Source organism: Pipra filicauda, unplaced genomic scaffold, assembly GCF_003945595.2.
Source record: "Pipra filicauda isolate LSUMZ 115617 unplaced genomic scaffold, ASM394559v2 scaffold220_size1292976_pilon, whole genome shotgun sequence".
In the NCBI taxonomy this organism is placed as follows: Eukaryota; Metazoa; Chordata; class Aves; order Passeriformes; family Pipridae; genus Pipra; species Pipra filicauda.
Window position 1 is genome coordinate 1,034,496 of NW_024104333.1, and position 143,917 is coordinate 1,178,412.

Consider the following 143,917-nt stretch of genomic DNA (forward strand, 5'->3'; position numbering starts at 1 on the left):
CATCCCTACAAAGTAAAGAATTATTTAAAGAACATTTATATTTAAGCTCAAAAAGGAGTTTGAATTTAACTCCCTAGTGGCTGAGATGTGACTGGTTGTTGAATATAACTTGGCTTCATTACATGAAGATGTTTTATGGCTTCAGTACCAGCTGGCCTGCAAACCAGTGTTCCATACACTGGGGTGCTACTGTGGGTGAATACCCTTGCTGCAAGTTAACTTAACACTGCCTTCATTCATTTCCCCTAAATCAAACTATGCTGCTCTCAGCCCCAAATGCACAAGTCAGGCTTTGCCCCAACTTAACTCAATCAGTTTAACAGCTCCATTTCATTGTGTGCCACTCTCAGGTGGAGACAAGGTAACAGAGGTTTCTTTTTACTTCTCTAAGTCACACCACAATTTCATTTTGTCCCTGATCTTATTGCTGACAAAGACTGGGGAAGGAAATGCAGGAGTGGAGCCATTCCCAATGGAATAGCATTGGCTTCAATAGTATTGACAGTAGCAAGTGTTAAAGGTAATCTGTTAGTGGGAAAAGGAATACCCTTCCTGCTTATTAAGTACAGCTTAGCAGCAGAAATACCACCATAAGTTTTAAAGGAATAATGAAAAGGACATGAAACAAATTAATACATTGGGAAGAATCATAGTGACCATGTTCTAAACAACTTAGCAACTATTCTCTCACACTACTACCTTGTGCAGCAGTTGCATTTGTGCTTTCCTCTAACAAACAATGGATTTGCTCTGAGTAACACAAGTCTAATGCTGAGATTTCCGTTTATGAGAATTGAAATACGATGCAAAGGTGCATGGCCATTACATGTACAAGACAGACAGTCACTGATAACTTCCAAAATCCTTTGGAAAAGAAAAGAAAACATAAATCTACAGTCCAAGAATCCTTTGTGGCCAACAAAAGTAATTTAAAACTCGCAGAGACTGATTTGATCAATTTTAATGCAGACCTGAAACTCCCTGCTCAGAAATATGACACAGCCATCAGGCACTGCAGCTCCTTTCCAGCCAGAGGACAAGGAACTTCATGTCACTTGAAAGAAAGGTTAGACATACTGTGTATCTGGTGTGTGCTGGGGAGAGATGGAGCCACAAAATTTATATCAAAACTCAGCTGAAAGGCTACCAGAAAAGCCCCATGGGCTGTATGTTCTTGATTTGACTGACAAGAATAGAAATGAGGGCATGACATGGAAATCCTGATTATGAGTTGCAATTCAAAAGTAAACAGTATTTGTTGAGTAGCTGAACTTTGAACTGTGATTTGGACCATTTCATACACCATCTTTAGTAAATAAAAATCTGGAACCAAGCTCTGATTTGTGATATCCCAGGAGTCCACTTCCTGGGCCTGGAGACGGTTCTTTGAAAAGTGAAAAGCTTTGGAATCTTAGTCACATCCAAAATCTATTAGGGTCATGTTTCCTATTTCCCATCAACATGTAGCTGAAAAGAAAATCAAACTTGGGAGGTTTGCATTTAATCACCTTGCTTTTTGAACCAAAGCTTTGCCAGACTTACATGAACAAGTACTTTGCTCTCATATCTGCCCCCAAATTCTGCATGACCTTGATGTTGCAACTAATCTGGGCCCATTAATGAGCGTGGACATGGTTGCTGGTTTCACAAGGTCAGTGCAGCCTTGAATCCTCAGAGCTGGCTAGCAGGCACATAGTTAGTTTGCAGTGGCTCTTCCACTGGGTGCTCTTCTAAGCTATGAAACGCTGCCTTGACGTGGAGGAGCTAGAAAACTCAGCCAGGCAGCTCCTGTCAGCCTCACAGGGCAGTAGAACAAATTTAAGCCAGTTGTGAGCCCATAAGAAGTCAGTTGAACTGATGGATACAGTTAAATAAGGAGGCAGCAGCTCTTTACACAATTTTTGTCCTATCTTTTCCCCAGCATTGCCCATGTCCCAGCCCATTCCCCATTCCCCCTGCCTTTGAACCACAGACCATCACAACAAGAGGAGGAACAGGGAAGCTAAAGGCAAGCTGTGGTTAAAACCATTTGCTTCTGGGACACAGACAAAGCACTCAAGCCTCTTCACCACGCCGTAGCAGATACAACAGTACTGAGGGCAGATCCTAAGTAACAATCATAGGAGATAAAAAGGAAGAGGTGTTTATACTCAAGAGGCAGAGAACTTTGTTCTTGCAGGACCACAAGGGAAAAAAAACAACCTACGAGCTAGTAAGGAGGTGCAGCCTGGTGCAGACTAACTGAACAAGTGAACGGGAGTCGATGTAGTTCTTCATCCCTCCAGAGGATGTCATCATAGAGCCACCAAAAAGGGCGATCTTTGTGACCCAAATCTGGCAGGAGAGTGAGTTAAATGACTAATGTGCAGCCGCTCTTCGAACAATAGCCCCAAACCTCTCTGCTTACTTTCCCAGAAGTAACCAATTTTCTCTAGCCAGTGTGGAACTGGTGGAAGGATAGAGGAGCGGCGAAACCTACCGTAATTTGGGAGATATGCAACAGGCTAGCCTGGAAAACAAATGGAATGTGTGCTCTATGTGACTTCACTGAGCAAAGGCATGGGGCTTTCACGTGATTTACAATCCTGCTTTCAACCTGTTTCAGTGTCCCTGAGCATGGATGGGCATATCGAGCATGCATTCACACACAGAGAAGGTGAGGAAACAAAACTATGGACATGGAGATTATCTTTACAGATAGCAGGAACAGACTGCATTCTGCAGCCTTGAGCAAGGGCACCCAGGAAAGCACTGGTGGGAGATCTACGTGTTTCATCGTCCTATTCACCCATTCCTGTTGTTTGTGTCGCAAAAAGGTAGTCTTTGATTTTGTACATATTTTTCCCTACAGCAAACCACAGCCAAAAGAAAGAAGGACTGATGACATTCATGGCACATTTCTGTAATAGTTTCTATCCCTAATGAGACATCTTAACTTTGAGAGTCTAAACTCACACTGGTTTTTCTGCTAATTCTACCCACTGCTGCTTTTGGTCCTTCATGTGGGTCACAGGGGCATACATGCCTTTGCCACAAGGCTCAGTCCAAGAAGAGAGGAGAGAATCCCAAATGGAAAGGCTGCACCAGTGATGCTGAGCACTAAAGAAGAGTCTCTAGGCTTCCATACAACCTTAGAAACTGCCACAACTTAAAGAAACTGCTGCTGCAACCCAAATCACACACCTTTTCCCCATCTCAGGTGTCCACACGGACAACAACCTGGTGATTGCTTGCCAAAGGATCTTGAAATGTTTCAAGAAAAATAGCTACTTGAGAGAAACTCTGCAGATAGATATTGGTAGTATCCAGGAAGACAGACTGTGCAGATCAGCCCTTGTACCAAACACACTAGGTTTAGATACAAGCAAGGTAAACTACAGAGCCTCTGGGCTTTACTGTATTAGGCCAATGTTTCTCTTTGTGCATGCACCACATCAGTTTTCCCATTAAAGTGTATCAATTAAGTCATCATTAAGTGCATCATTACAATGAAGTGTATCACTAAAGTCATCATCCCTTCCTAAGTATGATTTAATAAGGCCAAATCCAGGACCTGACCCAGACTGCATCCGGTCCTAAAGAATCACTTGCCAGCCAGTCATGCAAGCTGCATCTTAATCTCTCTTCTTTGCTGCTATTTCTTTCGAGGGGGTGGGTTTTTTTTTTTTTTTTGCTTGTTTTTTACATGGATAGATTAAATTTCCTGCCAACCGACTTTCTCATTCAAACATGTTACAGAGGAAGTGGGAGGAAGGAGGAAATCCAGAACAAACAACAAGCAGAAAATGGTATTAGAAGGCTTAGTGAAGAGTCTTAGCCATGCACACGACCCCATTCCTGCACATCAGCAATGCTCTCTACCACAGGGAAAGGAAAAGTGCTTTTTTATCTGTCCTTGTCTATGGAAACACATCAAAGAAAATATGCCAGAGCCCCAGAGTCGGGAAGTCCCAAGGCTACCAAGTTTCTCCTCCTAAAAAAACTGCATTCACCAATCTATGCCTGAAGCTCTTGCCATGTATTATCTCCCACTCCCCTCCATGGCTGCATAGGTGATCTAAGGAAACCTTTCTCTGCACTGCCCACCAGCTGACAAGAGCTCTGAGCTAGTACTAAACCTCAGGAAACGCCTTGCATGTGCACTCCCTTGCTTAGGAGCTCATAGACCTGGTGATTCTCAGTAACTCCCTGCAGGCACTTGCATTGCACAGAGGCAGACATGGAAGAATGCAGTGTGGAAAAAAAGAGCCACAGCCTTTCACTTTCCTTGCTTTCGAGGCTTGCTTTGTCCCTGATGTTCACCTGTTCACCAGCCAAGGAGAGACAGCTCAGTGAGTTCAATGACATCAATTCCCGATCCTCTTCAGCCCATCTTGCCTTTCTTGTGGCAAGAGCAGAACTGTAAAAAGGACACAGTGAGGGAACCCCAGCTTTGCTGGCATCAGGAGAACAAGCTGCAGGCAGCATGGCCAGCAGCACTTGGAAAAAGCACAGGGAGAAGATCAAGACAGCTGACAACAGCTCTGCTCCAGGCCTCCCTTTAACAGAGGCCATATATTAGTTATGAGTTAATGTGAGGGCCTGCTGGGTTTGCTCAGAAGTGAACTTGTGAAAGGCATGTGCTTCCTCAGTTTTTCCTGTCATGGAAATGTTCAAGACCCTCATAAGAAAATCTGCTAAACCGTTTTGGGTTCACTTGGTGTTGGCAGACACACACACAGGCTCATCCACACAGGCTCATCCACTTGCTCACAAAGCAGTGGTACCATGGCTGGGAAGATCCTGGTTGGACTGAAGACACAGAAAGGCACTTGCATGCCTTAAGTAGATGAGACTGGGATGCAAAATGTTGCTTCTAAGGAAAATCCAGTAACCTGCAAAAACTTACCAATGTACTTGACGAAACTCTGATTATCCTGAACATTCCTCCAGTATAAAAAACATTTATTTGACTTCCTCTGCCCAGTTCCAAATTGATCACTCAGTTACCTTGGACCTCGGTGTCGTCTGAGGTACCCTGATTTGAGGTACTCTTCATGAGTGCCTAAACCACAATGTGAGGAGGATTGATCTCCTGAGCATTCCCTGTCCTCATGGGGAAACCAGGCAGTCTTGGACAGGACACCATCTGTTAGACTGGCTTCTGCTGGAAACTCATCTGTGTTCCAGCAAGACTGTGTTGAAGTGCATGCATCTGACTAATTTTATTTTTTTTTTTTAGTTCAGATGAATCAGCAGATACAAGTCCAAAAGCTGTGTAAGTTTAAAAAAACTTCTAGCAGTTTACAGACTACATTTCCCAAATATTTTAAATTGATCTCTCCTCTACAACAACCTCTAAAAAGATGTCCACTTCTAAAGTGTGAAGCATCCTCTCATAGTTATTTCTGTCTCAGCACTCAAATGTACAGTTAACCCTTGTGTTAAAACAAGTTCCCCTCTCATATTCTTTGGTAGAAATTGGTATAACTGACAGGTACCAACATTTAAAGTAACATCCATGGCACCCACTGATGTGGACAATTTCTACTACACAGATGGGGTTGAAGTCTGTCAACAAGCTCAAGCATTTCAGTAGTGACTTCCATTTACAGCTGTAATAGCTTGAACCTTTGTTTGATTTTTAATGATAAATTAAAACTCTGGAGCAATACTAAGTTATCTAACTGGTATTATTTTTTTGCTAGATATTTGTATTGCAGCAATGCCTCACTAGGTACAATTTCAGATTAAAACTCCAGCATATCAGGTGCTGCACAAACCTAGTAAACTATCCTGCATCTTAGGAAATTCTGCTATAGATCAACAGAGACGTGCAGAAGAATGATGTAAAGGGCAAACCAGTGGCAAGGAGTGGATGGTATAGCAGAATACTGACAGTGCTATCATGGGAATAAAATATAAAGATGCTATTAATGTCATATCAAGATTGCACAATCAAAAGATGAACAATGGTAACACCAAGATTCCTATGACAACTTTCTGAAAATGGCAATGCAGTCTTCTTATTTACAGTAAGGTCCATAGCTGAAAACACATTTACAAGAGTATTTTAAAGTAGATGTTGAAAAATGAGAACATGATGCATGTGCAGCAGGGCTGAATTACCATTGCTGTTGGATCTGTAAGTTTCTTGTTTTAATAATCGCTCTCTGATTACCTGGGGGATTTTAGAGAAGAAGTAGGGAAAATGAGAAGAAAGAAAATGCTAAATATTTGGCAAAACATCAGGTTGCCCTAACTAATAATAACCTTCTGGTAGCAGCTGTTGATACAGACTAAGAAGCGTGTGCTTCCCAGTCCCCTTATGCCCTGAAAGTGTGAATGCCCAGACACTGAAATCTCCTGTGCTCTGTCTATGGGGATCAGCACTTCTGTTAAATTCCTGACGGTTCCCCCCATCAAACTTATCCAAAAGCCCAAGAAAGTCAGTAATTGCCTTAGATTTTGAATCTAGTATGGACATGCCATTTTTTAGATTGGAAAATCAATATATGAGCAAAAGTTAGCCATTTAAAAAAAAAATTTCTGACATCACTCAAATCAGCAAAGGGTCTCCTCCGTCAAATGACAGAAAATAAAACCTACCTTTGTCTAGAGAAGTAGAAATCTTCCATGCCTGGGAAATTGTACCTTCAAGGGCAATGTGTCAGACTATTATGAATGAGTAAAACAAGTCTGTAGAACCTGGGCTCACTACCAAACTGGCTGGCCCAATAGCATGTAGCTCTTAGTTGCATGGTCACTGCTTACTGCCAGTCAAATCAAGGATGAGTATTAATAGCCAAATTCGTTGTAGTTACAGAATTAGATAGGGGGAGGAAAAAAGCAGCAGTAGGCAGTCAGAAGTCCTTTTTTTATATGAATAAAGTTTTATTGAATTTTATACAATTAGAAAGAACAAAGAAAGAGGAGCAAACAGTCTTATGGAGGGTAGGAACCAAAAGAGCTTTCCCAGTAGAGGAGGGCGCCTGCTGAGGGCAGTGTTCCTGTAAATGTCACACAGGGGTTGTTACAAAAGCAGAGAGAATGTGTCTGAGCTTTTCTTTGTTGTTTTTTCTCCCCTCCCACATTAGGGTTTCTAAAGCCACTCTTCTTCCCCCATCAATCTTACCACCCAGCAGCAAAGTGAGCAGATAGGCAGGAAAGAGGACTGCTCCAGTGAAATGTGTGTGCACACACAGAGCAACTAATGCCAGCCTGCACCACTGCAGGGGTTTGCACCCATTCCACCCATTCTGGATGGAGTTGTGTAGAGGGGGAAGGAAAGGAAGTTGGATTTCTCCCTCTCTCACTCTCTCTCTTTTTTTTTTTTTTTTTTTTTTTTTTTTTTTTTAAGCAAAGAAGGCACAAAATCTCAGCCAAGTTTCAAACCTAGTGCTGCTTGGGAGCTCCCAGCCTCCCAAAAAGCCAGTGTGTCCATATGGGAACCCAGCCCTCACCTCTTCCTCCTCTTCCTCAGAGTCTGTGCTTTCATTTGAAAGGTACTGCTCAGGTAGAAGGCCCTGCCCAAGGTTTGTGCACTGCTAGGGAAAGTAAAGCCGTGCCAGGACAAGGAAAGTGGGGATGAGGAAGAATCTGTTGGCTTAAACAGACCCTTTTTCCAATGTGAGAACTATTGAAAGTCACCTGTGATTCCCCACATTGCTTTTCCAAGAGCAGACCTGTGAGGGCTCTGGTGCTTTTGGAGGTGATCATTGCTTTTTCCTGTGCAAAGGTTGGTGTTACGTGGGAGGGCCAAGACATCCATACAGACATGGCCTCTTTGAGCCAGTGCTCTCTAGGAGGCAAAATCCCAGCCCTGAGTCCAGCCCTCCAAATGGCATCAGATTCCTTCAGAGGTTTCAACTCTTGGCTTTGATTAAGGCTATTTAGTTGCAATAGAAAAAAGTAGAGATGCCAGCTACAACCACCTGCCTGACTGCAAGGAGATGGCAGAGCCACTGGCAGATGCCACCAGTATCAAGTCCCGGGACATTGAGGGAAGGAGAGACAGAGATATAGCATGTGGGCCTCCATTACGCCTCCGCTTTCTAAAGAAAGGTATTTGCATACAAATCCTGCCAGCCTGTCTGTGCACATGGGAGAGCAGAAATGAAATCTCTGATGCCTCTGAAGGCCCCAAGACTGCCATGTGCCCTCCATGCTGGCCAGCCCTGGATATCCTGATGAGCAAAACCCACCAGGCAAACATCAAAGCTGGGGTTTGAAGTCACTTGTCCTAAACCAGAGCAGCCCAGGGGAGTGGATGCCTCATGAACCTGCTTGGTGCTTACCACACCACCCGGCTCCTCTCTGCCTTCTGAATAACCCCAGCAACACCCCAAGAAAAGAAAAAAAAAAAGAGATGCAAGCCCTATAGCAGCAGCAGCAGTGACACATGGAGTGTCTCAAGGAAAGATACTCACATGGCTTCATCCTCCACAGCTATACATAGGGCTCTGGTGGCATCCCAACCTAATGCAGGAAAAACACCCAGCCTGAGAAGGACCTGCATGTATCTGTGTGTGTGTGTGTGTTTGTCTGCGTGTATCTTGAGGTGGGAGAAGAACTGCAAAAAGTAAAGACAAATTTTCCCCAGTCCACACCCTCACCCAGCCATCCCCTTGGCCAGGCTGGTGGCTGTGCCTTCATCTCGCTCCTCCAGCCTGTCTCCCATGCCCCCTCAAATCGGGCCCCAGTGCACTATTCTCCCTAATCTGACAGGCAGAGCCAGGGACATGGAGTGGGAGCTGGGGCTGCTCAGCCTTCCCTGCCCAAACGCAGGCTGTCGTCCTCTTGGAAAAAAAAATAGCAATAACAACAGAAAAAAATTAATATATATATATCTCCCCGAACCTCCCTGAAAGACCCAAATGGATGGAATCAGTCCCCAACAAAACCAACAGGAAATAAAAGCAAAAGTTCCCTCCAAGGTCAGGTCCAGGTACATATCCCAGCTGGGGCCCAGCAGCTGGGGAACAGGTCCCGACCTCTCTGCTCCTCTGGCCTTGGCACATCTGTGGTGTCCATCAGCAGGAGGAGCTCCAACAGCTGTGGGGAAAGCGGCTTGGACAGGGCTGTCCCACCAGCTGGCAGTGGCCTCAAGCAGGGAGGACAGGGTGGAGAGGTTAAGTGTGTGCCCCCCTTCTGCCTCACTGCCTTTCAGGAAGGAGTAGGGTCTCTTCGCCCCACCAGGTATGAGAGGCTCCTTGCTCAGCTCTCAGCAGCTGACACGGTCCTACACAAGGGAGCCAGCCCGGCTCTGGGCGGGCACCATGACGGGAACAGCCCCGATCCGCTCCAGCGTGGCCTGACTGACTGCATAGGAACGGGTGTGTGGCAGCCGTGGCTTCCTGCTGACTGAACCATTGCTCCGGATCACCTCCTGAGGGGACGGCGCCGTGCTGGCCGTCACCACCAGTGTCTTAGGAGGAGCCGGGGATGGGTGGCCGCCGTTGGCATAGACAGGGCGGGCACTCGTGCTCCCTGAGCGCGAGAAGGGGGGCTGGTGAGCATTGTTGCTGTTGCTGAAGCGGGTGAAGGAGTCTGTGGCGTGGTTGGCTTTGGGGTCATTCCAGTAGCGGCTGTTGTAGGTGTTGGAGGAGGTGAGGGTGTCGTTCTCTGATGAGGACGCGTCGGCATGGAACGTCTTTGCGGCAGAGGAGCATTTGGGTGGCAGGTCATCCTCCCTGGGAAGGAGAAGGTGTGAGAACACATAGAGGATGCTGCCTCACTTGCCCAACACCGCCCCCACCACCACAATGCTGGGGTGAAGGAAAGCACCAATGTGAATCAGTGTTGCTCCTTGACCTGTTTGCTCCCCCCTCTGTGCAGGACCCACCTCTGTGCACATTAATTGCTCCATGTGACTATCACTGAGGGAAATGACCCACGGTCACGTGGTTGTCACAGCCACTGATACTTCGCAGGCAGTCAGTATGACTGTACAATCAATGAAGCTGATCCTCAAGGGAGCTGCAGGATGCTACCAGAGGGAAACCCTGTGATTGTAACATGAGAGAATATCACAGCTGTATCTCCAGAGCTTTTCCGCTATCACTGTCTGGTGTTGTGGGTGAGGATTCCAACCATGCCACTCTCCTACGGAGCTAACAACATCAAGTCCTCTCCCTGTTGCTGGCAGAGGGGTTGAATTAGATGATTTTTAAGGTTCCTTCCAACCCATGTGATTCTATGAAGCCAAAGCTCTCATTAAAGGCAATACTGAAAAAAAGATGTGTTGTTACATTCTTCATTTTCTCTCTCCACTTTCTGGACATATATGGACATCTTTCCCTGACCCAGGGGAACATGTCCAGGATTAGCAAGAATGAGATTTCCAATTCCCTTCCTGCCAGCAACAGCTTTTGCTGCGTGATCAGAGGTCCCCTGCCATCAGCTTTCCCTCACCCTTACCTTATCTCATTTGGAATTTCCTCCTCTTCTTCTTCTTTGTGTTTATTTTTCCAGTAGAACAGTGCCACGGCCACCAACACGATGCAAACAACGAGCACAACGGTGCCCGTGGCCACCGCTCCTGCAATCAGGCCAATACTCCGTGGGTGGGCTGTGGAAATGATTGAACAGAGCATAGAGGAGAAATCAGGGATTGGCTGTGGCCATCCATGAGTATTTGAAGCTACTGTGGCTTGAGAGGGGGGAAAGGCAATGTTCCCATTCCAGGGCAAAATTATCTTCTGACAGAGAGGCACATGGTGGCTCACAGCAAACATGGTTACACACTTTACTGTCACAGGACAGAAGCTGGTGGCCAAGCCTCCCCTGGCAAAATACTTACGTGCAATGACTTGCAGGTCCAGAAGGCAAGTGCTGGTTCCAATGGCATTTGAAGCCACACATTGGTAAAGACCTGAGGACACAGTGCTGATATTTCGGAGAGTGACAGTGCCCTGGACTTGGTCTAGTCAGAGAGAAAAGAAGGATTTAAATCCCTCCCCCCCTTAAGGAAAACCGTGAAAAGGCAAAGCCAGCAAATAGAGAATTTTGGTGTGAGACTCTTAAGAGAGAAATAAATTAGGAAATAACTTTGAGATGGAAGCATTGTGCGTGCACAGATACACACAGAGACAAGATTAGGTCTTAAGGAGCTTACACTAGATGTTTCTTTTTCTTCTGATAGATGAATTTCTGCAAATGAAAGCTTGGCATTCTCAGTATTGTGTGATAACAGGGAAGAAAGAGATGTGAAAAAAAATATATACATATATATATATATGCATATATCCATATCTACTTGCTAAATTCAATCTTGCTCTGCAGAACCCCTGCTCTCCCATCCCTGGTCTCCCCACCCCCTGCTCTGCTAATTTTCCTCATTCCTGAATTACGTAAAACTGAAAGCTTGCATATTCTTAAAATACAGCAAGATAAAGGGCAAAAGCACAGCTATCACTTGATCAGGACACCTAGGCAGAAATTTTATGGGTGGGACTTGAGGCTGGGAAATACCAGTTTGATCAGAGCCTTGCTTTTACACACATCTGAAAAGCAGCTCTGGCAGTAATTTATTGGAGAATGGTGGCCTCAGTGTAAGAAGCTGTCACTATTTTCCTGGGATGATTCTGCCTCTCTTCTTCCACTTTCCATTCTATGAGCCTTTCATTTGGTTTAAAATGCAGGTGAGTTGGTAGCTGAGATTTCCAGCCACGTGCCATCATCTAGCAACCACTTTCTCTCTCTCCCATCCAACTCAATCCTTGTTTTTCAGTGGGAACATGTTTCTGTACAGAAAAACACCGTGATCATTTAAGTGACCTCTGGAGGGTACCTAGTCCACCATGGGCTTTAGGAATCTTCGTTCCAATAAAATGACCATGCAAATGATGGCAGACACTCAATGAGCCACGCCACCTCTGGCAGCAAAGACAAAGGAAAACCCAGGCTGTCACCTGGGAAATAAGAGGATAATCAACAGAATGAGCACCTTGTGTGGCAGTTGGGGGCAACTTGGGAACATTGTCCAGTTTCTCCCAGAGGTATGTTGGTCGGGGAATGCCTTCTTCTGAGCTGCAGGTCAGTGTGATATCGCTGCCCACGTCCAGGGACCCCTGGATTCTGCAAAGCGGGGCAGAAGGAGGAACTACGAGAGAAGAGGGGAAGGTGATAGCATATCAGGACATACAACCAAACAGCGGAGTGCAGGCTCACTCTGGACATGTGCTGCTGGGGAAAGCAAGGACACCGGCACAAGCTGACAAGGGGACAAGACTGAGGCAGCAAACAAGAACCCATTAAGGTTTGGGGGGTGACAATTCACACAAAGATTCCTGACCCACCAGCCCATCAAGGTTACAGACTTTCACAGGACCCAGCTCCCTTAGATCTTTCCCTTGAGAAAAAGGTGAACATTTCTGTCTTTGAGATAACAAGGATGGTGAGAGCTAACAGAGCTGCAGACAAAATTTACTTTGAGTGGGTTTTGCATTCATATCCCTAAAATGGCACTCACTCTAGAGTATTTAAAATCAAAGGGAGCATCCAGAACCAACTGCTTTCGTGAAAAGGAAGAAAAGATCTAAAGTAATCATCTTTTCTTGTTGCTATGCACAAAACTCCTACAGTTCCTTCAGCTGTCCAGGGTGCCCTTGTACTTTTTTCATGCTTCTTTGCAACTCCGTATCACAATCCCACCACAAAAACTCTCTCCATCTTATTTTAAACTTCATTATATGCTACCTGCATATGGAGTCTATCTGCCCTACAAACTCACACAGTAGCCACAAGGCAGCCTATCCCTCACCACAGGGTGTGGGCTCCAATGCATACACTACCATATTGCTCTGTTATGATGCACTGCCATGCACAGAGGATCCCCTTGTCCCTGTTCCTCCCCTCTCCCCCATAATACCAATAAACACACCCAAGACAGTAAGTCCAATGACTCCAATATTCCTGACGCCTCGGTCGGGAAGATTGTTGACCAAACACTGGTATGTGCCAGTATCCGATAGCTGAGTGTTGTTGATGAAGATGGAGGCACTGGTGGTTGGCATTGTCACAGCAAACCCCACTCTCCCATAGAACTGAGGTGCACCACCAAAGATCTGACCCCCTTGGTAGAGAATAACCTAGAAAAGAAAGGAAGGCTCAAACAACACTCTGCGGGAGCTGAGCAAGAAGGAAGCACAGCAAGCAAAACATGGGCTTCCAAAGCCAAAAGGACAAGTTACTAAAGGATCTCTGAATAAACAGACCTAAATATATATCCTAGCAGAGGTGTTTTCTCCAAAAGAGGAACAGACTCTGTAGCACATTTTATGTCAATAAAAATGTTCACAAAGGTAACAGACAAGAAAGATACCCAAATCTTCTGACATAGCTGGATAGGTAATACCAGCCTACTTCATATAATAGTCACTACCCATCTGGTCAGGATTGATGTACAGAAACAGAGACTCTCTCCAAGTCAGTGAGTACTTTGCTGAAAAGTATCTGCGCAGTGGACATTATCATTTTGAGTCTCAGCCAGTAAGATCCTGCCATGATTTGACATTGCTCACTGAAGATCTTTGGGATGAACTGAATGACAGGCATTGCAACCTTTGAACCTGCACAGTCTCTACCAGTCAGACTGTACTCAGACCAAATCCCTGAGGAGCAAGTACTCTCCAGTGTGGGTTCTCACACTGAATACAAAATGCGATGAGGGCAGTGTGAGCCAAGTCAGATGTATTTCAGAGAAATGGCATTCTTCTGTTGTCAGAGTATGTGGGCAAAAAACAGGCCAGCAGATCTCAGGTTATGATTCTTGTGCCCACCATGACACACTCTCATTTGTTAATGTTCATAAGAATGGACTTGCATAAGCAACAGACAGTGAGAAAATAAGAAGGGAAGTTAAAGGGGTGATAAGTCTATGAGAGGTTATGTGTTACAGGACATTTTACACAGATTTCACAGGTTTAAGGCTGCAGCTACTCCCAGGCCCTCCAGAAACCTGGATTACATCCCCTGTGCTCTTTTGAACACACAAACCACTAGAGGTCCAGGGCAGCAATACAGTATCACATACACCTGCCCCAGTTGCACATCCAGCCAAGGCAGCCAAGAACACAATGTGCATCTGCTAACTGAGCATTGAAGAAATCAGATTAATGTAAGATCCAGAGGGCATGTTCAGCAATGAAGGGATAGTGAAATTCTGGGACAACCAGAGACTCAGCATTGTAAAGGGTATACATCCCAAAAAAGGTGGGGAACGGGAAAGCCTCAAAGAAACACACACTCCAGTAAGAAAGGACCTACCTGTTGAGGTTGGTTGGCGTTAGAAAGAGGAATGACCATCCAGATGACATTAAGGTTAGTGAGAGCAGCGTTAGTGGTGAAGGTGCAGGGCAATACTGCTGTCTGGCCTCGGGCAACCTGGATACTTCCTGAACTGACAGAAACCTCCAGAGGACACACCAGACCTGGAAAGAGAAGGACACACAGTTCAAAGCACTGCAGGTGGCCCCAAACACTTACAGGTCATGACATCAGCATCCTATTCTTACACAGCTGTACTTTACCAGCTACTTAGGGCTAAAAATAATTATACTCCTTCCTCACAGATCAGACTGCTCTCATGCAGATCATTTTCACAGACAAATGCAGATAGGTGGTCCTTTAAAGTGAGAGCACTCTGGTTTTAGAGGCTATGAAAACAACTGGGTTGGCTTTGGTGGCAGGGAAAGAAGTAGAAGAGCAACCAAGCTGTGTCTGAGAGATAATGAAATATGTTTTCAAACCCATCAATACCCAACATCAGTGAAACAGAAAAGGAAACTGCAGTCTTCACCAAGGGGTAAGAAGAGAGAAACACCGTTCTCCCCTGACTTCTAGGCCTCATAGAGTCCAGCATGACCAGAAGTATTTTAGTGATATTTTTAATTTAAAGGGTTAAAAGCCAAAATATTTTCCAGTCCAGGCATTTCTATTTAGCTGGTGAAAAATGACTACTGATAATGGAGGATCTCATAAAGTCTCACTAATTTTCCAGCATTTCCACCATTCACTTCTTTGCTTTCCACACAATCTAGATAGAGCTCAAAGCCTGATAGCCCCAGCTACCCAGTGCAGCAGCTCAAGGCTGCAGTTTTAAGATTGCAAGTCACACAGGGAAATCTCTCTGTTCTTAACACCAAAATCTTATCAAATGAACCAAGGAGTTTCCACCACTATTTTGAGTAGCACTAAAATTTTTTAAAACATCTTTCCTCACAAAATCAAAATAGTGACTACAAAAACTATGTCTCTATATGATAGCTCACCATCTTCTTGTTCAAACCATGTGAGAGGCTACTGGAGGAGAAGGCAAGGAGTTTTCAAGCTCCAAGATAATATCAGAATACTGTTAACACTCAGGTGCAGTCTGTGGGCCACCCTATTCTCTTGCTGACTCAAGGAAGGGCTGCCAGCAAAGTTTCTATTTTCTGCCAAGACACACTGTTTTGCTGAAGGTGCAATGTTTCATGAGAATAGTTTTCTATCTGAACTACAAAGAAATTGAACAGGCTAATGTCTGAGAAAAAGCTGAGTGGTCTCCCACATACTTGTCTGCTGCGATCCTTCCCACACTACCTTAAAGAGATGGTGTGCTCAGAGGCTGGAAGTGCTGACCTTCAGATGCTACAAATACAAATTTTCTAGCACTTGAACAGCCTATGATGTGTTCCAGGGTTTGCACTGACTGTTCTGGAGCTGCAATACCCCAGGACATTGTGAATACTCAAGCACCTCCTCTGAACTTCTATTCCTTCCTCCATATCTCCCATCTCCAAAGCCCCAGGTAGTTCAGGGAGGCTCAAAAATGGTTCAGAATAGAGGTAGACAAAATTCCACTTCAATCTCTCCAAGTGAAATTCAAGGGAAAGTTTCTTACTTTGGGGAAAAACAAAAACAAAAAACCAAAAAAAACCACCACAAACAAACAAACAAAAAAAAACACACACCCCCCCCAAAAAAAAGTCCAAATTTCTTCACAGTTTTGGGACATATTTAAAAGTATGGAAAATTTTGGAAATTCATAGGGAAACATTTTATCACCACTGGTAACATCGCAGAGAATTAGGTGGCTGGATGAGGAACAGCTGGTGAAACCTTAATCCACCAATCTCCTATGCAAGGCTCTCAGCAACAAGCAGAAGTAAATAACTTGAAGAACCAGCAATAGCAATCACCCTTATTACAAGGCACCTGCCTTCCAGTTGTGTCTGTGGGCAACATTCTGGGAATGGATTTGGACTCCTCACTTTCTTATGGCTGGCCAGGCAGTGGCAGTAGCCCAAAGCCCAGAATTGATCCATGTCAACTTTGGAGATGCCTCCTACTGAATATGACCCTGACAAGGAATTGTTTTCTGCAGGCCTAAATTTGAAGGAGGTATTGCCATGACTACTCATCCAGCCTGGCATCACCCATGTGCTAAACAGTGTGCAGGGATTCACAATGTTTTGAACGTTTATTGGATTAACCTCTCTCATCAACATGGTGCAGAAAGCTCTTCTACCATGTTTGGCATAGATATAATGAGAAGCTCTCCACGAGAGGAAAACAAATTTCTCATCTAATTTGGAACAGCAATATGTGTTCTTCAGTCCCATCCCTTATCCCTTCCTTTTTTACCCTCTAAGAAAACCCCACACATTCAAATTATTGTCATTCAGAGAAAGTAATACTTAAATGTGAGTATTCACTAGGAATAAATTTACTGGAAAAGTTACACTTCATAGTTGCCTTTGCAGGGTTAGTTACATCAATCACTCAATCATCAAGACGATGAGATCTTCATGCCTAATCATCCTCTTGCTACTCCTAATATTTATTATTAGTTGATTGTAAACATCCCGCAGAATAACGAAAACACTAAAATAGAACATACATAATTTAATCACTGTAAAAATAATTGTCAATACATTTGAGGATTTCCCAATCTACTTATGAACAATTTAAAAAAAAAAAAAAGGAAAGAAGACACATATTCCTTTTGCTCCCAGTACCCCACTCATCATCCTGCAACACCTCATAATTTCCTCCCCCTTTTAAGGCGCCACAGCATCCCTTTTAATTTTAATGGCATGGAGCAAGGGAGCACTAAGGAAGAGCTGAGGTCTCCATCAATTTCTTTTGCCAAGGGGAGCTGCTTCGAACCTGGCTTGCAAGATGGACACCCCCACACACACCATACTGTCCTGTCTCTGTCTTGTTAAAGCACCAGGCAAGCCAGCTCCTCAGACTTACCTTTGCCTCATACATCCCAGAGTTGCTCTTTGGCCTGGGATGTATACAAGGCAGGCAGCGCTCAAAGACAAGAACTCTTTTTGTTAAGCTAAATGGCGTCTGCAGGGCTACGGCTGGGGAAAACACACACAACCGCTTCTGACAAGTAAGCTTAGACAAGGCGACAGGAGAGTCAGGAGACCAAATGTAGGCAAAGTCCTCTTCCACCAGCATAAACAGGAAGGTGGCTGGTGTGTTAACACAGCTCGGGGGGGGACAGTACTGCAACACAACTCCTCTCCCAGGGAGACAGCTGAAAAAGCAAAGATCAAATCCTCTTTGAAAGCTACAGCATCTCAAGACTACTAGGAAATGTAACACATTTACACGCGCACTTGTCCATCTATGCAAGTATCTGTGTGATTGCATCCTTCTACACCAATACTCATGGCCCAAAACACAGATGGATGCACACGAAGTCACATACACTTATATACCTGTATACCTGGGGAGATACATAGTAGAAAAATTCAGCCAAATTATACACGTTTAAACATTTCAAAATTAGGAGTTGCAAAAATGTGGCTTTGCATTAATGCAAGAGGAGAGAGGCAGGGGAGAGAGGGAGGAAGATATTTCAAATTTAGCATATCTATTGGGATAAGGATTTTTCAATTCAGCCTAAGGAATGAGAAGTTGAATTCCCCTGAGTAGATATAAATGCAAATATAGATATATGCACACAGATACAGCCCAGTCTACTGAGTCAAATTACACATAAGAGGTCAGAAAAATCAAGCAAAGGATGTTGTAAAGGCTCTCCTTTTGCATAGTTACACAATCCAGATATTTTCTAAGCATTCAGAAGTTTAATGACTTTTGAGAGACAAGGAATCGATCACCACCAAACCGTCTCTCAGAATTGGATTACAATGGCCATTACACTCTCTCGTATATGCAGTCTCTTTCTTACTTTGTAATTAAGCATCCCTGTAAGTAGCATGCCTGGAGGAAGAGCAGGGTACACCACTGTCAGCAGAAAGAGGAATGGGCCCTTCCTGTACGTAGGACACTTTGATCTTAGCTTGATTCAGCAAACGATGTTCTCCTTTGATCCCGAGGCAGCAAGCTCCCATCACTAATTACAACAGATGCTCCATTTTTCTGTCACCTCTCAGGGAACCAGTCAGCAGAACAATGTTTTGGCTACAGAGGCACTTTCAGAATTTCTTCATATTTCCAAGATCAAGTATTATTCTGGCAACAGATCGCTGTGATTTCATTTTTGATGGCTCACTTCCGTTTTTTCAAGTGGCACACTCAGCTCCCTCCCCTGCATTCATGAAGGAGTCCATGTAGATACTTCATACAACATGACACAAGCATGTAGGACACAGTCCCACAATGACCATTTGCCTCCCTGCTGTGTATAAGGAGTCAGATGCTGCTACATGTTTGCTAGCTGCCTTACAAGGGTTGCAAGCCTCAGAAACCTAAGAATATACCAGATACAGTGAAGCTGAAAGACATGGGCATATCTTAGCACTTGACTCCTTCTAGTTTGGCTGAAAATGTTCCCAGATCTCACTCACTGCCACATCTCTCTGCCAGAGATCACCAGCAAGACCAGCAGATTACCTTGGCTGACAGCCCTATGAGTGAAATAAGGACTTCCACCGTGATCACATCACTAGGCCAGGTTGTAACTTGAACAGCCAGCGCACAATCACCAGTCCATATCACCATGACGGCAGATGCTCAGAGACCACAAGGCCCACAAGGCTGAGACTGTGCCTTCAGGAATCACTGTAGCTATTTCACTCTGTTGAAGCTGTGCTAAGGGCAAGTCCTCCTCTGTTGGATCACACCCAGCACCCGGTTTTCAGAGGCAAACATGCTCACCACTGGCTGGGTTGCAGTATAGCGCAATAGAGAGGGTCTTCCCCCACTATATTTGTCTTCAGAGTGTTCATCTCCCAGGACCTCAGAAAAATAGAAGGTTTTTTGGAAGATCATTCATATCATGAAAGTCAAGTTCCTGCCTTGCCTCACCTTCTGACGGACACTCTCTACTTTGCAAGTACCCCCTAGAATTGTTGGTAAGTCAACAGCTTTTGGCACCTGATAGCAGCAAACTCCTGATACTCAAAGGCAGAGGCAGGGGTACAGGTTCACTCTGCGGTGCTGGCAAGCCAGGGAAGCAAATGAGCAAGGGAGGAAGGAGGGAAGAAGATGTGAAAGGCATGGAAAAAGCTTCAGCTGTCTACATTCTGCATCTCCAGACCTCAAGGGAAAACATGCAGAAATGTGTGTGGCTGGGGGGAAAATGAGAATAAAACTTCAAGCTGTATCAGTTTGCATCTGAAACCCAGGGAATGGCTGAAATGGCTCCCCACCCCCCCCATCCCAGAGCAATTAGCAATCCTGTTGCCACATACTGGGGAAGATACCTTTGGCAGTATGACATTTTAGGTCCCTCATTAGAGAGGCAAAGATGAGGTCACACAAAAGTTCCAAGAAAAGGGTAGAAACACAATGTTCCATCTGGCAACTGCAGGCTATGGAGGGAGAAACTGCAGAGCAGTCTCATTCCTGAGATGAAAAGAAAACAAGGAGCTGTGCCTTTGGCCTGCCTCACAACTTTGAGTCTGGGAGCAAAGATACCTCCTGTGCCAAAGAAGAGGAATATCTCCCACTCTAAATGAGCTGAGGTACATTGCAGACTCAACACACTGAGCAGCAGCAAAATCTACAGTCCAGAAAGGAGAGACTCACAGCTGGAGAAGACAGTGACAGATGCCAGCAATACTTCTGTCACAGGACCTGCTTGTACAGCAACCGGAAGGAGCCTGGCTTGCAGTTGCAAGCACGGATGACACTAAAGTTATCCAGACTGATATGACAGCATTCAAACTGGCTGCTCATCAAGCTGCTTGAGTACTGGTCTTGCCCATTCGCACCGGGGAATGAGCATCCTACTTCATTCCAGATGTGCTATAGTTGCTAGTTCAGAATCTATCTAACCAAATGCAGTGTTTATCCGGTCTAGTATCTGGAGGCAGCTTGCAGCAGACTCCATCCTGCTTGTAGAACCGGCATCACCAAACACTCCAATGGAGCACAGATCTTGAACTTGAGCCCTGCAGTGTTTCTTGCCAAGAACTAGACTGAGTGATCAGGGATGCTGGCTACCCATAAAACTGGTAACACTGACCCTTCTTCCTTGGCATTTATAACCTCATCTGAAATACACAGAAAACTAGCAGGGAAACATCCTGTTGACCACCCCACTGTGACCTCAGCTGTTGACCTGGTGAGCAGCGGTCACTACCACCCCTGCCATCTTCCCTTTTAGAAATAGGTCTTTCTCTGCAGGCCGGTTGGGAGGATGATTTCAAACAACTGGCTGATTGAGGTGACATAAAGCATATCTCCCTGTGCTGACCTCCCCAACCTGCAGCCATAGGCAGAATGAAAATTGGACTTTCAGACCAAAAAAAGGCAGGAAAGCTTTTAGCTGTACATACTTCAGGAATGGTGTCAGTTCTCTTCCATGTCCTTGTCAGAGGAGCTGGACTAGCTCTTGCAGAGGTAGAAAAGGGGCTCTCATGACACACTGAGGAATTTGATTCCTTTCCTATTTCTGGGACAGACTCCCTGGGTCCTGCTGACCAAGCCAGTCAGCCTCAGGTATTCTCAGCGGGTCCCCATTAGTGTGAGATCCTCGTGTGCTCAGGTTTAGACCTCAAGAGTTTGATTTGCTGAATTGCTGAGCCCTCAAATCTGCTAGGGGAATCAAGAGGGGCTGTGCTCTCCAGGTAGCAGAGATCACATGATGTTAAGCTCTCTGAGCATCTGAACAGTGCTTTTCCAACAGATCTTAATGCTTTTGTTTAATTAGTCACAGTCTTGAACTGCAAAAGAGTTTTCTGAAGTGTGAGAACATAATGTTTGAGCAGCTTGCTAATATGTGCTGAGTGGGAACAAGAACCCAAATCTGGTTTACAGATGCAGTGTCAGGGGGCCAATGACCCAAATGGTCCTTTCCAATTCTAGGCTCCTGCTGTGCTCCCAGTACAGGCTTCTCTTATGTGTTTCTATCAAGCCTTGCTGAAGCTGCCAGGGGAGCTGCCTTCCTCACAGCTCCTGCTAGCTGGGATGGATGCCTTGCATCTTTGCTGCCCTGAATGCAGTATGCATGCAAGTTAGAGGTAGAAAAACAACTGCATTGTATTATAGCAAGATTATAAAAATACAAAGGGACAATGATAGAAACAAAAATAGCATCTACAATGACATTAGCTAGGATAAAACTAATCAATCGCTGTGCTCTGGGCATGCATTAATCCCCTTTCCATGGTTTAGTGTTGCACAATTAAGTACATTATGGAAAGTTTAACACTTCCTTCCGATGCATGCAGCACTGGCTGGAAACAGAAACTGCTGCGATCTGAGCTGGCAGTCCTTGAATTTACAGCATTCACAGAGGACTCAAGGAGCAGCTGCACTACTGAGGTCGGGGAATTTTTTGCTTTAGTAGATGAGTAAGGCCAGAGAGGACCCAAGGGGGAACAGAAACTCAAGTGCTTGCTCATAGTTTCCCTGAATTGAGAGTGGAGGGGTATGTAAATCTGATTCAGCCCATTCTGTGGGACCATTTGGTGTTGATTTTGTCCATTCCTGACTGTGCCCAGAATTGGAGTCATCAGTGACTCACACCTCCAGGACTAAGGTGGGTAAATCAGGAGCATGCAATCTGTCTACAGAAGGTGGCTTAAGGCCACAAAGAGACAGTATACACAAGGTACTAACAGAGTGGTGTGTCCTTGCAACAGGGTGCCTGTCATTTCCTTCCCTGCTCAGGTCCTCCAGAGATGCCTGAAGCATCATTTTCCAAATTGCAGGCACAGACAAGGGGGAAAGCAAAAGGTTAGCTGGGCACAGAAAGGTATCTTCCTATTCTTTGTCTTCTACAAAGTTGAGACTGGCAAACACAGTTCTTTCTCCTTCACTCCTAGTTCTGTCACAGATCAGCTCTAAGGAATCCTTTTGCAGGAACTTAAGATGTTGTCATCCTCTGCTATTTGCCTTGTTGCCCAGCACAAGATTATTTTGGCCCAAAGCCAGCAAAGGCAGAAAGGAAGCTGTGCCTCCCTCTCACAGCCAGGCATGAAGCAGCATAACCTGCTGAGGAAGGTGTGGGGAGAGGTTAACTTGCTTTGCTGTGAGAGGGGAAAGCTGCATTGCAGACACATTGTCCTGTTCTGCTCACTGCTGTAGTAGAGGCATTATCCAACAGTAATGACTGTCAAGGGATGGAAGCATTTTGAAGGACCACAGCCAGTTACTTTAGCTGAAGTGACTTGGAGATGAAAGCTTATCAAATGTTCATATAAGCACATTTAAGGTGAGAAGCTCAGCTTGAGTTTGCAAAAAGCCTGCAGCAACAGCTCAGAGCTGCAGACTTTCCCATTCATCTAGCTCAAATGCCAACTTAAACCTCCCACATCCCTCCTCTTAATTATCTTACTGCTTGTCACAGCACACCAGAAAGGAAAATGCACCTTTTACACAAAGATTTTTACCTACATCTCCTAAAAGAGGAAAAAAGCACAGAATAGACTGAGAGCAGCAAAGGCATACATTGGCTTCATTTTCCTGAAGCAGGTTGCAAAACCTCACAAGAGCCAGCTCTTAACATTTGGAAAGCATCACCATGGCCAGTCATTGTCCCTGAAAGCATCCTCAAGCATCCCCATGGGTATCTGTAACCACACCTGAGGCCAGATGAGCCCAAACATGAAAAGTACAGGATGAGGATGCATGGGATAAATTGAGAGCTGCATCTAATTTGCTTACCCCAGAGCGTGAGTCTAATTAGAGCTCTTCCCAGGATCTAAAAGCAAAAATAGGCTCAAGTTCCCCCCTCCCTGATCCCATTTCTTTGCTAGCATTCTCCCAGCACAGCCCAGTCAGCAGAGATGTGTCACGCTGCGGATCAGTGCCAAGTGCTGGCAACAACACGTGACATTGCTGACACAGCAAAGTTGTCTCCTTCAGGAGAAGGTATCCACTGGTGCCTCTGCAAGAGAAATGTATCTGCTCCCAAGACTGGGGAACAGAGAGTCAGGGTTAGGAAGCTGAAATTAAAACAGGTCGGCAAAGCTCTACTAAGACACTCACTTCTATTTTCTATTTGCCGAGACATAAAAAATACATTAACAGCCCAGCAGCTTTGTAAATGATTTATGGTCAAAAGAATAAATTTCTTCCTTCTCTGCTGGCTAAAAAAAAAGAAAAAGGTTGCAACAGTGATAAACTGCTTAATAAGGGAAAACAACTCAAGGTTTAAATATGTTCAATGGTATATTGAATGGGAAGGACAGAGCCCATAAGGAATGAGATTAAAGTCCAATAAGGGGAGCTGGCACAGGGGAAGGCAGGATGAATGGGTGCGCAGGCTGGAATATACAACTTTTGTGTGGTGGGGAAAAGCAGGAGCATGGGGTGCAGCTGCCTGAGACAACCATTGTTAGGTCAAATTCCAGTGCAAATAGTCTCAACCCATGTTTCAACCAACTACGTTTACCCAAAGCACCAAGAGCTATGTTCATCCTCCTCCAAAAGGAGGAAGAGCAGAGGGTGATTGACAAAAAAGAGACAGAGCTTTCCCTATTAGGCACAGGCTGGGTTAAGATCCAGGGACATGCTGTGTTGTGTTTCCCTCTCTGACGGCACCACTGACATCATCTGGGAGTCCTTCAGGAACCTTAGGTGGCCACATGAAACCCAGGGTTTACTGGTGCTGCTGCATCTTCCAGAAATAGTAAAGGCAGCAAGACAGTGGAAAGACAATTCATCCACCCACCCAGATGTTGATGGGCTCCACAACAAACAGGAGTGCACCCACACACGCAGAGGTGCTGTATGACACAAAGCCACTGAGACCACAGCAGGGCTTGGATGAGGACTCCAAGAAGGTGGGGCTTCCTTTGTAGGCAAGCTGCCCTGCAAGGGGGAGAGTGAAGGCTGGGCCAAACCTAGATCGAGTTGGAGAGGAGCTGGGGGCACCTCCTGGAAGGAAGGGCTCAGGGTGAGGGCTGTGAAGCTGCAGTAGCAGTATGGGAGCTGGGATTGTGGTTAAGGAAGTTTAGGGGACCATGGACAGTGGGGTTTGGGAATATGGAATAATTCCCAAGAAATGGCCTCACTTCTCCAAGACAAATGCAGGGGAGCTCCTCCAAATAATTCCTGTGGTACCCACCTTACCTGTCTTGCCCTGTTACCAGGATATTCCAGAATCATCATCACCCCATGATTGCTTATGATGATGGCCTAAGGGGTGTTATGATGGGCTGGATCCTTAACAAAGGACTGCCTAAGACACAACAAAATAAAATTAAATAACTGAAAATGAAAACAATCCCCAAGGAGACAGAAAGCAGCCCTTTCTGAGAAGAAAAGTGTTCATTTATAGACTGATGCTATTCTCCTTGAAGTCAGGAAGGACTGTCACCAGAACGAGTGTCAGATTCTTAAAGGATCTGGTCGAGCAATCCCCAAGTTTTGGTTGAGGCAATGCCAACATGTTGGCTATCTGTTTTGTGTCTTGTGCATGAAATGCTCTCATCCTATGCAGTTCACAAGCTTTGTAAGTGCAAAGATACTTGGCCAGTGGTCTTTGTTTTTCTCCATGCCTTTGAGCTCCCTAAAAATTTTCCTGCTCTGTGAGTTGACTGTGTGTCCTGCTTCACCAAGGCTGCCACCTGCACGGCCAGCAGACTGCCCGCATGGAGCTGGGGCTGCTCGACCAGACACTAATGCCCAAGAGGATTTGATATGTCCTAGAAATTCCACTAAAGGCAGTTAAGTTAGTGGAAATATATTTAATGTTTAAAAACTAAGCACATGTGTAAGTATCTTGCCAAATTGAGGCTTAAAGGTCTAATCACATTTGCATCCATTTTAATAAAAAAATTCCTGCGGCCCGCTGGTAGGAGAGAGAGCCTTTAAGTGACAGTGTGCAAAATCACAGTGGAACTTCCCTGTCTTACATGTGATGCTCCAAACAAGACTGACAAAAGCAGTCGAAGTGTCCAAAAGCAGTCAGATTGAAACTAGTTTTCATGTGCATATTCAAAGACTTTAGACTTCCATATCTTAAACTCTATTAATCCCAAACTACTTTGAATTTAAAACTATTAAAATTATTAAAAACAAGCAAACAGAAAGGAAAAAAAAGGCAGGCTCTTTTTCATTTAAATTGGAAAGAAACGAAAACCCAAATTTGTCTTTTGCTCTGGCAAATGTCAGGTCAGTAATTGAATGTTTCAGATTATGAGTTGAGCTGTCTGAAAGAGGTTGTAAAAGGACAATTTTCCACTGGGAAAAGAAGAGTTTTCATTAAAATCAAAATAGGTTGTAAGAATATCAACTTTGATGACATTTTCAGTGAGTGAAGACAAAATGAATTACTTTGACTTCCCCATTTAATTATGGTAATATTGGCACACTTGAGTTCAATAAGGTAAAAACACTTTATTTCAGTCCATTTAAACTTTTGCCATATATTTAGATACTACATAAATTCTGACTTTGCATAATTTTATGCAGTAACAGTACAGTGTATACAAACGTGCATACTTAATATGCTAGGGCCTTTCAACATTATATGAATTGTATCTTTTCCCAGTGGAAATCTCCCTTGATTTTTGGTCCTTCTATTAAAAAATCTGGACTCTCACTGTGATGGGAAATGAAACAGAGAGGGTACATTAGGAGTTGCCTGCAATAGACATCCAGTTTGTTACCAGCTTTAGGTACAAACAACTCCCTCACAATCTTCTCACAGAAATACGCAGAGTTCTGGAGATATAGATGTTTCCATGTGAAGTTTGGTCGTCATGTTGCTCAAATGGCCAGTGTCAAGCACAGAGACTTCCACACATAAGCCACAGGAACACATCTATTTAAGCACTTTGCAGTCCTTTCTCAGAATGAGTCAGTCCATGCTCCCTGTCCCCTGAAAGCACCATCTTCCCCATCTCCCTACACCAAAACCCAAAGCTTTGGTACAAGTGCTGCTGACTGTCCAGCCACTTGGGCTATTCATTCTCACATTGTATGGTGGAAGCAGGACAAATAGATGAAATGTACACAGTCAGATTAATACAAATCTGCTGTCCATCTGCAGTGTGTCCTTTTGGCATGTGGGTAAGTACCAGCACAGGGCGCAAAGGGAAAGAAGTCCCAAAGCTGGGAGGCCCTCCCTGCTCATGGGGTACACAGGCTTGAAGCATCTGCAGCTCTAAGCATCCAAGCTAAGATCACTGAGCCTGACTGTTCACAAATGCTGTGTGTTTTCACCTCCAGCCAGTGCCAGACCTCAGGCACTCTAGTTGGGTACCCAGCACAGTGCTGAAAAAACTCAAGTGCAGAAAGTTGCACTGGTAGCTCTAAAACATGACAGGAGGTAAGGCTCCTGGGCAATGCAGTCTCCATTTTGCAGTGAGGAAAACCAAGATGGAGAGAGGGTATAACTCACCTAAACACCAAGCAGCAGGTCAATGGCGAGACAGGAACAGGACTTCAGCACCTGATTCATGGCCCATGCTCTGCCTATTAATCACTCTCTCCACCACTGTACCAAGTATTAGTATTGATTTCAAATTAACACACACAAATCTTATCGAGGAGAAAAAAAATAACCAAGAAGTTTCACTATGTTCAGCTCTATTGGAGGCCAACATGATTCCAAGAGCAAACATTTTCTGCTAGCGGCCCTGCCCCAGAGCTCTCCAGGCTGGGAGGCACAAAGCAGGTTCCCTCAAGGACATGTCAAATGCTCCAAACCTCTTAAGTAGCTGTTCAAATAACATAGAGTACCATCATAACCTGCTTGAGATGCAGAAAAGAGACTTTGCAAATGCAGCTACTGCTGTTGCTGTACATGACGACGTGCCTCTCTCCTTAGCACCTTATTTTCTCATGCCAAGATCTGAGAGTTAACGACAGGTGACCAAGCCTCAGTGCTGTCTGATTTTATGCTTGCCCTCTCTTCTTCCCCTCCCATGATGTCCTAAATTCCCTTTTCCAACAGCTGCTAACTTTTGCATACATAAAACTCCTACAAGCTTCCCTTGTCTTTTAGAGTTAAAGTCTCAGGAAAACACTTTGCAAATTTTCACTCTGTAACAGATGCAAGAAGTTGCTTATGCCCAAGTAGCAAAGTACACAACTGCTCTGAACTAACTTTTTTTTTTACACAGCTGGCTCAGTTTTTCACACAGATGTTGTTTCTCCTGCCAAGTCTAAGAGCACACAGAGCAGCATTAATATGAAAGAGCCCACTTGGACACTGGTTTAACAACAAGTGAAAATTCCCCAAGCACAGCCTGTATGCTGAGTTTTCCCTTTACATTGTTTGGTTTTCTTGGGGGGTGTTTGTATGGGTTTTTGTTGTTGTTGTTTCGTTTGTTTGCTTTATGCACCCAGGGGGAGATTAAGAGAAAAAAAAAAGAAAATGTAAAATAGAACAAAACGTAAGAAGCTACTGAAGGAAGTTTTAACCTTTCGGGGGTAAATTCCCTTTCTGAAATTTGAAACACACATGTTAATCTTTAATGTTAAACCATGGATTAAAAATTAATTTGAAAATCTCACAGTTTGGAACAGTTACAAGTCCACTGCATTATTAAAAGCTCAGATCAGTGCTACTCTGCATAAAGAAGTCTCCCCAAACTCTTTCTTTTCTCTTGAAGCCAAGAGCAGGGGCTCGCTGCTCTCCCCATGTATTCTTAAAGCTCAGAGAAACCTTGTTGTGGTTCCCAACAGCTGGGAAAGGCTCATGATGAGAGTCTCTGGGTCCCATTTCAGAGTACTGCCACTCTCTCTGCCCTGGGAAGCAAACCCAGAGCAAGAGGGAACAAGTGGAAGACTTGCGAACAGCACTTCCCCGTTTAGCAGGGCTTAGCTAGTGAGGCAAGGTCACAGCTTGGCTCAATTTGCCCAGTTGTACCTTTCTGAAACCAAATCTTATTCACAGGCATCAAAAATATCACTGGCTTCAACCTTCATCCAAGTGCCTTGGAAATGCTGGCAGGGACTCTCACCAAATCTGCAGGTGAGCCCCAGTGTCGAGCTTGTTTGTGCCTGCAAACGCCCCCAGTTTTAACAGTGATGTGGGAGGCACAGCCCTGAGGAAAGTACAGTCTGTGCCTGACAAGGTCTGGGCTGCCACAACTCACTGTGGCAGAGCAACTGTTCCAGAGGATTCACCAAAACATTTTGCATCATGGAAGGAAGAACTGTTCCCAAACTGCCCTGTGCCACCCTGATACAAAGGTTCTCATTTCGGAACACAGAGCACGAGGCTGAGCCCTCAATTTTACTTAGTTTTCAGTGCTCCCTTTTTGTTTGCCTGGAGGGGGAACCAAGGGACCAGGCAGCATATGCAGAGGTGTTTTTACAAGTATTTTTGGAGCCATTTGCTCTCTTACCAGCTGCTGTCTTACAGCTCTGCTGTAGGGTGAGCAGGAGGTTTCCATCTCTGGAGTGGTGGTACCACGTTGTTTACCGTAAGGGTTAAAACCTTCTTTTTGAGCATCATTGTTTTTAACAGCTGCCTCAGCACAGTTATGCTAGCAGTTACTATCACGAAGCAGCCTTTCTCCTACCCTCTTTTTTGCACTCTCAGGCTCATTTCCTTCCAAATTCTCCACCTGAGACCATCCTCAGGAGGTTGCCTTCACCTGCAGCCAGCTGGGTCCATGCCAGATGAACCACCGTGCCAGCCGAGGTGAGCACTGCTCACGTACCTACTGGGTGAGGAAGATGCTTGGGCAGCCAGTACAGCTCTTGGAGGGGGGTGTCCCCCTCAGGGAAGTGCTGATGCCTCTCTGACCCTCTAGATGCCGTCAGAGGAGAGGACATCTCATCTGCAGTCGAGACTGTTACCTGCTGTGTGGTAGGTGCTGTGTGGTAGGTACTGTGTGAGAATGAATATGCTGTGTTGCCTCACACAGTGGGCAACCCTGGTATCACCAGGCTCTGGGTGAAAAAAGAAGCAATCTGTCCCTAGTTTTAAATCAGTACTTGTATACAGAAAGAAAAAGAAATAAAAGGAAAAAAATGCACAGAAGAGTTTAAACACATACAAATCACACTTATCTTTCCCTTGTTTATCATAACTTTTCCTGCCATATCTGCAAATGAAAATAATAATAGTCATTGTAGTAGAATCGCACTTTGACTTCTTTCCCAGATTCTCTTCTTGTTCACCAGGCAGTGAAGTCATTGTATCATCAAAACTTCACAGAGACCTGGTTTTGCAGGAGAAGCACCACCAAGAAAGGTTTTAACAGCTTCCCATGGAAGCTGGGAAAACAGAAGAGGAATGGAGGAGAGGCCTCCACTTGCGGAAGGGGAGGGACAGGCAGAAGGATAAAAAGGTGGCAAATGTCCACTATATTTTCAAGAATGGAAAGCAGAGAAAACAATTATGAATGAACACGGAATTCAGCACACAAAGAGTCCTGCTCAGGAGGCAGATGTGTTCTGCCAGCAGGATCTGAGCACCCCTGGAATCCAGGGGAGGTAAGGAGCAATAAACCCTAGTGACTTGCCGATGCTTGTGCAGAGCCAGACATGAACCCAGAGCCGAGCTTGATAGTTCATCTCCCAAATCATCTCTCCTTCCATAAATTTAGTCTTCTACTTTTAAACTCATGTGCCCATCAAGTCAGATTACAATTAAGACTCTGCAAGTATGGCAAAATATATTCATGAACATCTGTTTGAATAATAAGCCTGAATTTGCTTTAACAGTATTCATCCGACCTGGTTTCCTTGCCTTCTGCAAGTGCTCACACCAGCTCTCCCCAGTTCAAAAATGACAACATGAGGGAGAAGCTGCTGCACACGCTCAGATAAACATGAAGGTAATTTTACCTGGTGGAGGAGGGGTTTCCAGCCCTTGGTGCAATCTTTCAAGGGTTGCAAGCTGCTTTTTGGATTCCATAAAAACCAGCTAACATAAACCAACCTAAAGTCAGAAAGCTAAAACTTACTTCATCAAAGTCTGGCCTACCACCAAAAAATCTGTATGTGGCTTTGAATCTTGGGCTCTGCAGTTTGGATCTGCTGGGAGAAAAGGGGTAGTAGCTTGTGCTGAGGTCATACATGCTTCTGCATCTGGCTACTCCCAAGGTAAGGGTGAGCATCCCTCCCACTCCTCATACCACTGTATCCCCCTCAGACCTGCCAACATAACTGCTAGTGTAATAGCTCTCCCACACAGCTTTGGCAAAAAGATCCTCATTAGTGGGTAAGAGCGAATTTTTTTCTACCGTAGGTCACACTGAGAGAATCAGGCTCAAGAGCAAGAAGGCAGGCAGCCGTGCTGACGATGTGAACTGATGGTAACCTCTGGCAGGGAAAGGGGAGCAGGGACAACCTCTGACCTCTCCATCCATCTCAGCAGCAGTCCAGGCAGTACATCTGACTGCCACCTCGCTCCCTGCCTCCATTTGCCTGGCTGGGAACTGGGGCAGTGTCCCCTCACCCCACAAGTTCTTTGTGCTGCTTGGGCATGTGGTATCAAAGGAAAGTAGATGAACAAGCAGAGAGATCAATGGAAGGAATAGAAACCATACCCTGAGGCCTAGATACTGTTTGAAAGCAATAAATACTCAAAGCAATAGATCGCAAACTAGAATATGACCCCGGGGGAAAACATTTCTTGAAAAGAGAGAGTAATAAATGCAACAGTGTACACTTGATGGCTACTCAGAGAGAGATTGTGGAGTTAAATCAGCATGGCTTAAAACACATACCCCACAGAGATAGGTGGAAAGGCTGCCCACTGGATGCCTCTGCAAGAGCCCCATATCTCCACAGCTAATTTGGTTATCTCTAAACGAGATGTGGAATGGCTAAAGAACAATACAGCAGGACAAGAGTAGTCTGTGAGCAGGAGGAACGAAGAGTTGGAGAAAGACTAGCACTACACTGGGTAATTCCTAGAACCACAGAAGCTCAGGAGTTGTCTTTTAATGCTGCCGCAGGGATGCTAGGTATGCTCACAGTAAACACAGTCCATAGGGAAGGAATTCAGCTCAAATGACAAGGTGGTATTGTGGGAGGCTGTGCTGTACTGAGACTGGCACAAGGCTGCTGCCCATCCAGGGATGACTTTCCTCAAAGGAACAGCTTTTTAGAATGGCTTGCTGAGCTTTCATTATAGTAGGAGCTACAGATATGTATTTCTGTGCTCATGTCACAAAATGTTAAAGTCTTTTCCAGGCTCTAGGAAGCAATACAACAATGGACTAAAGCACTTCTGCTAGGTTGAAAGACAGCATTGCTTCAGATAGCACATGCAGCAAGAATACACAACCATAGAGGACAGATGAAGAAAACACATCTACCTTCAGGAAGTAGAAATTTATCAGATGAAACCAAGCTTGTGTTAGTCTTTTGGCAAGAACATCCCTGGCTCTACATAATTAAATGGGTTTGGTTCATACTTTTTCTTTTAATTAATCAAGAGGAATGGTGGTGCTCTTTCCACATCCCCACTACATCTAAAATTAGACACCAAACATGGAGGTGTGGGATGACAGGTGGCAGCATGCAAGCTCCCGGCCATGAGAGTACCTTCCTACCCAGTGCAATGGAGTCAGGGTGCTCGCTGGAGCTGACAAGGCCATGCAGCAAAAATTTTGGTGGTTTGCATCCTCTGAGAAGTGAAAAACAGGAGGTGACAGAGTGGTTTTTCACCTGCTTTCTGGATCCTTGGGTTTCTGACAGATTTCTCCGCGAAGGGCTACCCAAAAGCTCCACGGAGCTGGAGTGTCAAACGTGAACACTCAGCACTTAATTTGTGGTGCAAATCCTGTCAAACCCGATTGCATCTCTTTGCCCCTCTAAGGCATCTCAGGCTCTCTCCAGTTCTGCAGGGGGATGAGGCTTTAAGGAATGACCAACTGCTAAAGCGAGCCTGCAAACCGGCAGGATGCACAGCGTATGCTCCAGAGCCAGGCATGCCCTCTCCTCCCCTCTGCCAGCTCCACATACGTACACATAGTGGGCAGCGGGGAATACACCCCAGGAGGCCTAATTAATGAACATATTTGAAAGCTCCAGGCATCACCATGCTAGAAGAAATGAGTGATAACTCATGAGCATCTGAGCACAACCTTTTTGGGTTAAGAGAGGAAGGAGATGGGGCCGCAGGCGCTGCCTGGGAGGCATCTCGAAAGCACAAGACCCTCTGCAGGGTTCTGACATACTCATCTGTACCACATGCAAAAGTAGCAGAGGGAAAGGAACCTTCTAACGTGGGAGATCAGGCAGGATTAAGTAGGAACCCAGAAAGCACAGCAGAGCTTCTTTCTGCTCCCTGTGAAAGGAGAAAGCGATCATCGTGGAAGAAGGGATGCAGTAAATGAGATAGAGATAGGGAGATACATCAAAGGGACAGAAAAGAAACAGAAGAAAAATAGATAGAAAAAAGCTAAAAGATAAATGTAGTATACTTTTAATTTGCATGAGAAAAATAGTTCTCTTTTCCCCACCAATCATCTTTATTAGCAACAAAATTTGCAGCGAGGTCTCAGACTAGCTATCTAGCTGTGACAACAGCAAAGCTCTGAAACAAACTGCTCCATGGAGACTGTGAAAACTCCACCTCAAGCAGCTTTTAAATGCAGGGCATAGAGTTGACTGAGGCTTAACCAGATACTTACCAGGTACCTGAGACTTAACTCAGGTACTCTGCTTGAGCAGCACACGGACCAGATTGGCAGTGCCTTAACTTTTTGACCCACAATCTACTTTGATTTTTGGAGAGTAGCTGCATGAAATCACTGAATTTCTCAAAGTTCTTATTTAATAATACAGTTTGCTTACATAGTGCTCACCTCAGTCTCCCAGTGACAGTCCACACGTCACTGGCCTAAAAGACGTCCCAAGATCTTAAGCTTCTGCAGCAATACATGCTTCAGCTGTGGGGACAGACTCCAGGAGATGTGAAGGAGGTCACAGAAATAAAAAAGATGTGTAGGAAGCCCATTTGCCCATAGGGACCTATAGCTTGCTCAGCTTTAGTGCATGTGTTGTATGTAGCCACACTGGAATGGACAATCTCCCCAGTGTTTCCAAACTCCCTTCTCAGTCCACCAACAAACTGTCCACCATCCACACCAACATGCAACATTGAGCCTGAGGGGGAGCACATCAGGCTGTGAACTGATGTTGTTTCAGGTCTTGGCTATGAGCAAGGAAGCCAATGGCAACACCCTGGGCAGGGGAAGAGGCTGATAGGGAGCAACTCTTCTTTCATACCTCCTTCATGACATTCCAGGGATAAAGTATATAGGAAAAGATGCCTCCTTGAAGGTCTTCTGTATCTGAATACCTGCTGCAATCCAGATTCCAACCACTAGCCCAGTTATGGGGCCTGAGGCAAGACCCAGCAAAGCCACTGCTATTAAGAGGATGGAAAAAACAGTGGCTGATCTCAGACAGAGGAAAATCATGGCTAATAAAGCACCTGCCAAGTAAAAACACAGACCAACTCCACACAACATTTTGGAGATACAGGCTAGCTCCAAACCCACAAGTCTCTGTCCTCAGCAAAATCCAGACACAGCATGTGTATATACTAGGTTTAATCCAGCCAGCAGGGTAAAAACAGCAGTAATGCCATGCTGGAAAGAACATTGTATACTTTCCTGATAGCAGGTCACAGCAAGACCTGTGCTACTACATCGTACCTCTGACTCTTACGCTGAACAGAATGGATCCAGTAATTCTATCACACCCTCCTTTGCTCAGACAGACAAAATCCCTAAATGCACTGATTCAGTGCCATAATCTCATCCAGCAGGTATCAAAGCCTCAGCTCCCAACCAGGAGCAATAGAGCAGTTCATGTGTATGGGGCTGCTGTCAAAGACGTCTCTGAGAGGTTTATTGGCTCCCTATCTCCCACTTGCTGGGAGAAAGCCAAGACACGGGAATTTGTGAGTGTGCTAACTCAGCATTTCTGCCTTACTGGCACAAGGTCTGGACACAACCTTCAGGAAAGTCTTATGACCACTTGTTGGTTGTAAGTCCTACACTCAAACCCACATCTTTTGAAGCTGTTGCTCCAGAGGATAAATGGTTTGTTCACACTATAGTACCGATCATGAGATCAACACTACAAATAATTCCTTAGGAAAAAGAGGCCTGTGAAGCACCCACAGGGCACAGCCAGTAGACACCACCACTCACCCTGACAGCCACACTTAGCAGGCATCTGGGTCACAGTGCACCTCAGTGGTTGGGGGAATACAGGAGGCAGGCCAAGAAGAGATGGGGTGCACCAACTTTAAGGAGGTCCACATGTCCTCAGATAGCTGCGTGCACCTGCTCATATGTATGCGCAGGGGAATGGCACTGTTTCCTCTGGGTCTTCCTCTAAAGCAGATTGAGGAGAACCAGAGGTTCTCCTTTCTTTTCAGTGCAGTGTTCTAGCATGAGGGAACCTGGCACAAGCAGGGAAACTGGCACAAGGACCCGTCTTCCCATAGAAGGGATGATGGACAAAGCACTCTGCTGTTCCCTTTTTGGTAAAGTACTGCTGTCCCCTCAGGCAGCAGCCTTGTGTTCTCCTCATGCCTCCTGCTCTCTCAAAAAACCCCTAATTCTCCTGTAAAAACATTTACCACCTCAATTTCCTTCTTAGACAGCCCGTACTTCACTCATGAAAGCACAAAAAGCTGAGCTCTGATATACCACTGCATCCTTCCCTTTATTCTCATCCTTTCCCTCAGCACAATTTGAAGAGCAATGACCTGAACCAACCCCAGCTTAAGACAATAGGTGTCTGTGTACTGACTTCAATGGAATTTGGATTAACATGAGATTGCAAAATCTCCAAAATTAATGCAACTGTAATGCTGTTAAAACAATGGCTCAAAGGCCAGGAGATCCCTGAAATTAGGTAAGCCGCACCACACATCCTGCATTGCCTATGATTATACCTTCCAACAGAGAATGAAACAGAGTGCTCCACATCTGAGAACAAAACCCAGGAATATGAAAGACCGTGTGTGCAAAGCAAATATTAAGAGTAGATAGCAGTAGATATCTACGTCTTTCTTTATCCCCCAGTTGGTACTGATAGCTTGTTCATTGCAATGCTTTTCGTTCCTGTGCTTTTCTTGAAAAATTCATAAAACAAAAATGTTAGAAGACAGTGCATGTAGAACAAAAGCTCCTCTGACAGCAGTTATTCTACAACAACACAGCTCAGAGAGAAGCAAACTCAGACTAGAGAAGCAAACTCAAACTCAACCTTGGCTCCACGTAGCCACGGGATACCACCTTTGAGCCTCCTTTCCAACTCACTAGAGGCCAGGCAGGAAAGCAACAAGATGTTGATGAATGTGCCATTAACAGTGACACCTTCTTTCAGAGCTTCTCTCCCCACACAGGTAATATCCTTGTGTGTGTTATTATCCCAACTGCCCAAAAGAGAAACTGAATTGCCTGGCTCCATTTCTAATCACAGCACCCACTAAATTGTGACTGCTGACAATGATGGATGCCCATCCTTAGACAAGAGATGACAGCCAGAAGCTGAGTACCTGCTGTTCCTGCTGAAGGCAATGAGGGTTGGCAGTTTGAAGTAGTCCTTTCTCCAGTCACTGTCATAATGCCATGATAATGTCATGTCTCAGTGTGGCCCCACAGCTTCTCCTGCAGGCTCCAGTGGAAGTGGGGGTAGATGGATGGAGTCAGAGGGGAAAGCAGACAGACACTATTTCCACTAGTTGCTCATCTTTTGGGACCTGACTATTCTCCCCAGAACTTTCCAGGGAAATCCTGGCTACATTTATTTTGGCTGGGCTACAAGGCTATTTTTAGAGAAACAAATAAACAGATGAAGATCCATTTTTAATTTTCATTTAGATCTAGGATTTATATTTTATTTGTTAATTTTGTTTTAATCTCCTTGTCCTTCATTACTCCCTGGCTTTCACAGCAGGGGAGAGAAGACACAGTGGGAGGAGGGTGCGGAGTAGTGGGAGCAGTGATGAGGAAGGTACTAAAAGGGGGAAGAGAGTGAGGGGAAAGAGTATTGTTGACAGCATCTGATCCTCCGATTAATGTATTTCTAAGCAGATTAACCAAATCCCAACTGCTCTGTGCCAGGTTTCTTCTCTAAGCTTCTCTCTCCCCCGTGTAAACAAAAAGACATTTCCTCTGAACAAACAACCAACATAGTGACCAGAACCCCAGAAGACTCCCTGCCCTCGTTTAGCCCAACACTATGGGGCACAGACAAAGGGAGAAAGTATAGGTCTATGAAGGTAATCTCTACTTTTAAGCCTATGTTGTGCATTTTTTTTCACCTCCTGAGGACTCTGCTTGACTCCCGACTTGTCCATCTTCAGGAAGTGCGTGAAAGATGCCTAGAGTGATATGGGAAGATGAAGGGACAATGGCTTCTGGTCCCAGAGTCACATGAGAACTCATGATCTCATTACGTTTTGCTTATCCATAGCTGCGCTCCCTGGCACCCACATAGGGAAGAAGGGAGGGAGAAAGGTGAGTAAGAGCACCTCCAAAAGAGGTGGCGAGAACCACTAAATATAACCTACTTCTTCCTGCCCCACCCCACCAAAACCTTCACTCTGACTCTCTACAAGAAAGAAACATTTACATTTAACTCAGTTTCTTGGAGCATTTCACAGTCAGGAGTGGGCCAAACCCCCGCAACCCTGTGTCACTGTCCCTGTTTTATAGATGGGGATACTGAGCACAGGAGAGGCTTCTCCAAGGTTAGAAGGCAAGTCAGTGGCACAGTCCCATTCACATGAGCTGAGTCACAGGCATTTTTCCAGGCCACATGATCAGCCTTGGCTGAATGGGTTTTCTCCAATGAGTCTCTAAATTTAGCCTCCAGATTTATTTTTTTTTCCAGACCTTGTGAAGCAACTCCTCCACCAGACATTCGCCAGTCTTGCTCCCCAAGAACGGGATTACCATCTCTAGTAGCAACAGCCACAGTGGTCATGGGACATTTCTCCCTGCCTAACATGCTGATGGAGCTCAGAGACCATGCCTGCCTTAAAGCATGGCACTGTTGCCAACCTGTGTTAAAGCAGAGCTTGGAAGGATGGAAAGACCTCCTGCCTCTTCTTCCCTTTTACAGTCACTCAGTGTTTCAGTCTAGGTTTCCTCTTGGCTGTCTGCCTTCTCCTGAGCAACAAGGGGCTGAAACACTCACAGATCCCCACCGCCCCGGTTGGGTTAGAAAAACTCCCCTTAAAAAGGGAGCTTTTTTTATATCTCCTACTAGGAAAGGAGAGCAGCCCTTAAATGAAGTCAACACAGCACAGTGGATGAAACCATTCAAAAAGCAAAGGAATTCCCATTTCCTTAGCTGCCTGTCTTGCCCTGCTCAAGCCATGGTGAGAGCTTTAAAGAATTAAGCAAAAGATATTCTAAAACTAAACCACTGGTTTTACCATGCAGTGACTGCTCCTAACATAAACCGACTATGAGAAAGCTCCACAACACACAATTTTTAAATGAAACGTTTCAGTTTATAGTATAGTGTGTAGTAATGTACAGCATGGTGTTTTCCTACTGATGCCTCTTCATTAAGAAAATCCACAAGAAAAGTCCTATGCTGCAAACGAAAGTAGAGATTGTGACTAAACAAGAGTATAGAGTCAGTTAAGGATGTAGGGAAAAAATAAGGGCAAGGGAAAAAAAGCAAATGAATTTATGTTGCCTAAGGCACTGAAGAGAATAAGAAGGGATTTACAAATTCATCAGGGGGAGAAGCAGCACCAGAAAGAAGGTGGGTTCATTAATAAATGAGGATGAGGATGAAATTAATAGTTCAGAAATGGCTGAGCAGCTTTTTTAAATCTGTCTCTAGCCAGAAGAATAACGAGAGGAAGTTTGGACTAGAAAGGATGGGAAAAAAAGCAAGTTTAAAAAAAGGAAAAGCAAAAAGAACTTGAAGAATTATATGTCCACAAATGAAATAAAGCAAGCAGCATCCTACAAGTTAATCCAGAAAAGACAGAGACATTTTTTAAAAGTATTTTTCACTTCAACAGAACTAATACAGGACTGAATGTTAAGCAATCTATACATATAAGCACCTGCATAAATGTATGCAGGATCAGGAGCCTAATTTGTTACGGCGAGGCATTGACAAACGTGTTATCCCAGTGACAAATAATCTGACAATTTACATTGAGCTAGGGAGGCTCCACACAAGCAACTAAAAAGCAAACATAATAAAGATTTTCAATAAGGAATAGAGCTGGCAATATTTAATTCTAAGTCGATATCTATGCCTAGTGAAATAATGAAACAAATATGAAGGGTCACTAAGAATCTAAAGAATAAAATCACATGAAATACACAAGTGAAAGTCTTTTGCTTTTTAATACATGTGCACTATTAACACACAGAGGAAAGGTAGTAAAGAGAATTTGGAGCTTTAGGAATTGAAGGATTTGACACTGCCCCACTGCATCAGTTTCACTACAACCGACAGCCCGTGGATCAAAAACTGTCCAGAGGTACCAAAAGAAAATATGCTTTGCTGGACTGGGAAATGACAAATGACGTGCCAAAGGGTTTGCATCCATGTTGGCCTTAATGAACTGGTGTCACAGGAAAACAAACTAACTGTCCATGAAATTTGCAGCTGTCACCCTGCAGAGAAATTGCAACAATAATGGAAGACAGAGGCCCTTGACAAATACAGAGCTCCTTAAAAGTAAGCATGCGAGGCCAATGGTCTGAAAGTTAAAGCACGGAGTAGAAGGAGTGGCAGAGAGGATGATTAAATCTAGACTCATCAAAGACAAAAGCTGAACTCAACAACATGGGAAAAAAACAGGTAATGGCGCTTGAGAACAATAAGCCAAAAGATGGATACTCAGCAAGAGGGAGATAGCATGGAAACTGTTTTGTTCTTTGAGACTTGAGGTTGCAGAAAAGAAGCAAATAAAAAATCTTGATGTGCTATATTAGCAAAACAGGCTTTTGCAATTTTGGTTGGTAAACAGAGGGGCATCTCATCATGACAAAAGGAAGGAGAGAGGGAAGAGTTTCTGCGCCATTTCAATGCAATCAGTCCAATGATTCAATTTAATTAGTTCCATCAGTATTTCCTCATATGCAATAGATGAGCAGCAAACTAGAAAAAATCAGAGGTGGTTGATAAACAGACATAGAAGAATATATAAAGAAGGGTTAAATGTGTACAGTTTATTAAGGAACAAACCTAAGGAAGTAAACTGTAAAATACACTTGATGCATGTGAACACCGCAGACTGAAAGGAGGTAATAACTAGGAGTTATGAGATTAAACTAAAAGGAAAAGAAAAAAAATAGTCTTTATACCAGGAAATGAGGTAAAGTAGAGGGGAAAGTACCAATCTCTTTACCCTAGTGACTAGTGACAGAACTGGAGGAAGTGATGTGAGTTGGGGGAGGTTTAAGTTGGATATCAGGAAAAAGTTCTTCAGCCAGAGAGTGGTTGGGCACTGGAACAGGATCCTCAAGGAAATGGTCTCAGCACCAAGCCTATCTGAGTTCAAGAAGCATTCGGACAATGCTCTCAAGCACATGGTGTGACTCTTGGGGTGTCCTGTGCAGGGCCAGGAGCTGGACTCGACAATCCAGTTGAGTCCTTTCTAACTCAGCATATATGATTTTATGAAATAGGTTGGCCTGATTCTGCTTCTGCATCAGTGAAAATCAGAAGCAACTCAACAAACAGGAAAGAAGGGGCACAGAAAACAGGTACTACAAGCACATTCAAAAATTAACATTTTTATCTCTCATAGAAATTTAAGCCAGCTCAAACTGCGGGTACACCCGCAGCACACTAAATCCAGGGAAAAACAAACTTAGGTCATGCATATTTTCAAAAAGACAAATCCAACCCCCATGTCGCTAGATGTCCATGTCTGTTACTTAAGAGCCAATGAAAGTAAAAAATAGAGTAATAGTACTCAGAAGCTCCGAGGACCTTCATCTAAGCTGCTGTGAAAGCTCTGCACTACTGCAGGCACAGGGAAGGACAGAGCACACTGGAGAGAAACATTCTGCTTGGTGGTATCTTGTGACAAATTTGGCTACCCATTACACCCACTACTGCAGGATGGAGTGCTGTGATAGGGACTTTGGGAATCCGTCCACTTACTAGAATGAAAAGGCATTGCCTGCCTGAGAGCCATTTTTTGGAGGTTAATACACTCAACATCCTTATTAAATTTATTCCTCATTTTCTGATAGTTAAATCCTGGCTTGCCCTGCCTTCGTATGCTCTAGGATCAAGCAGATGAGATGCACATGTGCATTCGCCCTATGTATTTTGGGTAGGGCCAGCATAACACCAAGTGTTTCCAGATCACCCAGTGGCAACAATATTCAGTTGTATCCCATGTTCCCAGAGAAACAAACTCAGCTGTTGGGGGGCTAACACTAGAGACCTGCTTTTCTCTTAATGCCTGGCAGAAGCACTTGAACTGCAATGCTTTTATCCAGCAAGCAGAAAAACTTCAATACAGCTCACTTGCCCCACCCAGAGGCATTTTACTCAGCATCCTGCAAATACCAACGTTCTGCAGCCTCCAAGTTCCAGAGCAGAGGGGGCAGGTATCACTGAATTAAACCCAAGCAGCAGCAATGATGGTAGTGAGGGACTCCTACAGATCTTGACAATCATCAAGTTCAGGCCCTCTGGAGCCTGCCTTCAGTCTCTCAGAGTTGTGGAATTGATCTGGAAACCACTTTATTAATGTTCTTTCTTTTCCTCCCCTTCTCCCCAAGCAGCATCATCATTTATTAATTTATGATTAAATGAATTATTGATTCTCACTGCACCTGCAGTATTCGGCATTGTCCTTCTTCCCCAGAGACATCTTTGACTGATGTGAGAATGGCAAGATGTCAGAGAGACAAAAAGAAGAAGAGAAGAAACTCAGTTTGTGGGGGACCTCAGACAAGCGTGTTCCCCACTGAAGTGTCGAGCTGCAGGATGGACGCAATGCACCAGGACCCAGCGATAGTGCCACCTTCTCTGACAGGAATGAAAAAAATCCAGAAACTGCGAAGCCAAATCGCTTCTGATAAGGAGGGAATGAGTAGCAGAGCTATTCATAGGCATTCAGCATGTGGGGAGGTATTAAAAAAAAGGAAAAAAAAGGTCTGACCCAGAGCAGAAGCTTTTGTTTTTATTCAGAAAAGTCAAGCTGTAGTTCTTTGAATACATCATTGAAAAAACCTTCCAGGCTTTTGGCTTTTGCCTTGCAATTACGATCAACAGATGGTGATTATTTCACAGGCTGGGGCATCTGGTCAGCTCCCAGCCAAACATAAATAAAAGACCTTTGCATGATTGTATCGGGCATTCTAGTCCAGAAACAAAACCAAGGTTGGGAACAAAAGAAAAAAAGGTGAAAGAGAAGAGGTATTTAAAGTTACCTGATTTTGGAGATAAAAGAGAAAAGATAGTGGGGAGAGGGTGGGAGAAAAACAAATACAGATTCTTTACAGAAATGTGCCCCTTGCATAGACGATCAGAGTACATCACTTCTGAAACTGATGGAAATTTCTGAGCCAGAATCTCTCTGTCATGAATTAAACCTAAATCTTGACCATTTATCTGGGCTTTGCAGGCCAGATAAAACTTCACCCTGTTTTGTAGCATCTTTTACCCAAACATTGCAATGTGCTTCCCCCTGAAAAGCCAGGTAAGTTTTACTCCATCTGAGAACACGAAGAATGCATCAAGGTGCTGCTTCTGCTTTTCACTGGGAAAAAAGGACAACCAAGCTACCACAGGAAAACATCCTCTCCCCATGCGTCTTTCCTGGATAAAAGAGCTGCAATATTCTCCTGAACTAACCACACAGAAAACATGCCTCCCGATTTTTGTCCTTCCTGCGGTGCTCACCTCTGTGCAAATCGCTGCTGGCCCCAACACCAGGTGTTGCACGCTGGCTCTGTGCGCTTGCCCACTGCCCACCGAGGGATTGAACCCACAGCAGCAAGGGAAGACCTAGTTGCAGCAAATTACCCCCTTAGGTGCAAGGTGCAGGGCTGTGTTTTGGTGAAACAAATTCCAGGATGACAGAGGCTTTGGGCATGAATGTGTGCAAATACCCCCAGAAGAAATGCAATGACCACAACTGCTTTTCCCGCACCCCAATTTTGTTGCTCTCTGTCAGCTCATGACTTTGTTGCATCACAAGTAGACATGAAAGATTGGCAGGTTCTATCCCTGAGCAGCAGGCACTACAAACTTCAGGGAGGTAAGAGAGGGTTATTACTTATTACCTGCATCTCACCCTGCACCATGACAGATTCTCTCACTATTTTGCTGCATATGAAAGCAGCTTTTTACCACCTCCCTGCTATCCCCTTTGCTCTTGGTGGCACTGCAGGCCTGCCTTACCTGACCTGCAGAGAAACTTCAAAGCCCTCACTGCTATTTTGTACTGCAGATGATGGCTGAAAAACTGAAAGGCACACAGCCAGAGCGCAATTTTGTTAGGAAAACAAGGCAAACACTTTCTGTTCCTGCCTTACACATGCCTCTGGGTTACTCAGCCATTATCTGCTAAATTAAGGCCAGCATGGCTGGCCTTAAGAGCCTGCCCTGTACCAAAGTCACGGCCAACTGTGACTTCCTAGCCATCACTGTGGAGCGCTCGCGGCTGTCTTGAACTCTCAGGTAGCCTGTGCAGAATCCTCGCCCATCACTCGTGAACATGCAAGCCCTGCTCTCACAGGTAGTGCAAGCAAAGAGATGAGGATCTCCTCCAGGTTCCTGGCCATCACAGCTTGCATCAGGACATACCACTGAACTGTTTCTGACTCCCTCCCAGGGAGGATCCACGGAATATGGCCATTTCATTACATGCTTGGCAGGATTACAGGCAAGAGTAGAATTAGATATCTGCTCTCCAGCTGAGTAGGAATGAGAGGGACATAGTCCAACCCAATTTATACAGCAGCATTAAAAGGCAAAGGCAAAACAGGCCCAAGGTGGGGCAAGGCGCATGGATAGGTAATAGAGGAGTAAAATCTCTGCAGAGAACGTACATACATCATAGAATGAAGGCAGAAAATTACATTATAGCTTATATGTGCAGGGAACAAGCTTGGCTTCGAAAGAAAAGAGCAACATGCTACCCCACCACTTCCTATTAAATTGATGGACTACATGGCTATGCCTAGGGCTTCTCAAGATAAAAATGCTCATTTCCTGAGAGAACAAGGTTTTGATCTTCACGACCTTACTGGGCCTGTGCGCGTTTACCCATTTTAATTTCAGATTAGCATCTCTCATTTTCAGTACCTAGGGGATTACCGTTTTCGCCTGTGCAGCGACTGCAGTTCATAAAAGTATCGGTTACCCTCCCCCTTGTTCAGAAAATCAAGGCAGATCTGACCAGATGGCACATGCTCCCGCGCTCTGTGTCAGGCTGCATTAATTCAGGGGAAATGAACTCTACTCCAAAACTATATTTATTTCAGACACTACCATGCCCAGTTGCTGGGCTGTCCTCAGGAAAACCTAGAGCCAGCTATTTTCCACAAGCTTAGCAGGGGGAAAACACAGTAAAGGCCCTACTAGAAGTCTCAGATGCCAGCAAGGAGGAATACCCACAGCTTTCCAGGTAGGTGAAAGTATTTCAGCGGCCCTTCCCCAGGGCTTTGAGCCTGTAGTTGCTTCCCTAATGCTCAAAGCATCATAAAGTAGAAAGTGCTCCCACATCTCATTGGACCAGCCCAGTAACTTCTTAAGGGAGTGCTACTGGAACAGCTCAGTCTTTTTGGGAAGGTTGCATTACACTTGCTTGGATCAGGAAGGAGATTCATCCAAGCAACAAAGACAGGTGAAAGCTGTTCTGGTGGAAGGTGTGCAACTTGAGTTACTATCTAGATCCACCTCTTTGAAAGGCCCACTCCTGCAGGGTGTAAACAAGGCATTTCACCTATTTATAGCTCTGCCCATGCTGCCCGTTGATGACCCATTTCCTTCACCTTCTGCCGGAATAATTGTGCCCATTGCTGAAGATAATATAGCGGGAGTGCTGGAAAGAGAGTCTGATCGGATGAGAAACACCTTTTGGTCCTCTCTGTAAAATGCTATTTACCTTCTTATATAGCACATATAACAACACCTAAGTGCTATACTATAATTAGCAAAATCATGCAGAGAAACTGTTCATGTGGATAATGATACTTTTCGTCCTCCCATGTGGGTAGTTTCAGGTTGAATTAATTCATGTTTGCCCAGCTTAGTGAGATCTATGGAAGAAAAGCTATTGTTATGCAAATAATTATTAATAATGACTGTTCTTGTGTTGCTCCCCATTAAATGTGCTCAATTTATAAGTCAAAGGGTGTTTTTCTTCTTGGTGCAAGACTAACTGGGTTCCACAAATGGAAATACTGGTGTCAGGCTACCTGGCAATGGAGGATAACTCTGAAACGATGGTGTTTTTTGAGATTAAAGGTTAATCTTCTGGTTCCTACTTTCTACGCTACAAGTAATATATTGTGACCCTGGGAGTCACTTGGAAGAACAGTCACACCACCTACTCAAGGCCGCAAATTCAGGCACAGTTCAGAAGATCTCAAGACAGAGGCAAGCTCATGCAGAGTGAAATTCAGACAACCAAATACCATATAATTTGCCCTGAGGTGAATAATTATCTTCATTTCACAGACTGAAGCACAAACAGTTTGGACAATAAAGCAACTCTTAGGGGTGCAGTGAGTATAAATGCGCCATAGATATAATGCTCAAATACTACACTAAATAAGAACAAAGGCAATTTTTGAGAACATTAGGGTCTCAGTACAATGCAGGCATGAGGAGTTTGATATCCTAACTACAGTTGTTTGGAACAGATATGCAAAACAGTTCCACAGTAGCTGCCAAAGTCCCTAAGAGGTCTCCTACTGTGGAGATGAAGGCAGGACCACACAGAGTCAGTAGATAAGGAATTGCATATCGGACAAGGCTTCTCTGAATTTGCAGAATATCTCATGAGCCACACATGGGTCACACCAACACAGTACCCACAGGACTGCTGCATGACCAGGTGCCTCTCAAAAAATTCTTTTTTTTTTTAATCTAGATAAACTGGGAGAGCAAAAAGAGACAATTTGGCTATTACCATGGTCTTTTTAGAGCTTCATCAGCCTTGTGCAGGCACAGTCGGATGACTTACAAAAAAGAACAATATTGTCCAAAGCCCATGCAAGGCTGCTCGCAGCTAGGACACGTCAGTTTTACTGTGCTATTTCTATGTAGGAAACAGCCATCAGTGCAGCCCATCTGATACACCCCACGCCCTCATGCGCTTTTACTTTGGTGAGGGATTTCTCAAACAGAAACAAGGAGAAGCAAGAATTAAGTTACACCTTTGGCTCCCAAGGCAGTAGCTTGTGTGTACAGGGCTCCTTGGGCAGGATAGGCTCTGGCAGAGGCTAATGGGACTCCCCCAGCTGACCACACTTCACCACTGACAGACATTTTTGCAGGGTTCCCCCTGCACCAAAGTTAGCAGATGCCTTAGGCAAAATACAAGGTTTGAGATGAATGTCTTCCTGTATCTTCAGCAGCTGCAGACACTAGAGAATCAAGGAGCATTTGGGGACCACAAGAGACAAAAATGATGCCTGCTCATCTCCCTGTAATTTTGCAGATGCAGTCCAGCTAAGCATCAAGGAAAATTGATTTGTGCCACATGAATGAGCAAGTGTGAGGTGAAAGCACTCCTGGAACTGATGTGGTAGAAAGAAGGGCCTTCTCCATTTTATTTATCTGCTACCCTGCTTTCACAGTAGCTATGATAACTAGATACCAATTGTTTCCACAGATGGTCCAGGATTCAGATGTGTGCCCTTCCCTGAGGGTCCTGGAAGATTGCATGTTGTGTCGCAGTGTATGGATGCTGGTGTAGCTGTCATGAAGAAAAGTCTGTGCCCTAAGTCCCACAGAACAGTCTGTCAAGGGTCTAATGCTTCACGGATTCCCTAGTGATTTCTGCAAGCACATAAGAACAATCTAGAACTTTTTTTTTTTTTACTGTACCAAATTTAACTTAAGAAATCTCTTCCTCGCTGTCTTGTTTTCAGTTGAGGCCAAGTCAGATCTCAGGGTAAGGTTTCCAGCCACCATGAGTGACGGCTTCATGTCATGACACATGTGAATCCCTTCAATGTTGACACCACGAGCAGCCGTATGCATTCAAGAAACAGAGCAGCAGGCTCTTTCTTGGACACAGCTCTCTGATTGCTGTCTTGTAAAACTGGCCCTGGGGGACAGTTGTGACATATGACTGCAGTACAAACATTGCAGGTGTTCCCTAAGCTGGGAGTTACTCAGGATCTAGTACAACTTTCATGTTAATGGTAATACATGAGCAGCATCAGGAGAAGAAACACTGATTAGATGACTTATGATCCCTGAAAAGACCAGGAAAAAGCAAAACAAAGGAATCCTTTCCAGCCACGAAGACTAGTCACTGACAAGTGAACTGGCATCTACCTTGGCAGTTGCGTCTATCAGCTTTGCACGACACAGCTTAAGATTCACAATGAACCACTTCATGTAACAGACACTTCCAGCACACATGAAGGCCAAAAATTGCCCATTACCAAGTCTGCCAGGCCATGAGAAATGCCAACACTTTGTGCTGTAACAGAGGCACAGCCAAGAGGAGAAATCAGTTTCCAAATTTTACAGTTCAGTGATCCCTTAGACCTGCTGAGGCAGAACATTTCTGCTCTCTGCAAGTTTTGCTGGAAAAGAGGAAAGACCTAAAACATCCCCTTCTAGTCCATCTGTGGAGGAGATCCCACCACAGCCTGGTTACAGCATACATCAGAAATGCAGGGCTTAAACGTATGGCAAGATGCTTTTCCAAGGAAGGAATGTGCAGTTTAATTTATTTACAGCAATGCTCCACACACTTTTCCTACTCTCCCAGCAGCTCAAAAGATGCACAGCCAGCATGAGACAGCTGTTCTGGGATTGGCCTTTGTCACAGAAAAGATGCTGTGAATAAATCATAGTCTCATGTACATTACTCTGGCCAATAGTATACCCCAGTATAATTAACCCCCCCATTTTATAGATTGTTAAACTGAGGCACAATGTATTGGCTTGACCTGCCATGATCCCACAGGCCATGAACAACCAAAACAGGGGCAGCAGCCCTCCCTAGCCTCCCAAGAAGGCACATGGACAAGCAGGAATGAAGAAGGCACATCTGCTTTCTTACTTCTCTGCATCATCTTTTTGAAATCCCTCCTTCTGACTGCAGTCTTGCAATGCACTCTTGGCACTTGTGTCAGGCCTCCACATACAACATTGGTCATGGACCAGGCTTCACAGGATGCTTCTTGCTTGTTTGTTTGCCAATGGATATAATTTTTAAAAACTAAGATGTTGGGGGAGGAAACATGAGGGAACCCAGAGTGAAAGCTGTCGCTGTGCTCAGTCTCTATGGAAATAATCCACAATGCTAATACATCCTAAAATGGTAATAAAGCCTGTGTTCTCTTATGTAATCCCATAGTAAGAAAGAGCTCTGTCGGCTTGCCTGACAAATGATATCTCTGTAACCTTGGAGGGGATTATTACTAAAAAACACAGGATGGAAAAACAAAGCAACACACACAGGCTCACGCAAATCCATTGGATGCAGAAAAAGGACAAACAGCTCCAGCCAGGTTTCTGTGACTGGCCCTGCAATATTATTTGTCTGCCATCAAACGGGGAAAGGACCTCCTGGTAAAGAAGCAGCCCTGCCCTGGCTCCTCCTCTGCTACAGCCTCCACTCCCTCCCCAGTCACCTCAGCACCAGGAGCAGGCAGAGGGCAGGTTTTCCCTTCCTCTGTCCTCCTTCCCTCCCTCCCTCCCCCAAAATGAACATTCAAAGCCCCGGCAGCTGGCCAAATCCAGTTTGCCTGCGTCACCAATGCACGTGGATTCACATCTGTCCTGCCCAGCGGTGATGGAGCCAGGGCTACGTGCGTCCCCGAGAAGGATTCATGCCCCCAAATCCATTAAGTTCTGTGTCAGCAAGGGTGGGGACTGCACTTTTTTCTGGGCACAGCTGAATGGCACTGTAAGGCTTAGAGTTTGCTTTCGACCCATATGGAGAGGGGAGGTTTGGAGGCAGGGGTATACTCATTTTGGTGCTGTCTCTAAATTTGCCTGGTGAGCCATAAACCAAAGCCAGGAAGCTCTTTGCTCTTGTGCCTCAGGTGCAGAACAGAAATAAGGCAGTGCCAGATTAAAGCCATGCTTCACAAGGTGAACTACAGTGTACAGGTAGCTCTCTCACTGCCTCCCTCTACTCCTCTCTTCCCCTGGAAGCTGTGCCCTCCTGCTAACACACAAAGGGGTCCAACAGGCCACTCTGAAAACTATCGGAGGTGCAGGTCTAACACAGTAATTGTTTGAGCAAACATTCCAGTTCTCATGTGAACCAGCCAGCTCTGAGTTCTGTCCTCCAGGACATGGCAACCAGTCAGTCAGGAGGCTGACCCCAGAAGACAACTTACATGCAATAATATGAGCAGCAGAGCTCTTATCTCAGTGCCAGCAAAGAATGGTGACTACCCTAGTATCTCACACAGATCAAAGCATGGGAACACTTAGCGGAATGCCAGAAAACTTTCTTGGGAACAAGAGATGACATCAGGCGGGTTTCCATGACTGATTGAACATTTACCCTTTCATGATCGGTTGTGTTTAAGAGAACTTTTGTTTTCTCAGATAGCAGGAGATGCATGAATAGAGTCTCAACCCACAGAAGATTCCTGAAGGCTGGAGAAAGACAATCCTGAAGAAAAAAGCATCAGTGCTAACACTTAAAATGATGTTATTATGACATTTAAAAGACATGTTTAATGGAGCACAGCCTTTACCAGTCAGCACATGTAGAGAGCTCCAATTTGTACTAGATATATGCAATGTGACTGTCTGGAAAATAAAGGGTTACGATCATTATTCACAGCAGTCACATTTTTTTAATTAATAACCTTGTAATTGGTATTGACTTAAACCAACTGATGACAGTCTTATGATGAGCCATTTCCAGCCAAGCTTCGTACCCAATTGCCCTCAGGTCAGGAAAACAGTGAACTCCATTATTGGCAGATGCTTTCCACCCCACACCAGTCTCCTTACTGGGCCACAAAGAGGTCACCCCACGCATGAGGCGCAGCAGCCACCCACCTCTGCAGCCTTTCTCCAGCCCTTCCTTACAAGCACCATGGCTGCACTGAGCCTCTACTGTGCTGCAGCCTGGTTTCCACAGGCCAGCATCTAAAACACCAGCACTTTCTGCTGCATCGACTTCCTTATGGGGAACCGTGATTAAGAAAGGTGAACCCACTGTCAGGGCCACCAGAGCCCCTTCCCAATGGCATCCTGGCAAAGAAAGTAAAGGCTAACACACCTCCAAGCATTCACTTCCAGGAAGCAGAAGGAGCAAATCTTGCTCCTCTGTTTAAGACACCAGCTCAAGGGATGGAAACTCCCCCTACAAGATCTGCAAGATATGGTAATTTTGGACATCTCTGATATTACTGCAATGCGCAGCTTGGACATGCCTCTCCGAAGCACAGGGAAAGGAAAAAGGGCAGCGCTGACAAAGGGCAGAGTTGTCTCCGCAGCAGCTCAAGCCACAGCCTCACCTAAGACAGGTCACAGCTAAAAATAAAGCCCTGGGGCAACATTTCTGACCTGAAGCTCATTTACAGCGAATTTTTGGAGAAGTTTACTCCCAAAAAGAAAAGCCCAAGCCAAGTGAGTACAGAGGGCACCACAGCAGCTCCTCTGTAAGGCTGGAGCACCTGTAAGGCTGCAGCACCAGGCACACCAAGGGATGGAGAAGCAAAACTACGGGTCTGACATCTGTGCTGGGCTCGTGGCTTCCCCCCAAACCATGCCCTGCTTCTCACCCTCCTCAGGGGGACAGAAAAAAACCCTTTTCTCCCCTGAGCCTCGACAGGGCACCCACGGGGCTTCCTTCAGCTGGCACCCTCCGGAGGGATTCCCTCCTCCACTACCTGGGAGCAACATTAGAGGGCAGTGCGCTGCCTTGGAAGCGGGATGCTTGTGTGTCCCCCACTCCCGGGCCAGGACCACGGGCACCCCCTCGGGCAGGGTGTCTCCCCGGCTGTCCGTCAGCATCTTCGCCGAAGGAGGAGGCCACCCCTAATCCCCGGGACAGGTTCCCCCGAGCCTTGCCGGCCGCATCTCCCCCCGCAGGCGGCAAGCGGGAAATTCTGCAGTGGCTGGGTTTTAATTAGAAAATGCCTAGGTTTAATTAAATAAATGTGAAGCTGAATAATACAATCAAGAGAATTGCCTGTGCTCTTTTATTTTGCAATTCAATTTACTTTGTGCTGTCCCCACACTTTTAGTTTTCTTTTGCCAAATTCTTTTGCATTGATCACTCGGAGCTGCATTGCAGAGTTTGCCAGGGACAAAGCTGGAAGCGCTGGCTGTTGAATAAAGGGCAGTTGGAACTTTTCACAGCTGGAGATGCATTGGAGGCAGCCTGTGCCTGCAGAAGAGGAATGGATTTTTCCAGATTTTTGAACACCAAAGTTCCTACTGACCGTTAAGTGGAGTTCAACGATGCCCCCAAAAATCAGGTGCAAAAGAAGAGAACAAGCAAAAACACCGTCCCATCTATAACCAAGGAGAGCAAGCAAGTAAGCATGCACACACACAGGCGTGCAAGCAAGCATAGAAACCGACAGGGTGTCTTCATTCTGCAACCCTGCAAACACTTTGTTGATTTCCTGAGCATGCAATTGTTAACGTTAAGGTTCCAGAAAGCAAAATTACAAAATAAAACAAAAGGTTTTTTCTTTCAAAAAGCCAGTTCTGGTTGCTAAGTGACTACAGTATACTTCTCTATCACATGATTTGAAAAACCCACGCACTAAGAGCAAGAAAATTGCTAGGTTAGGACATCAGAAATGTGCCCTAGCAAGATGATGAATTTTACATGTGTATTGGTACTACAGTAGCACTTAAGGACCCCATGGAACCATTGTCTTTGGCAGCATAAAGAGTAAAATATGATTCCAAGAAGGTTTTTAGCTAAAACAGGGCTAAACAAGTTAATGTAAGACACTGGAGCACAGACCTGGAAGAAAAAGGAGGACAAGGAAGCAGCTCTATCAAGACTGAAAAGAAAACTCACTGCAAACAGAAGAAACTGTAAAGGGAGATATCTGCAGGCAGAACTGGTGCCTGAGGGTGTAATAAAATATGTTTGGATGGAGAGCTGGTGAGGTACTTGGGGGAAAGAACACAAAAATGTAAAAGCACGAATGAGGGGCTGAAGTAGGAAAGCTTTAAAACCAAGAACAGAAGTTTGAGAGAACAGAGGACAGCAGAGTAGCATACTGCAGGGGAAAAAAAAAGGGCTCACAGTGAGGGCACACGTATAAAGTTATAGGTGAAAATCTGGAGGAAATCATATGAAACTTTGATAGACTGCAGGCAAAGAAGCAGTAAGAGCTGAACCTATCAGTTGAAACAGCACAATAAGTAATAGCTGCAAGACAGCAGGCACTGGTTCTGGTTACTGTGGCAATATATACAAAAAATGCTCAGACTGAAAGAATATGATTCCTCTGTGCTTTATCAAGCATCACATAATGAAAAGTATGAAGCAACTTTACTTCCCTTCCCTTCACTAATAGCTCTGCAATTCTTAAAAAGGACTATTGATTTTATTTCCTAAATACTATTTTTCAAAATGCTTGTCCATAAAAATCATTGTTAGTGAATAAATTAATCAGCCGACTATGCCTGTGAATAGTCTTTCTGCTCACTGATTCTTAGGAATGCTGGCATCACTGTCTGATATAAAGTCTGCATGTAGTCATAACAAGCCCCGTTGTTTTGTAAATACCCTTTTATTCATGAAACAGTGCTATGCTTTCCCATAAGGGTCTACTACACCCCTCTCAAATAGGAATTTCACCTGCAGTGCCAAGCAGGGAACAACAACAAACAAGCACAGACATTTTGCCATGAGCTTTTGAGCATCCACACACAGGGTATGTGCCTGGAAAATGGGTAGGGGGCTGGCCCATTAGGACTCTAGCTGTGAAAAGATATGATGTCTGGAGTCTTCAAGCCAGAGGATCACAGCAGCACTGAGACATGGACTCTGGTCCAGGCATAACTGTCCACAGGGAAGGTCAGAAAAGGCTGAGGGAGTTTGCACAGATAATTCAGAAGGAAAAATGACAAAAATTTGATTGGTAATGAAATTAGAGATGTGGACTTGGTTTTAGGCCAAAATGATATGATTACTGTCTATATATACAACACTTATGTCACTTCTTGAGATCACACTGTGAGTTTGTGTGGGTGTACATCAGTATTTTGTCACCCACGCAGTTTTCAAACCTGCTGGTCAGAAAATTTAACAAAGCAGTAGACATCTCCAAGATATAAGTTCCTGTAAGTTTTGTGACATTGAGGAGATGGGTAAATTTGTGTTGTGACAAACTCTTGTAACAACTCAACAGACAGATGCCTGGTTTCTCCTGACAGGCAGTCAATCACCACACATAGATCACAAAGCCAAGTACTTGCCAGACCAATACCTGGTCAAGTAAATAGGAAGGACAGGAGAAAGTAAAGGATATTTACAAAGATCAAAAGAGATGTAGGAAGATGTCCAGTGTTACCGGTTTGGGCAGGGGCAGGGGGTGGTGGTGTGGAAAGCTTTGGCAGAGAATGAGGTGCCTGAAGATGTGTGGACTCTCTGCAAATGCTGTGGTGCTTGATCCTGGGGATGTCAGCAGAAGATAGCATCGCAGGAGTGTGGGGATGTAGGACGGAACCTGCAGGCAGCCAAATTTCCCAAATGAGCTTTCCTTTCTGTGTCAGCAGTTGAAAATACCATTTTCTTTAAAGGTCTATAAAACAGGGGCAAGTACCAGGTACCAGGTAGGTACAGATGCAAATCAGTGTAAGCCAGCTCCTTCTAGGCATGCCTACACACTGCACAGTGACAGTAGCTACATGTTTTTGTGCAGCACTGTCCTCATTCACCCATATGTTACCAGCGAGCACAGAGAAATCAAAGCAAGTCAGGCTGAGTACACTTACTCATCACATCCTTGCCTTGTGCCCTGCTCCTAAGGTCATGAAGTCTTTTGTCTCTATTTCCAAACTGAGCTTTTGTACCTCAGGGGCTTAAATAATAGGTAGAACAGCACTTTACATGTGAATGATGCCTGATCACTATCTGTAGATATTCAGAAAAACTGTGTATCTACAAGTAATATCTGCAATATGCATTACCATCTAGCAGATAAGCTACAGATCTACCAAGCCATCTGTGACCCAGGCTTTGGTCATCCCTGCACCACAACCTGTCTCCCACCTCATACAAGTCACTTCACCATGGCTATTCATTCAAAAACCATTCAAAAACCATTCTTCCCCACTGCCAAGGAGGCACAGTAGTGGGGAGTTCAAGAGGAGGAATAATTTAGGGTTACTAGATTAACTTCTCTATGCTCTTTCAGTGCCACTATTTCCTGGTCTCGGACGCATTTTATCTCTCTAATTATCTGGGTTAAAAAAAATTAGTCATGAAGTCTTGCAGGTCCTTGGCCATCCTCTCCTACTCCCATCTTGCAGCTACTGCCCCCCTGCCCCAGTACCACACGGCTCCTTGCTAGCAATACCCAAGTGTCTCTGGCATGCCAAGAGTTTGTAGTGGTAACCAAACACGGCTCCTCAGAATAGACACACTAACCCCATTGCTCCCACCCTCCTGCATCTTCAGTAACCCTACCCCAACAGGGCAGGGAACCAGGGGGGCCAGCAAAACAGGAGATGCTCAAGACTCCAGAGATTAAATCCATCCACCAGACACAACTGCTGCCCCAGTCCTTATCCCCACCCTATCCCCAAATCTTTGTAACAGGTGAAGAAGGAGGGGGTGGCCACCACCCTCACAAGAATCCCCAGATGGATGCCTAAGGGCTGGATATAACCAGGTACAGCCAGAGGCATCCTGGCAGAGGGACAGAGACGGCAAGCCAAATTAAGACACGGAATTCAGTACTGAAGTGGAGATAAAAATACATGGACTTCACCTCTGCTCTGAGCAGAAGAAAGGGCCAAGAAAGCTTGTTGCCAAACCCAACAGATTTCATTCTGCCCTTCCCAGAAGATTTCAAAAAACACAGCAAATACAGACTCAACTACTACATGCAAAGCAGGCCAAGCATACCAGGAGCCCTTTAACAGCATTGGCAGGCACTGCTCACATGTGTTGCCTGTTGTGTGCCCGTGGGGTGGGCAGCCTGAGTCTGCCATAGGGGCTCCAGGCCAGCAAAGTCAGCATTAATGCTGGAATACAGCTGACAAAGATTAAGACTAGTGCCACATCACAGGTAAAGTGAAACTGAGAGTACAGGCTCTGCCATGTCTGCACAGATTCAGTGGCTCGGTATGTGCATGGCACCCAAGGAGCCACTCCTGGGAGGGAAGAGCTGCTCAGAGCTCACAAAGGGTCAGGAGTTGAGGGCTGTCCAGGGCTGGCAGAAGAACATGACAAAGCCTGGGAGATAGCCAGGCTTCTTGGACAGGCATGGCTGAAAAAGTAGCCACTGTCCTCAAGCATCCTGCCCCAGACACTGGATGAAGACACATGACCAAAAGAACAGGAGGAGCACGGAGGGAAGTGGTGGGAGGATGCAGGAACAAGTGTAAGAGTCTCTGTGCACGACTTGGAGTGGGAGGAATTAGGAGGCAAGGGTGGACACAGAGAAAGAATGAGTCTCAGAGAAAACTAAAAACAAGCAACAGCCACTAGGCAGAAAACAGAGAGTCCATTTTTCTGCACCACTGGACTGAGTCACTTAGTATTTTATGAGACCAATGATGTACTAGGAGAAAAAAAAAAAAAAAAAGAAACCCTCCCTCTGCCTGAGCAGATGAGGCATTTCTAGAGCAGAGCACAAGAGAACAGGTCAGAGGTCTACCCTACCTTAGCAGCTCTTGCAGCATGGCACAGCACCATGGTGAGCAAGGCACACAGCACAGGCAGGATGGTAGAACAGTATGAAAGGCAGTGGGACTACAGAGACCTATCAGATTCAGCACCCTGGGGAGGGCTGGTGAAAGGCCCAGTTTGGTGGTCTGGAGTCCTCAGCCAAGGACCTTAGGGCATTCAGCCTCAGGTCTGGGCTTTGATGCTTCACCTTTCATGGGGAATTCTGATTATGGCATGACACTCCATCACAGTTCAGACCAGAATCCTGTATTACATCTGCTCTGCGAGAGACAGAGCTCACCTGTGATTGCAGCCATTTGGATGCAGCTGCTCTGCATTACCTTAGGACAGACCACTGATGCATAAAAACCCAATGAGACCATCAACAGGAAAAAGCAAACAAACAAAACAGCTGTAAGACTCTAAGGAGGTGACTCGAGATATAATTTGTGCGTGATGTACCAGACTCAGCAGAGAAATGGATCTGCTCCACTACCCAGTGGCTGGTGTAGGTCTAACATAACAGAATGCACTTTTACTTATATAACAGAGCAATCCAGAAATATGGGGGAGCAGGAGAAGGAGAAACCTGCCAATAACCTGGAAGAACACAATCAAGGTGTCACTTGTGCAATGCATCTCAGACACAGAAAATGAGACAGGCAACATTTGGTAGAAGGTGGTATAGACTTAGGTAGAGCTATTCAGAATTAAAACAACTAACCTTTGCTAATGTGGCAATAAGTGCAATCAATACAGATTGCTAGAGCAATCAAGTTGTCCAGCGAAACTAGACCTGCGGACATCATGATCAATAATGCAGGATTCTTTAGATACCTCAAGAACAAGAAATTTTAGTGCCTAGACTGAGCAATTTGGTTTGCTGGCACTGCCTTACTTCAGAGAAACACAATCCTTTTCATATATAGGTTTACAGGAAACAGGATTATATCTGAATTTCACCAGACACTCTACACAGGCAGCTTCCCTCCCCAGGCAGCTTCAAAGCTTCACCAGTCTCATGGCTTAGAGGTGCCAAACTGGATGGGGCAGACGCAGTGTATTCTGCAGCAACTGAGAGCCATGAGAGCATGCTGACATGGGCAGCAGCCATGCCACCTAAATGCAAGTTTTAAGCAAATAGAATGCAGTGTGAATCGCACACTCAGGGATGCGGTATCTATGTTAACTGCTTTTATATAAAATGAGCTTTACTTTGGCTCCTTCCTGTATTCCTCCCTCACACACTGTAACTATCAATGACTTTACAAGAAGTCTCTGAAGCAGAGGAGCTGTCAGGATGCTGTAGCAGCAGAGCATGAGACAAGAGGGCTCTTCACACTTCTGGAATATGTTAGAGGCTGTTAAGACTTGGGGTATTTACATATTTGCTGGATATTATTAAGGAGTGATTAAGGAGTTAACTCCACCAGCAGTTACATTTTGGGGTTTAGGTCACCCCTGTCTGGACTAACAAGTCGTCTTTCCCTTCTGGCATGGACCATTACAAACACCTTTTGCAACTCTTGCAGAAAATCTGCTGCAAACTTGGAGCCTCCCACCACATCCTCAAACATCCAGCTCTGTCTCTGAGGTGTGCTATTCCCTCCTCTGGCTATGCTGTGACATGCAGGCAAGTGAGTTGGAAGTGGGGCCTTCCTACAAAGTATGAAGCACTGGCCATTTTGCTCAAAGCAGGATGCCCAGTGCCCTCACATAAAGGAGCACAAGCCCCTGTTTCTACCTAGTTCTGACTCCGAACTCTCCCTGGACAGGAGACAATCATACCCCTTTCTTAGGAGTGAATACCGATAACCTTTGTGCAAAGCAAAGAGCCTGAGGATAAGAATCCAAGAGGCTGAAGTGTGAGAAAGAAACCCTATAAAAGGACAGCAGCACAGGGAAAAAGGCTCTTACAATCACCGACATGCAGGGCTGCATGTTGGACTGCTTCAGCTTTCTATTTCGGTGCCTCAGACTCAGTAATCCAGCTGCTTAGGAGAGACCAGAGCTCCTTCCTTCCTCCCTAGACAAGTATCTTCACTGCAAGGTGAAGCTTTTCCGTGACTGTTGCTCCAACTCACACACACACATTTTGGACCTAGTATGTGAGCCTGGTCCTTGCTGGAGGGACAGGTTAAAGCCCGCGTGCTGGTTCCACTCCTGCAGATAACCCTACATATTCAGCAGTGTGGGCAAGGGATCCTTCTGATTCTGCCCATAACTACTGACACGACAACTTCCTGCCTTACCTATACACTCCCAACATATCCATTATCCCCTACAAGTCTGCCTTCCTGCCCTTAAAGACCACATTTTGCAATGCTATTCCCCACATTAACACTTCACTTCCAGAGCAGCAGGCAAAGGAAGCTGATGGGAAATCATTCTCTTCCTCTTCCACCACCTTACCATGTGAAGGGGTCAGGGACCTGCTGGACACTCAGCCTGTGGCCTGGAGGATCTTGAATTCAGAGATTTGCACTCAGATCTGCCTCTGTATGATGGCCTTATGCAAGGTTTCCATCAGGATTCCAGGACAGGAAAAATTCAAAGCTCTCAAGCTATGTATCAAAAAGATGAAAGACCATATCCTTCAGCCTCAGCATTTACAAAAACTCATAGCACGCTCAGCAGCAACTTCCAGCTGAGAGACTGACTGACGACCAGCAATGACGACAGAGGCACCTGAGAAATCACCCAGAGCACAAGCCACAGCATGCAGCTATCTCTCAACGGCTGCTGATCCAAGAAAACCATCATTTGGGGAATGTAAGCTTTACTTAAGTAAACTTCCCTGTACTATGGGAAATCTCCACAGCAGGGGCCCAGCAGGTAGTGATTTACGCAAGTTTTCACTGACATTTTTTGCAGTGAAATCCTGGTCTGCCATTCAGATCAACTGTCTACGAGGCTCCTCAGAAGTATGTACGTTGCAGTGCGTGTACAGTGTGCGCACGGTCTGCACTATGTGTAGACAGAATCTATAAATGTAATCTCTTTTGCTGTTCATACCTCTCCCAGAACAACACACAGCTTCCTCGCTGCCCATGCTGCTGACAGACACTGGCAAAAACAGCTGGCTAGTGGTCCTCCAAGTCCCAAGTGCCTGACAGAGCTGCTCTACGCCCTGCAGCACAGAGGCAGCGTTGCTATAGGAAGTGCCACACAGAAGGACAGGTTATGAGGCCACAAAACATAGCTGGGAAAAGGCACACATCCCCTTGCAAAGAAGGGGCAGCAAGTTGCAAGGTATGTGCAGGGCAAGAATGGTGCTTCCGAGGCTTAGCCTCCACTGGAGCGCCAGTCCTCACAGCACACAGCCACTGGGTTTGAGTTGTACAGGTGTTTTCCTCTGGCGATGGCTTTGAAGACTGTCCATTCATCTGATTTGTGAGTTATGTAATCACCAGTGGAAAATAGGGTTTGTTTGTTTGCTTTTTGCTTTAATAGAAGTCATGTAATCACTTTAGGTTTAAGCTCCTGTCCAAATCGGACTATTTTTACATTTCAGGCTTGATCTCTCTGGAAAGAGGATGAGTCCTTTTGCCTGGCTTACAAAGAACGAGTTGTGATAACACAGTGGCTGCTGGAGGACTACACGGAGAGCAATGCGTCCCTTCTCATCCTGAGCCCTGGGGTGCACTCACTGCTCACCCCATAGCTCCCACATAGAGATCCCTGGGAGATGGTATTGGAACCTGAATTGCAGGACAAACTTTGAATAAATTAATAATTCTTGCTCTAACTTTCTTGCACCTATACATCCCACTGTCCCTGCTACCCAGAAGCAATTAATTCTCTACTTCATCCCAGGTTTTGAGCTCACCACATTGTTCAGCATTTCTATCTGAAATACAGCAGCCCTTGCTTTTATGATACTTCCCTTGACATTAGCTGTCACTGTGCATGCTAACTACCAACTAAACCTTGAGATGAAGTTTTAACCAAAGGAACTGACAAAAGATTTGCACACCCTAACAAATCACACCTTCCATTACACGGGAGCTACTCTCCACATAAACCAAGTCCTAATCACTTGGAATAAAGCAGAATTCCCCAGTATGCTATGCCTGTTACTCACTACCACCCCATTTCTCCCCATTTTCAGCAGACACTGCCTTCTGTTGAAGACAGTTCACACCTCAGAGGTATTTAGACCTTGGCCCAAGACATCATAGAAACAAGATCTGTGTATAGCCCTTCCTCAAACTGCAGAATGTTTACAAACTGATTTATTGCCCCGGGCCCCATCAGTAGTTGTTTTTGCTCCTTGTCAAACGATTTGGATTTCACTCAGCACTTCTTCTCAGGCGGAAACGCCCATCATGTTGGCAGCAGGATTAAAATGGCATGTGAGCCAGCCAGGGTGAAAATGTCCCCATTAATTTTTCATCTTTCCTCAGGCAACTCTGCCTATAGATCTACACAGGTATTAAGACAGCCTTGTCAACGAAAACTGTTAGCTCATCTTCATCCTGTGACCCCGGTGCACAGCCGGCAGAGCTGCTGCCATACCAGGAGAAGGTAGTGACCCTTTCGGAGTAGCTGTGTCCCTGCCATACCATGGGGGCTGGGGCACCTACTGAGGCTGAGGGCAGGTCCCCGTGGACCGAATGCATGGCTTCTATCCACCTCCATTCACAACACCCCTGGGAACAGCTGAGCCAAAGGTGGCCAGAGAACACTTTTCATAGGGAGTGTGAGGCCAGGTAGTTTGTGTTAGCTTCCACTGGGCAACCATCATTTTGAATCAAAAGTGCTTACTAGAACATCCATCCCTCCACTGCACACTCTCAGCCTTCTTCAGCAGGGTCCACAGAGGTCAGACCGTACTAGGGAATAGTTTGTCTGAATGGGCATCTCACTGAGATACACAGACATGCTGTGACTGAAACCAACCACTGCTCTGCCTCAAAGCTCTGAACAACAGCAACCAGGGTTACACCATCTTCGAGTTCACAGAGCTGCTTTGCTCCAGCCCATGCTCAATCCCCTTTTCTCTGATGTCATGTCTCCCTACAGTCCTCCACAAACAGAGATGCACTGAAAGAGATGTCCAAAACGAAACAAGAAACCCATAACCACCCTTCCTTAGTAGCCTTGACAGAACCAGGCTCCCACTGGCTCTGCTCTCATACTCATTGAGCCTGAACAGTCAAAAGCCTATAGCAAAGCAAGGACACCTTCATGGGAAAAAAAAAAAAAATGCTGCCTAAGGTGAGTTTGTCAGCAGGTTGTTCTCTGTGCCAAGCCCAGGCTGGGAGAGCAACCTCTCCTACAGAAAAGCCATGCTTCTGGAGACCTGGGCTTTCAGGCCAGGGATAAAGCTGAGGACCCGACCACTTCTAGCCATCAGAAATCTTGTGCTTCTATTTTTTAATAATATTAAAAGTGATAAGCCAGTGTCAAGGCTAAATTCTAATCTCAGGTGATTACATGCTCCCTAGTTTAATCCTCCCTTTACCCCTCCACAGGTCTGACTGGATGAAGTAATAGTAAGCCAATACCTGATCAATAACCTACATTCATTTTACAGAGGAGGCACAGTAAAAGCAGCAAGCCAGGCTCAGGGAAGACTATGCTCAGATGTACTGGAAGGCAAAGAGACTTTGCAAATGCAGATAAGCAAAAAAAGTATTTAAGCTGTCTACCAGGCCGGATGCTCTCTTAAAAAGCTGATGAGAAATTTAGAGTTCTGTGTTCATTTGATTGCATGTTTGATCATATGTCCTATTGCTATAGATCCAGCCTTAAAATATTGCTAAGGATGCAGCCTTACAATACATACTTGATGTGAGGACCATTAACAATGAGAACTACGTAAGTACTAGCCTTGACCAGATGGCAGAAAGATTTTTTTGCATTTTCTCATCGTACAGTTACCAATGGCTCTGCACCATCATCATAATAGCTTTGTCCTCCAGCTGTATAGTCATAATTGCATTTTATTTTTGTATTTCTTTGCAATTTAATGCTAAGCATAGCTCTCAAAATGGCTGCTTTTGTTCCACATAGGACTCTTCCCTCTCTCCGCTGGCTGGCTTTAACTTCTGTTGTGACAATATGTTTATCTTCTCTAATATTTGTTTACCTTCTATTATTCCATCTATTTTCTTTGGCATACATTTTTAATTAGATGCACTCTTCTGCTTTCAGTGCCTGCTAACACGTTCATTTAGAAAGCGCAGTGCTCACTACTGCTGCAAATCTCAATTGTATGCCTAAAAGGTCAAGTCTATTTCTTGCAATAACCTTTGCTTGGACAAGTTATCAGTCATACCTCACAGATTAGATGGCACCTAAGGAGACAACTTGTATTCAAAATGTATTGAAATCTTTTTCCTTTGGAAACGAGGATTTGTAAATATGAGGGGTAATTCACACCAATATAGTAATAAATGATTTTACTTTTAGAGATAAAATACCTTTCAAAAGTGATACTCTTCCTTCTAGACTCCTGAAACTTGAAATCTCTGGAGATTTTGTTCAACGTGTTGGCTATCTCACCCACTGCTGAGCCTCAGAGCCTCCAAGCCTCCTATGGGTAGCAAGTTTGCTCACCCTCCGTACATTTCACCGAAATTTCTCAGAAAACTGGGAAGCACTGGAGCCACCTCATTCAATGCTCCACCACAGACACTAACCTATTAGTTTTCCCCAAGGTGGTGCCTGGGTAGAAGGGTAGGAGAGAAAGCAGTAGTGCTGAGAGATGAGTGCTTGAGTGCTCCTCCTCTTCCTCCAGCCCTGCAAGTGGGACAGGGGACCACAGCATAGTTGGGGCACTCCAGAGACAGCTTCGGCTTTCCAAAATAAGGCAGGGACCAGATTTGTGCAGACAACTGGAAAGCATCTGGGGATACTGACTGCAGCGAGCAATACTGACCAGAACTGCAGTTTGTCCCCCCTGCCACAGCATGGAGAGGTGACCTGTCTTCACTCAGGTCAGCAGCAGAGCTAGAACCAGGATTTGAGCTGGGAACAGGAATCAAAGCAGACTGAAATCACGCTTTGCTGATGTGCCAACTTTGCCCACACCTTGCCACTGCCTTCATATCAGCCTCAGCAACTGTGCAGCTATCTGAAGAGTCAGTTCTGGGGTGCAATTTAAAGTTCCAGTCCAGAGGAGCAGGTGGGAAGTCACGGATGGGCAGGCAGAGGGTTGCAGCATGGTCTCAAAACAGCTTACACAAAACAGACCCACACCTTGTGCAGCCCTGACTCTCAGCTTCACGCATTTGTTACCTCCTCAGGTGTACAACAGTTGCACATCTATCTCAAGCCAAGTAACTGAGCCACTTCCAACATAAGCCAGGTTCTCCTCAGTACTGCTTCAGTGCTGTAATTAATTCACAAGCCTTTCCCTTTCCCCTCCCTGTGCCAGGTCAGCAAATTCACTGTTATGCCAGTTACTAAAACTGTATCTCACTCTCTCTGGCAATTTATCAGTTTTATTGGCATGAATATGTCTTCCCCAGACAGCTTACTGAAGTAAATGTATGGTAGAACAAACAACTGAAACACATGCAGGACAGACAGAGAGAAAAGCTTGCATGATACATGGGGCAGGAGGCCGGGACTGTGATAGGGAGCCTATGTGTGAGGTGGAGAAGGAAGCACACCTGAGCAGGAGAGAGAAGCCGGTCGAATCCAAAGCAGCGAAACTGCTCCTCCGGAATTAGGGGTGGGCAAGACTGATGTTGCTTGTGCTCATAGCTACTCAGTGGTGAGTCGTGCAACCCAGGGCTGGTTTCAGCTCTACAATGCTTGTCGCAGCACTTACTTTTGCAGTAAGATATTTCTGGTTTCTGGGATGCTGCAGGAAGCCTACTGCGAAACATGGTGAAATAAAATGCATCCGTGCTGCCTGTGAGATATCACATACAAGTAGCACTCGTCTGTGATGGAAAACAAGTTGCTAAAATAAAGATATCAGCTCTCCAGCTGTGTAACTAGAGGTCCTCACTGTGAAGGCACATGTGCTTCTTCTGCTTTCAAAACGCTCCTCAGATTTCATCATCATCTCAAAGCTGATTATATTTACCCTCCAGGTATTGTCTCCTTTGTATTTTAATAATCTACCCACCTGTTATTATTTTCTGTCTCAAATCTGGAGCTCTTTAACAGTGCTGTAATTTAAATCCAGCTGAAGGCTTCTTGGGTTTGGATGACAATGTTTTCTCCATTAGTATCTGCCAGACACAAAGCTGAAGCTCATCAAATGATAAATGATCATAACCACCTTCTGCTCTATGAGATTAATTTAGATCATGATGCAGAGGGAAAAAAAAGCTGTTTGGCTGTCATAGCATCACTGTGGGCAAATGTCAGTCCCCAGTCATGATATGACCCACCAGCCAGAGATAGCCACTGGCCTCAAAGGTTTCCTAATGAAAGTTGTGGCCCTATACATGTCCAGTGTGGTTTTTTTCTCCCATCTCTTCTCTTCCCTCTCAGGGGAAAGTGAAAATCAATACCAGATGCTGTTTTTCTGTCAGTATGGTAAAAAGGAAGAGAAAGATGGTCTACCACATCTCCATGGCATCCAGGCTGTATTAAAGGAGGGCAACATCCTACCTTGTTATAGGAAAGTCAGTCTTATCCTGGTGAAAGTATAACACACAAACTCCTCCAATATCAAATGTAAATTTACATGGGAGGAGAGGGTAGGGAAAACTGCTTCCCGGACTTTGTGGTTGACCAGGCAAAGCCCCAGAGTACCTGGGCCCCTTTTGCAAAATTAAGAAAACTCTAAACCAAGCTGATTCCAAAAAGTCAAGGCTCTGCTATCCTGAAAACTGACATTGAAGCTAGCACTTCTGTACAGGCCTTGTATTTTACTTGGCCAGTATCTCCTTCAACTGTGCAACATGACAGTTTACGTACTCAGCAATAGCATCTTCTCATTGAGAGAAAAGCAGAGGAAAAAAAATAATGTATCATTGCATTAAAGTAATTCTGATCTGGCCTGGGGGTATATTATGACGAGGCTTCACTCCCTGGTGTGCTTCCAGACGTTTCCATTTCCCCGCTGTCACTTCCTTTTGCATAAGTGTGCCTGCATTTTTTGCCCAGCTGTCAAGCACTCTGGAGATGTCAGGAGACTGACAGCCACGTGCACAAGTGCACTATCCTGCAATACAACTCTGCCTCCTGGCCCCACATCCCTGCCAGCACTGCCACCTCCCTCCAGCATGACACCAGCCACCAACCTGCTCCCTGAGTCTGAAGTTGCCGGCAAGAAGTCCCCAGTCAAGGAGTTGCCTCATCTCCTGGCAGCAGGTGAAAAGCAGAGTAGGACTGTCTCTGTGTACATTTCTGTTCCCTGGTGCAGAGTCAGTCCAGGGTTGCTCTCTGCTGGCACACTTGTCCTTTCCGCTGTGTTGCCACCCTGACCAGCCTCACCAAAGAAGGCAGCAAATGGCTCCTGAGCTGACAAGGGATTGGACAGAGAGGAAAGACTACTCTTGTTCTTTACCATCTGTCAGCCAACAAGCTGTTGTCTCACATTGTCCCACAAGATCTTGTGGGTTTGGGATGCCTCCAAGAAAGAGTCTTGACTTTTGCAGGGTTCCAGGATTCTTTGCTCTTTAAGCAGTCATCTGCCTTCTCTCATAAACACGGGATGACCATGACATGGTGACAAGCAAGCAGCTTTTCACTAGACCTTGTCTGACTAGGAGGGCAAGACCCAGTAACAAAACCCAGCCAAACTTTATCCAGGGTAGTTGATTGAGAGGTTCATTGAGCATTGCTGAAGCCAGGACCAGCAGCTCAATCACATGTCTTGAAGTAAGCTAAGACCAGACTGCACCAGAAGTGGGCCATAACATGGAAAGAAGGAGCCTCCCAGCCCAACAGGCTGCTGCCAGTCAACAAACATTATAGTACGTAGCCAATATGTATTGGCTATGAAATAGCTGATACAACTCTGCTTGAAAGAAAGATGCCTCTAGTTTTTCAAGACACCAAATCTCAAAATTTGGATGTCTGTGCTAACATAATCAGGGTCTGCAGACCCCAATTTCCTGCATATTGTCACAGACTGCAGCTATTCAGAATTGCCTGCCTGAAGGGAAGAGGCAATGTATCAATCCTGCAGTTGCCATCAGTTGCATTATTTGGTTTTATGGTCAGTGTCTGCCAGTGGCAGGATTTTCCTCTCTAGAAGTGTCTTGAAGTCTTCCAGGAGGAAAGCTTCTCTTAGCTGGTGCTGTCACCTCCCTGGAAAGACAAGGGTGCACCCCTTTGTTGGTGGTTTCTGAGGTGACAGCTGCTGGTAGACCCTAACAGAGAAGGTGGACTTAACAGCTGAAAGAAACTTGCTATTATTCTGTAAGGTAAAATGTCTGTGTGAATGCTGAAACAGCTTGACTGCTCTCCTATCAGTCTTGTTAGGAGCTCATTTTATTATGCTTTGTTATTGATGGGCTGAGTTCATTTTGGGGCCTCTTAATTACAATCCACTCTGCTTTGGAAATAAAACTTGCAATGGTGTCTGCAAGCATAGAGTAGAGAATTATACTCTCATAGAGTAGAGAATTATACTGAGTAAGCTAAAAAAAAATTTTAGAGGCAAACCTTCAGCTGTAAAAGTCTCTAATTTATGGCCAGGCAGGTTTCTGCAAGGGCATTCGAGCCGAGTCACTCTGTGTTAAGATGATAAAGATGGGGAACAGCCGCCCCAGGTAAGAACCGCGGCAGAGCATGGGCACTATGCCACACTGTTTGCCATGCTAGTACCTGGTGTCACAGCCCTTGGGCAGCTGGTGCGCAAAACAGAAACGCATTTAGGGGGATGTCTTGCAGGTTTGGAGAGATAGGCAGAAAGAAGCAGGAGAACAGATGAAGTACAAGGTGAAGAATTTTTACGCATTACACATAGGCCTCCATGGGCAGATGTAAAGTTTGGTAAACACATTGTTTTGGAGATTATTGAGGTGAGATGCTCGCAATTGGAACCCATTCTAAGCAGTGTTTCCTGCCAGCAAAAACTCTGCAAATTCTATGGAAAACATGCAAACAGCTGCATAGGTGGGGTGGATGTGTAAGCATATGGATCAACTATATATAGGAAGCAATCCCAGCCAGCGCACAGGTAGGTTTGATACTGAGAGGGGTGGTGGGGTATAATTAACTAATAAGAAATCTGCAGGACAGCCATCACTAGAATCACTCAAGTAGATGTTTCACCCATCTGTCACAAGAGGGAACCTGCCTTTTCTGCACGGGCACAGTCACGGGACAACAAAGGACTAATACATTAGATGATTGTCACTGTGCCTCAGTTACAGGTCCTCTGAATACCTCCAAGAGCACAGGCTGGGTATGCAAACCCCTCCTAAGGAAACTCAGATCTTTCCTGCCCAAGATAAGGGAGAACTCCCTACACTGTGACTGGGGCTCTGACACCCAAAAGGACAGGCCTGCAATTTTTAAGCCTTACAGAAAAGCAGAGTGCAAACCCAACAGCATGATGGGCACACTGATTTGGCAGTGCACACCAACACAGGCATAGTCTGAGGCTTTTCTATCTCCAAGCAACTCAGCACCATGGGGGCTCCCCCCATTTCACTGAGGACAGCTGCTCTCAGAAGAGTCTGGGGGTGTTCTGGTGCTGCTAATGACCACTAAATCCTTCCCAGACCTTATCAAAGAGACATGAGTACTGACACCCCACTACAGTTTGACAGCAGACAGATTTAACAGTGACAATGTGGGGTAAAGTGTTACTGGAAAATGTAACATTTGCAACATGTCTCCACTGAAAATCACAAGTAGTGCTAGGGCTGTTTGTTTCCTCACATATCTATATGTAAAGAAAAAAAAAAGATGCAGAAAAGAGGACAAAACATATGTTGTCTCAGGCAGTCGAGCCCCAGCTGTACATAACAATTTACTCGTATTGGGGTCTCATCCAGCATTTTTCTGTCTGTATATATGCATCCCGAAAATTATGTTCTTACCATTATCATTCATAAGCCAGAGCAAAAAATGTCTATTCAGAGTTTTCTTGATATTCTACCTACATCTCTTTCCCTGAGATATATCACATCACTCCTACTTATATACCTCCTGCTACCCTTCAGAGCAGCTTCTCCACCTCAAGTTCACACCCTTCGAATTACAGGAAGACTGTTAGGTTTCCTCTCTTAATTACCAATTACCCATGATAAACACACTTAGTTGCTTTAATCTTTCCTCATACCTCGGCTCCCCTCCAGCACCCTGATCATTGTTGTTATTCTTTGAACTCCTTCTAACTTGCCTGATCTGTGACAATGAGATGTCTGGAGCCGAGCACCGAGGTGTGGGTGGGATCTGACCAAAGCTGCATGCTAATTTCATCATTAGGAAGATTAGGTGTCTCTGGCAGGATACGGGTGTTTGTTCATCCGCACATCTCTGCTCCTGGCGCGGCTGTCCTCCAGCCGGCTGCAGTTTCCTACTCTCGTTATCATTTGTTGGTTTTATTTAACCAAGGGATTAAAAGCTTTCGGGACGGTAATTACAATGATCGTTTGAATGGCATGTCCTCTGGCACGGGAAGTGCCCGCAGGGATGGGTCAGACAGTGCTCCCACGCTCACAAACTCTGCAAGGGATGTCCGCCCACGGCAAGCTGAATACAAGTGCAAAGGCACGTGGCCTGAATGCTGTGACCACCGACAGAAGGATCTCAGGGGGGGTATGGAGGAACTTTGTGCCCTCTGAAACTTAGGGGACTGCCTTGCCATCACTGGCCCTGCCAAGGAAGACTACCTGTGCACAAGTACAATCTAAGCACTATCCACAAATCCAACCTGAATCTAGGGCAGGAAAGGCAGCTAGGGCTGCTCTGAAGCGGCAACTACAGTCTTTTACTGTGAAAGAAAAGGCAGCATAAAAGCCACCCACACGTGGCTGCAGAGCCACATTAGCTCTAGCATACTAAGTCAGAATGAAAAGAGAATCTGGTGCTACATGACCACAGTAATGAGCAATAGCCTGTCACTGAAGCACTGGTACCCAGAGCACAGGCTGGGAAATGTCTGCAGGTAGACTACCATAGTCATCTGGACAGAAACACAGGGATGTCATCTTTTCAATTTGTTGACTTTCTACATGCATTCCAGTAACAAATTTCCATAAAACAGAGCTAATGAGTCTTGCCTGGTTTGAGATGCAGACCTGAAAAGCCCTCCACATAAGGAACAAGTAGTATTAATAATATATCAGACTTCTCTGCAACACAATTCTCATAGCTGAGAATGTACGTGGCCCTGCACAAGTTTCATCATCTCTCATCTCTGTGCCTTGGGGGCTTCAAGGTAGCCTCAAACTTTGGAAGTCTTCCCCTCCACTTGCTCCAGTTTCTGTTGTTCCTCGAGAGCCGTCTGAATTTCGCGACATCACCTGAGCAGTAGATAAGTAAAAATTGCCTCAGCCGTAGAGGAGAAATCTAGGTTAATTACGTTGATAACTTAACCCCCAGGCTAATCTCTAGTCCATTAAGGTAAGCAGATGGTCAGCTCACTGCAGGGAAGAGGAAGGGAGGATGGAGTAGCATCTCTCATTCACAACATGCAGGACCAGACATGTCCCCGAGAGGACAGGCATTCCCAACCTGCTCCCTTCCCCCACAGACAAGTTTTGTTTGCATCATGGATGGCAAGGCAACACGGAAAGGGGAGCACGAAGCCACCGGGAGATAAAAAAAAGCCCACACAAGGTGAGAGTTTTTGTGATTCAAGTAAGCAACGTACTGGCATAGATTGAAAGCAAGGAAGGATAGGGAATGGCAAGCGAGTCTTGTAGGCTGGCATACCTGCAATAGGGTGGTTAAACAAGACGGCCATAAATAATACAGGTCAGACACAATGTCGTTGCATTTGCAAAATAGTCTCCTGACCAAAGCAGACGCTCCTCCCAGGAGCGCTGCTGTGTGGGCTATGTCCCTCCCAAGGTGACAGGGAGGGAGGACCTTGTGGTCAGTACTCCGAATAGGTGCCCAAATTTCTGTCCCCAACTCTTTCAGTAATTCAAGAATGGATCAAGAAGCAGCAAGGCATTTAGTCTCAGTTTCTCCATCTCTAAAGAATTCCTCCTACACCTTGCAGGGGGATTTTGTAAAGCTTAAATGCCTGTAAAATGCTTTTCATCCCTTGGATGAAAAGGGCCAGTGACACCTCAAATTTCTGTTAGCAGTCACCCCATTTCTTCACTAGAGAGACAGGGAGGCCAGTAGCTGCTCTGCCTAGAAGTTCCCTGGTTTCCATTGAAATTGCAGAAGAGTCTTTATCTGTTCTCCTCCATAGAAACAGCAAATCCCAGGAGCAGAACATATGATAGGTTTGTATGCAAACAACCACAGAAGGGACTCTCCAAACCAGCAATTTTGAGAATCATTCCTCAGGGCAAAACCACTGCATCCCAACTTAATCCTCCAACCACTGAAGCAAGTGACTTCCCAAACGCTGGCACTCTAAAGGCCATCTGCCAGGACACCAAAGGTGTCCACAGCATGGGAATATTCAACCATATAGAGAAACAGAAACTGGGAGCTTTAAACTAACTGTTATTTTTAAAGGTATAATTTAAAACTAATGGTGATGTTGCAGCGTTGCATTGTGATATTTGGAATCCTTGTGTGAACCACAACATGACTGTAGAGTTGCTGTACATTAAACAATTACATCTGAAGGAGATGGGACCAGCTGGTGCACATTAGAGCCATTTTACTTATTTAGGGGACAGACTGAGCAGCCTTCTCTTAAAACATGCAGTTGGAGGTGGGCTGCACTTTGGGAGATGCAGGGTTTATTAGAAGAAAATGGCATCTGCAAGGCCATGGGTACATTTACCTGGTGTTTTGCAGGCAGAAGCAAGCCTGGGTAAAGCTGCATAGCTGTGGTTAGTGTGCTGAGATGCAAGGTGCATTAGCTCATACCAAGTGCTGCACTGAAGCAATCTCACGGCTTTCAAACTAGCGCTGGCTTGCATCCACCAGCTCGGATAGAAGGTCAAGTGAGCTTACTTCTGACTGCAATATATCGTGTAGGCACTGCCCACATCACCCCCCTGCAAGGCTATAATCCCCTGCTCCTCATCTTTCCTTTTCTCCCTCTCTGTTCCTTTTCTGTAGTGCAGGTTCTTTTGGGAGGCAAGGACAGATGACACTGAGTGGCAACTCATCACCACTAACATGCACACACACAGAGGGCTGGTTCACAAAGGAAACTGCTGCTTCCCTGAGGGAACTGCACACAGCTTCACCTCCCAGGAGCACCCTCCAGGCAGTCATCCTTTCTCCACTGCACCTCATGGAACGGCAACAAAAGTGCAGCTTCTGTCAGAAAAATAGCTGTTACTGAAGGACCCCTTTCTCACTGCTGAGACCTGCTGCCTCTGTGTGCACCCACGCGCCCAGCTTTGCTCACCCAGATACATTTTAATGGCTCCTTATTCCTTCTGGTACTGCATAACCAACTGAGCTGTTCCTCTTCTGGTTCAAATTTCAACATTAATAAAACACGTCCTAAAACAACCTGCCTACAAACACCAGCACCAGCCAGCCCTTATACAATACTGCTGGATCATGCCCTGGCATGAAGAACCAGGCATCTCTGAAGGTTCTCCAAGCAAGATGGCTCACTGCCTCGTTCCCCGCCATCCCAGCCAGCACACTGACTGCTTCAGACTGAGGGACCCTGGGCACATACTGCGCCCCTTGGCATGGCAGCACTTCTGTGGGTAGGCAAGCGACATAACCTCAGTGTCACTGACAGATGCTTAAGCCACAGGTCCCTAAATCCTCTTCCAGATACAACTGGGAAGCATCAAGGAAAAGCTTGCAGCACTCATCCTGCTAAAACTAACATTACCAACACTGAGGCAAGAGCAGGAAAGATGCCTTCTTGTGTCTCAGAGCCCTGCCTGTGTTGGTGGCACAAAGGCACTGATTCTGCTCCAGTGGCTGGGTGACACCGGGAATGTCATGCACCAATCACTACACGCTGAGCCTTACCATCTCATTTTGTGTCCCCTGTGGAAATTATGCCATCACTGCCAGAAGAAGGGGTGAAATGTTTTAAGTAGCAAGGAAACATCTGACAACTGTAGGCATGCAACAGTGATAACATGGATGTGAGAAAGAGTGCATGGGAAGGAAGTGTTTTGTCTCCCTCCTCAAAACATTTGGTCTTGCAAAAATGCACAGGCAAGATCAACTTCTCCTTTGTCTCCAGGGAGTCAGACTGATAAAGAGCAAGTCAGGACCCAGAATTTCTCCCACATACACACTGGCACTGAACATGTTGTTTAGCGAAGACAAGACTACAGGAGAAACAAGCATTTGTGCTCCTCTCCCAACACTGGTCCTGCTAAATTGCAAGTGCCATCCCCTGTACACCTCAACATGGCATGGGAAGAAGATGAAAAGATGCAAAGCAGAAATCCAGCCACTCCAGGATGCCCCAAGCTGGGCAGGTGGCAACCCTGTAGGGTGTTGAGAAGGAGGGGAAAGACATCACCTTTCAGTGAGGATTTCCTCTCCTGAGTCACTCAAAGGAGGAAACCTGCTTCAGAATCAGCCCAGCACTGCACAGTGATAATTTCTAATCCAGCAGTTGAAGGATTACAGAAAGTTCGAGGAGACAGATGGCGTTGCAAAGACAGAGAAATCTTATTGCTTGGCTGCAGCCTGTACTTTTCAAGGTTACGTCCAGGATTTCAGAAAGCTCCACCCTCCGTGTAAGCCGCCACTTGCTCAGGGCCTGTCAGTCACACTATGCCATTGAGATGCTGGCTCAGTGTGGGAGCAGCAGAGGCTGCTGGCAGGAAGATTTGCGGATGGGCTGCAAGGAAGAGAGATCCTTCCTCTGCACAGCCTCACAGGGCTTTTGGGTTGGGACCAGACCAGGAATAAAGACATTCTACAACCCTCCAGCATTTTGCAGGGGCACGAGCACAATCCCCATTAATTTGAACACTGCCTCCCCTCACTACAAGCAACTGTATCCCTTCCCAGTTTTCCTGCTGGAAAAGGAGACACTCAAATTTTGCAGCAAGTCAGAGTCAGAACCTGGGACAAAAGTACCCCTCTTGCTCTGCCCCTGCCTGAGCCCAGCTGGGGCACAGCAGTGGCGCAGAGAAAGCTCATGTGCCAGCCAACACCAGCCTCGTTCCCAGCGAGGCTGCAAGAGAAGGCTGCCTCGGTGTTCAAATTTTTGTTTTCATGGGTTTGCAATAGACTAATACTTAGGTGAAAATTTATGTATGGATGGGTTTTTTGCATCTGCTCTTTCAGTTCTTTTTAAGACACATTAGAGATATTAGCTTCCTATTTTTTGCCAAAGGCGTCTCCAGTGAGCAAATGAAATAGTCACATCTCAAGAAACAGAACAGAAGCTTAAGCCAGGAAACTGAAAGAACTATCGAAAATTCACCCTCTGCTTTATGTTAACACTTAATTAAACCAGTTGCCTGACAAATGGTGTGAGAAAAAACTGTTTTCCTGAAAGTTAATGCAATTTTCAGAGAAGGATGAAGAAACTTCGTGATACACCTTTCCAACCCTTCATAAACCCTCCAGGAAAACCTGGGAGACAGCTTCCTGATATTTCGTATGTGAATATCAAGCTGAGGAAAAAAAACGTGCTCCAGGAGATTTCCGACACCCATGGATAATGGCACAGGCATCAGCAGCACTGCAGTAACCTCTACAAACCAGCAATGGATCAGTGAAACATGCAGAAGTCTGACAAAAGAAACTTCTCTGCTTCTAATGGCAGCATATTTTTCTTTTTATGGGACACCTTTTAAACAAGGCAAAGTGGATAAATCATAGCCATGGCACCTGGTTCTGCTCTTGGCTTTCTCCAGGCTGCACAAACCCTGATAAAACCTCTCTCTTTCCTACCGCCCAGTCTTGCCTGCTGCCAAACAAGGATCTTGGGGACATTTTTGAGGCCTAGAGATGAAAATTTATTTTGATAGGTCCAGGAGGAACAAGTAGCACCCCCTAATTTTGTACAGGACTAAAGTCCCACTTTCCTGTCCACTCCATGATGTTGCCAGTCACGTCCAGGACAAGGCTGACACAGGCTTCTTACACAGCCCCAACAGTTGCAAACTGAACATGCCTCCATGCCCTTGATTTAATAAATGAAACACTAGAAAGCCCACACAGTGCTTCCTGCCCCCCATTAAAAAAAAAAAGAAAAAAAAACAACCCAAAACTTAAAGCTCAGTGGACCAAAGTCCAAGTGGTGAATCTGAGTGTGCTCTGAGGGTAGACAGCACTTTATACCTCCGTCTTCTGCTTCAGTGGAATGTGCTGAGGGCGTTATTTACAGCAGAGCCATTGTTGCACACCAGTTACCCTTTCTTTGGGAGCTGTGGAGGCTGCAAGAATAATGAGATAATTATCCCCATTATTCCCGGCAACGGTGGGAATGAGATCGCCTTTGTCCCCTGCTCCAGACTGCACCAGCTCAGACGGTTTTGTTCCACCAGCAGAGCCACCTTTGAGGAGGCTCCCGGGATGTTTTGGCTGAGGCAGCACCCTGTTGCTCATGCGGGGGCACAGAGACCACAATAGGCCCTGGATACCCCCACACAGCAGAAATCGTCTGCCTGGGAAATTTCAGCCTACAGAGAGCCTTGCATCCTGCTCCCCTCAAAACGCACGCTGTGCCCTACTTGGGTGAGGATCGTCAAGAAATGCAGACAGCAGATGGGAGGGAATTAAATTCAGATTGAGGAGAGACTCAGGCCCCCCAGAATTGAGACTTATTCCTGGCAACACACAGCTGAAAAGCACTTAGATATCAGCAGTCCTTGTTAATTCACCAGAAGGTATTATCCAAGCTTGTTACAAGATTGATGTTCACTGCAGTACAATCATTAATAGTTACCCTCAGCACTTGGCCTGGATAGGGATGCAAAATCTAGTAGCCAGAAGTTGTTTCTCTTCCTCGCTTGATCATTTTGCTGATCCTTTGGCCTGAGCATAATGATCACGTTAGAAGGCTTTCTTTTTCTTATTTTTTTTCTTTTGGCTTCTTAGTCTTCTTAAACTAGATTTACATTCATGTGGGCCACTTGTCATCACTGCCAGGAGCATTAATCAGAGCCAATGAGAACCTGCATGACCTGCTGTGACACAAAAATGCCATCATGGAGGAGCAGCTTGAACCAGGAGCTCGATAGAACAACCATTCTCCCCTGATGGCCCAACAATACAATGGCTCCACACGTGTTGAGGCAATCTAGAGATCACTGGAAAGCAAGAGGAAGGTAGTGCAGTCACCAACCCTGACAGCAAAAATGCAGCTGAAAGTCCTTAATGTAAAGTTACATGTTGCACTGCTCTGCCTGCAGGTGGACTAGATGGGCCCTTCCACCTTAATTCTTTTCACCATCCTGAATTTCAGGGAGGACACAGGACTGCAGGCATCACGGACTGCAAAGCTACCATTGTTAGGTAACACCTTGATGCAATATTCTTTTTATTTCAGGTAGCATTGCAAGCACTATGGCTCACTGCTCTCATATGGCTGAAAAGCTCAGCAGCAGCAGAAGCTACACCTTGCACTCAGCAAACCTCTCAGCTGCTAGGTTATTTGCAAAGGGAGACAGATCACCCTTGTGGTGATTCTTTCCCACCACCACATCTCGTGGCTTTCCCCAACCCCCAGCTCCAAGGAGCCCCTGTGGGCCTGACGTCCGCCTGGGGACCAGCACAACAGTGTCAGTTATCCTGGAGCCACACACAACAGCGGCATTTACAGGGATGGTGCCCGTGACTTGTTGAAGCTATTTCAGCTGGAAAACAGAAAGCCTTTTTTTGTGTCCTCTTGTTTTTAAATGAGCACCAGGCACGCAAGAATGATGCTGCCTTTGCACACAGCTGTAGCACCCGCGCCCTGTACCACTGGCAGCAGGAAAACCACTTGCTGAGGGACCCACTGTGGCAGGCACTCAGCTACTTAGGCACATGCCCCATTTACGTGCTCAGCTGCCCAGAAAAGGGCAACTGTGCTTGAGGGCTCCTGCCTGCTCACTGGGAAAAGCTACCAGGCACACCAGGGTGCTGCACCTCCCATTTCTGGGGCAGGGAGATGAGGAGGGATTCTGCGGGGCAATGAAAGGGAAGCAGAAGCCAAGTATTTTTGGCAAATAGAGAACATGAGCAGAAAAAACTGGACAAAGCACATAGATGACTTTAAAAGAAAAGGCAGGTCTACTAGCACTGATTTATTTCCTCCAGTACACTCAGGTTTCTCTGTTCCTCTCTTCCAAAATAACTGAGGAAGAAAATAAAATCAGTTCCTTATGATATCCATGTGGTAATTAGTTCATGAAGGAAAGAGGCATAGAGGTTATGGATGCCAGGGACAAAAGAGGAGTTGAAACTCAGAGCATTGTTTCCATTTCACTATTCACACCCTCTCTGTCAGCATCCAATGCCTAGGTAAAGTAACACACCTGCTCCTTGCTGTAGAGCAACAGCCCACACATCCCTTTCTGGGCCTGTCTTTTGTCTCTTTAAAACTAGGTGAGAGTCATCAGCCTTACAGCTTGATGTTAGCAGGAAAATCCAGCCCCCGTGCCAGGAGAGGATTGGCTGGGACATCTCTTCCCCATGAAAACCTTCAGCTGCCCCAGCCCACGGCTGCGCTAGCCATGTGAAGCTGTGCTGCTGACCTTTTCCTGGCACAAGCCTCTCCATATATTTCATGAGGGGATTGCTATTTTCTTGTGGGTTACACATTTAAGACCATTATATTTGGAGCACGGATAGAAAGGATCTATTTAACCAGATCTTTTATTCCCTCTCTCACCCACACGTACACACTTGCCACTCCCCCACGGCCAGCTGTCTGTGCACACACACACCACACATGCCTTTTGGCTGCCTCCCATCACACTGGGTTTAATTAAACACCCCGGAGCCCTGTTTCTAAACGCAGATTATTGATAGATTTTTTTTTTTTTAAATACCCCGACTACTGCAATTCCGAGCTAAATGAACAACAAAATTCAAAGAGGAGAGAGGGAGAGAGGAGGAGCACAGCAGCCCTCAGATCTGAGCAACATGAGGACACAGGCTGCACTTGGATTAGGACGCAGAAAAACTTTGTGGCAGTCGCTGAGAAAGCCTGATCCCCACCACGGACTGCGAGGGTCCTGCCAATCCTTACATGAATCACACTCCAGAGAGATTCCAGAAAGGAAGGACTGGAAACATTGTGCAATTGCTGGCAGTCTGGCAATGGGCATTTTCACACGGAAAGTTCCCACAAAGAGTAACTTCACCCTCCTCCCAATGCCCTGTGCCCCTGACAGTAGGAGACTCAAAGCTGTAACGGCAGTGCCCAGGCACAGGAAGGCAGATGAAGTGCGACACTAACACCCTGCAAGGCTCTGTTGTGTGCCTTCACCATCGGGAAGAATTTATTGGGCAAAAGTGCCCACTAATTTGAAAAAGTGAAGTATGCCCCAAAGTACAGAGAAGAGGAAAAAATCCAACCAGATTACAGCAGATCTGCCATGCTGATCAGAGGGAGAAATGCCCTCCTGACCCTACAGATGACTAACAGACGGTCTGAAACATGAGATTAAAGCATGTGCAAGAAAGGCTAAGCTTATGAGTATTGTCCAGGTAAACTGAGAAAGCCTCGAAGGAAATCCCTCCAGGGATGCCAGCAGGCTGGAAAGATCCTTTCAACTCCAGTTGGTGCAGGCTTTCCTGTCCAACTGAGGATCCTGTTTCCAAGACACCTAGTGCAAATGACATAGTTAGATGAATTGGGTGTATTATTTACTCAAAAATCCTGCCCAGGTTTTATGCTGGCTGCTCATCTTCATGTTGGATCCAAATCCAATGGCCCTGCAGTTGCCAACACTGAAACAAGAAAAAGGTTTTACTTTGAGACAAGGCAGGAAAAAGAAACCACAGTAAATCACGTGCCACTGCTGAATATCTCTGGGAGAGCTCATATCATCCCTGCAAAGACAGAGGAACTAGGATATTGAGATAGGGGGGAAAGGGAGAAAAAGCAGACTAATTTTGCAGTGTTGGATGTTTGTGTAGCAGGAAAAGCACTTTACTACCATGCAGCAGCTGCTGCTGCTGCACAGACCAGAAGAGCAGGTGAGGGAGGAGCTGCAGGTTGGAATGATCAAGCCAACATGCAATGAATGCTGATAGTTAGACTGCTGCAAAGAAAGGAGGACTGCCAGGAATCTGCCCCACTCTGCTCATCCTGTGACTCCACAAGTGTGACTCCACATGTTGCCCCAGCTTGTAGCATACTAGACCCACCTCCTGTGCTTCTTACCAGGCTTAACTCAGCATCTGCAATGGTCCATGATGAAAAGCACTGTCTAAAGCAGTGCAAAGCACTGCATCATATGCTGGTTTCTAACACTTGTCAACTGTTTCACTGCATCACAGGGTAGACAAAGGCTCACCACACACAGCATCGGGAGTCAGGCTCAGCCCAGGCCAGCAGCCATGGCAACTAAAGCCCCATGCCTGAGTTGATACTGGGTTTAATGACACACCACAAACTCCAGTTTATGCTTTGGCTAGGAAAATGCACAATTCTCTCATAGCAGACTGCACCTCATCCTCAGACAGCCTGCTTATTCCTTCCACTCCTCCAGAGAACATACCTCTGCCATTCCAAGTTTCATGCCTTGAAATAAGTGGGATGGCTTCGTTGAACACAGGACACAAGCCAGAAGCAGCACTGACCCATAAGGTCCTGTGCGGGGCCAGAGGGAGCATCTCATCTTACCCCTCAAGGGAGGACAGAGGATCTCTCATTGCCATTGGGGCTGTCCAGGGGATTAGCCCACAGTTGTTCATTTTTGATGAGAGAGAAGGCAGGCATGTGAGCCAAGCTCAGCGTGCACGATACCCTCTGTCAATCAAAGCACTGAAAGTTGAAGCAATCAAGGCCAGAAAGTGCCTCAGCTGAGCTGAGCTATAACTGGTAACTACAAAACTCAGCAACATTCCTGCTCTGCAGTTTTGTACAAGCTCAGAGACATTAACTGTACACACCCACCCCCATCCCAAATAGTTAAGGAATCCCTGAGTAGCAGGACTGAAGCCTAGATTCAGTGCCCTGCTGGCTTGAGTTTTCTTATGCCTAATAATCTACCTAAATTCACACTGTAGACCTCCTTTTCCTCAGTAGGGCTTCCTTTCTTATTCTGGCTGTATGTTTTGATGACTTCTGGCAAATGCAGCATTTTGGAGATTCTTGTCAAACAGGGCTAAAAGTGGGCAACAAGGTACAAAGCTGTAAGGGTGAAGTAGACAGTACAACTTCACAATTCTTTCCTCACAGTAAAACTGAGCTAAAAAATGGATCCTGCAAGTTCAGTGTTTAGTTACTGCACCAAAAAAACCCTAGAGCCTCAAATCACATTTGGAAAGGAAAGTTTGGGCTAAACAGCCTTTTCCATTCTTGGCTTCATTTGAGCAATAGATTTTTCATGACTTTGAAATACTTTACACATTTGAAGTGAGCTGTATAAGAGAATATTGATGTTTTTTTCTTCACCTGAATTGATTTCTGAAACCTTCCTGCCCATCCCTTGATACACGTGACTGTTAGGAGGTGGGAGTGCAGGCAAGAAAGAAAGTGCTGCAGTGGCAACCCAAAGCACTACTCCCCACCAAAACCCTAGGTACAAGCCAAGGTTTAGGCTGGTGCCTGGGCTGTAATCAGAAGATCAGAGCTAGACGCATCTGTGCCTGACTCCAGAGGGGTAGAGAGCAACCTCACGTCATGTCGTGAGGACACTGCTCTATGGGGCATCAGTGGGGAGAAAGGGGCAACCTCCTGGCAGGGTGCAGGAGCTTCAGCCCAACCCCTCACACTGCCCTTCTCCCCTCTGGAGGTCAGGCATTACAGCACAGGCACCACAAACCCGTTGCTGTGTAGACACAGGAGCTGAAGGTGAAGGCAAAGAGTAGAAACTATTTCAGGTTACGCGAACCCATCTCCACCAAATAGGATTACCAGACACAATCCAATTGGCCGAGGTGGGTCACAGTGCTGAAAATAGTTTTGTACTCCTGCCCTCTTAGCTGGTAAATAGCTTTCAGCCCCTAAAAGTGCTGAGTTGTGCTATGCATTGGTGGAAACAGCTTGCACAAAAGTGAGACGGCTTGAGGACGAGGAAGGGGAAACCTGGGCACTGAGTGAAATGCTGCTGCGGCATATTCAGGTCAAAAGGACACCCTGAAAGGAGCCATGAAAACAAACAAACAAACAAACAAACAAAACCAAACAAAAACCCCCACAAACCAACAGATGAGTCTGAAGTTGCAAACCATTCTGTTTCATCAGTGATTTTTATTTAGGCAAATGTCGTGCACAAGGCCAGAATGGTTAATGTGGGACTAGAAACATAGGAAGCAGCATAGGAATAGAATCCATTGGTACACAGATCCTGGCCCTCTTAATACAATCCCCTTCACAGACAGATCGAGACTCATCTTAAAGCCTAGCTGGGAGTTTTGACCCCGTTGCTCTACTTGGAAGCTGCTTCCCAAACTCCCTTGCCTTAACAGTTTGAAAATGTGATTCCTAGGCTAGATTCCCACAACTGATTTATAGGAGCCTGTACTGATGCAAACATCTTCCCTTAGCCTCAGAAAAGTCTTCCCCCTTCACACTGTTTACCTGCTGACATATTTACAGAGCTCTCATACTCCCCCTACCATTTTCCTCAGGTTAAACCATCCAAGCTCTTCTAATCTCCCCTTGTAGGACAAGCTTTCTGTTGCCTCATCATCCTGACAGGCACTTGCTTCAGCGCAAGTGCAGCTTCTGCTTAGCAAGATGAGCTAAGAGCAACTCCCTCTGCCCAAAAGAGAAGTCAAGGTTTTTGAGAGGTTGCTTCTTTGTTGTTGTTGATTGGGGTTTTTTTGATCAGTTTGGTTGTTTTTTGTGTGTTGTAAACAAACTTTAACCCTTCATTTTGGTCACTAGATTTTTTTCATGTCAATATTTTGGCCTCCTGTGATCCCAAAGAAGTTCCTCAAGCCCTTTAAAAGCTCCCTGCACTCAGCTATTAGGACAGGTCCACGTACAGTCCAGCAGTTGACTGTCCCCACACCATGGGCAGAAGCAGGAGCTGAGGCTGGAGCAACCTAATTTCTGCTTTCTGGCATGGGCAATTCAGACAGGGATGCCACTGCTAGCTGTCAGTACAAGGCAGAAGAAAAACATGCTCACAGCAAAACTGAACAGGAGCCTCTATCCCACTAAACTCCCCAGGATGGAGAAGTGAGTGGGGCACAGCAGGTCTGTCTTCTTCCTCCTGTACCTGCTCTGCCTAGAACTTACAGGATGCTCAGACCCTCCTGCTCCATTTCCATTAGCATGGGATGATGCAACCAGACTTTTACTGCAATTTGCTGAGGAACACTGCTGTCCAAACTGATGAAACAGCAATTCAGCAGAGGACGCAGGAGGCACTTTAGAGAAGTGGCAGGGACACCAGACAGGCTTTCACCACATTCATCAAAGTGCCTGCAGTTCCATTTCAAGGCGGTAGCGACACTTATAAATAATGAGAAAAGCTACTCTGCATCTAGAGCATTTTAATAAATAAAAATGTAAAAAAGAAGCCTAAACAGCACAGTTAGTTCTGCTTCTGCAACCTTTTAGGTCTTCCAGCAATATATATCAATGATTTTCTCCTTTGCAGTCCCTGACAGCATGACCATCCCTGGGTGATGCACCTTTGAAAGACATGATCTTTCACATGCAGAGTCCATGGTACTCAACTGTTATAGACAAATGTACAGCTCTATGTTTGTGTGTGTTTGTGTGCACACACCTATATGATTTCACTCACCAGTTGCTCAGGCTTCAGGCACAGACTAAACCAGTCCAGGCCCTTTCCTGCACACTCTAAGTTTATGCATACTCCCTTCCAATCACTACTGGTTTTGAGGATGACATTTTGGGGAGGATCTATTTCCTATTTTGTCATCCAATTTCAACTCTTTGTGAAGAATGACAAAGTAAAGAGCAGGAAAAGAGACACAGCTCAGCCAATGTCCCCCTTTCCCACTCAGCCATATCCCCAGTACCCTGCTCATGAGGCAATTTAAAGGACAATATTCAGCAGTCCTCCAACACAGGCTCAGAGGGCAACGTGGAGCCCACTCACAGAATCAAAGCAACATTTCCAACACCACATTTCCTCACACACCTTTAAAACACATCTTGGCCACAACACGAGTACACATAGCAACACAGGCACAGGCACACTGCCCAAACCCCCTCCCACTCTGCAAGGATTCTCTGCCAGAGCACTCATGTCTCTGGAGGTCCTGCACAGTTCTGGTAGTGCTTCCTGCAACCAGGCTCAATTGAAATGCACTACTATCAATGTTGTGCTTTATTCAGCCTTTGCAAGTCTCAGGGAGCAGAGTCAGGATGGCTCGGTCTCTGCTGCACACCCTGCAGTGCCTGCCCTTTCATGCCCAGCTTGAGTGATGTCCACCGTATGGCACCGTAAGTGTGCCCTCTCTGCTAATGTGATTCACAGCCTAATTAAACCCCTGTGGAAAGAATACATTTTCTGTGACTTGCTGTGTGTTATCTGCACAGACTTGCCGAGGTGCAGCAATGACTGCTGCCACAGCATGCTCTCTGCAAAACAGACAGAAAGGTGCTGTTCCTTCCTATGGGGAAGGAAATAGCTTCTACTGGAATAATTGACTTCACTGGTGAATACTTGGAAGTGCCAGTCCACCAGAGCTTCCCAATCCCCACTCCAGCATGGCAGGCAGCGTAAGCTGGGAAAAAGAAAGCCCTTCTTACTAGTCACAGATGCATGAAATCTGAGAGTGCAATGAGATTTCCAGTGCTGACATGGGCAGCCAGGAGACTGATTGCAGGAGGAGGAATCATCCTGTGGTTATACCATCAAGCTGGGAAGGTGTCAGTATCCTTCCAGGTACTGACACCAATTTGCTCAAAGTCTCCACTTATTATGTCCAAGTGTCAAGAATATTTCAGTACCTAATTCTCAACAAAGTCAGTGGAGGCTAGGACAGCAGCTAAGAGCCTCCACACCTCTGCGGATCTGTGTCTTACTCTCCCTTCTGCCCTTTTACCCATGGGCACAGGCAGGAAGCCACAACAGCCTGTCCTTCACTCAGGGCACCTACAGCTGGGGAATAGGGAACACTGGATTTCTGTTGACAGTAAAGAAGCAGTCTCTGATGTGCTCCAAGCCTCCACCACCAACCTGAATGAGCTCCACACTGCTTGCAGGATTCAGTGCCACCCTCACACCACCAGTCCTACCTTGCTGCCAGAGCTGAGATACAAATGGAGGGGGTGAAGGCCAGACACCCAGGGCCCTGTACATGCTCCGTTATCTGAGTGCTGCGAGGGGTGTAGCTTGTTTGAACTGATGTGTTCATCAAAAGACACAAATCAGGACTGCAAGAGGTAGCATCCAAGTGGCAAACGAACAACACTCAGTGGAAAAACCAAGAAAAGTAAAAAGAGGTGCAGATAAACTAAAATTTTAAGAAGTTACCAAAAGAAATTGTTACCTTTTCTTATGAGCAATTTACCCATACTGACAGAAGAGAAAGGTTTCTCCTTGTCTGCTGTGAACTAGCGATTTAACACATTGTAACTGGTTTTAGTGGGCTTTGTTTGCTGCCAGCCCTGGCAGAGGTCTGCCTGGCCTCATCACTGTCCCCACGCTCCAGCTGGCTCTTCCTACAGCAGCAGAGAGGGAAGCCTGCTCTGCTGCTGCCCCTTCTGTGCCTGCTCCACTGAATTTAAATGTCATCAGTGTGACACTATTTGGGGAAAAACACAAACAAACCCAGAGTCCCATACCTCTGCCCACAGAAAAAAAAAAATAAAAAAGGAAACTGGTTCAGAAAAGCAGCACCCACAGTCAGCCTGGCACATCACAACATTGGGAGCTCCTTCGTGGCTTGCCAGTTGGGGTTTCTCATGCCACCTAGAGCCCCTGGATGCTGAAGGTAGTAGAAGTAGCTAAGTTATTTCACACCTCACTGGAAAGAGGAGCTTCCCCATGGTGGAGACCAATCTGTCACAACACCTGCACCAGCATCATCTGGAGGGAAAACTCAAAAAAAATTAGCATGGAGGGCTGTCAGCCCTCATCCATGTCTGACTGTATTAATGAGACTCCAGTGCTTCAAACCCAACCAGTTCACTGCAGGGTCAGCCCTGGCAACATGCTCTGAGTAGTAGGATGGGGCAGGAGAGTTTGATTTGCTCAGGCTCAACAGTCCCAGGGCAGGAGGTTAGATGTTGCTCCTCTGTCCTGTGTTTACCCTGAAACGTTGGAGGTGGGAAGATGCACCTGCATGTCCGGAAACAAGTGCCAATACAGAAAGCTACCTGCATGGCAGGATATGTTTTTAGAAGGATATTTCAGGCACAAGGCACAGGTCAGCTTTGATCTGAGGTGTCAGCCTGAGCTAGTGAGACAGAAGCCCCGGCCACAATGCATGGTCACTCCCATGAAGGCACCCGCTCATCATTCAACCTTTGGCAAAGGACTCTATCTCTTCACCATCCCTCGCTACCACTCCAGTTTGACTTATCCCTCCCTTTTTTATTACCCCAGTGCCGCACGAAAACCAGCTGTGACTCAAACAAGCCTCTGAAAGACATAAAGCCCAAAGTGAGAACAGGCTGGGGCTGCTTAAAATGAGTGGCATGTTGCCCGGGGCCGAGATCCTGTCCCCCACCAGCCCGGCGCCCCGGGCTCCAGTGGAGGGGCTGAAAAGCCGCATTGAGGACAGCGGGGACGTCAGGGCTGGCTGAACATCCCATCCGTGAACAGTGGGCTCCTTGTTCACTCGCCTGGGCAGTGGGGAAGCCTCAGCAGAAAGCCTGCTATTCAAATGGAAATCAGGGCCTTGCACCCAGCCAGGGTGGAGGAGGAGGATTGCTGTCTCCTCACAAACAAGAAGATTGCTAGGAGACTTTGGATAGGGAAAAAGATACAGTGAGAAGGGGATGGAGGAGGGGGAGACGCTCTCCAGCACACACAGGGCACAAGTGGATGCTGGAAGGGGGAGAACAAAACCCTTTGGTGGGGGAATAAAGGGATTCCAGCCTTCCCAGTGAAGGCGAGGGAGGCTCCCGGTGTAACTTGCCCGGTGAAAAGCAAATTAGGTAAGGCTGGGCATCTAACATGCCCATGATCCCAAAAGCACATCTCAAATGCAAATGAGCCATGTAGGGAGAAATAATAGCCCCAAGGAATAAGGACTTGTGCCCATGAACTTGTAGCAAGCCTGGTGCAGAGACATGCTGATAACTCCATGCAAAAATGGTTATCAAGTCCTAAGAAATTTCTCACTCTTCTTTAAACAGCAGAACCTGTGAATCCATCCCTTCCTTTACAATTTCTTTTTCCCCTGATGGAGGGAGGGGTGGACAAGGCAAGAGGATGGGGGTAGTATCATCGAGAACCTGTGCTAGATCATTACACGATAATATGCCTTTCCAGTCTACAAGAAAATGCAGCAGCTCTTCACAAAAGCTGTCTGAGAGTGCAATTCAGCAATGAAATAAACCAAGGCAAACCCTAAATAAATTAAACCTGAATTAAATTAATTAAGAGGAGACATTATGACTTCAATCACAGGAAATTCTACAAACCGACCTGCAGTTTTATTTTCACAGCTGTGCTTTTGCTACCCTGTGGTGCTCAGTTGAAATTAATTCTAGGTAGAATCATAGAATTTGGTTGGGTTTGGGTTGAAAGGGGCCTAAAGATCATCTATTTCCAGTCTCCCTGTCATGGGCAGGGACACCTCCCACTAGACCAGGTTGCTCAAAGCCCCACCCACCCTGGCTTTGAACGCTTCAGGGATGGAACATCTACAACTTCTCTGGGCAACCTCTTGCAGTTCCTCACCGCCCTCACAGTAAAGAATTGCTTCCTAACATCTAATCTAAATCTACCCTCTTTCAGTTTGAAGCCATTGCCTCTTGTCCTGTCACTATGTGCCCTTGTAAAACAGCCCTCCCCAGTTCTTTTGTAGCCCCCTTCAGGTATCAGAAGGTGCTATAAGGTCTCCCTGGAACCTTTTCTTCTCCAGGCTGAACAACTCCAGCAAGAGCCTGGGAGACAGAAGCTGCCCTACAGAGCCCAGCAACTGAGGTCCAGATCTCTCTCCTCATCCCAGTCTTCAACTTGGATCAGGTTTGATCAGGAAGGGAAACATCTCTTCTCCCAGTCTTAACAGCATCCTTTTCCCATGCATGATTTGTCTAGGCAGGGCACTGGAAAAAGACAGAATCTAAAAACAACCTTTAGTTGGCATATTCCTTTCTCGAGTGGGAGCAAAAATAAAAAGTTGAGGATTGTTTTCGGGGTTTGCTGTTGCTAATGGGATAACAAAGATGCGGTTTCAGAGTAATTGATTGGGACTTACTCCAAAGTTCAATTATTACAAGATAAGATCACAGGTGACAAGAAAAAAGAAATTATACACTGGACTCTGGTTTTTAACTGGGCTTGCCAGGAACCCCCTGAGTTATCCACAGGAAAGATATCCAAAAAGGAAGTGTGAAATGCAATGAACAAAGGAAAAAATTAAATGTGTGTGTCCTGCCCACTTTCACCCTTTACTTTAGAAAGTAATTGCTCACAGTATTTCTCATTTGCTCTGTTTCTTAACTATCTAATAGACAACAGGAACATACTTGGAAACAAAATTATGGAGAAACACGGAGAAGGCTTCATTTGCCCAGAAACCTGACAGTCTCCAAACTGCCCCAGTAGGTAAGAAAGCCTAAACCATTAAGATAAAGCACAAAGTGCTGTGGACAGACAGAACAAAATACATCTTTTCAAGGCTCACCGAGGTGGGAGGGAGATTGCTTTAATTAAAAAGCTATGCTTCCACACTGGGGAAGACTAACATATTTTGCAGAAAAATGAACCCTCTCTCCAGTTGTGTATCACCCCTAGGAACTAAGAGCCACTACCTGTGGGTTTTGCACAACACCACCCATATATTCAGTAGATACTTATGCACAGGTAAAACATCTGGAGATCAGAGGGCAGGGAAGGGGAGGAGGCTTTCTTGTTACCGTTGATTTTTGTAGGAGAAAGCAGTTCAGTTACTCTCCAGGCAGTGCCTCGTGTCCATTTTAGCCCTCTTACTATCTGTGATTGCTTCGCAACACATGATTAAAAAAATTATTTACTCTCAATTCATGATCCGTTTGAAAATTATTTACTCTCTATTCGCAATCACTTGGTGAATGATTTAAGGAGAGAAACACTTTCCATTTGAGAGAGAGTCTGCCTGCACCAGCTCTTCATGTGGCCAGTGACTTCGACCACAGAGTGTTGTATATTGTCACAGTCTGAGAGCAAGAAACCAGAAAATCTATATAGAAAATTTTTCTACTTGTTCCCAGGAATGCCCGTGCAGCAAACAGCCATCTCCCAAACACACAACTGAACCTTCCTGTACAAAGACTTAGGAGCAAGCAGATGAGGACAGCCAAACCCTGCAGCTTCCCTGCAAATAAAGAGTATTTACAAACCCCACTCTGCAGCATGACCCAGCTCACTGGAGCTGATAAGACATGGTGATCTTGGCATATGTTTCACAGGCTTTACTGCCTTTCATTACAATGGAGAAGTGTGAGAGGGAAGGGAGGGAGAATGGTACACCATCAACTGTTATTAGCACCATGTTTGATTAGCTTTCTCGTCCTTCCAGTCAACCTGCTGCAATGCCAGCTATCACGAGAGGCAGGAGGGAGGTGCTCTGGGAACTTTGGTCTCCATCCTGTTTCCTCCCTCATGCTATACAGATATCTCTCTGCCCAAGCCCTGAAACACACCACCATCTCTCTTGTTTCTGAATGATGGCTTCTGAGTAAAAACCTGCTAAGTTAGTGTATGTCAGGGGCCCAAGTTCAGTTACTGTGAGCCACTTCCATGCAAAAGGCTGAGTTAGACAGCCTGTACAAAATATACATCCCATTCAGCCAAGAGACCATTTTGTCCTCAAATTCCACTCTTTTGAATAACAACAAAAGCAGGGAAGAGCGCTATTGCCCCCAAAGCATCTTTTGATTTCTATGTCCCCATTTCACTCAGTGGCTCCTCTTCCCCTGATGGTTCCATGCTGGGGGAGAGACTAGATGTGCAGGTAACATGGCATATGTGAGCTCACCCATCACTCCTGGTAATCCTTGCTGCCACAGACCCCAGCTACGATTCCCCCACTTGGGTAACAAACGTGTGCTGCTCAGTACGTGCGGCTCCTGGGGAAATTACGTGCCTATCCCTTTTGTCTAGCAGCCTCTCTACATTTTAAATCATAAACTGAAGCCATTTACTTTACAGTAGAATCATCTCTCTCCTTTTCCTTCCCAATTTTATTCCCAAAGGAAGAAACAGATTATGCTCATACTGCCAGCAATGATGATGAAATACTTATACTGCAGAAGTCCCACACCATGTTTTCCTGGATGTTTCCTGCACTAAAATGCTTCTCCTCATCAGTGGAACAGCAGGAAACATAAAACAGGCAGTGAATGGCCACCACACCAATGAGTTCTCAACACAAAAGCGACAGGAGAAACTTCAGAAATATAACATACCTGCAAGGAACGGAGAAAGGGGTAATCTACTTAGCAGAAAATTAAACTATCCAGATTTTAAAAATTAATTGCTGCTTATTGTTACTAATATAGCAATTATTAATAGTTATAACCTTCTTATTATGTTAATTCATCTCCTTTTAAACCCCTGTTGTGCAAGTACCAGCCTTCATCAAGGTAGTTTATAAGCAAACTGTCTAATCACTCAAGTATGAACCCAGTTCAGGTATTCAGCCCAGATGCTACCAGAAAAGCAACAGCAACAGATGTCATATCCACTGGCACTGCTGATCATGTACTAAAACAAACAAACAAATAAATAAATAAATCACTTTGTTTCTGTTTCTGTCAACCTCCAGGATAGACAGAAACTGAGCATTTATTTAATTCTCTGGCTTACTGACTTTGCACTAAATATGTGACTGCAGGTTATATTTGTGGTATATCTTCAAGTCCCAGCCAGAAGATAGAATCACTGAATCCCTGGGGAAGATTCTTCTAGTTTTTCAGTTTCCCTGGGATGGGACACTGGTCTTCTTGCCCAGCCAGTCTCATCATATCCCTATCCTCTGAGCATCATCAGGCCAAAGGGTCCCTCACAAAGAGCCCCACTCCCAGTCTTAATCCCTCTGTGTGACCGTTGTTTCCCATAGGAGATGCTGAGAGAGATGTTGCAGCCTGAAGAAGAGAAGGCTTGGGGACAGCCCATTAAATATAACTCACTCCAAGTGAGTCCATCTCCATCCAGTCCCATATGGCTCTGCTTCCTCTCTTCTCCCCAACTCCAGTTCTTTGGTGTGTTCCCACTCTCATCATGCTCCTTTTTCCCCAGGTACCCCTGCCTTGGTCACCTCCCTGACCAGCTCCATCTTTCCTTGAACATGAAAAAGGTGGCTTGCTTCTCCATCATCTCCAAATATGACAAAGGAAAGCCTCTCAGCAAGTAAGGGAGACACAGACTCATACCCTGCTCCTACTGACAAAGATCAGCCCTAGCTCAGCTCATGGCATCTGCAGGGGAGTTCTGGCTTTGTCCCAGTACCTTTTCAGCATGGTCTGCGTGCCAGGGGGTAGCATGATGCACATCCCTAGCACACAACAAAGCTGCAACAGGTGAAAAGTCAAGGGCTTTTTCCTTGCTGAATTCTCTGTTGCCTCTGCTGAGCACATGGACAATCACAATTGATTTTTCAAAGGCTCTTTATCTAGCCTAATTCAGGTAGATTTTCTCAAAGGTGACAGAAGGCACACCTATGTCACACAGACCACTCTTCTGTTACATTTTAAGGTCTGGCTTCACAACATGGCAGAAAGACAGCATTAGAAAAAAAATATTTTCATTTTCAAACATTCAGGAACCCATTTTTCCTCTCAATCTTACTCTCAAAAATAGGAGAGAGGAGGGTAAAAATTTCCATCCAAAGTCAGTCTGAGCTAGAATCCAGGGGTAGGAAAATTCCGGGCCATGTCTTTCAAACCTGGCAAGATTATTAAGTGTCTCAAAGCAAAGACAGGATAACAATAATGACCACCACAGTTACTCGGGGGGGCAACAATTGTAATCAGGGCAATTGTTAACCCTCATTTACCAAGACTGAAACTGAGGCAAGAAAAGGTGAAAAGCATGACTGAAAATACCAGGCATCCTTAAACATGAGCAGCACAACCAGTCTCTCCTTGAGGTATCATTATTCTTTTAAATCCTAAAAATACTGTTAGTGTCCCCAGAGAGGATCTGAGCAGGTTGTCGATTAGCCGTGATGTTGGTGCAAAAATACAGTGGTGGCTCCCATCAGGGTTATCCAGGTCTGGCTGGCCGACGAGCCCTGGCTCTGTGCAGCATGAATGAGGCGAAGCCGCTGCGAGAGACAGATCAGGCATGCAGTGGCTCAAAGCCTGAGTGAGGCAGCTCTGCCAAGCAGGCAGCATGCAGAGGAGCCAGCACGGGTGTGCCTGCACCCTTGAGCTGCTGCTGGTCAGGAGTACTCAAGTGCACAGCACAGAGATGCTTGAGTGACCCTGCACTGTGCCAGCCAGGTTTGATACAGCCACTCGTGAATCAGAGTGAATAAACCATGCCAAAGCTCCTCTGCTGCAAAGCCAATTAGGTGCCTCTCCACTGTGATACCTTATATACCTTATACCAGTATCTGCGAGAGCTTACCCTGACTCCTAAGCAAAAGCATGGAAGGTAGCACAGGTCTGGCACCGCACCCAGGCTGCAAAGCCCTCTCCTGACCCAGGCTCTGGGGAACACAACGCAAATATAAGCATGGCCCCAGGAGGGCTTATTATCGGTGGAATGACCCCTGCCATGCCAAACACAGACTGTTTCCAGGGGAAGCTTCCAGATGTATTTGCTTTCGCCTCACTACCCAGTATCTATAGCATCTGTGTGCTTCACAGTCCAGACAACCTTACTCTGAATGACCTCAGTGTAACAAGAGAAGCACTCTACCCTGGAAATACCAGGGGTAACAATTCCCTGTGCAGCAACCCTCAGGAAATCACCAGCTTCATCCCCCTGCCCCAAGGCAGGATTTCCTACAGTTCTGTCACCCTGCCAGCTCCTGGATGAACTTATTCCTAGAGGCCTTCTTCCACGGTGCAAACTCCACACCTCCCCCAGCCAGCCTCCTCCAAAAGTTAGCGACCTCTCCTGCACGTGAAAGACCTCCAAAGAAGATGCAGATCCTATAGAAGCCAACAGTACATATGGCACTCTGGCACTTGGGTTTAAGGTTAAAACTGTTTGGGTTTCTGCAGGAGAGCATGAGCACACAAGCAAAATGAGCCCTGAGAGCTTTTAATAAACTACACACATCCTTACATGGAGAGCAGCCCATAAGATAAAGAACCTCTTCACAGCGTCTCTGAAGTCTTATACATGGTCTATTTGTATATCTGCACTGATAGTAGTGTAGATACATTCACAGAGCACAACACACCCTTGTACACAATGACAAGGGAAAAACATTGCAGTTCTGCCTGGCTGGGCCCCAAGTCAGTGCAGTTTTGCTCCTAACCTTTGTCCTCGTTATATGTCTTAGTTCAGGGTTACAGTGGTAACAGTAATACAGCGCCCACATGTTTTTCCCAGACAAACCCCTGTCATTTATTCCCTTCCTAGAGGTGAGGAAAGCAAGACCCAGGTGTATGAACTCTCCACTGTGCAAGTATAAAAGAGGGCAGGGGGAAGACACGCAGCCTTGTAGTCCTCTGCCATGTTATGCAGGCAGCACCTCCTCCTGCCACCTGCTTCCCAAGGCTGGTCAGGGAACAAAAGCCTGAAAACAGGTAGGAAATTCAGCCCTCAGGCAAGAAAGAGCGGAATTTATCTGGAAGATGAATGGAAAACACAGCACTGGTGAAGTGCTGTGTCTCCCCATTGGAGAAAAACCAAATCATTAGAGTTTTCCTATCCAAGTGCTCAGTACAGCAAAAGAAGTCCAAACAGATCACACAAAGAATTACCCTGCCGTTGTTTTGCTGGTGTCAACCACTGCAGAACAAAAAGGATGAGGTTGTTCAGGCACAACCAGCCTGCTGCCAGAAGACATCCCTTCAATCTCTCTGCATGCTCCATAAAACCATGAATTGGGACGTGATAAAAAGCAAACCCTGCACCTTTCTACTCTATATCTATCAGTATGCTTGTGGAATGATAACCGAAATAGCTGTGAACTCCTCCAGTGACTTGAGTACAGCTGCCCCATCTACTTACCAAACCATCTGCAGGAGGAGGTGAGGAGGATATGTAGTTCTTAACCATTTTCTTTGGTGCTCATTTACTCTGTGTATCTGCATAATCACAGACAGGATTTTAAATGAAAGCTGGTTCATGCACACATACAAATTTTCCTACCCCACAAAGATAATGGCTTCAGCCCCTACTCATCCCCACATTACCAATGGGAAAAACACGTGTGGGCAGGGTGGGGGGATAGTCATGAGCAGAAGCCGTGATCTGACTCTGTCAGCAGATGACTTCTATTTGCACTCGTTACCACTGCCCTAGCGTGAGCTAACACCACCCCCTCGGGTAATTTAAATTTATAAAAAAAATAGAAGAGAAGAAGCAAAAAAAAAAGCCTGTATTTCTATATTTAGGAGGTTAGGATAATCGGGGTGGAAGAGCCCATCTGTTTGGCGTTCACTCCAGCTGCTATGGATGCGGAAATTTGTCTATTTTCTTTCCTTTTGCCTGTTTCAACTTGTCCTGGCTGACTGTGAGAGACAGGGTGAGCCTGATGTATGGTCACAGCCATTTAGGTATGAAACTGTGCACCATCCCATCGGAATCACAGCAGAACCAGTTGGCATAACCAGGATCTTCCCCAAGGTAGTGTAAAATAGCTAATAATAATGATTATTATTATATTATATTTTTATTGATATAATCAATAAGTCTATGTTTATAACACTGGACACAGGACAAGAAAGAAAGGCACAAGACAAATTAAAATGCATCTTAGACCTCTATAAAAGTCAGTTTTAGGAAGGCAGCCTCCCCTCTGCCACATCCTTCTTTTGGGACATTTCCCCAAATAAAGCTGGATTTCTGTGGGATGCTGACTCGTCATCAGTGGCACTAGCCACTGGATGGAGACATAGCCACACTTCTTTGCAAACTAACCTCCTCTGCCATTTTCATCTCAAGGCTCTATGAAAGTGACCCCAAGCTAAATTCAGAAGCGGTCTTTGATCTCCCACCTTCCTGAGCTGACCAGGCTGTGGTCTCAAAATAATGAGGCAATTACCTCAAGCAGTCTCTTGATGCTTTTCCTGTCATAGATACAAGTGCCCACAGTCCTTGCAGGATAGAGCATCATTGCCCCTTTAAACCTAATGCAGTGCTGCTTACTTTGCTGCTAAAGGCATCCCTGTAGTGCGACAGGACACATGGCAGACTGTTGGGACCATTTGTTGTTTATCTTGTTTGGTATAGGTGATTGCTTTTTAATTTCACAGTGTTCGTCACTGAGGTCATAAAAGGTGCCAGAGATGAGCAATAAGCGTGGATAAATTTTCTGTGATTAATGTTCAGAAAGCCTTAGAAAGAGGAAAGAAGACTATTGGTGTAAAATTTGGAATTCCACTGCCAGCTTTTCCTCGCAGGATCCTCTCCAGCCCTGGGGCTGGAATCACAGGACAGAACATGGAGGAGGACAGTGGGTGAGGAGCATGGATCAATAAATAGTAATACAGATTGGGGAACATACAGTCCAGGGACTCCACAGTCCTCCCTGCAGCACACACTGCTAGTCCATCTCCAGCACTCCTTTCTTCTGCCTGACAAAGGTTTCCTCACCTTCCCAACTACATAAAGCTGAAACTCTCCTATTGATTTCTGTGTGTGCAAGATTGGGACCTAGATCATCTCCTAAAGGGCAAGACATGTGCACAGAGGTCCAGAAACCCTCCTGGAAAAATCCCTCTTCTCATGTACATTATGCAAGTTGCTTGCATACAAGCATTGGCAGACATTGATGACCACATTTTGCAGGATTACCGCTGTGATATGTCTGGTCTGGGGCTTTGGTGCAGAGCATGGCTCGAGTGCATTTCTGATCACTGGCATAAGAAATAACACCTTATTCCTCTGACTCTCTGCTCCAAAGAGGTCATTTTAGCCCTTGCAAGTCAGTAGGAACAGTTGCTATTCTTCACCCAAAATTGACTGCCTGTTTCTGCAGTTGCATCCCACACATCATTCATCACCTAGAGATGGCTTTTTCTCTTCCCAGATTCCAGACCACACTGGCCTGAGCCATCTGTGGTCTTCTGCTAGCTACTTCGACTCAATATGTCCATGGGCATTGTGGCCCAGAAACAATTGTTTCCTTGGAACACAAGGCACCTGCACCCATCCCTGCTCTGACAGAAAAGGCCTTAAAGGTATTACTTGTCTCTCCACAGGGTTCATGAAATTAGATGGGCAGGTACAGGTAAGGTACTCACTGTCACACTCAACCCTCTGCTAGACATAAGAGAGCCCACAAAGTTCAGCCTGAAGGCACAAATGGGAAGAACATGAGGCCTCAGTGGTTCACAAACCCACAAAATCGACTCTTTAACTGTGCCTTCCAGGCAGGCCAGAGAAACACCATCTGCGTTACAAAGCTGAAGGATGTATCATGAAACTTCAGAAGCTGCTTTCCACAACCTGTAGCTTTCAAAAGTTGCACAGAAGAATGTAAACCTTTAATGGTTTACATTGTTATGACAGCTCTTTAAGATGCTAGAGTAACTCATACCTATTCCTTGCAGACCCAGAGAAACTTCCTTTCTCTGATGGTCACTTTTGTCAAACAGTATTTAATATTTCCAAATGAACTTCTTTTAGAGTCATGATAGGTGGGTGGAAAATATTCTGAAATCTGAGAAATCTTTAAAAATGAAGATATAAGTAAAATAGTAACTGAAACAAATGGCTGAGGATTTTTGGGGAGGGTTTTTTATTTGGTGGGTTTGTTTTTTTTTTTTTTTCAATTATTCATGTTAATTCCTCCAATATTTAAGGGGGAAAAATACATAGAATGACATGTGTGGGAAATTTCAGATTAACTGCCTCATGTTTGATGAAACCAAAAATACTGCAAGTTAATGCAGTATTTAAATCATTGCTTCCCCCTCTCTCCCTCCCCATCTGAAAGATGCAATGCCCCATAACTGCAGATGAGGAAACAAAATTCTCTTGCATGTTCACTTTCATGAAAGATAAATTTCCTTTTTTCTCTATTTTGGTCCCTAATTCAGAAAACCACTTAAACATATGCTGAAGTTCATAATTTGCCACTCTACCACTTATGCATCTACTCAAGAATATGCCTGAAGTCAGGCATATGCACAGCACACTGTGGACTTTACAGCGTTCTGTTCATTTCTGCAACTATTCTAATTCAGTGACGTGAATGTACAAGGAAGTAACACATTTTGAGCAATTTTAGCACTCGCTGACAAAAGTGAATTTTGAACTTGCCTATCCATGCAAACAGCCTGAATAATCATTAAAAAGTAATAGCTGATTCTCGATACCTTTCAGAAACTGCTGAACTTTAACAATTACTTTTAGTTGTCAGGATAGTGAAATACTATGGTATGAACTTTTGCTCTGTATCACTGGTGAGCAACAAAACCTGGAGCTGAAATGCTGCTACCCCTCCTACAAAACAATAAAAAAAACCCCACCAAACCTGCTCATAAGCTTGTGGTATGTCAAATATTATTTGTAGAAGCTATTCAGTAAGTAATTTCAAATAAGTAAAATGCAAAGAAACCACAGGATGTTCACAAACAATTTGCAAATAGAAATGGAAGAGGAATTCATTAAATAAATTATTTGCTATAAATTATTCACCTACCTCTAATCTTACTACCACTTAGAATATAAAATTCATGCCATAAAAGATACAGGATTCATGCCATAAATGATAGAGGATACATAACAAGGCATCATTAACTTTTGCATTTCCCAGTGCTGCTTTATTTTGGCTGTCCAGTTATGTATGCATTATTATATATTATATATATACACAGGCATTAAGGCAGCCTTTTGACTTTAATGGACTTGGAGTGTAATACATTTCTCTTTAAAACCTGAGCTAAGGAGACCTGGTCTGATTTTAGACTGTGATTTGATTTTGAGCTCCGAGGCTGAATAACTCTTCAAATCTGAGAGAACAATCCAAGCTGTTCTCTAAGCAAAGCCAAAACAAATGGAAGTCTTACACAGTTGGCTAATTTAATGAGATTTACACAACTGGGGCCCATTTCATATAAATTCACAGTGAAGGCTGGACATTTCTTTGTGTCCATCAAGCCACATATTGAACTCTTTCATAAAGGTGAGAGATGCAGGAGACACGCATCAGAGAGCCAAGGGAAGAGGAAGATCTAGAAGAAGATCACTGGCAGTGGAAAACAGTGGCTTTCTGGGACCTGTCGGCTCTGCACTGGCTCACAGGGTTGGCAGCATCCCCACTCAAATCGCTTTTCCCCTTCTGAAGCTGCAAGACAAGTTGCCAGCTGTGCCCTGGCTATATGGCCAGTGCAACAAATTCCAGGAAAAAAACCTAAAATAAACTATGAAATTCATTTTAGTCATGAAAACAAAATCTATAAAGAGTTCTTACTCCTAAGCCAGGATGAAGGCAGCTTTTTCATCTTGTTCATGTCCTGCCTTATTCTAAGTGACAGCTATATTCCACTACTTGTTTGGTCTCCAGCAGTTGTTTATTTTTTTAATATCATAACTGTTTACTTTTAATTAAAAGTGTGATGATTGTCACTGAATTTCTCCATTTGTGGAAAACTGATGCAAGCTGTCATTCTTTGGTTATGGAGGAAGAGAATAAAAAAAGATTCTTGCAGTTGTAGAAAGAATCTCAATTATCTGCAAAGCAAATTCTATTGCTGCTACTGGCTGTGAGTTGCAACTAAAGGCTACACCTCACCATCCATACACATTTTTACTCCTTGCAAATGAAAAAAGGGTTGGTTTTGCAGAGTTTCACCATTCTGGACTGACTCTTAGCAGACTCAGTCCTTGGCCCAGTGGATGTCAGGTGCATTTGTCAAGCCTGAGCACAGCACAGGGGCCCTACACACAGTATTATTACACTCTAGTATTTCCACAGTACTTATGAGTGTTTTAAAAGACCCTCAGCTCATGGCCAGAGCAAGCAAGGGTATAGGGTCCACTCACATCAGACACCTCTTGCAAACTCCAGTCCTAGGTCCTGATCTAGAGACCTTAAAAGCTAAATAAGCTTTACCACGGCAGTTGCTACACCAAACACAGGAAGAATAGCTGTGGTTCTGCTGACAAGACTGCTTCCACTCCTTGCTTATTTTCAACATAAATTCACATCAGCTAGGCTGTTCAAAAGGAACCTGGGGGAATTGAGTGCTTAATTCCCATAGGTACCTCATAAAATCCCAGTTGTAACAGACAGTGCTCTATTTTTTTTTTCCATTTCCAGAGTGAAGCCACACCATGGGTAGAGAGTGGATAAGGAGGGAGGGCTGCATTAAACCAGATGGAAACTATGGTTTCCTTGAGCAATGAAGACAATGATTCAAAATGCATGAGGACCAGATCCACTCCTCTATAGCAGTGCTCTGGCTAGCACATCTCCACCATCCATGGCAAAGCTCACACAGAAACACAAATTGAAGGCAGGCCAGTAATGTAGCAAGGATACTAAGCCTCCCAAACCTTCTAAGCTGTCCCTGGTTGATCTCACAGAAAAAGCAAGCAGGGAAAGATTTCCTCCAAAGGGTCCTCAAGGCACAGATGGTTTAAGGTTGCCACCACTGTCACAGACTGCACCCAGCATTTGAACAGGCAGCAAGCCACAGTCAAAGAAGAGAGACGTCATCCCCAGTGACCCCAGGGCCACCCTTCTGGGGGTGCTGTGCACGATATTCATCATGAAGGTGGTCGAGACAAGGATGAGGGAAGAGCAGCATTCAATTTAGTCACCGCAGATTTTCTTTAAAGGCTCAAAGTTGATAACCATCCAGGAGCCACTGCCATAAAAACTCAGGATGAAAAAGTATCCAGCAGGCCACTAACTAAATCAGTGGACAGGCATCATGGTCCCATGGGGAACGCATGGGCTGGCACTCAGGAGATGCAGGCTTCAAGCCCAGGTTGCCCATGGGAATCCTGCATGACTGTGGGAAAAGCAATTCCCATCTCTGGGCCTCAGTTTTCCCCATCAGCTGCATGATGATCTAGATAACATGACTGTTACCTGAGTCAGTGAAGAGAAAGATTATACAAAGATTAACATTAAAAACGTGGGTGGGTGGATGAAGCATAGGTATGAAAGGTTCTGAAAAATACATGGGCCTCTGTCTTCACGCTTATCTCTTTCTACAGAGTGGTTGCTAAAAGCAAAAATAATATGCTCTCCCTACAAAGGCAGCACAGAGCAGAGACATATATTTAGATCACTGTGCAAACATATACCAACTTTTGTCCAAGGTAGGAAAATGGTAGCCTGTGCTACAGAGGGAGAGTAAGACAAAGACATCTGAAGTCACCCTGAAACAAGGAAAGGATCCAGATCTCTGGGACAGATTCAGCTGTAGTATAAGGCTTGATGCTAGTCATACTCAAGAAGGTCAGGAATAAATGGCAGGGCTCTCACAAGCCTGACCTGGAGGTCCATCAGGTGCTAGATGTATATAGGACAAACACTCATCCTCCTGCATGTCTAAAAAGTAATTTCAAACCCCTAAACAAATGGTAGGACACTGCAGCAGAAGTAACCCTCAGGAAGGACAGGACAAACCACCTTTTCAATCATTTTATTTTGCAGGTTTTTTGGCTTGCATAGCTATCCCCCTTGTTTGGCTGAGGGTGTCACATGCTGCTTTTCCTCTCTCAGGAGAGATCAATCTTTCACTAGGGCCACTCACTCGACTCTAACCCCAATAAGTGTTTTCTACCCCTTCTACTTGTTTGAAGCATAGAAATGGCAGCACAGAGACCCAGTGGCAGCAGGTGGGAATGGAGCCCACATTTCCTAATCCCCAGCACTCACAGCCAAAAAAAATCAAAAAGGAAAAAGCAAAAACTAAAGAGCTCCCCCGCCCCCCTGGTTTCTCCCTTACATGCATAGCATCATCGCTGCTGAGTTGCAACCTCAGAGAAAAGAAAGAAAGAGGCCCAAAAGGCAGCTAGGAAACCCACCGTCCATTGGCTTCCCTCCACACAAGGCGAGCGGACTCCTTCTGCTGCAGTGACTTGGCAAGCACACCTCCCTCTGACTCAGCACCTCGCCGGCACCTCCTGTCAATTATTCCCACAAACTGCTGACTCCGGAAGGGCTATTTGCAATTAGGATGCAACACAAGCCGGTGGTGGTGGGATGCCTCATCTCCCCCCCTTCACCCGCAGCAGTCCCCTCCAGCTGAGCCCTCTGGCTCAGGGCTGGAGCTCCCAGTGAAGGTGAAGCAGTGGGAGACGGGGGATGTAGTCCAGGAGGGCTGGAGGATGGGGGAAGCCTGCCTGCATTGTACCTATTCTGTGGATAAACAGACAACTGCTGTCAATGTGGCAGCTGAAATGCAGTCTCACAAAAAAAAAAAAAAAAAAAAAAAGCAAAGTAGCCACTGGGAATAGGGATGAGAGCAGCAAGAACAGATGAAACTATGCAAAAAAGCTACTGTAGAGCTAACTAATATAACAGCATTCCCCAAAGAACAAGCAAAACTCAGCCTTGCTGCAACTCCATGCAGCTTAGAAACACAAGCCTACTCTCTGTATCCAAGGCATTTTTAGTGCAAAAGAGGGAGGCGCTGATTGCAGATGAGTCCCGTAATAAGGGCCCAGGGCACACCAGCTGTTTCAGAGGCAAAAGGAAGAGCTGCCCTTGACAAGCCAAGGACATGATAATTTTGCAGGCAGACAGAGGCTATTCTGTCCCTCTGCCATGTAGCCAAGGTCCTCCCAACCTCTCTGAGCCACTAGCTCGCAGCACCCAGCCCAAAAGCCAAGCAGGCTTGCAGCCTGGCAGCTCCACAACCAATGGAGACATCCAGACATCAAACCCCATCAAACAGTGAAACACACTCAGCTATGGAAGCAGCCCAGAAGCCACACAAGCCAAGCAGTGCCCTGCAGAAGCCCTCCAGCACTTTTTCTTAAGCATCTTCACTAAAACAGCAGGGTCTTCCGCGCACCTCTCTCTCCTTCCCCAAGGGTCATGGTGAGCTTCAGGCCCCACTCACTGGCACAGGCAGTGAGAGGCAGCAGAACTAGTGATGCACAAGAACTGGAGGGACTCAGAGCACTCCCTGCAGGAGCACCCAGGGACTTTTTAGCCAAGAAACAGGGTTGTACTTTCTGAGATATCATTTCTAAACCAAACATTTCATAGAGCGCAGCTAATGCTGACAGACCACATGTGAACACAAGTCAGAACAGGCAGTTGTGAAGCTGGAGCAAAATGCTCCAAGGAGCATTTCAGGTTTGATGCTGAAGCCTGCAGTGAGCCATACCCTACAACATGAGGCAACATCCACTTTATACAGCCATATCAACCAACAAAGTGTCTGGCATGTCTTGTAGTCTGTGTGCCCACAGCTGCAGAATTTATCACAGACTAATGACCCGCCTGGAAATCCAGAGTGGGTAAAAAGGCAGAGACGTCAACCTGCAAGATGGGTGATACACAAATCCCATCTAGATAGCCAAGGCTGAAGAGGGGGGAAAGCTAACTAAAACCCAAATCTCACTAAAGCAACCTGGATTTACCAATGGCCTGCTGATCAGGTAAGGAATATCTACTGCACCACGTGAAGTGAGAGCAAAGGAACAAAGTCAAAATAAACAAAAAAATAGTGACTTCAGCAACATGTTCAGGAATTAGCTGAGTGTCACAGCAGGCTACAGTTCTGCAGTGTCTTAAAGAGCGTAGGTAGAACTTGGAACAACCTGTCCCAGGGCACTCAGAATCTAAAACACTGCAATTGATGCAAAGATACTAAGTAACGGGAACTGCAATTGTGGCAAAGACACAAAGGACCGGAGACTGCTACATAATCAAATTTAACATCCCTGTGAGAAAAACGGTACCAGAACTTCACACTGTGCCTCTCGAATGTTAGAAAAAAACAATTACAAGTAGAAACAGTCGAAACAACCTAACTCCAAAAGCAGCAAAATTAAAGTTGTTACACTCTGTACAATGGTGTGTTGAAGCAATCTCAGCATCGACACTGACAAGGTAGTAGGTGCCCCTAAACAAAAAACTGCTGAGAAGCAAGGGAGCACATTGTATGGCCAAACAAAAGGAACAAGAAGTGATTCAGTCTAAGCAGTTGCTTCATAAAATGGTAGCTAGGACTGAGAGCAAAAGTGAAAAAACAATCATTTCAGTACATTCAAAGGACAGGTCCAGAAGTGCTGAACAGGAGAAGAATGAAATTTCTCAAGTGGCTGTACTGCTAGCAAAGACAAGCAAGCTCTTACTAAGTCAGGTGGTTCCTGAAGTTAGCAATGTTCTCCCTAAGAGAGGGTATAGGGTAGCCTGGAAATTGCAGCAGGGCTTGGTTAAACCAGAACAATACCCTAAGCCCCAAAAAGTACATAACAGGAGACAAACCAGCTTGATCTCTGCTCAGGGGAACTTGTGGACGTTCAATCCACTTGAATTTTGGAAGGAAAAGGACAGGACTAAGTGATTAATTTTCTGCCACTTCAAAGTGCACCTGCTAAATTGTTCTGGGCAGGATGCCAGTTCAGTGACAGACCTGTCCGCTGCTTTCCTGGTGTGGGAACTCCCCCCCTTGCTTCACGCTCAGTGGGGTTCAGGCAACTCAGGGTCAGACTGAGTCCAGAGCTGCTGCCCCACCACTCAGTGCCCAGGCTCAGAGGCATGGGAGCCCCTCTCCCCCTGTCCTTGCTCTGGCCCTGATTACAAAGGATTACCCCCAGGTTTCATACCAGTTCTGGGGTGGTTTAATCTATTCCTTAATATCTGGAAGAGAGACAGGAAGCTGGCAAAGTGATTTGGGCTGGCTGAGACAAAAGAAGATTGAGATAGACTTCCAAGGGATCTGACAAAGCTCAGCAAGTGGGCAGCATAATGCAAGATGAAATTCAACATTACCAAACGGACAGTAATAAGAACTTGAGAGAATAATCTGAACTACTCACATACCATGGGGCTCTAATTCAAATGTAATCACTTGAGAAAAATATCTTGGTATCACTGTGAACAGCTAAATGAAAACATCTGTTCAACATGTAACAGTGGTCAAAGAAGCAAGCAAGCTGTTAGGATGTCTAAAGGCGGAGACTGAAAAGGATGCTGGAAGTATTCAAATGCCACCATGAACACTGACAGTGCACCCTCAGCTGGAACTGCTGTGGTTACTTCTGGATGGCAAATCTGAAAATGCAGAAGGCAGAGAAAGATTTCATCATTCACTCATCAAAAACACTTAGTGGTCAAGCCCAGTTAAAACTCGGACAATTAAATTTGGAGACAAGTTACATAGAAAGAAATTATCAAATGGAAATGAAGAAGTTATCGGATGGAAACGTGCTTCTCTATAGTTTTGTTTGTTTGTTTGTTTGTTTTTTCAAGAGAAAAAATGAAAGGTTGTTCAACATAACTGAAGAGCAGGAAACATGACTGGACATAAGGAAAATATTATTATTTTCCTTTTCTGTTTTTACTTTTTCTGCTTATTCTAAACAGCAGAAATCATAGAGGCCTACGCATTTATAAGAATACCGGGAATATCCACAGACATGTCAGGTAGAATGAAAATTTTTTTGAAAATGAAAAAATAGAAAGAAAAGAGCATAGCAGGACTATACCCTTATGCTTCCAGGCATCAGCCAACTTCTAATTAATGAGGATTAGGAAGTAGGCTCCCCAGTGGGCATGCAGAGAGGGTGTACTAACCCACTCGCTCTCGGCAGGTGCTGTTAATATGTCAGGCAGAGGAAGAGCCGAGTCTGGACAGCCTGCCTGCAGTCCACTCTATTTGGGAGGTTAAAGTGTTGGTGCCCAGTGGGATTGTACACTAACCCTTCCAAACACCAACTGAAGAGGCTGCAAGAAGGGGCTTGTTTAGCCCAGTTCAACCTGGCTCCTGGCAAGGCAGGAAGTTTTATGTCTGCGGCTTTGCAAGCGGAAGGGGCTTCTCTGAGGAAAGGGGAGGGTATGGACATTTTATTCACTTTGCATTAACAGAAGGAATACATATGACCTAATTCATTTTATGGCAAGGAAGTGGAGTGTGGACATGCCATGAAATAAAGAGAAAATTGGCTTGTGTAAGCATTGAAGTCCTGAGCAATACATACTATTCCAGCCTACTCCTGTGGCTCTGGCATGACACCAGACTCCTCTTTGCTAAATGTTTGGTACCAATTGCTCTCTCTGGAGGTTTTGGCACCTCCCACTGAAGCATCCAGCTTTGGCCATGCCACCATAGACCAGTGGTCTGACCTGACCCAGCACTCCCTAGACAGGCTGCTGCAGAAATGCACCACATATTGCAAACAGTGTGTCTTCACCTCTCCACAAACAACACTCCTGGTTTCAGCATTCCAAGTAAAACCGAACCCCAGACGTAACTAAATGAACTTCAAACACCGGCTTTCTCCCGCTGATGCTTGTGAAACACAAACTTATGGTCTCATAGCTAGGTTGGCTCACGAGGGTATGAGAAAATAAATGCACAAGTTTTTGTCCCTAAGGAAGCAGTCTGATCAGTCTAATGCCAAGATTACATTTGAAATTAACTTCATGCAGAGATGCAATGTACAAGTATGCTATGCTGCCAGGAGGAGACCTGTGGCTCTGCACATGCAGTAGTAATAGGAGACTGAGCTTGACCTGCTAGTACTATTCTGACTTCTCCAGTGACTGTTCCAGAAGGGGAAGCAAAGATTAAGAAATGGGCTGTATTATTTAAATAGAAACTTTCCTTACTTCATATGCCATAAACTGCATCTTTTGGTACAGGCAATGTACCAAATACATTGTACACAGCACAATGAATACAGAAAGGACAACAGCAATGCCACATACATGTACATGATGTTTGCATACATGCGTCAAGATGGCTAAAATAATGGGCAGAGCCTGTGCATTACTACCACCAAATGCTGCAAGTTGGTTTTTATCACTGCTCTTTGTAAACGCCCCATAGAAACAAAAAGTAGCAACCACTAAGGCTTTTACTGCAGTTACTTCCACAAAACCAAAACTTATCAAACATTGAATGTTTTGTAAAATCATAACTGTGTTTCAAAAGAAAGAACAGGGTGAAAAAGGTAAAAAATACAGAAACGTACAACTTAAGCATCTTTGGGATGAAAAGTTTTGACTTTTCACATAAAAATACCATTTTGCTTAAGGTACTTTCCTGTAGTGTAATAATACAATTCCACAAAGAGACACAATATCAGTGTCCTAAGATGGAATTTCTCTCAAAAATTTCCTTTTAAAACCATCAAAGCATTTGACTTCTATTTCCGTTTAGAATGAAGCCAAATTCCTCAATCCGGATGAAACAAAGCATTTTTTCTCAGCCCAGTTCAAGCAGTGAAAAAAAGGCAGAAGCCAGAAAAGACACAAGTGACCTCCAAAACCAAAAAGATGAAAACTTGTAAGAAAAAAAAAAAAAGAGTTCCCTGTGCACAGTTAAAAATGCTGTGCTTTCTCCCTTGTGCACAAGACATGAAACACTTGCAAGAAAAAAGTAGGGAGGCATATGACTAGAAGCCCTGTAATTGTGACTTCTCTAAAGGAGAGGCTAGGCAGATGCCCTACCTGACAGCAAGAAAATCAGTTCATCCCTGCACACATCAGTTTTCCATGCTATTAATCAAACTGACTGCCCTCACAAAGTAAGTTTGGAGACTCTCTATTAGTTAATGTTCGTAAATGACTGTGCAAACACAAGGTAGTATTAACCAGGGAACAGTCTTTGTTACACCACTATTTGTTAAACAACCAAGAGCTAAATTTCCCTCTGAACATTTACAAAAGGGAAGGTAGCATTAGTGCTCCACAAGGAGAAAACTACAAAGAACAGATTTTCAGTGCATGCACTTCTCCTTGAAATAACTGTGTTAAAAGCACTTTACTTAAAAAGCACGATGATAGTAGCATCCTACTAAATATAGATGACTCACCACAATTTAGTAGTGAACATCCCTAAAGTGGACCATTACATTATTGCTTAACCTGCTGCATAAATTTAAGCATTCTCCTGTGGTTATAGTTTGCACCAAGACACTCAAGACTACCACCAGCATCCGCTGACCTTCAGTGGGTCACGAGGTCTCTCTGGGTCCCACTTTCTCCATCTGTACTATTGATATAAGAATAAAAACACTACTCCACAATGAAGGCAGGAAAAAGGATTCCTAAGTTTCTTAAAGAGTTGTTTATACCATACTTTGTATATCCGTATTAGTACCGAGAAACTAAATATAGCTGCTCTTGAGGCACTTTGAGATCCCTCGAGAATGGAATCTTATAAAAGAAAATTGTGGTTTAGGCAATACTGAAGAAACAGAGATAAAGAATTGGTTTCCAGAATAAAGGAATGAGATGCAAGAAGTAGTTAATGCATCTGTGTTTACCGCTGGGGACCAAGGTCAGGTCGTGAGCAAAATGATTTATCTACACGTCACAAAACCACACAGCTTGACACAAATGGCAATCTGTTCCAAAAAAACTGCATAAGCGTGGAAGGGCGAAGGACTGACACAGTATTCTCTTGCTAAGGGCTGAGGACCTGGTGCAGGGCTGGGGAGGATACGCGGGCTAGCACAAGGGTGCTGCAAGGCCAAAACACTTTCAGCTGTGAGAACCCCAGACCGACAGAAGAGTGACTTCAGGCGAAGACTAGAAAAGTCATGTGAAAAGTTGTGGACTTGCTGTTGCATTAATACACTGCTGCCAGGCACCCGTGCCCCCACACCCTACCCTGCTCTTGCAAGATTCAGCTGTGGTGGACTGTAACACACAGAAATCTCCCCTGTTGCAATACTGTGTCACAGGATCCAAACATATGCAGTTAAAAAAAAAAGTCAGTTCTGCAGTCTAACTGTACCCAATGTGTGATTTCTACCACATTTGACAATTTGCAGTATGCTATTTCTGGCTACATAGCACGATTAATTAGCACTCACAGGTTTGGTTTCAAAGCTCTAAACAGAATTCCCTCCTATCTTTCCCTGAACTTCCCCAAGGAGCTTGAAAAAATATTATTTCCAGCAAAGTTATTAAGCTCATAATGCTTTAGAGAGAAAACATAGGCGCTGCCCCTGCCCCAGGACCATTAACCATGGATATAACAGGCCCAGAAAAAGCAGACATCTAGTGCCAGTTACAAAGAATCATTGCTATTCTACAAATTGCACAACCACATAAGAAAATGGGACTATAATATTTGATTGAAATTTCGCTACAAAGTCTGACCATATTTTATCATAGTGTAAAGTGTGAGAATTATGAAATTGCCTTCAAGGTCCTTTTTTCCCCAACACCTTTCATTTGTGTGGCATTAAGTATTTTGTCCGATTATACACTCTCTCAGTTTCTGATCCTTTAACTTTTAAGCCTTTCATTTAGGTATCGCTTTGCATATGACCCCCTCATTTTTCTTCTATATATTCTAAAACCTCAAAAAAGAAAAAAAAAAAAAAAAAAAAAAAAAAAACAGAAATCACTGTTCTTAACCAGACTTGGCAACCCAGAGTAGAAACACTTACTAATCTTCTGCAAATGTTGTTTAGAAAAAAACTCTCCCAATTTAATTTCACCTTTCATGAGTGTATGTCTGTTCCTTATCCCTTAGCGGGGTTTTCTATTCAAATTCAAGAACCACTGAAAATATGACCACACTGCGTAACGCAGAAATAACTGTGCACCACAGCTATTTTCATCTACCACCAACTTCTAAAGACTTTTCCTAAGACAAAAAGAAAAAAGCCAAGCTTGAGACACAGGTGTTTCCTTCGGGTAGTCTTTAAGTCTTGAAGGAAAGTGCAAGAAAAAGCACTACGCTATTGCAGAGAAATATTTAATGGAAAAGTGTGTTTCTGTACCCAGTTGTCTCCAATGTCATTGCTCCCATATGCCCTCAACCAAAAAAGAAAACTAGATATTGAGTCAATCTTCTAGCTTAAAAAGATAATAAAATTCTCCTTTGATTTTAACCTTAAATCTGATCACCGTTGTGTGTTTTTGCAGCAATACCACATCAATAGAAGCACTTCACCACCTACAAGCCTCTAAATCCAGTAAGCACAGAAACTTTCTAGACATTTACACATTTGCAATGACTGCAGAAAAAAACTGTAGCACTGAGAACCTGAAAGTAATTTAATTCTCTTTCCAAAATGGGAAAAGGACAAAAAGCAAACAAATAGTATGTAGCATGAATGCTGACATGATTTCTTACAATTAAATGCTAATATTTTTTTTCCCCTATAATTTATATCTTTGAAGTCAGCAGATGCAATTTCCAGTTAATACATCTGACTCAGACTCCCAAACATTTTCTGAGGACAGGACGCAGGGTGGTTTTGGAGCTGATGCATTTGTGAAAAGTTGATCTTATCCATCACAAGACTTGTTTCTCAGCAGGTCCTGGGTAGAGGGGAACAGCCTGTTGTGCCTCACAGGGCAGTAACAGCTAGGCACAGCTACCCAAGCAGCAGACTCCACCCAGATCCAGACTTCATCCAGACCTTGCTGAGACATCTCTGGTCTTCTCATGAGAGATCTCGTAATTTCTTACTGTCCTCCCAGTCTCAGGAATCCCTTGCAGAAAGTCTCACAGTGTCCCAGTAGTGAAGGTGGCCAGCAGCAGTGCTCAGTCGTCTCAAAGCTGTGCGGAGACAGACTGCGGAGCAGACCTCTGCAAAACTACTTAGTGGAGCTCTGGATAAATCGGTAGAAAATTGCCCTATAGACCTCAGTAAACCATAACCGAGCAGGCCTGCTCTAAAGTTTGGCTTTACTTGAAATAAGTCATTGCCACCTGATCAACAGATGAGTCTGAACATCTTGCACTTTGTAATTTCTTCTGTTGCCCTTATCACAGCACCTCCTGGTGCTCTTCGGCAATGCACTAAGTGATGTGAGTAGCATCTGCCACATGCAATTTGTTTCCTCTCCACACAGGGACCAGAGTACACACCTTATTTCGGAAGGGCTTTGGGGGCGGGAGGTGATGAAGTGATGTGTGTGTCTCCGCATTCCCAGGGGCAGGCACGTATCTTAGAGCTGAAGCAGTGTGCCGTGCGCCTGGAAGGAGGAGGCAGAGGGGAGGACCCTCGGGGGACACAGAGGGCTCCGGGCAGCCTGTCACCATCTCTGCAGAAAGTTCCCTGCTGCCTCAGGGCCTGAGGGATAGACCAGAGTTTTCCACCCAGGTGAGCTTACCAAGGGGCTAGGCCCAGACAACTAGCCTAACGTGAAGCCCAGATTAAAGCAAGTTTTACAGCACTGTAAAAAAAAAATGAAATATGTATACATATATTAATAGTAGGAAGGATGGTGCAGCGGAGGCAGCAAAAGGAGCCGAGCGGAGCAGCGCTCCTTCCCCACGTCTGCCTGCAAAAGCACTCGCCCGCCGCCGCATTCCCGAGCATCACCGGCGGGACCGCAATCAAAACTTACCCACGGACGGGGCATCGCCGCGGGACCGGCGCGGGCGACCCCAGGGCCGCCCGGTGATCCGCCGTCCGTGGGCACCGCGCCCCGCTCCACCCTAGCAGCACTCACCTCTCAGGGCCAGGAGCGCGGCCAGGGCTACCGGCACCCACCTCCCGCCGCCGCCGGGGCGCCGCCGCGTCATGCCGGGCCGGGCGAGGGGCGCGGACGGGCCGCCGAGCCCTGCCTGTCCCCGCCGCCGCAGGTGCCGCCGCCGGTGGTGCCGCCGCCGCCGCCGTCCCGGGACCGCCCGCTCGCGGCGAGGCTCCGCCGTGCCCCAAGCCCCGGTCGCCCGGGGAGGGCGGCAGGCGCGGCGGCCGGACCGAGAGCGCAGCCTGGCGGCCCCGAGCCGCCCCCGCAACCCGCCGGGCTGCGGCTGTCACCCCCCGCACGGCACCGTCCCGGCGCGCAGCGGCACGTCCCACCACCCTCCTCCTCTCTCCGCACAAACTGGGGGTTCCCCCCCCCTCTTTCCCTTCCTCGCCAACCCGGTGCCGCTGCATCCGTAGGGATGCTACACGGGCCAGGGTGAGGAGGTGCGGTCCAACACAGGGCTGGAGATTGCACCCCCACTGCTTCTCCGGATCATCGCGGCAGCGTGGGGGCTTCTTCTCTTCAGAGCCTGCCTACAGCTGCATTGAAGACGACAGCAGCAGCACACAGCAAAATATTTGGGATGGGCTGCATGGCACCGGTCACTGCTGCAGCGCACAGTATAAACACTGCAAAGGTATGAGCCACCCTAACTGCCATTCAGGAGGCTGGGAAACACCAGTATTCAGCACTCCTAAGAATCCGACCGAGGTATCTCTGAAGGGAGCAAGGCAGTTCTTGGAGCTGGGGAACCACAATGCTGTGTAACGCAAGAGTCACCAACAAGTTGTGTCACAAGCTTGAGTAATTGCAGTCCTCAAGGCAACATGGAGAAATTAATCAGTTGAAAATCAGCACACATCAAGTATGTATGGGGGGGGGGAGCAAAGAGGTCCTTTACGAATTTAGGGTGGTCATCTTTGGAAAGGATCAAAGCAGAAAACTCACACAGACTGACTCCTCACACATGTCCGTCTCCCTGTCCAAGTCTGACCATGGTAGTTTTGCTTTGTGAAAATAAGCAATTTCACTAGGAAAATCCTCTAACAACTCTGCCATATGTCCAATTGCTTCATTTCCCTGCCCAAAGTTTCCTACCCACCAAAGCACAGCCATGCAGCCTTTGCATCCTGCTGGCAGAAGCTTCTCGCTACCTCCCTTCCCAGTCACAGTCTCTGGGAGCGTCCCCATGCCCAGCGTACCCTATTGCTCAGCACTGCTCAGATTTCTGCCTCCTCAGTTGCATTAAAAGTTGCACTGACCCTTTACATGGCTGGACTACCACTGTGAAGGGGGTGGGAGGAAGCTGTACCTGGGAGTCAGGATGAAAATGAAAAGCATCAGGGGTAGCAGAACAGAAATCATTATAAGCAACATGAAAAAAGTAAGCCGGTGCCCACGAAAACAGTATGTGGCAAACTAACTACCATCCCACCAGCCTAGGTTTAGCTCTGCCATCAAGCTTTGGCACAATTCTACTAGAGGACTAGGTGAAAGTGTCACCACAGCAGTCCAGGTTTACCAATTATCTTTGTTCTAAAAAAACCCAAACAACTAACTCTATTTATAAGGAGCAATGGTTGACCTGTCCTTATCAGGAAGCAAAATTGCTGACTACAACATGGTCTGGGGTTTCATTGAGCAAGTGGTGGCACAGAGGGGTGAGAAGGCACCAGATGGTGATTCAGGGGCTGTACCCCCATTTCCTACAAGGTTTGTCAGGTGCCTGCTGCATGTCCTCAAACACAAAACCTGACAATGTGGATATCTAACAGTTCTAGCACTCTTGCAAAACACCCTCCACTCCAGCCCTGCCATGGGCAGGCAGACTAAGAGATTTGCTCCATTAAGGAGCCAGCTCTTGGCAAAAGCTCAAGCAGCTGAAGCATAACGCTTCAGAAAAGCATCAAAGGGAGAGTCATAGCCCAGCTGTTTCCCTCATTCTCTGGCAATATGGGAATTGAAGTTTTCTGAGACCCTCTCAGACCACTTCTCTTTCCTCCAGTTGACTTTCTGTATTTTTCTTATAGCAAAAGGACAGAGGAACATGATGATATTACTGATTAGAAGCAGTTCCAGGAAACTCCAGTCCTTGTGGGTACATACAGTGACCACCTGCAGGAATACAATGGGTATGTCCACACATGTGGGTATGTCTACCTACAAGGAAAGCCCTCGAATCTTTCTTAGAAAATAAAATCTCCCTCACCAAAGTCAAGGGCAGAGAGCACAGAGCACATCGGGCACAGTGGCCTGGCAGTGGCTTTACTCCTTAAGATAACTTCCAAGACTGAAAAGATGCAAAGACAAATCAAGTGAAAATAAGAAAAATTGTGTATTCTCCTTAGGACTGCTGCAGTGGCTTCCTGATCTGCCAAGACTTGAAAGCTGTCTTGACTTAATGGAAATGAGTGTGTTTTTTAGTATAAGGACACACTGCATTTAGCAAATGCCATCCCAGCTCGCTTTGGACTGTTCCCTGCATCCTGCTGTGCATCAGCTGGCAGGTAAACAGCAAAGATCAGTTCACCCTGTATAGTGGCTGAATTAATGTTCTTCCTAAAAAGTGCAGTGAGCACAATGTGAATCTAGATCCTGGTGATCAGAGAAAGCATTTCTGCCCAAAATGGACCCAATCACTCCCTTCTGATGCAAGCTGCTAAGAGCGGGAAGTATTTTAATCAGCTTTTGGATCTGGTCACCACAGCAGATACTGTATCATACCTACAAACCACAGTGACACAGCAAGTGACTTTAGCTGCTTCTTGCAGCAATTGAAAGAACAATCTGTGGCCACACTCCAGAAGGATGGAGCAGCCACAGGGAATAATAATCTTCAGATGTACCAGTCAGTCCTCTCACTCTGGCTCCCTCTTCACCTTATCACCACTTCCAAAAATAGCTTGCAGATTGTACAGAAAGGGTGTGGACAAGGAGATACTGTTCGTGGAACTCTGAATTTCTACTTCACTTGCCCTTGAGCCTTCCCCAAAAAATTAGGCTCATGCCAACCATTTATTCAGCGAGTGCAGCACACTCCAGCTGGTTGAATGCTAGAGCTATGAACAGAGATATTTGCTGCTCTGGCAGTCTATTTTCCTCCCAGTGAGTGTCTATACCTCTTCCTAGGCCTCAGTGGAACCTATCATGGATAAAGAAGATGTGCTTTCCAATATCCCAAGCATCAGATGCTGGCAGGTGACCACTACAAGACTCAGTTGTGTTACATTGCTCAGAAGAACAGACACAGGATCCTTAAACTGAATGGCCAAGATACTTCCAAGACTGTGCGTGCTAGGCTGGGCAAGGACAGGAAAAAGAAAAGTGAAACCACTCCCACCTTTTTCTTTTTAAAGAATTATGATAAGTAATGCAATTCTCGTGTCTCAAGGAAAAACATCTCTGTGAACCAAATTTGAAAAGAAAGCTTTTCTCCAGGATGATGCTACTTTTTTGCCCCTTTTCCCTTGATGCGACTCTAAAAAGTCCAGTGGGGATGCAGTTGGGGTCAAGAACTACAAGAGATGCCAAGTCTTACATCACCTTTGCTGTCTCCCAGCTTACTACAGGGTTATCTATTGTCAGATGGGAATTTATTGAAGGTGACGTTGCTTACAAATTGATCAAAATCAGCTTCAGTGAGGTGTCCTTCCAAGATATAGAGAGATGGATAAAATTCACTCAGTTGATCATTAATAACCTCAGTCTGTGGAATTGGTTATCTCCTTTTGACAGAGAAAATAGAGTTTGCAGATTGAACTGGTTTAATCCTATCTGAGAAGAAATATGACACACATTCAAAGATACACCCAATTAACTAGATCTGTACCTTTTCAATAAAACAAATTAAACCAAACCCCTAGATTTATTTTGCTGACCACCTGTGTATACAAAACAGAGGTCACTAGCCAGAAGAAGAGACAGTGCTACCCCTGTCAACTCACCTGTCACAGACTTTTTTTCTCCTGGCCAAAGGGTTGGTTATGTGGGAATAGTCCCAAGTGCAAAGGTTTGTGTTTTTCAAAGCCTGCACACTGGAACAAGCAGGAGCATCAGCACTAGGAGAGGTGGGTATTTATTACTTTACTCTCATTTGCCTCACTGCCCAGTCTCAGGTGCAGTCCAACGCAGGTTCTATGAATCCAAAGTGTGGCAAACTTAGGCTTTCAGGCAAGCACTGTCCATGTGTGGGTCAGGATAATCTGATCCCTGTCACAGCAATGACCTATGCTTGCATGTCACCCATATAGTGATACCTCGGGAATGTCTGAGGGAAACCAGCCCTGAAACAACAAGCAAATTTCCGCACTCCTTCGATGCCAGATGGCAGAAGCGGATGTGTCCATGGAAACCCGGGTGGATTAGGCGTACTTTCAAACTTCTCAGCACTGAAATAGGCCACCACGTTGTTTCTTTTTCCGAGGCCACTTCTACCCATACCTCCAGAGTCATCTCTCTCTGCTGTCCCCACTTCATGGGAAGGGAGCCATACAGCCAAGCTCCACAAGCACCCAGGAGCTAGGCTGAGAGACTGCTTCCCTCAGACACTTCCACCCTCACGGGCATACTGGTTTGTCTGGTTTCTTCATCACAGTGCCTGTAGTACCTGTGACATGCTGATTTTGCTTAGTGCACTGCAAGGTGCTCCTTTCCTCAGAAGTATGGGGAATAAATACATTTCTATGCACCCCACCTCTGCAATTTCTGACTATCCTGGAGCATCCCAATGCACTTTGAGCTAATCCACAGTCTTGTCAAGTTTCAGCCTATTTCTACATCATCTGAGTTTTCCTTGGCTGCTCCCACAGCACAGCAAACCTACAAAATCTTCTCCTCTCCCTCTTCCTCCTGCCCGGAGTACCCCTCTGTTCTAATGTATGTCTACAAAACCAAAGCTTGTTATTCAACATTTTTAAATCCTTCATCTCTCCCACTAACTCCCCCAAATCCAGTCCATGCAGACATGTTTGGAACAAATTGCTCCCCAAGGCTTCTACTAAATCTTTTCTTTGGGCACGGTGTTCTTTCTGTGGTTAACAACTGTCCATTGTACCCTGTCACAGACACGCTGCCACCCCTGTTAGCAAACAGTGGATGCTGCATCCACATAAAAGCATTTCATAATGCTGCCATTTACATAATAACTCCCTAAATTGTACATCGACAGATTTCCCCAAATCATTACAGTAGGTGAATTAAATCTTTCACTAAACAGCAGCAAATGGTGGTAAAGACAACACTTCTAAGTAGCACACCCCATAAAGCTCAGAAAATGGAAATCAATCAGTCTTCCCTTTTTTTTTTCCCCAGAAGTGCTGAAAAAATTTATTGCACACAGCTTTGACAGAAAATAAATAGATGACAAAATTGAGAAGAAATACAGTAAAGTTAGGACTCATGTGGACATATTCCCCCATTTGTGATACAAAATGGGTTTTGAGAATCTTGTTTAGTAGCAGCGCTGCTGTGGTTGTTATGGTCTAAAGATATGTGGGGTGCAATAACTTCTACAGAGAAACAATAACTTTTACTAGACCAGCTGATGTAGCTGAAAATACCAACACGCTTTTGGGCACATTGACCTGAAGAAGAGCTTACATGCTTGAAAACTAATCTAAGTTTTCTAATCTAAAAAAAAACTAAGTTTTTTTTCCTTATTACATCTGCTGGTCTAATAAAAGATATTGCAGTTTCCCGCATTTCTTAACTCTTTGATATTCATTGGCAACTAATAACCACATTTAATATTTTTCAGCTACTTATTTGCTTTTTCCTATGAGGACTAAAAATGAATAAGGAATCCCAAGAAAACAACAGGCTAAAATCCTCGTGCCAGTGGATATAGAGCCACTTTGCTTAATCTTAGTATCAATAATGGTTCCTGTATCAATAACTTTCAAAAACAACTTTTAATCCAATAAATTACCTACAAAGGCCAGAGATATTCCAGGTAACAGTGAAAACCATGGGGATATACATGACAGGCAGGAGAGAAAGGACAGAAACTTCCACATTCAGCAAACACTAACTTTGTCAAACCCATAGAGCAATGCAGGTACTAACACATTCATGGCTGCTCCCAATTCAGGATGGTTCCTTGGCTCAGGGACCACAGTATTGTCTGTGTATCTCTGAAGCTCAGCAAAGTATCTCTGTTGGACTGATGCAGGGAAATCTTTGGTTTCTATAGTGCAGTGTATCCATGGATGAGACAGGTGCCCCAGGTAATAATCAGGGGGATACATATTATTGCCCTATAGATCATCTTGAGTAAGGTTTCCCACCTGTAAAGCATGATGCTACTTATTATCACCTCACTGAAGCAGCTATTAAATTTTGGAGAGGATGATCCTCACCCTGTCTGTCAGTGCTTTCATGGGACAAGTGTTCAGCATTTTCTAACTTGATCCTTCAACACAGGGAGCCAACTGCATCCCAAGGTGAATTCTCAAAAATCTCAACAGCCATGTGGATTTTGAAGTCTTCTGTTTAGAAGCAACATAAGAATGAAGTAACACAAGAAGAAAACTAAGCTTGTATTTTGACATGACCTGCTGGCTAACATTTCTAATTGTCCATATTCCATTTAAGACTCAAGCCTCTCCTTGTTGCAGCATTTAGTATGCTACTGGGAATCTGCCCAGAGCTCACACCAGCTGATCTTCCTTTCATCTGTTCCATAGGAGTCTAAACCATTCTCTAAATCACTGCTGACAGGAATGCAAGGTTCCAAACTATTATTGGCAGTATTGCCTGGTGTTGCTTAGTGCTAGCCATGGGCCACACAGTATTTATCGGAGTATATGGCACCTGAAGAGTTAATAGTATCTTGGATACGCACAAATTTAGCTTTGCTGAACATATGGCTTTGGTACAATATGCCATGGCTGCCTATGCAAAGCAGGGTGTCCATAATTCACATTAGCCTGGGCTGTAAAGGACTTATTTCACAGCAAAAAGACAGAGAGAAGAACTGTCCTCTCCTTGAGACCCTACCATGCTCTCTATAAAATGAAACAATCATCAGGTGAGTCCACCAGAGCCAGGAGTTAAGGAAGAAGAGGAAGAGGAAGAAGTCATCGGAGCTGACTTAAGGACAGCAGGAAGGATTAAACTCTGCCCTCAGCAGACTCATAAGCCAGAAGGTCCTAAGAGCCTGAATCAGCAGTCACAGTTGGAGAGGAGAATAGCTCCATGTATAATATAAGGCAGATTTGCATCTCCCAGCACTGTTAGACAATGACAAAAAGTGTATTTTCAAGATGTGTTCATCAATGTTCTTTTCTTGTGCTCATTTAGGGATTATATTTCCCAGATCAACACCACTTTTATAAAATAGGGCAAAGTACAGCCCCTCTTTCCATTGTGTACTAGTTTTAAAATAATTTGGCAAGTAGGATTTTTAAGCACCCTTTTGATGCTCACATGGGTAGTCCAGACACTGTAGTCCCAAGTAAAGACAAGTACCAGAAGGTCTTGTTGCTGAATCTACTCCCAACCAATTTCTGCTTCCCTTTAGGTACGTAGCAAAACATTTTCTTCTCCCTCCATGGTAATTATATGGTCATTATAGCTCGCAAATACAGCACCAAGACTTAAAACTCAACAAGGTCATAGAAAGTAGTGTCCTCTCAGTCCAAATCTTGTTTTCTCCAGGACAACACAGGAATGCAGCTGTAGTCCAACTACTTGTCCTTAATTGTGAATGCAGGGCCTCAATCTCCAGAGCAGAGTTGTCAGCCCTGCACCTTCCCTCATGCCTGCCTTCATTTAGCAGTGCTTAAAAAATGTATGCTTAAAAAGCAAAGTTGAGTTGTCTAAGTGCAAAGGAAAACCTCTTAATTAGCATTCAAATCAAAAGAAGGGGGAAAATGAAGGAAAAGCTTAAAGTGATTTAACACTTCCAAGTTAATTTCATGGACCTTTCCCCTGCTTCCCTCACCTCTTTTCTTTTTTTTTTTTCCCCCTTCCTAAATCTACCAAGACAACAGCCCCTTTGGGCCAGGTGGACTGAAGAGTGCTGTCTGTAAAGCACTACATTGGTACTGCCAGTTCATTTCACCCTGATGGCACTGATTTATACCAGTGTCTGGTCCAGGATTAAGCCCTCTGTCAAATTTTAACAGCTCTTGTCCCTTTAACAGTCCGATTTCAAGCAGGAACCCTTCTTAGACCCTGGATGTCTCTATGGTAACACAACAAGATCGTTTTGTTCTAGTCTCAGCATTGTGCGCATATTGAAAAGCAGAGTTAAGATATTTTGAGGTGGAGAGTCCAGATCAGCCAATTCTGAAGCCTTGCAAGAAAAATGATTATGCAAATTAAACTCCTAAAGGTGAATGGCAATGAATGCTTTAAACAACAATACAGCTACAGTATGAGAAATGAGAGCAGCGGTCTCAGCAAGGTGTCCCTCTCAGCAGCACAAAACCTGCTACACCAGTTGCCTTTCTTTTTGCTTATTTTAGCAAAATGCTCTGGGACAGAACAGGTCACACCGACAAAAGCATTTCTGGGTTTTGTAGCTCTTGCTGCAGTACAGCCAAGGCTGGGCATAGCCACTGCATGCAGAAATCAGGTCTCCAGGGTCCCTTTCACATTAAGAGAAAGGAAATAAAGATGCAGCAAGCAAAGCCCTGAGTTCAGGACTGGACTAGCAGAGGCAGTAATTTAAAAGTCTGCTTGACTCCTGCCTTAGAGAAAAATTTCCCCTAGCGTCAATTGACTCGTGTCTGTGATATCTCTCACTTGCTGGTTTATCCAGAAAACATCACAACAGGACCTTTGTCTCATGGAGTACAGCAAGTTTTAAGTGCAGGAGAATGTCCCATGCTGGAGGCCTAAGGAGTTATTACTTCTTCCATTCCTTGTTTCTTTCTTATTTTTTCATGGCTGTGACTCACCTCCTCACAAGGCCAAGTGTACAACGTTGTGCAGCACTACAGGCCAGGGGATAAATGGCTGGAGAGCTGGCCAGCAGAAAAGGACTTGGGGGCGCAAGTCAACAGTAGCTGAGTATGAGCCAGCAGTGTGTCCAGGTGGCCAAGAAAGCCAATGGCTTGTATGAAAAATAGTTGGCCAGCAGGACCAGGGAAGTGATTGTCCCTCTGTACTCAGCACTGGTGAGGCCACACCTCGAGTTCTGTGTTCAGTTTTGGGCCCCTCATGACAAGAAAGACATTGAGGTGCTGGAACGTGTCCAGAGAAGGGCAATGGAGCTGGTAGAGAGTAAATCACATGAGGAGCAACTGAGGGAGCGGGGGGTGTTCAGCCTGGAGAAAAGGAGGCTCAGGGGGACCTTATCACTCTCTACAACTGCCTGAAAGGAGGCTGTAGCCAGGTGGGGGTCAGTCTTTTCTCCCAGGTAACCAGGGACAGGATGAAAGGGCATAGCCTCAAGCTGTGCCAGGGAAGGCTGAACATCAGGAAGAATTTCTTTACAGAAAGGAGTGTCAAGAATTGGAATGGGCTGCCCAGGGAAGTGGTGGAGTCACCATCCCCGGAGGTGTTCTAGAAAAGACTGGACATCGCACTTTGTGCTGTGGTTTAGTTCACAAGGTGGTGGTCAGTCAAAGGTTGGACTTGATGATCCTGGAGGTCTTTTCCAACCTAAAGGATTCTGTGATTCTGCTGAGTGCCAGAGTCGCACTCAAATTGTTGCTTACACACAATACAGAAACAGGCCTTATATGCAAACCCAGGACTTTACTGTTAGTGCAATTGGAATCCTAACAGTTGAATAAGGAAATATTATTTGCCTAGACTTAATTATTAGCGGTAAAAAAATAAAGACTATTATCTGGGAAAAGTCTGAGTAATAATACTGTTGAAATTGGTTTCCACGCTTCTTGGCAAACATTCCATCTTTCTCTTTGCAGGGAGGAACATAATACTGATATATTCTTCCTACTCCATCTAAGATCTGTATGCAGTTGAATTTATACCTTTTTTTAGCAACATTTTTATTTCACTCCTCTTTCCTTGGTCTGCAAGTCTGAACTGTATTCAGGTTTACTACGTATGGAGAATTCTTACATATACTTTTTTTTTTTAATATCTGTTTTGTCCAGCTCTCATGTCCACATTTCTTCATCTGATCACTAGTGATCTGTTTATACAGCTAGGGTCTACACTGGTATCCTGCACCTCTTTTCTCATCACCTCATGCCTCTTCTCTGCACTGCATCCTCTGTTCCTCCTTTCAAAGCCTCTGTTATCACATCATGCCTGCATTTCCCTATCCTGTGTCATTATGAGGAGCAGGGACTAGGTGACCTCCTCTGAGTTTGTCTTTTTGAAAACAGGGTCTCCCAAAATGATAGAAAGTAGCAGCAGTTGAGTGTTGGTCAGCCAGTCAGCTGGAGGACTACGGAGGATCAGACTTTTAGGAAAGCATTCAGAGTTTTCAGTGTGGTAGCACAAATTCAACTCAATTTAGCTAATTTAAGCCCTTAATAAAAAATTCACTTTTTTCTTCATCTGCATGTTCTTCAAAGGCATGTGGACCAACCTATGGGGGGCTTCATTACCAGTGAGCCCTTGGGTGCAACTGGAATATGAATATGAAATAATTCTAGTTCTAGTTACTGTCCCCAGTGTTAATCACTTTGCCGAGACACATTAGAAAGTGAGCATAGACTAAAACCAAGTTTTTCAACTGAATTTTTACCAAGACAGTTTTTTCTTCACATTGCATCTTTCGTCAAGAGATTCCAGCTGAGCTTCTATATTTGAGCTTCTCAAATATAGAAAAAGTTTGAAAGGGTTTTTTCTTAAGGTTTTGAATTAAAAATGTTGTCTATGAGGCAACTAAGTTTAGCAGAAGAAGTAATTAAAAAAACTCAAAACCAAAAAAAAACAAAAAAACCACCCTTCACTTCAAAAAATAATTAGCAAATTATCAATTTCAGGAGAGCCAACACTCAATTTGGACTAGGTTGCTTGGAGCTTTGACCAGTCAATTCTCCAAAACCTACAAGAACACAAACTCCAAAACTTCTCTGAGCTTCTACACTGGTTAATTATCCTCAGTAAAAAGGGTCTACCTCCTCTGATGACTTTCACGAATACATACTGGAAAACAGGTGTCTGTTCCCCTATCCCTTCTCTTCTCCAGGTTGAAGAAGCTCAACTTCCTCAGCTTCTCCTTGTTTTCATATGAGGTAGTGAGCCAAAGCCTCTACATCACTGCAACACTATTGGACCTCGATCCAGTTTAATCAGTAGAGGATGACAGCAAGCTCATTCTGATAACAGGGCATGCTAACAAAAGCAAGTTTTCTCAGCGTAGTATCTGCACTAAAACAGTTAAACAACTTAAAGAGTATGTAGGGCACAAAAGGTCCAAAGGATTTCTCTGGGCACACCACCATTTGAAAGATGACGCAGGTACTACGGAATTTGGACTGGGTTTACACTTGTGTGTTGGGCACCTCACATGGACTCCTGATCCTCTCCCTAGTCATTCAAAGCAGCTTTTTTTCTGAAGTTATCCTCCCCCATCCAATCAACTTCCAGTTTAGGACAGCACAGATTTCTTCTGAGTATAGAAATATCAGCTCCAGTTACCACGGATACTATTTTCTATAATGATTTCCAGGAGGTGTCATCTCCAAGGATGAATCCTTCTCACTAAAGAGTAAAAAGCAGCTGGCTTTCTCTAGGAAATCAAATAGCTCCAAACCATTCTTTTCTGAGGCATCTCATAAAATGGATCTTGGTGTTATGAAAGAGACAAGAACACGGTCCTTATCTCACCCATACCTGGAGCCCAGAGCCTACTCAGACAAACTACTGAGTAGCAATAGAATCAACTATTGCTAATTCTTATTCATTGGCCCCATTCTCATTACTAACATATTGCTAGCAAGAAAATCAGAGGACTGTGCAATAATGCATTCATGTTGTTGGATTGAAAGTTTAAAAGCTTCCCCATTTGATTAAGTAAATGCAGTAAATAACGTGCAATCAAGGGCCAAAATATGCCTTGGCCTGCAGCCCAATAAATGAATTCTTAAGGAGCTGGCATCTCACTTCTGCACAAATATAGCTCTCTGTTCATTACCAATCCAGTCTGAAATACTGGGGAAGGCTACAGGAAAACAGACACCTGGCAGAGATGCTAAGTTAGTTTCCTGCATATTGATTTATGCAGCGATACTTCCTAAATCACTAACAAGGCGAGCATAGGCTGTGCAGTGAACAGCAGCCCCAAGGTGTGACACAGAGGTGCACAGCAGAGCTCCTACAACAGCCTTGTAAATCCTACAGGTAGACATATGACAGCACGGTCTTCAGTGCCACAACAGCAGCATGGAGCTTTGACTGACATCCACTTCTCAATCATTTGGCAGGGGGTCCTTCCCCACAGTGTAAAGGGGCAGCAGTCCAGTTTAAGCTTGCTTTCCCTAGGCTACTTGATGTTGAGAGTTTGGCCCACCACAAGGGCAGCTTACAGGAACCATAAGCTCCAACCCAGATAGATTTCTCATCACCTTGGTCATGCCTATGACAAGGCACAGTAACCTGTTCCTGCCTGGGAAAGACCTCTTCCTTTACAGGCAAATGTCCTTTCTCTTCTATAGCCCTGTGTTATAGTTTCAGCTCACCAGAAGGCAGGAACCCACACATTCCTCATGAGCAAAACTCCAGTGACCCTGGCACCCAAAACCTATCATCTACAGCATCACTGGGCACCCACCTTTGCAATGCTTCTCCTGCCCTCTCAACTTACTTCTCCTTGGAATCAAACTTGGCCTTCATGAAGGAATGGCTGCAAAGACAGAAACTGGGACATTTATGGAAATAGCGAGGAAGTCACTAAGCATGAAAGCTTAATCATCCAGTATTTCACTAGTGAGCAGCACTGCCCTCCAAAATAGTCTCAACAATATTCAGGTGCGCTCTTCCTCTTTCACATTGTACCTTTATTTCTGTTCGTACAGCACAAAGCACGCTATGGCTGACATTCAGTTATGGTATTCTACAGTTGTAGAAATAAAGAATGTGATATGCCTAATTGAAGGTGTGATCCAGGCTATAAATTAAACAGTCCTGTCAAAATTGAATTAATCGTGTACCTTTCACCAGCTAAGCTGTACTCTACCCATTAATTCTTCTTCACCGAGATGTATTCCAGTGTTACAAATAACTCATCGGTTTCAAAGGTATTTCTCCCCAAACTATCCCCACTCAGGACAGACAAGATTCAGATTCAGCCTTGGGTGAGTGATGCTTTTCTAGGCATTAAATCCCTGTACAACAAAACCCCTCTCATCTTTAATGCCTGATGGTCATGAAGGGATAGAAATAGGACCTTCATGCTATTAGGGAAGGGTAATTCCCAGCTGCACAAAGGGGACACATGTCCTGAAAAGACTTGAGATTTTAATGCTATGACTTTTTCTGCATAGAAATGCATTTGAGTAATTTTTAAATGGTTGCACAGTTAATTCCCTTTGAATTCTATACAGCTGGATTCACTGAAATGGAGGTAACTTTGCTCACAGTAGTAGTATTGTTGTAGTTGTGAATGCTTTAGGCTGTAGCTTAGACAAAGTTTATAGGGAAAGGAATTAATTTTTATTAGATAAGCTAAGAGATGAAAAAATATATCAGACAATCTTTTAGGCACTCAAAGCCTTTAAGATTTAAAAAAAAATAAGTCTCTGGATCTGAACACTAGGGAGCCAAGGAGGAGAGAATTCTTCCAAAAAACATTTTAAGCTCACTACATTATTTCAGTGGTGGTTTTTTTCCCCAGCAGTTGGCATGCAGTAGGCTAAAAAGTTGTCATGGCTTCTTCAGGATGAGCCACATAAACAAGTTGTACTTCAGGACACATTAGGAACAACTCCCTTGTCAACTCATTCCGAAAAAAGCTTACCTGGCATGCAACTTGCTCTCATCCACACATCACACCACAGCAAAGGCTTTCCAGCTGACAGCAGGCACCTTCAGGTCACTCTTAACTGAGAGACAAATGGTTATATCCAAAGAAAACCTTCGCTGATGGAGTTTTGTTGTTTTCTTTAGTTGTTTTGGTTTTTTTTCCTAGCCATTTGAAACAAAAAAAAAAAATTAATGTAACAACTGATGACATGAAGAGAAGTATTATGTACTGAAGAAGCTGAGAGAGAAGCTAGAGTAGCAGAATGTCACAGCTTCAGCTTGGAGCATGCCAGGATTGCTGGCCAGCCCTAACTTCCACTGCGGTTGGAAAGTACATAACATATACAATTTAATGTTTCTCCAAAAGAGAACAAGTTCAGCAGCCCTTAACCTTTGGAAGAAGAAAAACATGTTGCTTCTTAAGGTCACTAATGGCAGAAAGAACAACACCTGTTACAGAAATAACATGCCTTTAGGAGGAGAAGGCAAGAGGAGTTAACTTGGGAAGATCATGCAATACGTGTACCCACAGGCAACCTGAGCTGAAAGTTCTTTGGTCTCTTCCAAATGTAAGATATTAGCAGTTCCTGCTAACTTTGCATCCCTTGGGCTGTATAGGCATCTTAACACCACAAAGGTAGGGGGGGGAACCTCTCATTCAAGATCACCTTTGAGCCAAATTAAACTCAAAGAGGTCACTGGAGATAGACAAAAGTAATGGCAAAAAGTCACATCCCTCAGTGTTTTAGATACTACAAAACTTTTCAGGCTGACTGAGAAAGCACTGCCCCAACCTGGGGCCTAGACAGGTCTGCAACAGGCTGATTCAGATTGGTCATCAGTGAGTGTCAAATAGGCACACTGAAACAAGGCAGAGCAGAGTCCTCACCAGCATATCAAGGGAGAAAGCACTTACCCACCCTTTCCAGAAGCAGATAGTGTAGTAAAACTTATCTAGGATGGAAGCACATCAAAACCCCACCACAAGAGTCAAGTATTTCTTTTCCATTTTTTTTTTCCCTGCTGTTTAAGCAGACCCACTGACACCAGCGTATGACCCAACCCAATGTCACAGTTGGCCCTGTTTAAATAACGACCATCAGCAGGACTGCAAGGGAAGACTTTTGAGGCCCTGTCGCTTGTCTCTATTAACAGCATTTCCTCATTTAGCTCTCACAAGTTTCCTAGCAACATCCTTGCATGCACATTAGCACATATATTAGATTTTGCACAAGCACCTGAGGAATAGTCAGAGCTGAAAAACTTTGCTTTTATGTTGACTTGGAGGGGAAATCAATTTACTTCAAGAAGCAAACCCATTCACTGCAGCAAAGGCTACCAACATGCTTATGACATGCTTGTGAAACCATGGAGCTCTTAGTGAAGGAAGAACCCACTGTATCCAATTTCATTATTGGCATTTTCCATGTAAGAAAACAGCGGGTTATCCTCTCCCTGCAGCTTTCAAAGAAGGCAAATGTCAATACACAGCATAATTCTCTGAATAACACATAAAGAAGTCCGAGTAGCCAGACAGGCAGAGACTGGGCAAAGGGTCAACACATGCAATAATTCTCTTCTACACAACCTGTGTCAAACTACCTATGTGTCTAATATCTGCCTGTTCGGGCAGATGGATGCTACCCTTTTTTTTCTTCACTGCCCAAGACAGTGGTTTTCTTGCCAACACCAGCTAGTCCATTGGTTCACCTTCCCCAGCATCATCTCAGTGAATCTATCAAGGAGGAATGACTTGTCCCAGGTGTTACAACCCACCCCAGGAAAAAGGGGGGGAGGTAACTCAGGTTTTATCAATAATTCCCTTGGGGTGGATTAAAGTGAAACGACACTAAATAATCGGTGTCTGAAAACATATATTGACAAGGTTTATTTTAACAATTTTGTATCAACAGGTATGCTAGCATTTTGGGTGCTGTCATACAACAAGGCGAACCTTTCGGGGGAGGAGAAAAATGCATAGGGGAGAGAAAGACAGGGTAAGAGTAAGGGAGAGCAAGAAAAAAGAAAAGATGAGAGTGGTAAAAACGTATATAGTCACTGCCCACTGGATCCAGCGATGTAAAAAGCAATGGTCTTGATCCGCAGGCGGTGGGGGGAGAAGAAGAAAAGATACCCCCCAAACCCCCAAAGTCACCAGTCAATATCTATATCCTTTGCACCTCCCCCAAGGCGAGGAGTTGTTTTCATAGCGCGGTGTCCCCCTTTTTGGCGCGGAGTTCATGTGGAAGGCGTGATAAACTCGGCTCTTCCTGCCTTTTCCGGGCTTGACATCTTCTGCACTGGAGGAGGGGGGATGGGCCCAGTTGCCCGTCAGAAAGTAGAGGTCTCTTAGAATGCATAAATCATTAACCCTTTCAGTCTCTGACACCAGGTCAGTTGAAACTTCACACTTCATGCACAACTAATGTCTGCACGCCATGCAGATGAGGATTCATCAAGTGCCCAGAGCAAAATCTCACTAACTATCAGGAACTCATCTTTGATAAATCTCACTTGCAGCAGCGACACATGGAAAAATAACACCCCGGGCTCGGGCAGGGCAGAAATTGTGCCAATTTCCTCATACCAATAAGGTATACCAGCACCTACCAGGAGGAGCAGCAGCATTTACCTACCACATCTGTGAATAACACAGAGCTGCATAATTGGCTTGGACTGAAATCACTTGGAGGTTCTTAGACAAACAAGGAGCATTTGGGACACCTCTAAAGGTGATCTGGAGGGCTTGGAGGTTATAACACTCCCAGTCCTCCTCATCCTGCACTCCCATTTCCCTTCTCTACAGGAGTAAGTTGAACTGCAATTTTCACTTGTCTGGACAGTGATTCAGAGTACACTTTGAAGCCCAAGTGTATCCTGCATCTTGCTCTGATGAAGCTTCATGGAGTGGAGATGTGTATGGTGTGAGAAAATTGCCTTGAGCTGAAATGCACACTTTAGGGAGAGTGCTTCGCTTTTGAGGCAAAGAGAGCCTTGTCCTGCCTGCTACCCAAAAAGGGGTCATAAGAAACATCCTGATCTGCTGCTGCCTTTCAAATGGGGTATCCAGCCCTGCTAAAAAATAATGCCAGTGTGCAGAGCAACTCCACACTTGGAGTGAAGCTAGTGCCTCACAGGGCCGTACGCAGCAGCAGGGAAGCGGAGGGGAGCTGGAGCGAAGCCACTGTTGGGTAGCGTGCTTCTCTCTGATTAATGCTCTCAGGCTGCCTGTTGACAAAAGCAGCAAGAGGATTTGTAATGCCTAAGCTTATCATCATCACGCTTTGAGAAAATCCGTCTCCAAGAAACAGTGTAAATAAGTAAAGTTTTACAAGTTAGTGGACTCGTCTAATTGAGTAGCCCTTGTAAATTAATAACATTGAAGCAAATATGCATGGACTTTGCTGACTTTCTGGAAGATGTCTAATAAGGTCCAGGTTTACTAAAGTGCCCAAAGGAGCTGGTCCCCAAACATTTTTGTTATTTGTTGAGACACTAACGATAGCTAACTTCCAGTGGTTTATTCAAGTGCATAAGTAAAAGGACAGGAGAACCAACAGCAGATCTTCCCTCCAGACCCAGCCAGGTGCCAATCCTTCCATTCCAATACTACCTTGCGGACCTACAATGAAGGGTGGGGGGCTCTCTCCTTCCTTTGAGGAGGTCCAGTGAAAAGCCATCCTTAGAGCACCTTTCAGAGTCAAAGTGAAAAGTCTCGGGGATATCTCTGTGTATCACTGTTCCTGCCTAAGGGTTCCACATCTCACAGACATCATATCCTTCCACCGTGAGCAAATGCATTTAATAGTCTAGCCCCAAAACGTAAAATATGAAAAAATGCTTGGTTTCCATTTCTTTTCCACTTTTTGCTTTGCTTTCCCCTGTTCCAGCCATTAACAGTTTGGTTTCCCTGAGGAGAAGCTGTGGTTGGTGAATAATGCAGAGTGAATATACTTTTTTATTTCTTTGAATGAACTTTGTCTTTCTTTTTTCATGGACACTGACAGCAGTTCCTGCTACTATGTTCACTGTTTGAAACTATTAGGACACCCACTGTATTCATTTTGACTTTAATGGCTGTGAACGTTCACATGCCTTAGTCACGTTGCCCAGAGCTTGCCCACCCATAAAATTGTGCTGGTATAACATGCATTTAGTTGAAGGTGTCCCCCCTCCCCAGCTTCTCTTGCACTCTATAGGATTGAGAAAAGCTTATGATGATCCAAGTCTGTAAGGAAATTATGAATTAAAAAGCAGATGTAAAACACTTTTATACTGACATGAGAGAGCTCAAGGAGAGGATTGTGCTGCTTTAACTAACCCAGGGTAAGGCTGTGAGTGAGAAAGGCCTCGGGAGATCGAGAGATGCCTTCCCTCAGGTTCAGCCATGCCAGCGGAAAAGCAGATGTACCTCAGCTTCCTCTCCCTCCCTCTGCAAGGATAGAACCTACACAGCACTGCTGGGAGACCAATTCCCAGGAATCTTCCAAATCCAAGCCATGGAACAAAAAAACAGATCGGTTGAAGCCATCACAATGGTTGATGTGACCTAAGCTTGAGGATTCTGTACAACTCAGATGAAGGAGGGAAAATTGCACAGCTTCCCAGGCAGATTGTGCAGGGCTGGCAACTCCCAACAGGGCAGCAGTGCCAGTGAGCTGGGACAGCCATTCTTTCCATCAGTACAGATGCCTTTCCTTACCTGTCATCACACTCCAACCAAAACCTGTTTGGATGCCATGACAGCCCACACCACTTGCAGCCCTGTCACCTGCTGTGCCCAACCTAACAGCAGGGACAGGAAGAAGGAGGGCTTCCATCAGGTGCAGTGCCTGGCTCCTGAGCCAAGTAAGCTGGACCAAGGAGTGCAAAGTACAGGACAGTGACCCCACTGCCTGCTTCACCTAAGCCAAGTCACTGACCCAGGCTGGCTACTGCTGTGCTTAAGTCCACATCCTTAAGGATATGGACTCGTCCACATTCAAGGCAAGAGAAGATGAATTCTTCTAACAGTACAGCAATGGCAGGTCTTCCTGAAAGTCCTGGCCTAGTCTCAGTCCTTTAACCCTGAAGCAATCTTGCTGACATGACTGAGAAACCCTGAGACAGCTCTGAGTCCCATGATTTCTGCATCTCACCTGCTTGCATGGTAAATACTCTGACACACAAGATGGAGCTCACTATGGGAGCACCAAGGGGTCCTGTGTGCACTTGTGTGCAATTGCTGCAGATTAGAAGGGCTGCCACCAGCCAATGACAGCCCAGCTTTCTTTTGCACAAATAGGTATAGTGGGCAAGAGACCACTATACTGCCTCCTATAACCTTTGGTAGCCCTGTGCTTAGACCAACCCCGATCCTGGAGCTTGCTGGTGCAGTACAAAGAGCCTGGCAGTGCAGAGCAACTACTTTCATCACAGCTATGAAAACCTCTGCTGCAGATGGGCCTTTGTCCCTTGTGGAGTGGCATGGCCCTCACAAAACCATCCTTCTTTTTCCTCCTCTCCATTCTCCTCTCTGAATCCCTGGTCTCTTTGCTTCTTGGTGCAGTGTAGCTCATGATCTGCTCCCTGGAGGAATCCCAGAGAAGCACTCCTACACTGAAATCAGTGTAGAAATCCAGCTCAGAAATTAGGATTGAGAGCTCCAACACCTGCAACAGGAAATGCAATCTGTGTGACCAAAACAGGAGAAATATATTCCTTTTACACTACTAGAAGCCAAACTTACTTCTGAGCTTCTCAAGCTAGAGACATCATGCTATGGCAAGGTCTTGTTCTCAATATTTAAAGATGAGTAACATCCCTTCGGCAAGTAAGTGCCAGCCTGGTAGAACAAAGAGATTCTTTTTACCAGTCATCAAGCAAAAATGAAATTGTAGTTGCTTGCATCCCAAGACAACACAAAAAATGCTCCTGAACTTTGGGTGATATTTAAGTGTCAAAGTCAGTTCTCTGCAAGTGCAATTCTATTCCAGGCCTGTGGCATCTGGAGATTTACAAGCTGATGTGCCACAGGAGAGCACAGAGAAGATGTTCATATAGGGGGAAATACACATTTACAATGCATCCACATTGTGCAGCTGCACTGTGTATTATTAGACTAGCTTCTCTTTTTATTAAATCAGATCACTCCAGAAAGGAAAGAGCTCAGATGTGATGGTCTAATGGAACATCAAAATATGAAGGTTGCTTGCTTGAAGGAAAAAAAAAGCATGACAGCTGCTGATAAATCCCACAAAATTGATCAGTATATGAAAACATTCAAGTCAGTAGATATAAAGGTGAAGGAAATGGTGAAAAACAGCTGCTAAAGGTGCTCATAGATAGAATAAAAGAAGATAAAGAAGCAGTAGTGCTTCTCTGCTCCCTGAAGAGCTCAACAAAGCCCCAGATCTCCTCACAGCCAAATCCCAGGGCTGTCCCAGCTCTCACAAAAGCCCAGCCATGCCAGTCGCTGCTGGTTTGAGCTCCTGCTTGGCTTGTTTGGGGAACAGTTCCTTGCTGTCCCCTTGGTGGATCTCAGTGCAAGGGGATTGTGGAAAAAGTCGGTGACGCAGCTCAGCCTCTTCTGCTCAGCCATCCAGTCCCCCACAGCCCCTGCCAGGAAAGCAAATCAAATTTGTCCAGGAAAGTGAGGCACCGCACTTCCCCAGTTTTCATGCTACCAGCTGGTCTAATTTCTCTTGACATTTCTTCTGTAACAGCAACTGCAATGTGTCAGGATTAATTAAGCCAAGCAGTGGGCAAGTCTCAAAGGAGAACACACATCTGCCGTGACCTGCCCCCACCTAAAAGCCAAGGACTCTTTTCTGCCATGGGGGTGGAAGAGAAAAGGGAAAAGGAAGCAGGAATGCTGAGGCATCTTCCAGCAGAAGGAGCACAGTGAGCAGCCTTGAACTGTCAGAGGAACACCAGCACAGCTACAGCACTCCAGCCTCAGAGCAAGCACTTTGCACCTTGTTATTTAGCCCTTCAGATAGACCCCAGTAGATTCTGCAAGGTGTACATTGGAGGTCTGGCAGGCAATTAAGGCTACTTCTCCCCAGATCTGAACACGGGACAGAGTTTATTGGAAGACTGCTTATGAGACAGAGATCAATGTGTATCTGTGGTCTGGAGACAAGGCTGACCCTCCATTCACAGCCCAAATGGTGGCCTACCAGTGAGGAGCACAGCTATGCTTCCTACCTTCAGGCTGGGAAGGAAAGCGGATCCCCAATATAATTAACAACCAACACACCTGATAATGACAACACAAGGGCACAGTAGCTGCTTCCTGTGAAGTCAGCTCTCCATTCCTGACTGTGGCCAGGAGAGGGGTTTGCACCAGTGTGTGCAGTGGTAAAGGATGCTCACACCTCCAGACGGCTGCAATAGCCACGCAGTGGCACAGTATCCAGCCATTTCCCAGGGGTCCCTTTTCCAGCTGGAAAGCAAGACATGGATCAGCCCCTCAGCTTAGTGGATCTGAGTGGCAGTCATCATGGTCACTAACACCAGAAGATGACAGTTGGAAATGCTGGAATGTTCTCACCTCCCTTTCTTCTTTTTTGTTTCCTCTTTAAATTCCAGCCCTGCCACCATGCCTTTCACACTTCCAGCAGTCGGATGAGGAGCAGTAGATAGTCTGTGTTTTCAGTTCAGCACTACTTCACACAAGCTGAGCTCTGTCACTTTCACCAAGCAGCAGGTGGCTCAGTAATAAGAGAAATTCCCACAATTATCATAATTTTTTAAGCCAGGAAAGGTATATTTTAGTATAAAAAGAAACTGTCTCTGTAAGTAGCACTACATGTAAGACAGATGTCATAACAACATGTACAGACATAATTACCTAAATACTAGTGTTGGTTGAATACCAAAAATCCGGATCCATGAATCAGCTTTCTGCTCAACTCACTCTGTAAGATGTTGTTGTATGTCAGGGTCTGGATAGTCGCAGAAATGCTTGGCTGAATGTCTTCTAATTTTAGCAAAGATTGACATTTGTCCAAAAGACTTCAACAATAGTGTATTTATTATTATGCTCTCAAAATTAATCCTCTCATCACAGACCACCAAGAGAGATTGCTGCATAACAAAGGAGGGCAACTACAGACAGAATGACAAAGAATGCACAGCAAAACTTGTAATTTATTAGTTAAAATTGTTTATTAATAACTTTTGAGAAAATCTACTGGGATAAAAACAGGACTGAGACACAATTCAGAAAAAAAAAAAAAAAAGAGGGGATTATATAAGCACTATGCCATTGAGCCCACATCACTAGATACTAATACCAGAACAACAATCTCTAAGCTGTGTTGTACAGATGTTACAATACAGGGTGTTAAAGGGTTTGACCTTGTTTGATATAATCTGCATTCTTCAAGTGCTAAGACAAACTCTCAGATGAGATATTCAGCCATATTTCTGGTCCCTTTTTATCAAAATAAGTGTAGCTATTTGACAGAAAATATTCCAGTCAAGCCAGGCTGGGTATAGAAGAGGATGGAGAAAGCTTGGTGTTCAGTGTTTTTTTTTCTATACATGGTGCTATTGCAAACATCCAGAGCTGCGAATTTTCTCTCTGACACACTCCTGATGCATAGTGGCCTATGTATTATGAATATAGTTATTATAACAGTGTATACAACCAATTCCAGTAAATCTCTTTTGTTCAGACATCTCTACATATACCTGGATTGAGAAATTCAAGCCTGACTTCAAATCTAAGTCCTTCCTTGCCCCACAACTGATGAAGAGCTCCATCTCTGTCAGGGTTCATGACGAAGAGGCACTATATCTCCAGAGACACGGCATACAATTCTCAAGGTCACTGTTTGTCCTTAGGCATACTCCATCTGCACCACGCCCCACAGTTTATTGCACTTTAAGCCTGTCCACATGGTAAGTGGTTTTCTAATACCAGCCATAATTTTGCACCCAGTTGGCATGTGGAAGGCTATATTAAGCCCAGACGATTAATGCTATCTTTGCTGAGAAGCAAGAAAATAGTCTCTGTGCTATTATACTCTGCCAGCTTTCCCAAACACTTCAGGCAACTAATTCTGAGGACTTTTTGACTGAATTGACATAAAATACATCCTTCCCCTCTTGTTGCTTTTTAAATGCTTTAGGTTAATTTTATCCTGCAGTCTCAGAGGTCATTGGCAAGAGCATGTTCTGCCTCCCACCAGGCACTTAAGGAAATTTATGAAGACAGTCAGGTCCCATTTGCTCTGGCCATCCTCAATGGGTTTACACGTCAGCATAATGTGTATGAACATCAAATTGTTGTTTGTCATCAGAAGTCCCCTGGGTCTGTCCATGGGGAGTTGTTTTGGAACAGATATAGTGGTTACTGCCTTCAATAGATATAGGAAGAAAATGTGGACATCAGTGGATGTGAAACTGGAGAGAGGCCACCTGGAAAGAACAAAGAAAGCTCTAGGAAATCCATCAGAGCAAAGTCATGAGAAGAAGTCATTTATAAGATAGACACAATGGGTGAAAGTTTTAAGAGAAAGACATTTATATATATACATACATAATACATTTATGTATATATACATATACATATATATATACACATTTATATATTCTTGACTTCTGAGACTGAATGTGTTGTGAAGAAGACATTCCCATTCAAGACTTAGTTTCCAAAAACTTTCTACATTCCTATAGTGTGAAATTAAGTGGAAGGACCAGTCTTAAATACTAAGCTGATATTCCCAGGGAGTTGAAGATTATGTTTTGGCAACCATCTTGATATTGTTATTGACTGACATGGTGCACACCAAGGCGAGATTTACAGCTCAGGACTGAGACAAACTGTATGTACTTACAGCCAGTGTGAGATGTGGCTGTCTGCAGTGTGGGTATCTACACTTGAACTTGGGTCCAAACATCTACTCACAGTCAACAGAAAACAAGTCAATGTAGGCTGCAGGCTCTGGAGAGCCATTCAGCTGATCAGCTGTGTCTGCTTCAGCAAGAGCAGCACAATTCTCCAAACTACACTGAATGCATTGACTGGATCTCTGCTGACTGCAATATCATACCTTTCCACATACCCACACATAAGCAATGCAGTTGGATGTAAATCTTGCTGTCAGTAATAAATTTTGGAAATTCACTCACTGCCAGATTCTAAGGTGAAACATGCTACAGTCACTGCATGCCCAATTGGCCTTGCCTTATCACTGTGTTCTGTTTTTCTTGTAGATTGCTCTGACTAACATTAAGTATCTGCCTTCAAAGTGTCAACTGCAAACACAACATGCCCTGATGTCAAAATGTAGGTTATTCTTTTGCAGACTCAGGTTGCTTTATAACATCATAATCAGTGAGACTTTAATTTCTCTGACTCATGTCATCCAGGTAATGGGGCTTCAGCAATTTTGAGCAAAAATCAGTCTGAGGGCAATCAATCAGACCATTGATTTCTATGTACAAAATGAGATGTTGCTCATCTGCAACATTTTGACATCCACGAAACAGGAGATGCAGTGGTACAGAAGTGAGAACTCCTCACTGTAGATAAATTGCCTCAGCAGCATTCCTCTTGTCCACAAAGGTGCCATCTCTTAACCAATAAGCACTTTCCGTATGGGCACTGTATTTTGCTGGCTGTCCTCCTGTGAGATTTGTGAATAGGTAGTTCCAGCGGTGCAAGCTTCTCACTTGGAACAGTGAGGGTGTTGATGAAAGCTGCTTTCAAATCAGTTCAATCCCTCTTGGATCAAATGATATTTGGGAGACAAAAGACCTTCTGTTAGATCAGTCAGAACAAAGTTATCTGTTTTACTGTGGTTTTCGATGTCAGCGCAGTCATGTGCAGAACACATCCAACAAAACCACTGCTGTTGTGCACCACCATCACAACAGGAATACTAGAATCTGTGTTAGTTCCTTGGCACGTGACCTTCAAAAAGGCCAATGTATAAGGTGTTTAAATCTCATCTCTCTGCATCTGCTTCTAAGTTGTTTTTTTTAATTATGGAGAGAGCTAGCAGCATACTTTCTACAGCATCCAAATGACTAAATTTTCCAGTACTGGACAATGTAATCTCTGATAAGGCTAAATTGCCCATACAGAAAATAAGAAAAGAGCAGTAAAGATATCATTCTCTTGCTACCCAAGATGTCCTAATATCAGAGATGTCCTAACATCAGAAGTGACCATGTACTCAGTCTTTCTCATTCCTGACATATTCCGAACTGGCAAAGAAGTTCCAGGCCTCATCCTCCAGTCTTGCTGAATTGCAGGGACAACTTCTCAGCTCAAGAGTTTACTGGTTGGAGCTCATAGGAGATCACGTATTTCACGTCTGAAGACTATTGCCTTCATGAATCTCATAAATAACACAATAGAAACTTCTGTATGATAGATTGCATCCTTTTTTCAGACAGAAAATCACACAAAATTCCGTGATTTATATGAATGCAGAGTAGCCATTTGGCTTGTAAGACAGCTGAACATTACGGAGATCTTTTCTTGCGTGTTGTTGGAAAACTGAAAGGCAGTCTACTACAAAATCCACACTAAGGCTTTGGCAAAGAGGGAGGAAATAATCTGTCCTCCATATCCTGATTGAATAGGGCAATATACTGACAAGGGGGATAACAACAATTAAACATTGGAATAGTTGCTCAGTTTGGGGGGTGCAAAGCCTCTACTACTCAGATGCTTTGGGAAGAGGTTATACAGCTGGCAGGAAGGACATTGTGAAGCTGTTCCTGCCTTTTGGAGGGGGATTGATTAGGATAACTTCTCAAAATCTGTTAAGGCCTACAGTTCAGGAAAAACTATAGTATCTCATCAGGATCAAAGCCCCACAGGCAGGCATCATTAGGTCAGGCCAGACAAGATAGTGGATGCATTAGTATGAGACCCTCAGCCCACACTGCACCGACTTCTGCATTCTAAAACATCTGCTGGAGACAACAGGAGTCCAGATATGCACAAAAGCAGGACTGGTCCTTGATATTCAAAGAGTGAGATGCTCTAAGGTTTGCGCAGAAAAGAGCTCTCTGCCTCAAGCAAAGACATTGCAAAACCCTTCACTTGAGTTACTTGATGCAAAATATCTCTGCTCATTTGTGCTGGAGCTGCTAAATTAAGTGTGTTACTTTCTATAAATCCTTCCTGTTGTCAGTGGGTTGCCTCTTACTTATGGCCATTGTCCCTTTTGTTGCTACGAAGGAAAGAAACATGGCAGAGAGCTTTTGTTTAATGAGCCATCACATTTAAACATCATTTGTCTCAGTTGTTTTCCTTTTCTCATCTACCTTTGCTCATTAAACTCCACCCTGCATGGCTGTTAACAGTATAATCATGGGGAGCAATAGCATCACGAGATTCCTTATACCAGTGTGATGTTGATACCCCCGCTGCTTTTCCCCTGTTCACCAGCTCTGATGGGGCTGTGCTTGCCTAGCATTATAGCCAGGGTAGCTGCAGCTTCAGAGCCAGCTTACTCTGGCTGAAGGCTGAACAGCTGGAACTGTGCTTCTCCATATGGAGCGGGGTTTCGGATGGATTTTCTTGGTGCTGCCTGTGACGTTCACCTTGTCCTTTTGCACGTCTGTCACAGTCAGTTGCCAGCCTCTTGCCTCTGCGGTAGGGCAAGGGCAAGGGCCGTCAGTCTGTTCTGTACAGATGGCATGTAGCTGTGGCAACACCCAGTGGGGACAGGGGGGGAAAAGTGAGGTAGAGGAGTGGTGTTTGTGCCCTCCGCAGAGGAGTTGCAGGAGATCCTCCAGCTCCTGCGCTTCCTTACCTGTTTAGAAACTGCAGCAGTCCTAAGCCTGTCAACCTAAGCCAAGCAACTGCGGGAAGCAGCAGCCTCGCTAACAGGACAAGGATTTAGGATAAGATAGCTGCTCGCTCCAGTCACTCTATGGCTGCAGGTCCTAGCCAGAGCTAAAGGTAGCAAAAATAGATGGGTTTTCCACAGTTAACTTAACCCAGTGAGCACTATGAGTAGGGCTCAACCTCTTTCATAGTGCAACACTACTCCAAGTCTTACAGAGGGGCAGAAGAGTTGCAACTCCTCCACACTCACTAGATGCTCCTGATCTTCATCTCTTCTTTTTTCACCCAAGTTGGAAAACACTCTTCCAGCCTTGTTATTCATTCTGTGTACCTTTTCTTCACATGGAAAAATGGCACTTTCATAACATCGTGTCAGACACTGTCACAGCAGAGCTAATTCCTCTTTTATGAAGGGCTTGATCCAGAGCCAGGGAAGTCTCTCCTTCTCCTCTTTGATTCTTGTTGTCCAGATCCAACTTATTCTTTCAAAGCTAAGCTCTTTATCCAGTAATACCCCCTAGATTTTGCCATTGCAGGGAAATTTTACCAGTGTAAACTAGGTTATGAGATTGAAAACTTAGTAGTTTTACTGGTGAATATATGGATACAAATTCCTTTCCCCCTTTGTTTTAGTGATGTTTTGGAAGAGGCTTAAATTAAACCAAAAAGTCATTTATTCTAAAAGAATGCCTGCAGGGGACATAAACCAATAGTGCCTTAATTATGCCTGTATGCTCATTCTGATTGCTTTAATGTTTCTAATTACAATGTTAACACTTCTCCCATTTGACAAGCTGGGAAGACAATTTGGCTCAACCAAGGAAGCTGGAGCATGGGTTATGGGAGATGTACATCACCTTCCAAAATGGCTTGCTCCTGCCAGCTTGGAAAGAAAGGATGCTGTCTTTGGTATTGTGTTATTTCAGTCTGTTCTTCCATTGGGGCACTGATGGGGTAGCATTTTCAATGACAATGCAGTGGCAATGAAAATGCTGCTATTGCCTCTTTTGACAAGAAAACTTTGCGGACATATGCAGAATCATAGAAAACAAAGTTGAAAGGAACTGCAAAGAATGATTTCTGCTTTCCTTGTGGGAGAAGACAAGATCCAAACTTCTCTACAGGCAGAAGGCCCCTAGCCATTTATTCCTGTGCTTAATTACTGTACCATTAGTAAAGGCTTCTTAATGTCTAACGAGATCTTCCTTCTGTTTAAGCCAATTACATATTGTCCTATCCCTCAGGAGACACAGCACTGATTATTACTTCAAAGCATGTTAAGGCAGATTCAAATTTAACAGCAAGTGCTGGATTGTGAGTGAGGTATCTAAAGCCTGATACTTGCAAATATTTGGAGGGGAGCCATAGCCTGGACAATATTTAAGGGGTCTCCATAGACAGTGTAAGTGCTAAAAAACTTCAACACAGAAATTTTTAATCCAATTTGCTTAGATGGAAGAGAAGGATGGTAGCTTTTAACTAATGCCTGCAAAGATGAGTTTCTCTTATATCCAGAAGAGTGTTAATGCAGATCCCTTAGTAATGTAGTCTGAACTATAATTTAATTGATAAGCAATAGATGATATTTATATCTTAGTAAATTTAATCAAAGTATTGGATGTGAGAGAGGCTTTTTCTAGTCTCTCGGCTCCAAGACTTCAGCGCCCAAGGTTTAGACACATCCTGGACAGGGGTTTTGTCACCATGCTATTCACTGCTGAGCTAAGACAGCCCATCTAAAACAGCAACAAGGGTAAGGGAAAGGAAAAAACCACAGAACTCAACAGAGTTAATCTTCAGACAAGTGTATCATTCTCTTTGTAATCAGTTCCATCCCATTTTTAGTCTCAGATTCGGTGACACACATATCCTGTGTGTGCATAGGTCCAAAAATAGAAACCTTTATGTTTCCTTCCAAAAACACTGAACCCGTATCTTTAAAGGTAAGTGGGCCAACTTCTGTGGAGTCAGTGCTCTCTTTTCCTGGTTAGTTCTCCAATGCCCTCTTTGACCACATCCCAAGAAGGTTGCCAGTATCCATACTGCTCCCTTCTACACACCATCTTAGAAGACCATACCTTTGTAGCATCTGGCTTCCTCTGCCCCCAGGAGAGCACATCAGGTCTGACTTCTGTAGGCATCAAGACTGCTCCTGGTTTTGCAGAGAGCAGTAGTTATTCAGAGTCAGGTGGAGTGTACATTTGTCCAAGCCCTGCAGATTAGGACACTATGAAAGTTAAGGGTAATTACCAAAGATATGAAATGAGCACACATGAATTACAGTATGTTAAGCCCTGTGTGGATATTTTGGGATAAAGTGACCTTGCTTTGCTTTTGTCTAATTGTCACCATAGTGAACCAAGGCCATTTTCCTTCTATATCAGAGCCCTCACACAGAGGTTTAATGCACTTAGACTTCTGCACTTTAACTCACACCTCACATTAATTTGTCTTAACTCTCCATGTAAAAAAGCCCTCAGAGGACTGATTTTTTTCCTCTCTTATGTGATGGTTCACTTTGTCACTAAGTGAAATGTGATGGAAAAAAACTATTTGCAGTGAATTTTCCCTCAGTTGTGCCCACAGTGACATCTTTGTCGGGAATTGCTGCAGAACTTCTCTCTCTGCCTAAGCTTCTCTGTTCTTTTCCTCTTTCAAACACCTGTACTGGATCAGCTTATAATTAGTAAAGCAGCATTTCTCTACCAGGCAGATAGGGAACTGCTGGCCTGGTCTACAGGTGAGGTACAGAGGCGACCCAGGGAGATTAACTGCTGGGCTAAGGATTACACAGGCTGTCTACATCTGAGCATAGAAATCATCTAAACCCAGGCCTCCTCAGCCCCTGGAAACATCTTTTCTCCTGCTCTCAGTGGATTTTTCCTCATTAGAAATAGTCAAAGAGCTTCTTCAAATCTCAGGATCATGCCAGTTGTGTGGGAAAGAAAAAAATAAAAATTACTGCCATATGGATGACTCCTATCCAGGGACAAATCTTTCACTCTCCCTCTCTCCTTTTCTGCCATCCTCCCTTTTTACTTAAGAGCAGTAGGAGACCTTCACATTAAAATACTGAACCCATCACAGTTGGAACAGACAAAGCCAAAGTGAAAAGGGAGGTGATGGAGGCTGAGACAATGTATTTTTAGTCATTTCGATGAATTATGGAGACATGAAGTTGATAATTTATTGAAGAAGGGAAACGGGGGACTCTATGTAAATGTTTTCAGATGAATAATTAATGTGCCTTTCTAGCATCAGGGGGTCTTTAATTAAAGCCTCTGTTAAACAAGGGAAGGCAGACGGGCCCAGCTCCTTGCAGCAGCTAATTGCACCTTTCCCATGTACAGCTATGATTCAGAAGACAAAGCATCATTTGCATCAACAAAGAAGGACAGATCCTACCTAGGGAGAGTGGCAGGAGACTGTGGAGGCCAACCGAGCAACCCCAGGGCTTAGGTGGTCTGCATCACATTTTAAATCAGCTTGGCATATGGGCCAAATGAGGAGGTGTGGGTAAGTGAGGATGGAGGGGATACTCTGGCCACAAAAGGCTTTGAGGAATGCAGAAAGCCACCCACAGCCATCTGCAGATTACAGATTCTTCAAGAGGGACCTACTGACAGGGTTATCCAGGGTCTTCCTGTCACTGCATGACACATTTGCCTTCCAAAATCCTGTTCTGCACCATGCCTGCCTCCCTGTTCCAATGGAAGAGATGGGTTCACAGCAGAGGGGAGCACAGTAATAAGGCAGCATTCACAAGGTGGAGCAAAATGGCAAACTTGAGTCTTCCCACTACTCAGCTACTGTCCTTATTCCCAGCATCCTTCACAGGCACCACTTGCTCAGGTGAACATCACACCTGGACTCTTCCTTCCCTCAGGGGTTTCAAAGCTGATGGGGAGAGGATTGGATGAAGGATGAACATTCACTGTGGACTTCAGTCAGAACACAGCATCCTCTCCCTCTGGTGCCATGTGAAGGTGGGATCTAACTGAAACCTTCTCCCTTACAAGGACTGGGTCTCCCAGAAGGTCTGTGATTATTTCCCAAGACAAAAGTATAAAATCATAACAGTTTCAGGAATTAGAATGGGACAATTAAGGAAAGACAGAATTCCTGACCCGGTTAATACTGCTGAGGAGCTTCCAGTATAATCCCAAATTTGGCTTATTTAAATGCCATGGGAACAGCAGGTAAATTTCCAAACTGGGAATGAAGTCTTGTTTTTCTTGAGAATGTTGTCTAAATTAGACACAGATTAATTAGTTTTGCCACCTTGGCAAAGAAACAGTATCTCACATTTTTTTTCATTCATCCTTATCACCACTAACATTCCTGGTAACACTATAAAGTGAGGGAACAAGAAAGAGTCAGCTGAAAATTTATTTTTAACAGAAAGGGTTAAAACTAAGGTAGGCTTAGCAGGTTCACAAAGCAAATATTTACAAACATAGAAGCTAGCAACATGTTTCTTTCCTGCACTGCCTAAGATTGAGCTGAAGAAGACCTCAAGGGGTTACCTAATCTGTGCCAGTCATCTATGAAAGAGGTTTGCTTAATCTGCTACAGGTATCTCCCCACTTTCTGAAGCCATACTTGAGGCACTCCCTTCTGGCACTGAGCACGAAGACAATTCGGAGAACATCTCCCCAAGAAAGGTTTCTCTGACTTCACAAACACCTTGGTTTTCAGGAAAGCGCTGAATCTTTGAGATTGAGAGCATGTGTTTTCTGTTTGCCCACACCAATTCTCTTGACAAGTTTGACATGTGCCTGCAAGCTCAGCGAAGGTTTACTGCTGTGCTTTGTGGAGGCAAGCGCTGCCAGAAGGTCTTTGGAGATGAGGCACCCGGAGCCCCTCCGAGCAGCTACGAGGCTCTGCTGCTCTCTGCTGGGAAATGCGGGCAGAGCCCGAGCAGGAGGCTGTAATAAGGGAAGAGCTGGATTTGCCAGTATGCTCTGGCACGGTGTCTGCACACAAACACTCAGAGCCACCCGTACAAATGCAAACATCTGGGCGCAGTCTCCTCCTCAACGTCGCTGTCCAAAACGGACCCACATCAAAGGCTGCTGATGCAGGAGCAGTCCGGGTGTAAGCCAGCAGCCTCAGCCACCTCTCTTCCCCTTGCATCCCAGCCCTCTCTACCTCATGCGGGAGCTGGCTTTCTCCACTCTGTTGCACTTACACCTGCTTTCCTCCCAGGCTGTAATGTGGTTACTTTCTCAAAAACCCTCTGGACAGAGGGCAGAGCAACTACCCCACCACACAGGTAAGGAACCAATGTGCAGGGCAACCACATGACCCATGCAGAGTGACCAGTCAGCACATGGATGCACAGAGATGTCTCACCAAGGACCCCAGGCCTCTTCCTCACAGCCTGTTTGGGGTTTTTTTTTATCATTGCTCCATGCCACAAAGCTACTCTTTGCTTACCAGACCTCAGGAAGGCTTTAACTACATCTGTCTGCAACGGTGCAAAACCACAGGTCAGAGAGCCTCGGGATCACAGCGTGCTGGGAACCTCGAGGCCATGGCCACAGGTATTGACTGGGCTGCTGCAGCCTCGTGGATTGTGCAGCAGGTGAGCTCACTGCTCCAGCCAGCACCCTCAGCCTGGGCCCCGACAGCAGCTCCTGCACAACAGAGGGGAACAAATTCCCCAGCCTGGTGCTGACTGAGGCCCTCTGCTCCCTTAAGCAATGGCATTTAATTTTCTAATATGTTTCATCTCATGCATCTCGTTATGATTTTAAAGTAGCAGATGAAGCTACAGGACTTTTAGACAGGCATTTTCAGGATTTGGCTATCATATATGTATATTTATAGCTCAATAAAATAAGAAGAAATATTCAAAGTAAACAGACTGTGGAAAGTGATTTCTTCCAACTCTCCACTGCAGACTTGCAAGAAACCAATCAAAGAGGCTCAGGAGTGGTTTGAGCGTAATTTATTAACCCAAAAGGGGCCGCATTGTTAACCAACATTATTTATAGTGAATGTCTCAAACATCTCTACTGAACAATTGTGTGATACTGCAGGGACAAATACAATGAGTTACTACAGAGATAGGACAAAACCAGCAGCAGGTCTTTGTTACAGCTGTTAGAAGAAGCATCCTCAGGAGACAGACATTGAATCTCTAATGGCTATCTTATTTCTCTGACAATTTATTTAAGTTTTAACTTAACAGCAGGAATGATAGCCACAGTTACACAGTGACTCCCAATAAAGGAGCATATTGCTGATCTGCAGCTGGTGTTTTCTTATTTATTTCAAGGTCTTTAAGTTCCAGACTTAGCATATGGTGCCATATAAATAATGATATAATAATACGTTTTTGCTTTCCATGTGCCCGGGTAGAAAAAAGCCATGTGATTTATCTTACATGAGCATTGTATTTAAGGCATTATTTTGCTCAGAATTTTTAATGCATTTAAAATGCAGCTTCTGCTTTTTGTAATCTGTTCTTTTGAAAGAATAAACAGAGCAGTGATGTTTATTTAATAGAGTCATTCATCTTACTTCCTTGTGCAAAATCCTAGCTTTCCAGTCCCAGCAGCCAGATCCCTGCAGTAGGCAGTGGGGTTGGAAATGGAGAGATCTGCTGTTTACCAATGAGGCACAGATGAAAGGAACACACGGGGCTCTAGATTTACCCACAGCACAACACTATTTGAAGCCAGCAGGCAGCTGAGAACCGCTTAGTCCCATCCAGTAAAGGACAGAGAGGAGAAACCCATGGGAAAACTTCTGTAGGGAGTCATGCTGTGGAGAACACAGCACTCGGATGGCTCAGCACACAACATACACAAGTTTAATATCAAGGTGAGTCCTTCAGATAAAACTGTAACTGCAGTTACCAGAGCAAACACCACTGCCATAGAGTATGACAAGGATGTAACTGTTCAGAGCTTTCCTTTTAAACCCTTGATAAACAAGCTCTGTGAGCATTACAACTGCAGAAACACCCAGCTAGAGGGCAGGGAAGATCTCAACTCATACCTCAAGTCTTTCTGGATATTGCTGTCTTAAGTTTCTAGACTGGCTGTAAAACCTCATCAAGCAAAAGCTTCTTGACAGTTACAAGAGTCTTCAAAGCTATAAGTGTTGCAAATGTGGGTTTATAACTGCACAGGTCATTGCAGAACAATCAGAGTATTTTTAAGGGGCATTGAAGACTAACCAGTGAATATTCTACTTGTAAACACAAGCCTGATCTGTTGGTCCACAACTCCTAGAGGAAATATGGCAGGGTCCACTAATCAAAGACTGACAACCCCGAACACCAGACAGCATGCTGTACTCTCTCCCATCATATGAGGATTGGATAATCAGTGGAGATTGAAGGAGTTAAATACTGAAATCTCCCTGAAAGTCCACCCACCCAACTGCCTAAGACCCTTCAATGATTTTACCAATTTTACCCAGAATCTTTCAAGATCTTCCCAAGTGAACACAGACCAAAAAAACCTTCACACTCAAAGAGCCAGAAGTCCCATACTGTCCGGAACCATCACAGTCACATGGCAAAGTGGGAGAGGCCAGATAGGCTCAGGGGACTCAAGTAATGACCTGGCATCCCGTGAGTGCAAACAGCTGTGCTCCAGTGCAAGATGAACTGAGTGGTCAGCGTGGTTGAGGAGATGGACAGCACTGTCATAAACCTGTATTGGAGCAGTGGGGTAACTGTTCATCTTAAAAGCTCAACAGCATACCCTGAAAAACACACACAAACTGAGCTGTTCTGAATGGAAGTGACATCTGTATGTTTAGAACAGCTTTTGAAGTCCTATATTTCCCTCCCTCTCACCCCACATAAGCCCCCATGGCAGTTTCAGCCATTCGTTTCAATCTCAGCTCTTGCAAGAACCAGAATATGTCAAAAACTGGTTACTGTAGTAACCTAGCACAGCTTTTATCTCTATTCCTTTCATGTCTTCTTTGGGGGAAACTGGCAATCTGTTTATTTGCTTTTTCTGACAAAGTTCATCACGCAGCACACCAACTGTCTGTGTCCGTGTAAAACTGAGAAGAAAGTACCTCTCACATGAATGCACATGTAAATATTTCTCTTGGCACTCTACTACCCCACCTCTTCCTTCCCTGCTTCCCTTTATGAGCTATTTGACATGTCTTTTTCCATCTGCCCCTCCATGCACAGCTTTTCTCTGCCCTTCTCCTCCAGGCTTCCTCACTACCATGGCAATTATTAACAGGGCCAACAGCAGCAAATGGCTTCCCTGGGCTTTCCTGAATCCCTCATATGAGCGTGGGAATGTCAAAAGGACACTGGAACTCACAGTGAAGTATCTCGGCTCCTTGCAAAACAGAAGGCCAGTGGCAGGCTGGGCTATGGGCAACCTCCCTGCCCTTCTCTGTGCCAAAGGAGGCCCCACAGACGGTTCTCTGGCTCTGGCACACACCGAGAAACCTCTCTGGCTGCTTCGAGGGGAACAATAACACAGGCAAGGAGGCGGCTGCCAGGATCAGAAGCAGAACCAAGACCAGGACCAGAGTTAGTGCCAGGACCAGGGCCAGGGCTAGGCACTGCCAACAACAGCATCCTGGCCTGGATCAGCAACAGTGTGGCCAGCAGGACTAGGGCATTGATTGTCCCCCTGTCTTGGGCACTGGTGAGGCCACACCTCGAGTCCTGTGTCCAGTTCTGGGCCCCTCGCTACAGGAAGGACATTTTGGTGCTGGAGCAAATCCAGAGAGGGGCAACAAAGCTGAAAGAGTCTGGCACACAAGTCCTACGAGGAGTGTCTGAGGGAACTGGGGTTGTTTAGCCTGGAGAAAAGGATGCTCAGGGGGTAACCTCATTGCTCTCTACAACTGCCTGAAAGGAGGTTGTACCCATGTGGGCATCAGTCTCTTCTTCCAGGCAGCTAGTGACAGGATGAGAGGATGCCAGCTGCACCAGGGGAGGTTCAGTTTGGATATTAGACCGAAGT

General features: G+C 45.0%; 1 protein-coding gene across 1 annotated transcript; it reads right to left on the minus strand.

Annotated features, from left to right (window-relative positions):
* Positions 1-6,849: 6,849 nt before the first annotated feature.
* On the minus strand, positions 6,850-108,813 carry IGSF11 (immunoglobulin superfamily member 11). Its single transcript, XM_027748250.2, has 7 exons — positions 108,248-108,813; positions 14,248-14,411; positions 12,863-13,070; positions 11,927-12,082; positions 10,781-10,903; positions 10,399-10,549; positions 6,850-9,671 (listed from the first exon to the last, which is right to left on the minus strand). Exons 1-7 carry the CDS (start codon positions 108,318-108,320, stop codon positions 9,221-9,223), a joined length of 1,326 nt encoding a protein of 441 aa, XP_027604051.1. The 5' UTR covers positions 108,321-108,813; the 3' UTR covers positions 6,850-9,220.
* Positions 108,814-143,917: the final 35,104 nt, after the last annotated feature.

What these genes read in the sequence shown, in the direction of transcription:
- IGSF11 (XM_027748250.2), bottom strand. Translation starts at nt 108,320, where the DNA reads ATGACGCGGCGGCGCCCCGGCGGCGGCGGGAGGTGGGTGCCGGTAGCC. An exon ending in ACGCCAACCAACCTCAACAG is followed by an intron (nt 13,071 to 14,247) that starts GTAGGTCCTTTC and finishes TTTCTTTTCTAG; the next exon opens with GTTATTCTCTACCAAGGGGG. An exon ending in GAAATTCCAAATGAGATAAG is followed by an intron (nt 9,672 to 10,398) that starts GTAAGGGTGAGG and finishes TCTCCTTCCCAG; the next exon opens with GGAGGATGACCTGCCACCCA.